Raw genomic sequence first — 144179 nt, forward strand, 5'->3', positions numbered from 1 at the left:
TCACAACACTGTGGAAACTCAAAACGCATGGGGGTAAATATCCCTAGACTTCTGGAACGCTCGTTGTTTCAGGACAATGAGGAAACACATGCCCCAAAATGAGTGTGGCCACAGAATTTTACAACTCACACCAAAAGTCACTCCAAGTTCTCCACAGGCAAATTTAATATATAAAATATTATAAAACCACTTAAACTATAAGAATTATTAAAACCACTTACATTGATATTGAGAGGTAATACACACACTTTTTAATTTTTTGGTCTATGTTTTAGACAGATGTAGAAAACAAAATAATAATTTTTTAAAAGCTGGGAAACGAGATGGATTTTTTTCCTTGGGTAGATGATTATGTAACTGGAAAATTTAGGCAATTTGTTTAAAACTAGATTTGGTACATTGCATTGATAAATCTACAATGAGTTTCTGGGGGGGAAATTATTCACAGTAATGATCAAGACCTAGAAAATACTTAGTTGTAACATTAACAAGAAAAGTATATGATCTTAATGAGAAAACTGCACAGTTTCACTGATGGGTATAGAATAAGACCTGCAGGAATAGAAAATATAGATAATCATGTTTTCTAGGTGAGAAGGCATAATAACGTAAAGAGAAAATCATTTCTCTCCTAATATATAATTCAATTTTATATCATATCTCTTATGCTGTTTTACATTTAAAAGCTGAAAGCTTATATAAAAGGAAAAATGCACGAGAAGCTAGAAAAAGAGGTGTCACAGTGTATGACAAAGGCACTATTAAAAAATTAATATGGGGGCTTCCCTGGTGGCGCAGTGGTTAAGAATCCGCCTGCCAATGCAGGGGACCGGATTCGAGCCCTGGTCCGGGAAGATCCCACATGCCGCGGAGCAACAAAGCCCGTGTGCCACAACTACTGAGCCTGCACTCTAGAGCCCGCAAGCCACAACTACTGAGCCCACGTGCCACAACTACAGAAGCCTGAACGCCTAGAACCTGTGCATCGCAACGAAGAGTAGCGGCTGCTCGCTGCAACTAGAGAAAGCCTGCACGCAGCAATGAAGACCCCACGCAACCAAAAATTAAAAAATCATACGTTCCTCTATTGAAAAAAAATATGGAATCTGGGGAAGAAGATTGTTTAAAATGAGGCGTTTTCAAAGAAACAGACTGATGCAGGGGGAGAAAGAGACCACATGTAAAAGAGACACCGACAACACCCAAAGGATGAAAAGAACATAGCAAATGCTGAAGTGAGCCAGTCATCATTGTTGTCACCACTGTACCTGCTGTTCATTCAGGCTCTGGGCTTGAGAGTAAATGCTGCTGTCGTTGGTGTGTTTGAAGTACTAATTGACATAACAACAGTCCTTCAGCTGTTTCTTAAATCATTAGAGACTTGGCTATAAATAGCACAGTCACAGGACTCCTAGGGAGAAATTATTCTCTAAACACAGCGTGAGCCATGATTTCCTCAAGTTGCCGAGTTACCCACAAAGCCCAGGGCAAGACTCGGTTCATGGACTGGAGACTGTCCTTTCTGAGACAGGCAATGCCTGTCAGCCAATGCAGGGGATATGGGTTCAAGCCCTGGTCCGGGAAGATCCCACATGCCATGGAGCAACTAAGCCTGTGCACCACAACTACTGAGCCTGTGCTCTAGATCCCATGAGCCACAACTACTGAGCCCATGTGCTTCAACTACTGAAACCCACACACCTAGGTCCCATGCTTCGCAACAAGGGAAACCACCTTAATGAGAGGCCTGCGCACCACCATGAAGAGGAACCCCCCACTCGCCACAACTAAGAAGAAAGCCCACGTGCAGCAACGAAGGCCCAACACAGCCAAAAATAAATAAATAAATTTATTTTTAAAAATGGTAAAATAAAAATGCTCCTTAAAAGCCACTACAGGGCTTCCCTGGTGGCGCAGTGGTTGAGAGTCTGCCTGCCGATGCAGGGGATATGGGTTCGTGCCCTGGTTCGGGAAGATCCCACATGCCGCGGAGTGGCTGGGCCCGTGGGCCAAGGCCGCTGAGCCTGCATGTCCGGAGTCTGTGCTCCACAACGTGAGAGGCCACAACAGTGAGAGGCCCGCGTACCTCAAAAAAAAAAAAAAAAAAAAAGCCACTACATACATATTATCATCCAGAGTTTGAATAACACCAAGGTTTTAACCTTATGTGCTTCATGAGATTTAAATACACAAGAGTAAACTTTTATCTAGTGACAACTGGGATATATTTATATACACTGCTGCATAAATTATGAAAGCTTTTTTAAATTCTCAAATTTTGGTTTAAAAATATCACTTATTTGAAAATGATATTGAACTTTGGAATTTTGGGGGTATATATTGAGGCAGACTGTTTTCTAATTCTTTTTATTATCATTGTTATTGGCACGATCATATTGGCATGGCCAATACACTTCTCTACAGACATTTATTTTTATCTCTTAAAAGAACAAAATATACAAGGAATTTGATAAATATATACAAATGACAAATATGTGAAAAGATTTTCAACCTTACTAGTAATCAGAGAATACAAATTTAAACCACAATGACAACCAGCAGATCAGTCTGATGTATTCCTGGTAGTAATACGGACAAAAATAATTATGTTTTTCTTTTAGGGATATATATTCAAACAAGCACTGGGTAAACATTTTGGCATTTTCTAGGAAACCTGAATGTTTATATAATCTAGTAAGCAGCAATTCTCCCAGATTTATACTGTAGAAAAAAATTGTATATAAAAATAGACTTGGAAACATGTAAATAATACTTATGACAGCAACATTCATAATAGCACAGACAGGGGAAAGCCCAAATGTTCACTGACAGTAGAATGGATAAATAAACTATGGTTCATTTATACAAAGTTATTTTACACAATGGTGAAAAAGAATGAATTCCATCCACATGTAACAACGTGGACGAATCCTGAAAACAGTATTGTGAGCTGAAAACAAGCAACAGAAGAATTTATAGTGTAAGATACTATTGGGGACTTCCCTGGTGGTGCAGTGGTTAAGAATCCACCTGCCAATACAGGGGACACGGGTTCGAGCCCTCACCCGGGAAGATCCCACATCCTGTGGGGCAACTAAGACCGTGAGCCACAACTACTAAGCCCGTGCCCTACAGCCTGTGAGCCAAAACTACTGAAGCCTGCGCACCTAGAAGCCCGTGCTACACAAGAAGCCACAGCAATGAAAAGCCCATGCACCGCAGCGAAGAGTAGCCCCCGTTCGCCGCAACTAAAGAAAGCTTGCACACAGCAACAAAGACCCAACGCAGCCAAAAATAAATAAATATACTATTGATTTCATGTTCAAAAATATTCAAGCTAGAAATTATATTAGGTAGGGATTCATACATATGAAAACATAGAAAAGTCAGAAAAGACTAAACTAGAAACTCATGTTAGTACATACCTCTTGGGGGGAAAGTGGAAGTAGTGTTTGCAGTGGGATACACAAGGTACAGACATTTCTTTCATTTTTATTATTTTTTTATTTTTTGCATTTTCCATTCAATTAGGACCTTTAGTAATATCAAAAAGATGAAGCCTGATATGAAAAAAATTTTAACATCTTTATTGGAGTATAATTGCTTTACAATGGTGTGTTAGTTTCTGCTGTATCACAAAGTGAATCAGCTCTATGGATACGTATATCCCCACCGTCTGGTGTCCCCCTTCCACCCTCCCTATCCCACCCCTCTAGGTGGTCAGAAAGCACCGAGCTGATCTCCCTGTGTGATGCAGCTCCTTTCCACTAGCTATCTGTTTTACATTTGGTAGTGTATATATGTCAGTGCTACTCTCTTCGTCCTAGCTTACCCTTCCCCCTCCCCGTGTCCTCAAGTCCATTCTCTACATCTGCGTCTTTATTCCTGTCCTGCCCCTAGGTTCATCAAAAACATTTGGGTTTTTTTTAGTGGTAAGAGTGGGCATCCTTGCCTTGTTCCTGATTTTAAAGGAAATGGTTTCAGTTTTTCACCTTTGAGAATGATGTTGGCTGTGGGTTTGTCACAGACATTTGTTTTAAAATGTCCAAAAGCAAAATTGAAAATTTGAATTGTACCCAGAAATGACCCCTGTGGTGGAAGCATGGCCTCCTAACCACTGGGCCTCCAGGAAATTACCAGACATTTTTATAAATTTGCTTGAGTTAATTAACTTAGCCTGGTGATCTTCAGTTATTAATAAATATGCAAATATATTTATTTCATCTCAGGAATACATACTACATTTTTAGAAAGACTTAAGTGTTCTCACAGCAATTAAGAAAACAAAGACTCTTACTCATGAATCATGCCTTTCATTTCAATCTGACTCTTCTAGCTAAAAATTTAGAAAACTAATACTGAAAATGTCTCAATTAGAGTATTTTTTCTTTTTTCTTTTCTTTTTCTTTGATTTATTTTATGTTTTGGCCATGAGGCATGGGGGATCTTACTTCCCTGACCAAGGATGGAAACCATTCCCCTGCATTGGAAGTTTGGAGTCTTAAACACTGGACCACCAGAGAGGTCCCTTGTTATGTTTGTTTTTTAAAAAAATATAAGCTTCTATTTTAAGTATTACATACTTATAGAAAAAGTACACAGATCTTGAATGAATGAATGTATAGCTCAAAGAATTATCACCAAGGGAATTATCACCAAGTGAACCTGTGTGTTAGTGAGAAGTAAAGATCAAACTATCCCACTAAATAAATTTGAAGTAGGTCATAATCAAAATCATAGAAGCAAAAACAATCGAACACATCCAAGAAAACAGGATAAAATATGCCCAACGTGTGTCCATCTATGTGTGGGGGAGAGATACGTATCTGACAAAGGACTTATATCCAGAATATAAGAGCTCTTATATTCAGAGCTGCGATCACAATAAGACAAATAAGCCCCCAACATGAGCAAAAAACTTGAAGACACTTCACAAAAAATAGTTGACCAATGAGCACAGGAAAAATGTTCAACATTATTAGTCATCAGGGAAATTCAAATTAAAGTCATCATGAGATACCACTGAAGACACACATAAATAAAATTAGAAAGATGGACATAGCAAATGTTGGTGAGGCCTTGGAGCAACTGGAAATCTCATCTACTGCTGGTGGGAATGTTATCAACGCTTTGGAAACCAGTTGGGCAGTTTCTTAACAAAGCTAATACAATATGACCTAGTAATTCTACTTTTAGGATTTTTTGCCAAAGGGAATGAAAAATACGTGCACAAAGACTTGCACGTGAATGTTTTTGTCAAAATAGCCCAACCTTGGAAAACATCCAAGTATCCAACAGCTGAACAACACATGTGTATACAATGTAATCCTAGCTCTATAAAGAAATGAACTGCTGCTACAATACCCAAGAATATCCAGAACCTTATGCTGAACAAAAGAAGCCAGACACGAAGGAATATACATGGTTCGGTATGTATGAAATTCTAGAAAAGTAGGTCTAACCTCTGAAGACCAGTAGGTCATTGGTTGCCTCGTGCTGATGGAAATGGTTGGGAAGGGGACAAGGGAATAGTTTGGGGTGATGGAAATATTCTGTATCTCGATTGTGGCGGTTGTTACATGGGTGTATATATTTGTCAGAAGTCATGACGCTCTACCCTTAAGTTTTATTGCATGTAGATTATATTAAGCTCATGAAAAGGTACTTTACACCAGTAGTCATTAGAGAAAAGCACATCAAACCCACAATGAGAAACCATCTCACATCTAAGATAGCTACAATTTAAAAAGCAACAACAGAAGATAACAAGAGAGAATTAACAAGAGTTGGGAGGAGAGAGTGGAGATATTGGAACCCTGTACTTGGCTGGCGAGAATGTAAAATGATGCAGCCACTGTGGAAAACAATTTTGTCGTTCCTCTAAGTGTTTTTTGTATGTATGTATGTATGTATTTATGGCTGCGTTTGGTCTTCGTTGCTATGGGCAGGGTTTCTTTAGTTGCAGCCAGCAGAGGCTGCTCTTTGTTGTGGTGTACGGGCTTGTCATTGCAGTGGCTTCTCTTGTTGCAGAGCATGGGCTCTAGGCACACAGGCTTCAGTTGTGACACGGGGGCTCACTAGTTGTGGCATGCAGGCTCAGTAGTTGTGGCTCGTGGGCTCTAGAACGCAGGCTCAGTAGTTGTGGCACACGGGCTTAGTTGCACCGTAGCATGTGGGATCTTCCCGGACCAGGGCTTGAACCCGTGTCCCCTGCATTGGCAGGTGGATTCTTAACCACTGGGCCACCAGGGAAGTCCCTCCTCTAAGAGTTTAGATTACCATATGAGGGCTTCCCTGGTGGCGCAGTGCTTAAGAATCCACCTGCCAATGCAGGGGACACGGGTTCGAGCCCTGGTCCGGGAAGATCCCACATGCTGGTGCAACTAAGCCCGTGTGCCACAATTACTGAGCCTGCGTTGTAGAGCCCATGATCCACAACTACTGAAGCCTGCGTGCCTAGAGCCCCTGCCCCACAAGAGAAGCCACTGCAATGAGAAGCCTGCACACTGCAATGAAGAGCAGCCCCCGCTCGCTGCAACTAGAGAAAGCCCACGTGCAGCAACAAAGACCCAACACAGCCAAAAATAAATGTTTTTAAAAAAATTACCATATGACCTGACAAATCTACTCCTAGGTCTATACCCAAAAGAACTGCAAACAGGAATTCCAACAGATACTTGTAAATGAATGTTCATAGCAGCGTTATTCACAACAGCCAAAAGGTAGAAACAGCCCAACTGTTCATCGGCAGATGAATGGATACAAAATCGTGTTAGACAGTTGACCCTCAAACATCACGGGTTTGAACAGCAGGGGTCCACTTATACTCGGATTTTTTTCCAATAAATATGTACTACTACACTATCCATAGTTGTTGCATCCACGGATGTGAAACTGAGGATACAGAGAGCTGACTGTCAAGTGTACACAGATTTCTGACTGCATGGAGGGTCAGCGCTTCTCACCCCTGTATTGTTCAAAGGTCAACTGTACATACAGTGGAACGTCTTTCAACCATAAAATGTAATGAAGCTATGATACATGCTACAACATGCATAAACCTTAGAAACATTATGCTCATGGAAAGAAGTTGGATGCAAAAGGACAAATATCTAGAAAAGACTAATTCTGAGAGACAGAAAGATTTGTGGTTACAAGGAACTAGGAGGAGGGAAGAAATGGAATGATTGGGTACAGTTTTGGGGTGATGAAAACAATTTGGAAATGGGGTGATGGTTGCAAACATTCTGAATGTAATTAATGCCACAGAATTATACACTTAAAAATTATACACTTACAAAAGTGTAAAATTATACACTTAAAATTACCAATTCTCAAAGAAATAAAAAGAAGCAGTAATGGCAGTTTTTTTTTTGTTTTTTTTTTTTTTTTTGCTGTACGCAGGCCTCTCACTGCTGTGGCCTCTCCCGTTGCGGAGCACAGGCTCCGGTCGCGCAGGCTCAGCGGCCACGGCTCACGGGCCCAGCCGCTCCGCGGCATATGGGATCCTCCCAGACCGGGGCACGAACCCGTATCCCCTGCATCGGCAGGCGGACTCTCAACCACTGCGCCACCAGGGAGGCCCCAGTTTTTAATTTCAGCAAAAGAATTGAAAGCAAAAAAGCATAAAGACTGGGACTTCCTTCGCAGTCCAATGGTTAAGACTTCGCCTTCCAATGCAGGGAGTGCGGGTTCGATCCCCGGTCAGGGAGCTAAGAACCCACATGCCTCACGGCCAAAAATATATATATAAAGCAGAAGCAATACTGTAACAAATTTAATAAAAACTTTAAAAATGGTCCACATCAAAAAAATCTTTTTTTTTTTTTTGCTGTACGCGGGCCTCTCACTGTTGTGGCCTCTCCCGTTGCGGAGCACAGGCTCCGGACGCACAGGCTCAGCGGCCATGGCTCACGGGCCCAGCCGCTCCGCGGCATATGGGATCCTCCCAGACCGGGGCACGAACCCGTATCCCCTGCATCGGCAGGCGGACTCTCAACCACTGCGCCACCAGGGAGGCCCAAAAAAAATCTTTTTAAAAAAAGTATTAAGATTTAAATTTTATAAAGTTAATGGTTCTCAGAGATGTAATTTGATACTTTCATCTCCACCTGCCTCTCCTACATCTTCACTTTGATGTCTAAGAACTGCCTCAACCTCACCCACGTCCAAAGCTATGACTTTCCACCCCCACTCTGTTCCTCCAGGTGCCTCCCCCATATCTGACACCTCTTCTTGTTTCTCAGGCCAAACCAACCGGGTCATTCTTGGCTCCTTCCTCTTCCACAAACTCCAGATCTGAATTGAAAAATAAAGCTGATTCTGATTTTGAAATACATCTATACCTACCCATATATGAGCACTTGCTTTATTATGATATGAGTACTGGTGAGCAGTGAAGCAGATTCTCAGTAAATGGTGCTTCATCAACTGACCATCTAGATAGAATAAAATTCATCAAGAGTCAATTCCAAGTGAATAGTGGATCTAAATGGGAAAGGTAAGAAAAACCAGAAGATGACGTAGGAGAATGTCTTCATGGTCTCATGTAGGCAAAAATCTGAGGGCAGGAATTTGTGTCTGCGATGTCTAATGCTGCATCTCCAATGTAGACGCCCAGTATTTACAGAATGAACGTAAAGGAAACTTCCACACTCTCTGGAGGGATATACACACATACAAGTATTTGGGTCATTGTGAAGACACATAATGTTCTTAGTGGTCAGACTGAATGTCATATAAATGTCACTTATTAGTCTATCATCTAATGCAATCCTAATTAAAAACCATTCAGATTTATTTTCAGAATAATCTGATTCTAAATTTCATACAGAAAAATGAGCAAGAATACCTAGGAAAACCCTGAGGGGGAAAAAAGTGGCTCCAAGTAATGAGGTGTGATAAGGCTTACCAGGAGGTAAAACATATTTTACAGCCACAATTATTACTGTCTTGTTGAATCTAGGACACTGTATTATAAGGTGCATCACTGGTTCGTGTGCCACTAAGAAAAACACTGGCTATTAGGCTATGACTTGCTAGATGCCTCCTGATTCAAAGATCTTACAAGTGTGAAAAGATATCTGCCTTGGGATGGCATTGATGCATGGATTCTCAGATGAACAAAACAATAAAAATGCCAGACATAGACCCAAAATCATATGTGACTTTAGTAGAAGATAAATATTGCAGATAGTTGGGAAAAGAGGGGTCTTTCATTGAGTGGTATTGACAAAATTAGGTAGTCATTTAGGAAAAAAGCCTCCTATTTCACACCTGATAGACACACACATACACATACACTCCAGCTGGATCAAAGATGTGAAACCAGAAACCAAAAAAACAGAAGAACAGTAGTAGAAGAGCTCGAGGGATAATAATTTTTATATTATCAGAATAGGGAAGGTCTTTCCAAATATGTCATAAGTGGAGACGCCACGTAGAAAAGTCTGATTATCTGACTGCTTAAAAACAAACAAAACCCAGTGGTGAGGCCAACGCTGCCCCAACATCGAAGTGAAACACCGAAAGACAAGCTGGGAGGTAGCCTGGCCACTCACCCTACCCCATCCAGGGTGTTTCCAGGGTCCTCATTCTCCTCAGACCCCCACCCACATGGCTGCTGCCAGTGCCAGTCTATATGGGACCTCAGTCACCTCTAAAACAAGAGTTATTTTACACAAGGATAGTGGGTTGAATGGTGGCCCCAAAAGATGTGTCCCTCAGAACGTGTGAAGGGATCCTGTCTGGGAAAAAGATCTTTGCAGGATTAGTGAAGGATCTGAGGTGAGGACATCCTGGATTAGGGCGGCTCTAAATCCAATAACAGTGTCTTTATATGAGATGGAAGAGGAAAGTCACAGGGAAGCCACGTGAAGACAGAGGCAGAGATGGGAGACAGGCGGCCACAAACCCAGGGACGCCTGGAGCCCCCAGAATCCAGTAGAGGCAGGAAGAACAGTCCCCTGGAGCCTCCAGAAGGAGCAAGGCCTGGCCCACACCTGGATTCACACATCTGGTCTCCAGGACTGGGGGAGGATGAATTCCTGTTGTTTTAAACCACCCAGCTTGTGGTCATTTGTTACAGAAGCCACAGAACAGTCACACAGACCCTGCTCTGTAGGATCCTGGAAGTGCGGGTCTCACTAAAGACCGATAGAGGCTGGATTTCAGAACCCTTAGAGTCAGCATTGGGCCCCAGAAATCCTAAAGCAGTGGCTGGACACCGGAACGTTGAGGGGTCAACTCGGAAGCTCATCCCTAAGGGTGCCGGCTGCACACGGCCTCCCCAGGTTTTTACGCCTGTACATGCTGGGGATAAGTATTTCCATCCTGATTCAGGACCTCTGATGTCACCGTTCACGTTGCTAATTAAACCACCAGTTGGGGCTTCCCTGGTGGCGCAGTGGTTGAGAGTCCGCCTGCCGATGCAGGGGACACGGGTTCGTGCCCCGGTCCGGGAAGATCCCACATGCCGCGGAGCGGCTGGGCCCATGAGCCGTGGCCGCTGAGCCTGCGCGTCCGGAGCCTGTGCTCCGCGACGGGAGAGGCCACAGCAGTGAGAGGCCCGCGTACCGCAAAAAAAAAAAAAAGAGAGAACCCACCAGTTATACAGATGAAAACCCTATCAGAACACTTGCTCCAGTGGTAAACAATTCTGAAGTTGGTCAGAGGTGGGGAATAGTCTCCCATGCAGCCAGCAGGCCCCTCACAAGGAGCATCCTCATTGCAAAGCTGGGGGACCGTGCGGAGGCGTCTCTGAGTAAACGTGAGCTGAGCCGCAGGCCAGCTGCTGCTGAACTGTTCCCACCCTTCCCAGGTAAAACACCTGAATGTGTGCAAGGACTTGAAAGCCTAGAGGGAGGGCCGTGGAGCCACACCAGCGACAGCACGCAGGCCGACTTGGTGCCTGCAGGCCAGCCAGGACGGTCCTGGCCCCGGGGGCTCTTCTGGAAGCTTTCCATTTCCCTGCCTGAGATACCCCTTCTGTCCCGGCCCCCACTGCTTTTTTCCTTACTTACCTCTGCCCGAGGAGAAATTCCAGCGGCAGGTATGGGTGACACATCCTCTTCTTTAGCAGGTGGCAGCCCAGCAACTCCTGCAGGAAGTCCAGCAGAGCCCCACTCATACCGGGCCACCCACAAAGCCGTGGCCCCTCAATCCCTCTCACCGGCACAGCCCCGAGACTGCTGACGGGGCAGAGAATATGGCGTCAGGCACAGCTGCAGGTACTCTTGCCTGAAGGGGTGTTTATATTGACCTCAACCCAGGCACACCTGGGGAGGGCTGGCCGCCCGAGTCAGGCTGCCCACATCAGCCATTCCTCGCCCATCAGGGGCTCAGAGTTGCACAAAATGGGCCTTGCTGCACCGGCCAGGTCCAAGGAACAGGTGTGGGGTCCTGAGGGTCAGGATAGACACGGGGCTGCAGCTCTGCTTGTTTTCTAATCATTTTATCTGGCCCATGAGTGGGAGACAACTTCAAGAAGACCCTCTCCTAATGAGAGGAACCCAGGAGCCAGGAAGAGGAGGGGTGGTAGGTGGGCACAGAGGCCTGGTGCCCCGGCTGCAGTGGAAGTCTCTGGAAGACCCGGTGGAGGGAGACGAGATAAGCCCCATGGGCTGCCCAGGTGAGTCCCATGTTCTGGAAGGTGCCTGCCCACCTTAGCCCCGTGGGCTGCTGGGTGCCTGCTCAGGTGAGCTCCATATCCTGGGAGGGGCCTGTGTAGAATAGCCCTTGCAGTGGGAGGGGCTGTGGAACGAGCATCCTCTTTGCCACCAGCACACAGTTGCTTCCTCACCCTTGGGCAGCGCTGGGGTGAGATGAAACCCAGGAGACGCCGTGGGCTCCTGAAACCCGCGTGGGCTCGCGTAGAGCAAGGAGGTCAGCAGGTGGGCGCTGGCTGCTGTGCTGCAGACCCGCTGTGAATGTAGCTATTTGCTTTACAGCACTTCATATTATGTGAGTATAAATTATTTATCACATATGTAGCGTGCAAATATTTTTCTCCCAGTTTCTGGCTTGTCTCTTGGCTTTCAGAATAAGGTATTTCACCAAGTACAATTTTCAGTTTTATAAAGTACGTTATTAATTTTTTCCCTTTTGTGTGAGGGCTTTTCACGTGGTGTTAGAAATCAAAGCTCGTGATCTATGTGAGCAAAACCATGGCCATGTCCATTTTCTTCTATATGATCTTCCATAATTTTTAAAGTTTTATATTTTAAATTTGCCTGTGGACAATCTGGAGTGACTTTTGGTGCGAGTTGTAAAGTCTGTGCCTACATTCGTTTCGTGGCACGCGGTTCCTAATTCTCCTGTAATTAGGCTCCGGAAGTCCTGGGATGTTGGCCTCTGTCCCTTGGAATCTGCAGAGTGTAGTGCATTGAGCGGGGCTGCCCACAGGGAACTCAGCCTCCCCTGAAGTGGGAGTGGGTGCTGCTTGTATTTTCCCAGGTGGCCAGTGGAGGGCGACAAGCCGGCCTCTCTCACCAGGGCGGGACCTTGCCTCTTCTGCCCACAGGCTTGGCCCTGTGCACAGCTGACAGGGGTTAGGTCTCCGCAGGACCGGCCAGGGCTTTGGCTTCGGAAAATGCAGACCTGCATCCACATGAAGGGTAGCTTGGTTTCCCCAAGAACTGCCGGGAGGCTCCACCCTGGGAGGGAAAGGTGAGGAAAATGTGGGGGGATGCTTCCTGCTGGGGGTGGGTGGGGCACCCGGAGATGCAGAGCTGCCTGCAGACGCTGCTACAGAAACCCCTGATTCTTTCCTGAGAATATTGGTGGAGGGGGGGCATTCAGGCAACAGGGCAAACAGCTTGCTCTGGAAGCTCTTGTGGGGAAGTGGGGGCATAGCAACAGGGCTCAGCCCGCAAAACCCCAGAACTCCCAGATCAGCTCTAGAACTGCTCCCAGAATGGCAAGCAGTGGGTCTTCCACCTACTAGACGTGGAGGAAAGGGGTGGGGTCTGCAGGGCCTCCCTCACCTTCGGGGACTTGCTGGGAGGTCACGGGGCTCAGCACATGCCGTGTGCTCAAGGCTAAGATGGGTCGGGACGCGCGGTAGAGATGCAAAGGCGGATCCCTGCGCCGGCATCTTCGTGACCCCCCCTTTCCTCAAGGGTCTCGAGAACGTCTTACCCCAGTGACGAAGGATAAAACCATGACATTTCTCCCAGGGAAGCTCCTTAGACTTGGCACTCGGCTGGGGGCTGGTCGCGTGATTTCCACCCTCACCCTCCCAAGTGCCAGGGCCCGGAAGGGGAGCCTTGTTCAGCACGAACCACATGGTTTGTGCAAAGTGTAGGTGCAGGGGGCTGCCCCTAATGGGAGGGAGGGTTAGATAAGGGCGGGGTGATTTTCCAACTCTCCCCCACCTCCTCGACCCCCAGGGCATTTTACAAAAGCCAGAGACTCAGCCGAGGAGGAGGGGGGCGGGCCCCCTCCTGATCCACGGGCCTAGGATGCCCCATATGCCAAGGGCACTAGACTCAGGGGTCTCCCACACCGTGCCTGGTAGAGGGGCCCTGCAGGTTCTAGGGCTCTGAGACCACCCCACTTCTGACCCCAACTGCAAGACTGGGAGCCCCTAGACCACCCCAGGTTTTTTTCTTAGAGGCTCCCAGGACTCACTGAAGCTTATACTCAGGCTCAGGATTTGTTATGGTGAAAGAAATCAGATAACATCAGCTGAGAGCAGAGGTCAGGAGGAGAGTTGGGGTCCATCAGGTGTGGCCACCTAGGGAAGCGACTCACCCTGGGGTGCAGGGTGTCACTGAGGTCCACCACGTTGACGTGGGGAACCCCGTGTGGCTGGAGTTTCACGCCAGCGCCTGTGAGGGGCTCAGGAAGCCCCACCATGCGTCACGCCGTCAGCACAGACCAGCCCAGTGTGAAGACCACGGAGCACGGACACACCCGCCTGATGCAAGGTGACCACCCGGAGCCAGGAGCAGATGCCTGGCCTCTCTGTGGGCAGGTTTGCGGGTCTTTCACTTCTTGGGTTACATTTATTCCTAGGGGTTATGTCCTTCTGATGCTATTGTAAATGGGATGGTTTTCTTCATTTCTCTCTCTCATGTTTCATTATTAGTGTACAGGAACACAACTGACTTTTGTGTATTTGTGATTTTGTATCATGCAACTTTCCTGAATTCATGCACTACTGCTAACCGTGTTTTGGTGTTTGGATGTGGAAAACTGCAATTAGAAATACCACTGTTTCTAAAACATCCAGGTCATCCAGAACACCAAGACATGGTGGCTACTGACATAATCTTCCCGCCGGGCCCCTAAAACCTCTGCCATCCTACCGCGGTGAACTGAATCATCACTTTGGGGAGCAGGATCCGGGCAGGGCTTGGCCTCCAGAACGAACCATGACGTCTTCTCTACTTCTCTGTCCCGTCATGGACATGGTTGTTCTGAAAAGTAATTGACTCTGCAGTCATTTCCAAAGTCTAGAAAATTGTCCCTAGCAGTAGAAAAGACTCACATTTGCCATTTCACACAGAATTCTATATTGCTTTATGCAAAGCAGAAATCCTCTTCCAGGGAAGCAGCACGTGACCTCCAAGTGAGGACATTTTTATGGTTTCCACATTATAATCCAATCCACAGGCCCACGTCCACTTTCACCAGGTGGCCCAACGCTAGGGAAATGTCTTTTTCCATTCTGATCCAGGTTTCTTTTTCTGAAACACTAACAGATCCTTTCCCTCCTTTTCACAACCTTGATGGATTGAGAGCACACAACATGAGCATGATCTCGGTGGCCTTTTCTGTGTGGTAACACAGATCAGTACTTCATTGTTTGTTGTGACTAAATGGGCATCACATTTAGCATCTGAACCATGTTCAGTACACAGTCCTATGGCATTAACCAAGGCACGCCGTTGTACAAATATCCTCACCATCCACGTCCAGATCTTTTCCACTTTCAACAGTGAAACGCTGTACTTTGACTGAACACCATTCCCCTCAGTCCCTGGCACCCACACGCTACTTCCTGCCTTTGAATTGCACTTCTCTGGATACCTCCTGTATGTAGTGACTCATCATGTGTGTCCTCTTGAAGTGACAGGGCTGTTTCACTGATCATAATGCCTTTGAGGTTCGTACATGCTGTAGTTGCCAGCATTTCCTTTGTTGTTAAGGCTGGATGACATTCCTTTGTGTGGATATCGCATGTAGTTTATCCATTCATCCATCGATGGACACTTGGGTGGCATCTGCCTCTTGGTATTGTGATTCACGCTGCTTGGAACGTGGGTGTACCCATTTCTGTCCCAGGCCCTGCTTTTAATCTTTTGGGTATGATCCCCTCTGACGAGGTGTTTTAAAACTTTGAACAGACTTTCCAAATATCACATTCTTTGAACTCTAGCTAACTTTGGGGTGCTTCAAAGGGCCCCTGGAGCATCCCAAAGAGAGATCCTAAACTAGTTGGGTTCACTTGGTGTGTTAAATTACATGGGAAACATTGTCCAAGCTCGCTGTTGCCTGTGGCAGATGGAATCATCAGGCTCTCCCCAGTTTTTTCATAGCCACAAAACAGACAGGGGAAAGGATTTCGGCTTCTACTGCTCTCTAGTCTCTCACCTCACCCAACTTGCAAAAATCTAAAGAACTTCTCTGTTTCGCGGCCTCGGGTCTTGAACCCCTTGCCCAGCTCCAGTTTCTCCAAGGATTCCGCTTTGAATCTATCGGAGCCCCTTCACTCCGGGCCTTGGCAGCCCACACACTGCTACGGACAGCCTATCGGGCTGGCCGCTGCCCAGAAGCCCACATTATAAACTCTGTAGATGCTCAAGCATGAGGAATACACCCCAGTGTAGGGAAACTTGTTATAGGACACAGGCTTCATACACAACAGATCCCCCTCAGGGAGAGTCCTGGCAATGCACTGGCACTGGTTCAAATGTCCCCACCCCCAACCCCTGGGGACCCTCGTGAAAGGGACTGGGTTGACTACAGACATCTGGTTGGGCGATGGGAGAGCAGAAGACACTGAAAACCCCATTAGGTTCGAAAGGAATTCGGAGGATGCTCTGACCCCTTCAAGTTAAAGCCTCCTGGTAAATGTTTCCGGGACGCCGGATTCCATTTCTAGGAATGCTCGGTTGTAGGTTGCTCAACATGGGAGGATCCCCTTCTAAGCCAGAAGAAACAACTCTGGAGTGTATCCTTAAGAACTGGAAATTTTTAGGGACTTCCCTGGTGGCACAGTGGTAAAGAATCCACCTGCCAATGCATGGGACACGGGTTTGAGCCCTGGTCTGGGAAGATCCCACATGTCACAGATCAACTAAGCCCGTGCACCACAACTACTGAGCCTGCGCTCTAGACCCCGCAGGCCACAACTCCTGAAGCCCGCGAGCAACAACTACTGAAGCCCGCACGCCTAGAGCCCGTGCTCCGCAACAAGAGAAGCAACCGCAATGAGAAGCCCGCACACTGCAACGAAGAGTAGCCCCCACTCGCCACAACTAGAGGAGGCCTGCGCACAGCAACGAAGACCCAACGCAGCCAAATAAATAAATAAATAAAATAAAATAAAATAAGAGAATTTCAGAGGCGGGTCTTCAAGAACAGACCACAGTCCACATGAGTCCTGACCATGTCAGCGATGACAATTCCTGGCACAGGCAGGCATGAGGAAACGTCAGCTAGAGGAAAATACTAGAACCTGGTGCACACAGGTGCCTTGGATCTGGACAGTTACCTGGCCAAGGCAAGGCCAAACCAGGGGGGGTCCATTAAGGTGACTGTAAAGCCTCTGCCTCTGACACCTTCCATGTGATACCACAGGAAGCAGGTGTTGGGCTGCTCAAGGAGAGCAGAAGGCAGTGCTCACACATCACCCCAAGCAACCACAGCACCAACCCAGGGAAATGGAAAAGGAAGCAGTATCCGTGGTCCTGATGAGAGGACAGAGCTGCCACTGGGGAAAGGGGAAGGACACAGGGGTGGATCTGAGGTTCTTACCCAGGGAGGCTGTAAGTGCCAAGTTCTCCAGCTTCACATCACGATACAGGCGTCTCCAAGACTCGCCAAGGAGACCCCATTCCTCCCCGGAAAAGGTCACAGCCACATCTTCAAAGGTCACGCCATCCTGCTATGATGGGGACAGATGAAACCACAAACGGCTCCACTCTCAAGGAGCCACGATCCATTCTCCACCAACCCACCCACCCCCACATCTATCATAGGCCCACCCTCCTCCAACCTCCCCAACGCAGAGAAGAAACCAGGCCCTGGTACTATTGGTGCCCCTGTCTCCTCAGGGGCCCACTGATCACTGGGCAAAGCCATCAGCAGCAGGAGGCACATAGGCAATCAGCAGCTAAGCTCTGGGACAAGCACAGAAGGATGTACCACCTCCACAGGCTATTGCCTGGGTGTGGCCACAGTCATGTGGTTTCCAGTGCAGTGCCCTAGACCATCAGACGTGCTCCCTGTCTGAATGCACATCCCTCACAGCCCCACGCCCATGGCCACCAGCATCAGTGCCCCTTACTGTAGGCGTCTTGTTACTCGTATTTCAGTCACCTCCTCATAACCCCACTGGTGAGGGTATAATTCCCACCCTAAGGGTGTGGCCAAACACATGACCCCTGACACTGGCCAGATGCAATCAACAGCCATTTATTAACCACATATTAACATGTGGGAGACAACACACAAGGCCATGGGAAGGCCACACGCCGGCGGAGTGACCAACCAAGGGCTGTGGGATGCAGTCTCTGTGGGATCGAGAGGGTACGGTGCCCTGCTTCCTGCAAGAGGACATGACTGGCTTGTTTAAATGACTCTGCAGGCTGGTAGGGAACTGAAACTCACTACAAAGGGATACGCAGGAACTGTGCCTGCTCCCTTTGATAAAAAGGGTTGTAAGGTTAGGAGACATTACCTGTGAGAAGCATGTGGAGGGAAACCTGCACCATGGCCATTTGAGGGCATCCTTGTTTCACCAGATGTCAAGGCAGCATACCTATTGGCCTTAATTTTAGAACTTACAACACAACTTGGCAGACAGCATCCAGAATATCCTTGACAAATTCAGAGAGGATCCAGTACAACTACAGACTTCCCATGGTTCTTGTTAGCAACCACAGCCCCAAATCACTCCATGCAGGTCTCATTCAACTCCTTGGCTCAGACACAGCCACAGAGAACCATGTGTGGATCACAGCTACCCATGGTCCTATCTGCTTTTTCTGCACTTGCTGGGCCCTCAGAAATCACACCCTTCCTCTGTCCATCCAACCATCATTCAAAGCCCAGCCCCACTGATAACCCACCCCAGATCTGGTGACTCACAAATGACTGAATTTGCCCCTGATCATATGCACCTGGCTGAATGAAACATCCTAGACTCCACCAAAGCCCTCACAAAATCTTGGTGAGTCCATAAAATGGTAAAAAAGCACAAGTTTCAGCCTGAGTATATCTTTAAGTATGAACAATTTATGGGAAGACAGTCAATCCTCATTTTTCATGGACTCTGTATTTGTAAATTTGCCTACCTGCCAAAACTGGAAACCCCCCAAATCAATACTTACATTTTTACACTTATTCAGACATACGGAGACACAAAAAATCCGAGTCACCCAGTGTATGTGAGATACACAAGATGATGCTCTGTCTTCTCTTTGCGGCTCTCATACTGTAAACAAGCATTCTTCCCATGATGTATTTAGTGCCCCATTTATGCTTCTTCTTGGTGGTTTTGTGGTCCAAAATGGCCTCCAAAACTGGCGCTTATGGGCGGCCTAGAGTTCCTAAGCCCAAACAATGTGGCTTAAAGAAAATACATGTTAGGTAAGCATTGTTCAAGCATGAATCATCGTGCTGTTGGCCGTGACTTCAGTGTTAACGAATCAACAGTATACAGTAAATGAGTTGTTTTTAAACAGAAACACATGAAAACCATGTTATGTACTGACCAGTTGACAAAAACGTTGTGACCAAAGGCTCTCAGGAACCTAATTACAGATTTCCCCTAGGAACAACGGCTCTATATTCACTGATTCAGAGAATTAGAGAACATGACTAGCGTGAATGACAACTGATTGTACTTCAGTAAAGCTGTTTAAAAAGCAAAGGTAACTCTTAAAATTTGTAACTTCCTAATTATTTCACTATGCTTTACTATTCTATACATTCTCAAGGTTATTTGCGTCTACTATTATCAGTACGGCAAAAACAGAATACAACGTGGTACCTTCTTTGCATCTTTGTCTCTTTTCAGGCTGCCACAACAAAATACCACAGACTGGGTGGCTTATAGAAATCTATATTCTCCTATTTCTAGAGGCTGGGAGTCTAAGACCAAGGTGCCATCAGGAATGGTTTCTGGTGAGGCCTCTCTTTCTGACTCCTAATCAACCACCTTCTTGGTGTGTCATTAAATGGCCTTTCCTCTGTTTGTGAATACAGCGAGAAAGTGAGCACCTTCTGGTGCCTTGTCTTCTTCCACAGATACAAGTCACACCGGATTAGGACCCCGTTCTTATGACCTCATTTGTCCTTAGTTATCTCCTTATAGGACATAACTAAAAACATAGTTACATTGGCTGTTAGGGCTTGAACATATGAATCTTGAGGGACACAATTCAGTCCGTAACAGACTTAGCTATATTATGCAAAGGCCTTTATTCCTTGTGAACATTCTGGTATTTAGGAGACTGGGGTTGAAGGTAAAGGACTTTCCATTCACTGCACTCATAACGCCTTTCTCCAGCGTGAATTCTCTGGTGTCTAATGAGGTGAGAGCTCTGGCTAAAAGATTCCCCTCATTCACTGAACTCACATGGCTTTTCAGCAGGGTGAACTTTTCGATGCATGATAAGGTTGTACTTCTTGCTAAATAATTTTCCACCTTCTCCACACTCATAAGGCTTTTCACTAGTGTGAACTCTCAAATGCTCCGAGGCTACAGTTTTTTCTAAAGGATTTCCCACACGCACACACCTGTAAGATCTTGCCCTCTTGAGGACTCTGGTGCGGAACAAGGGTGTGTTTGGGGCTGCGAGCTTTCATGCGCTCTCGCTGGTTGTAATGGTTGTTTACACTGTGGAAGGCAACCGCACACTCCAGTCCGCTGTTTTGACTTCTCCCTGGTGTGAGTGGCCTGTTGCTGAAGATGTCCCGAGCTGGCCAGAAAGTCCTTCCCAACCTCCTTACAGGTAAAGGACTTCCCTGACACATGGAATTAGCAGCTCTTCAAGAACAAGGCTCTGCTCATGCTGCTTTTGAAGCATTTCTCTCCAACACACTGCTTGTGCAGCTGATAAAGGTCTGCAGTGAGAGGAAATTGTTTTCCACATGCCCCACACATGTGCAGTTTCTGCCTGTGATGTGTTTCCTGGTGTTCAACCAAGCGCAAACTGTCTCTCAACATGGGGCCACACATCTCACAGAGGTGGGCCTTCTGGAGAGACAGACCTGCTTTGAGAGTCCTATCCTGTGGCATTACTTTGGCAGAAATGCTGGGCTCAGAAGATGTCTCCTTATCCTCCACTCCACACCAACAACCTGAAAGAAAGAAATGCTGGTGAAGTGCATGTTGTTTCCGGTGAGAAGGGTAACCTGTAGAAAAGTGTGTGGGGGACAAACCCAGGAACAATCAGTGGGATTGTTCTGGGAACCAAAGAGTTGGGTACAGGTTGAGAATGGGTTGCTTAGCAGAACTGGGCCTCTAAAGATCACAGAACAGGGGAGGACTCACAAGGTTAAATACACCACCACTGGGTGCAGCACAGGGAGGAAAGGGTCTCCAACTCCTTCCTTTGGAAACAACTCTCTCCGGAGATCTGGTCTTCTGCTGACATGGGTGTGTTATGTAGAAGAGTGTGTTCAGGCCCAAGAAAATGCAACTGCAACAGAGTAGCTGGTGTTCAATGACTGTTTAAGAATATGTGTGTGGGACTTCCCTGGCAGTCCAGTGGCTGGGACTCTGCATTCCAATGCGGGGGATATGGGTTCGATCCCTGGTCGGGGAGCTGGGATCCCACATGCCTTGGGGCCAAAGGGCCAGAACATAAAACAGAAGCAATATTGTAGCAAATTCAATAAAGACTCTGAAAATGGTCCACATCCAAAAAACCTTTAAAACAATAAAGAAAGAATATGTATGCATGTTATGATGCACATGCAGAGGCCAACATCAGGGAGTACTACAGATGGAGCAATGAGAACGGCAAGTGATACGTGTAGCCCACAGATGTGGTGGACAGCCCTGAGCTGGAAGAGCAGAAGTGGCAAATAGCAGAGCTGACAAGTTGGCAGTGTCAAGAATGGGAAAGGAAAGGCGTTAGGCTGCCTTTGTCAACAGCACCAAAATAATACGCAAACAGAATAGGTTTCTGTATGATCTGAGCACAGCTCAGACATCGTGCCTCCCCCAGGGCTAGGCTCCCATGGAATCCATACTGCTGTAGCTGGATTTATGCTACAAACTCAAATGTTTATGTCCCTGCAAACACCATATGTTGAAATCCTAACCCTCAATGTGATGGTAGTAAGAGGTGGGGGACTCTGGCAGGTGATTAGGTCATGAGGGTGAAGCCCTCACCAATGGGATTAGTGCCCTTGTACAAGTGACCCCAGAAAGCCTTCTCATTCTCCTTCTGCCACGTGAGGACACGGCAACAAGGAGACCATTTATGAACAAGGAAGTGGGCCTCACCAGACACTGAAACTGCCAGTGCCTTGATTGAGGACTGCCCAGCCTCCAGACCTGTGACATAAATGTTTGTTGTGTAAGTACCAGCCTATGGTAGTTTGTTATAGAAACCTGACTGGACTAAAACAGAAATTGGTTTGAGAAGTGGGATGCTGCTTGCAAGAAAAACCTGAAAAATTAGAAGTGGCTTTGGATCTGGGTAATGGTCAGAGGCTACCAAGAGTTTTGAGGTGCATATTTGCAAAAGCCAATATTGTCAATTCTGGTAGGAGCTTAGGAAGAAAAGAGGGGAGTTATAGACAAAGCTTCCATCTTCTTAGATGATAATGAATCATGAACAAAATGTGCATAGAAATATGGATGGTAAATGCTATTCTATTCTGATGTAGTCTCAGAAAGAAATGAGGAACATGTTATTAGACAAGGAACACTGAAGATCCTTTTTATAAAGTGGAAAAGAACTTGGCTGAATTTTGTTCATGTTCTAGTGTTTTATAGAAGGTAAAATGTGTGAGCAATGACATTTGATATTTAGCTGAGAAAATTTCTAAACAGTGCTGCAGAGCGGCTTGGTTCCTCCTGACTGCTTAGAGTAAGATACAATTAGAGAGATGACTTGAGGACGGGATTGTTAAGCAAAAAGGAACCAGAACTTAAAGATCTGAAAAATTCTCAGCCTATCCATTTTGAAAAGAATGAGGTGTTTTCAGAAAAGAACACTAAGACTTTGATAAGATTAGCATGCATATGACCCAGGAACCTCATCTGCCATCTCAAAAGTGATTCCCCTTGGGCTTCACTGGTGGCGCAGTGGTTGGGAGTCCGCCTGCCGATGCAGGGGACGCGGGTTCGTGCCCCCGGTCCAGGAAGATCCCATGTGCTGCGGAGCGGCTGGGCCAGTGAGCCATGGCCGCTGAGCCTGCACATCCGGAGCCTGTGCTCCACAACGGGAGAGGCCACAACGGTGAGAGGCCCACGTACCGCAAAAAAAAAAAAAAAAAAATGATGCCCCTTAGGGTGATCAGGGACCCTCATGGCTGCCACCTCCACCACAGGCCCAGAGAGCAAGGGCCAAGGGAGAGCAACATGACTCCAATAAGTGGGGCCACCTATCTGGGTCAGGCACACCACGATGTTCCTGCTCCGTGCCTCATGGTGGGGCCCCGGCAGAGAGCTGTGGTGTGCTCGGCGGACACATGGGGCCAGGGATTCCCAGAGCCGTAGCACCTGGACCCAACACCAACAGAGCCACCAGCTAACAGTGCCAGTCTGAGAGCCACCGTCATGAGATCCCAATCCAGGAGAGCAGCAGAGGCAGGACTGCTCCCCAGTGGGCCTGGAGGACAGAGCAGTGAACCACAGAGGATTACTCTTGAGGCTTAAGGTCCAAAGACATTTGCCCCAGTAAGCTTTGGACTTACTCGGTACCTATCACTCCTTTCTCCCTTCCCTTTAGAATGGGAATTGCTTCATTCTGGGATGGGAATGTCTACCTCATGCCTGTCCCACCACTATATTTTGGAAGCACATAACTTGTTTGGTTATATAGGTTCTCAGCTGGAGAGAGATCTGTTGCAGGGTAAACTGTATTTCAAGTCTCACCAATATCTGATATAAATGATACTTAGATGAGACTTTGGAATTTAGAGTTGATGCTAGAACTAGTTAAGATTTTGGGGGCATGTTTGCTGGCCCTGCAAGGTGGAAATGGTGGCGTAGTAGGTGTTTGGGGTTTTTTTTTGTTTTTTCCTTTCTGCCCACAGGGTTTGGGTTTCTGGCTGGGAGTCAGGTTTCTGGAAATCTTTGTGGAAAATTAACGGTATATGCGGTATCTGTCTTCAATAGGGCTAAAAGGAGCCCAAGCCCGTTAACCAGCTGAACAAAGACTATGATGGAATAGACCCTTGCTGAGATTTAGACTGGAGAGGTTGTGGAAGTGGGGCTGGGCCAGGATACAAAGAGAAACATGGGGGAAGAGAGAAGTTACTGAGAAGAATCAAGAGATCCTAGCATTCTTATTTGCTGTGTGATCCTAGTCAAGCAACTTATTCTCTTTAGGAATTCTTTTATAAAATTTGACCAACAGGACCCACCTCACAGAATTACTGAGAAGAAAAAAATGAGAATTCTATAAACCTGAAGGTAAGCTTTTAGAAAAATCATCAGAAGGAAGGAATTGGAGAAATAAAACTGGAAACATTCAGAATCTTGATGGTGTGCCAAACCAAATGTCAACTGGAGCTCGACCAAAAACTAAAATGAGCAAACCAAGGCCCAGGAAAGCCATGTGGCTGACAGGGTCTTGGTGCTCCGGCTTGGTGTCAGGCCTGAGCCTCTGAGGTGGGAGAGCCGAGTTCAGGACATTGGACCACCAGAGATCACCTGGCCCCACATAATATCAAATGGCGAAAGCTCTCCCGAGATCTCCATCTCAATGCTAAGACCCATCTGCACCCAACGGCCAGCAAGCTCCAGTGCTGGACGCCCCATGCCAAACAACTAGCAAGACAGGAACACAACCCCACCCATTAGCAGAGAGGCTGCCTAAAATCATACTAAGTTCACAGACACCCCAAAAAACAACACCAGACGAGGTCCTGCCCATCAGAAAGACAAGATCCAGCCTCACTCACCAGATCACAGGCACCAGTCTCCTCCACCAGGAAGCCTACACAAACCACTGAACCAACCACACCCACTGGGGGCAGACACCAAAAACAACAGGAACTACAAACCTGCAGCCTGCAAAAAGGAGACCCCAAACATAGTAAGTTAAAAAAAATGAGAAATCAGAGAAACATGCAGCAGATGAAGGAGCAAGGTAAAAACCCACCAGACCAAACAAATGAAGAGGAAATAAGCAGTCTACCTGAAAAAGAATTCAGAGTAATGATAGTAAAGATGATCCAAAATCTTGGAAATAGAATGGAGAAAATACAAGAAACGTTTAATAAGGACCTAGAAGAACTAAAGAGTAAGCAAACAATGATGAACAACACGATAACTGAAATTAAAAATTCTCTAGAAGGAATCCATAGCAGAATAACTGAGGCAGAAGAACGGATAAGTGACCTGGAAGATAAAATAGTGGAAATAACTACTTCAGAGCAGAATAAAGAAAAAAAGAATGAAAAGATTGAGAACAGTCTCAGAGACCTCTGGGACAACATTAAATGCACCAACATTCGAATTATAGGGGTCTCAGAAGAAGAGAAAAAGAAAGGGTCTGGGGCTTCCCTGGTGGCACAGTGGTTGAGAGTCCTCCTGCCGATGCAGCAGACACGGGTTCGTGGCCCGGTCCGGGAAGATCCCACATGCCACGGAGCAGCTAGGCCCGTGAGCCATGGCCGCTGAGCCTGTGCGTCCGGAGCCTGTGCTCTGCAACAGGAGAGACCACAACAATGAGAGACCCGCATACCGCAAAAAAAAAAAAAGAAAGAAAGAAAGGGTCTGAGAAAATATTTGAGGAGATTATAGTTGAAAACTTCCCTAACATGGGAAAGGAAATAGTCAATCAAGTCTAGGAAGCACAGAGAGTCCCATACAGGAGAAACACTCCGAGACACATATTAATCAAACTATCAAAAATTAAATACAAAGAAAAAACATTAAAAGCATAAAGGGAAAAGCAACAAATAACTTACAAGGGAATCCCCATAAGGTTAACAGCTGATCTTTCAGCTGAAACTCTGCAAGCCAGAAGGGAGTGGCAGGACATATTTAAAGTGATGAAAGGGAAAAACCTACAACTAAGACCACTCTACCCAGCAAGGATCTCATTCAGATTTGATGGAGAAATTAAAACCTTTACAGACAAGCAAAAGTTAAGAGAATTCAGCATCACCAATCCAGCTTTACCAAATGCTAAAGGAACTTCTCTAGGCAGGAAACACAAGAGAAGGAAAAGACCTACAAAAACAAACCAAAAACAATTAAGAAAATGGTAATAGGAACATACATATTGCTAATTACGTTAAATGTAAATGGATTAAATGCTCCAACCAAAAGACATAGACTGGCTGAATGGATACAAAAACAAGACCTGTATATATGCTGTCTACAAGAGACCCACTTCAGACCTAGGGAAAAATACAGACTGAAAGTGAGGGGATGGAAAAAGATATTCCATGCAAATGGAAATCAAAAGAAAGCTGGAGTAGCAGTTCTCATATCAGACAAAATAGACTTTAAAATAAAGACTATTAGGGCTTCCCTGGTGGCGCAGTGGTTGAGAGTCCGCCTGCCGATGCAGGGGACACGGGTTCGTGCCCCGATCCCGGAAGATCCCACATGCCGCGGAGCGGCTGGGCCCGCGAGCCATGGCCGCGGAGCCTGTGTGTCCGGAGCCTGTGCTCCGCAACGGGAGAGGCCACAGCAGTGAGAGGCCCGCGTACAGCAAAAAAAAAAAAAAAAAAAAAAAAAAAATAAAGACTATTACAAGAGACAAAAGAAGGACACTACATAATGATCAAGGGATCAATCCAAGAAGAAGATATAACAATTGTAAATATTTATGCACCCAACACAGGAGCACCTCAATACATAAGGCAACTGCTAGCAGCCATAAAAGGGGAAATCGAAAGTTGACACAATAATAGTAGGGGACTTTAACACCCCACTTTCACCAATGGACAGATCATCCAAAATGAAAATAAATAAGGAAACACAAGCTTTAAATGACACATTAAACAAGATGGATTTAATTGATATTTGTAGCACATTCCATCCAAAACCAACAGAATACACTTTCTTCTCAAGTGGCCATGGAACATTCTCCAGGAGAGACCATATCTTCAGTCACAAATCAAGCCTTGGTAAATTTAAGAAAATTGAAATCTTATCAAGTATTTTTTCCGACCACAATGCTATGAGACAAGATATCAATTACAGGAAGAGCTGTAAAAAACACAAATACATGGAGGCTAAACAATACGCTACTAAATGACCAAGAGATCACTGAAGATATCAAATAGGAAATCAAAAAATACTTAGAAACAAATGACAATTAAAACACGATGACCCAGGGGCTTCCCTGGTGGCGCAGTGGTTGGGAGTCCGCCTGTCGGTGCGGGGGACGCGGGTTCGTGCCCCGGTCTGGGGAGAATCCCACATGCCGCGGAGCGCCTGGGCCCGTGAGCCATGGCCACCGAGCCTGCGCGTCCGGAGCCTGTGCTCCACAACAGGAGAGGCCACAGCAGTGAGAAGCCAGCGTACCGCAAAAAAAAAGGATCATACACCATGATCAAGTGGGGTTTATCCCAGGAATGCAAGGATTCTTCAATATACGCAAGTCAATCGATGTGATACACCATATTAACAAATTGAAAAATAAAAACCATATGATTATCTCAATGGATAAAGAAAAAGCTTTCGACAACATTCAACACCCATTTAAGATAAAAACTCTCCAGAAAGTAGGCATAGAGGGAAACTTCCTCAACATAATAAAGGCCATATATGACAAAACCACAGCCAATATCGTTCTCAATGGTGAAAAACTGAAACCATTTCCTCTAAGATCAGGAAGAAGACAAGGTTGCCCACTCTCACTACTATTCAAGATAGTTTTGGAAGTTTTAGCCACAGCAATCAGAGAAGAAAAAGAAATAAAAGGAATCCAAATCGGAAATGAAGAAGTAAAGCTGTCACTGTTTGCAGATGACATGATACTATACATAGAGAATCCTAAAGATGCTACCAGAAAACTACTAGAGCTAATCAATGAAATTGGTAGAGTAGCAGGATACAAAATTAATGCATAGAAATCTCTTGCATTCCTATACACTAATGATGAAAAATCTGAAAGAGAAATTAAAGAAACACTCCCATTTACCACTGCAACAAAAAGAATAAAATACCAAGGAATATACCTACCTAAGGAGACAAAAGACCTGTATGCAGAAAACTATTATGACACTGATGAAAGAAATTAAAGATGATACAAACAGATGGAGAGATACACCATGTTCTTGGATTAGAAGAATCAACATTGTGAAAATGACTATACTACCCAAAGCAATATACAGATTCAGTGCAATTCCTATGAAACTATCAATGGCATTTTTCACAGAACTAGAACAAAAAATTTCACAATTTGTATGGAAACACAAAAGACCCTGAATAGCCAAAGCAATCTTGAGAAAGAAAAATGGAGCTGGAGGCATCAGGTTCCCTGACTTTAGACAATACTACAAAGCTACAGTAATCAAGACTGTATGGTACTGACACAAAAACAGAAATATAGAACAATGGAACAGGATAGAAAGCCCAGAGATAAACCCACACACATATGGTCACCTTATCTTTGACAAAGGAGGCAAGAATGTACAACAGAGAAAAGACAACCTCTTCAATAAGTGGTGCTGGGAAAACTGGACAGCTACATGTAAAAGAATAAAATCAGAACACTTCCTAACATCATACACAAAAATAAACTCAAAATGCATTAAAGACCTAAATGTAAGGCCAGAAACTATCAAACTCTTAGAGGAAAACATAGGCAGAACACTCTATGACATAAATCACATCAAGATCCTTTCTGACCCACCTCCTAGAGAAATGGAAATAAAAACAAAAATAAACAAATGGGACCTAATGAAACTTAAAAGGTTTTGCACAGCAAAGGAAACCATATACAAGATGAAAAGACAACCCTCAGGAGAAAATATTTGCAAATGAAGCAACTGACAAAGGATTAATCTCCAAAATATACAAGCAGCTCATGCAGCTCAATAACAAAAAAAGGAACAACCCAATCCAAAAATGGGCAGAAGAGCTAAATAGACATTTCTCCACAGAACATATACAGACGGCCAACAAACACATGAAAGGATGCTCAACATCACTAATCATTAGAGAAATGCAAATCAAAACTACAATGAGGTATCACCTCACACTGGTCAGAATGGCCATCATCAAAAAATCTATAAACAATAAATGCTGGAGAGGGTGTGGAGAAAAGGGAACCCTCCCACACTGTTGGTGGGAATGTAAACTGATACAGCCACTATGGGGGATAGTATGGAGGTTCCTTAAAAAAGTAAAAATAGAACTACCATATGACCCAGCAATCCCACTACTGGGCATATACCCTGAGAAAACCATAAATCAAAAAGAGACATGTACCACAATGTTCACTGCAGCTCTATTTACAATAGCCAGGACATGGAAGCAACCTAAGTGTCCATCAGCAGATGAATGGACAAAGAAGATGTGGCACATATATACAATGGAATATTACTCAGCCATAAAGAGAAATGAAATTGTTATTTGTAGTGAGGTGGATAGACCTAGAGTCTCTCATACAGAGGGAAGTAAGTCAGAAATAGAGAAACAGGGCTTCCCTGGTGGCGCAGTGGTTGAGAGTCCGCCTGCCGATGCAGGGGACGCGGGTTCGTGCCCCGGTCCGGGAAGATCCCATATGCCACGGAGCGGCTGGGCCCGTGAGCCACGGCTGCTGAGCCTGCACTTCCGGAGCCTGTGCTCCGCAACGGGAGAGGCCACAACAGTGAGAGGTCCGTGTAATGCAAAAAAAAAAAAAGAAATAGAGAAACAAATACCATATGCTAACACATATGTATGGAAACTAAAAAAAAAAAAAAAGTTTCTGAAGAACCTAGGGGCAGGACAGGAATAAAGATGCAAACATAGAGAATGGACTTGAGGACACAGGGAGGGGGTAGGGTAAGCTGGGACAATGTGAGAGAGTGGTTTTGACATATATACACTACCAAATGTAAAACAGATAGCTAGTGGGATGCAGCCGCATAGCACAGGGAGATCAACTCGGTGCTTTGTGACCACCTAGAGGGGTGGGATAGGGAGGGTGGGATGGAGATGCAAGAGGGAGGGGATATGGGCATTTATGCATACATATAGCCGATTCACTTTCTTGTACAGTAGAAACTAACAGAACATTGTAAAGCAATTATACTTCAATAAAGATGTTAAAAAAAAAAAAGAAAAAAGATTTTGGGGGCTGTTGGAATGGATAAATTTATTTTGTATGTGAGAGGACATGAATTTTGGGAGCCAGGGGTAGAATGCTATAGATTGAATGCTTGTGTCCCCCCAAAATTCATATGTTGAAATCCTAATCCTCAATGTGATGGTATTAGGAAGTGGGGGTCTTTGGTAGGTTATTAGGTTCATGAAGGTGGGGCCATCATAAATGGGATTAGTGCCCTTATAAATGAGACCCCAGAATGCTCTCTAGCCCCTTCCAACATATAAGGACATAAAGAGAAGGTGGCAGCTATGAACAAGTAACAGGGCTCTCACCAGAACCTCATGCTGGTGCCTTGATCTTGGACTTTCCAGCCCACAGAACTGTGAGAAATCAATTTCTGTTGTTTATAAGCTACCCAGTCTGTGGTATTTTTTTACAGCAGCCTGAATGTACTAAGACAGACAGGGATAAACATGTGGGTAAAAGGGTTAGGTAAGCTACTAAGCAACACACTAATGTATTATGTAATCATAATTTCTGCCCTTTAGCTCCCTTTCTACCTTTTAAACTGTCTCCTAAACTGCAGGTTTAAAAATGTACAGTGTCAGGATATAGTTCCTAGAATGTGAAAATCACTGTGCTCTACAGATCTAAAGGAGAATGAGGTTTGTTACTCATTTAAGCACTCCAGGTTGCAAGTGATAAGGCAGGATTTGGAACCCTGAAGTCTCTAATGGGATTTGTGGGTGTTGAGGCCATAGTTCCTTGGACAAGCTGCTTCTCCTCTGTGAGACCCAGTTTCCTGGTTATTAACCATTTTTCCCATAATCTATGCTTGGCTTCTTTGCTGAGAGAGGCCATGTTTAGAAGTAGGATTGGGTGGAGGATGGAGGCTGTGAATGGAACCACACTGTAAAGCAAGACCCAACTGTTCACCAGAGGCTCCAGGAGAGGACTTTTTTGTTTTATGTCCTCATGGAATGTTGTCCAAATCCTGAGAAGTTGTCAAAAAGAGGCAAACCATCCTAGGGCAGTAGACAGTACATACTTATTCTTTTCGTAGAAAAAGAGGAGGCTCTTTCCACAAGGCCAGTGCCTTGATCTTCAACTTCCCAGACTCCAGAAGAGTGAGAAATAAATGTTTGTTTAACCATCCAGCCATGTTAGTTTGTTATAGCAGCACGAACTGACTACGACAATTTATTTCCATTCTGTGAACCACCAAGGGCTCTCCACCCCACCCCCAAGATAAGCAACTACATGGGACCTGGGTGATGAAGTGTTAAGGGCAAGACAGCACAGACGGCATTCAGGATTGGCCCGGAATACTGATAGCCGACAGGAAAGAAAACTATTACAAAGGGAACTTTGGGGGAGGCTCTTACAAGAACAGAACATGATGCACATAAGTAGTGACTATGTCAGTGATGGTAACTGCTGGCACAGGCAGGCATGAGGAAATGTCAGCTAGAGAAAGTAAGTTAGACCTGGGTCACACACGTGCCTTGGATGTGGACAAAGTCACCTGGCCAGGGAGAAGGCAAGTAAGGTAGGACTCAGGATGAGTACAAGACTCCAGACCCTGCATTCTTCCCTGGGAGTCTTCAGGAAAGCAGGTGTTGGACCTGCTCTAAGAGAGGAGAGGGCAGTCCTACCAACCACAGCACCTACTCAGGAAGATGAGGAAGCAGTGCCCACAGTCCTCATTTGAGAAGGACAGAGCTGGTCCTGGGCAGAGACTATCTCTGGGCACAGGGGTAGGTTTGAGGGTCTTACCCAGGGAGGTTACAAGTGCCAAATTCTCCAGTATCACATCTTGGTACAGACATCTGTGAGGCTCGTCAAGGAGATTCCATTCCTCCAAAGAGAATTACATGGCCACATCCTCAAAGGTCACATTGCCCTGCTAAGATGACGACAGAAGAACCAAAAGCAATCCACTTCTGAGTCACAGTCCCTTCCCCCACACATCTATTCCATGCCCACCCTCCTCCCAAGCTCCTTAACTCAGCGTTTTGAGAAACTAGGCCTTGGCACCACTGATGCCATTGTGTCTTCATGTGCCCATTAATCACTGGGTCAAGGAGGCAGGTGGACAAACATACAGTTGACCCTTGAACAACACAGGTTTGAACCGCAAGAGTCCACTCATACTTGGATTTTTTTCAATAAATAAATATTACAGTACTCATGATCTGTGTATAGGCAGGATGAATCAGCAGTTGTGGAACTACAGATACAGAGGGCCTAACTGTACACCTTTATGCAGATTGTCGAGTGTGCAGAGCGTTGGCGCTCCTAACCCCTTGTTGTTGAAGGTCAACAATACCTAAGCCATGGGCCTGGCATAGAGGATCTAGCAGCTCATATTACCCTGGTATTACCGAAGTCTCAATACCAGATCCTGGAACCATCAGGTACACTCCCTAAGTTCACACCACTCTTTAGAATGCACATCCCTCACATCCCTAGATTCCACAGCCACATGCCCATGGCCACCACCACCTTAGGGCCCACACCACAGGCATGTCCTTGGTCTCCCCACATTACTCGTGTCTTAATCAACACCTCTTCACCCCACTGTTGAGGGTGGAATTCCCAGTGTATAGTTATGGAGACAGCCAAACATGTGACATTTGACACTGAACATATGAGATAGACAGCAGTTTATAAATCACATATACTCATAGCCTGAGAGAGGAGGACACACCACACTACACAGGGCCATATGGAAGTTGTACTCCAGAAGAGAGGCTGTACACCGGGGGCTGTGGGACATAAGCTTTGTAGTATCAAGAGGGAGAAGTGTTCCTTGGTTCCCATGGGAGGATGTGATTGGCTTTGTGCAAAATTCCATGGATTGGTAGGAAGTGAAACCTGCTACAAAGGGATGAACAGGAACTGTTCTGGTCTCCTTGCTAAAAAGGGGGTATCTGGTAGGAGCGGAGTGGGGAGGGCAACTTGCACTGAGGACATTTGAGCCATCCCAGTTTCTACCACCCATGCTAAGGCTACCCATAATGGGCCTAGGCTGCAATTTGGCAGATGACATACAGATTATGCTTGACATAGTTAAACACAATCCAGTATGATGCCAGACATCCCATGGCTTCCACTATCAGTCACAGCCCCAAAACTTTCTATGAAGATCTCCCTGCCTGGCTCAGTTCCTTGCCTCTGACTTAGTCACACAGAACCACACGTGTATTTCAGACACACATGGCTCTCCTCCACTTGTGTGCTTCACTTGCTGCCCCCTACCACTCACAACCTTCCTCTGTCCACCTACCCCTCGTTCAAAGAACAGCCCACAGGTGGCCTACGCCAGGCCTAGTGACTCTCACAGATGACTACATTTGCTCTTGACCTTATCCTCCAGGCTGAATGAAAAACAAGCTCCATGGGCTTCCCTGGTGGCACAGTGGTTAAGAATCCGCCTGCCAAAGCAGGGGACACGGGTTCGATCCTTGGTCCAGGAAGATCCCACATGCCGCGGAGCAACTAAGCCCGTGTGCCATAACTACTGAGCCTGTGCTCTAGAGCCCGTGAGCCACAACTACTGAGCCCGCATGCTGCAACTACTGAAACCCGCACACCTAGAGCCCGTGGTCCGCAACAAGAGAAGCCACCGCAATGAGAAGCCCGCGCACTGCAACGAACAGTAGCCCCCGCTCAGTCCCTGCTCGCCACAACTAGAGAAAGCCTGCGTGCAGCAACAAAGACCCTACTCAGCCAATAAATAAATAAATAAATGAATGAATGAATGAATGAATGAATGAATGTTTTTTTTAAAGAGAGGAACAAGCTCCACCAAAGTCCTCACAAAATCCTGGTGTGTATAGAGAGTGGCAAATAAGCACCAGTTCTGGCTTGAGTATCATCTCACTTCAATTGCTACTATGACTCTGCAGCCATCTCATGTCCAGTCTTTTCTTGGGAGCCTTGGCCACCTGCCAGACAATACTGTCTCTGAGAGCCTCCCCAATTCCTTTTCCACCACCCCAGGTGGGACTCAAGGACTGGGGAAATAGCACTTAAGAGTCTCAAGACACCACAATCCAGAGAACATGTGATACAGTGTCAGGCCCAGCGAGGGAACGGGACACCTTCCACTTGACTGTGTTGGTTCCATAAGCAGCCATGGAAATGTGGAACAAGTGATGAGTCTATGGAGGGGTCTGATGGGCTCAGGCTTCCATGTACCCTTGCCTGGCCCTGAAGTCTGGGATAGCTACTTAATCTCTGAGCCTCAGTGATCAGTTCGCCTTTTACAAGGTGTCCCTGTGCCTGTCACCCTCCCCCACTTGCCACCACACTGTCAGAAACAGGGCCCCACCAGAAACCTAGCAGGACCCTGAGGGGCTCCTGGGTACGGAAGCCTTTCTGTGTCTTGCATTTCTTGTTTGTAGGTCAATGGATACGCATAACAATATCCTTGAGCTCTACTGCAGAACTAAAACCCCCAACAAATAGAGATGCTAACTACTTGATGAAGCATTCTTCAGAGAAGATCAGGAGACCACCTGAGGCCAGATTAAAGGAATGCAAGCCCTGCTCACACCCTGATCCTTATCAACAACCGCGTTCTTCAACTGTTGCTATAAAACTCCTCACCAAATTCCCCCGGGGTTGGGACAACAGGTTTTCGGGGCACGAGCCCACTGTGTCCCCCGTTGCCTGGCAAAGCAATAAAACTATTATTTTCTGCTTCACCGAAAACTGTCTCCGAGATTCGATTCGGCACCTGTGCACAGAGGCCAAGCTTTTGGCATCACACCCACGGCCGCCTCACCATCCTGGACACCGGGTCCTGGGCTGGGAGCACGAGAGCAGGCGCCCCACACTGGGGGCTTTAGTGTCTGCTGGGGTGAGGGCGGTGAGGGCCCGGAGGACAGGCATCTACCTGAGGCGGGTCCGTTCCGCACCACCGCTGCCACTGGGGTCTGTGGGCAGAGCGGGACCCGGATCGGCAGTCCCTCTCCCAGGCCTGGCGCGGGGCATCGGGGCGGCGTCGCCGAGCCTCAGACCTGCTTTTGTCCTGGGGGAACAAAGCCTCTTCTCGGATCTTGTTGGCCGTCACGTCGGTCCAGACCCAGCAGTCTGGAACCAGAACTGACTCAGAGCAGTTAGAATGGCCGCCACGGGAAGGAAAGCGGAAGTCCCCCCTTATGAATTGCACCTGATACGGAAACGCACCTTTTATGAGACTTTGATTGGCTGAGTGGCGCTGCCGCCCGTCGTGGAGCGTTCTGGGTAATGTAGTTCCCTCAGAGCCACAGGCCACGTGTGAGGATTCTCCCTGCAGACCTCTAGTAAAGAAGGCAGAAAAAAAAAAAGGCAGAGCTCCGCTGCCGGGGGCGAGGGGGAAATGGTGCGTCTGGGTTCCCGGGCATTGGAGGGACTTCGCTCCTTCTTGAAAAGGCCATACTCAGATTTCTGGGGAGCCCTTTCTGCAACTGATCGCGCAGGTGTTTGGAAACGTATTAGTTTGGACTCCCGGGAAGCTCAAGCGTGCTCTCAGAGGCTAAACAAATTCTTTCAGACGCCCCTAAAGGCTACACCTGTCATTCCATAGAGTCACAAAAGTTGTGTCCCCGGGTATAGGAAGCTCATAAAAATTATCGTATGCAATTCAAGCGTCAAAATTACAAAAATTCAACCATGTTTAGGAATTCAAGAAATTATCTTTAACAATCATACGGCAATGATCATAGATAGACAAAAATAAATTAACTATGTACGTTTGAAGTAATTGCTTGAAACAAATTGAGATATAAATCTACAGTAAAAAACAAACACAAGGGGGCTTCCCTGGTGGCGCTGTGGTTGAGAGTCCGCCTGCCGATGCAGGAGACACGGGTTCGTGCCCCGGTCCGGGAAGATCCCACATGCCGCGGAGCGGCTGGGCCCGAGAGCCATGGCCGCTGAGCCTGCGCGTCTGGAGCCTGTGCTCTGCAACGGGAGAGGCCACAGCAGTGAGAGGCCGGCGTACCGCGTTAAAAAAACAAAACAAAACAAAACAAAAACACACACACAGGGACTTCCCCGGTGCCGCAGCGGTTAAGAATCCACCTGCCAATGCAGGGGAGATGGGTTCGAGCCCTGGTCCGCGAATGCCACGGAGCAACTAAGCCCGTGCGCCACAACTACTGAGCCGGTGCTCTAGAGCCTGCGAGCCACAACTACTGAAGCCCGCACACCTAGAGCCCATGCTCCGCAACAAGAGAAGCCACCTCAATGAGAAGCCTGCACACCGCAACCAGGAGTAGCCCCCGCCCCCCACCGGGCTTCCCTGGTGGCGCAGTGGTTGAGAGTCCGCTTGCCGATGCTGGAGACACGGGTTCGTGCCCCGGTCCGGGAAGATCCCACATGCCGCGGAGCGGCTGGGCCCGTGAGCCATGGCCGTTGGGCCTGTGCATCCGGAGCCTGTGCATCCGGAGCCTGTGCTCCGCGGCGGGAGAGGCCACGGCAGTGAGAGGCCCACATACTGCAAAAAAAAAAAAAAAAAAAAAAAAAAAAAAAAGAGTAGCCCCCGCTCGCCACAACTAGAGAAAGCTTGTGCAGCAACGAAGACCCAATGCAGCCAAAAATAAATAAATTAATTAAAATAAATAAATAAATATGGTCTGGGGACTTCCCTGGCAGTCCAGTGGTTAAGACTCCACGCTTCCAATGCAGGGAGTGCGGGTTCGATCCCTGGTTAGGGAACTAAGATTCCACATGCCGAGTGGCGTGGCCAAATAAATAAATAAGGTCTGCAGCACTGAAGTACACAAATGGTAAAATATGAATTTAGACCTCCTCTTCAAACTATACACAAATATTAGTTGCCGGTAAGGGCACTGGTAGATTCCAAACCTTGGGGCAGCTGCAGGGAGATTGCAGTCCTGCAGTGCCGGGCAACAAAAAGACTAAGGCAGAGGAATCCAATACAATGTTTAATGCCCTGAGAAAAATCAGAGCAAGGGTGGGGAGTGAGACTATTAGGGAAATTAAGACATTTAAATGCAGCATAGGGACTTCCCTGGTGGCGCAGGGGTTGGGAGTCCACCTGCCAATGCAGGGGACACGGGTCCGGGAGGATCCCACATGCCTCAGAGCAGCTGAGCCCAAGCACCACAGCTACTCAGCCTGTGCTCTGGAGCCCGTGCTCCGCAGCAGGGAGAGGCCACCGCAGTGAAAGGCTAGCCTCAACTGGAGAGAGCCCGCATGCAGCAGCAAAGACCCAATGCAGCAAAAAATTAATTAATTAATTAAAAAAAAGACTAAAAGGCTTTCAATCCTACTTTTAAAAAATAAAAATAAATGCAGCATACTGTATATGGTAGAACTGGTGAAACACACACACACACACACACACACACACACACACCAGGGAAGATGCATGTCTGGTAAAAAACTGAGAAAGCCTGAAGCCTTCACACTGGGTTGATTAGTAAAGGTCTTTCCCTGCACGGAACCAGTCCCTAAAGACTTGGACAGGTGGCTTACTGTAACAATTAAGAGAGCGACAATCCCATCACTTTTGCGTAATCACAAGAGTGACATCCCTCATATTCAAAGACCCACACTCAAGAGAAGGGAACTACACAGCTGTGTACACCAGAGGGCAGGCGTCTTGGGGCCATCTTAGAATTCTGCCTGCCTCAGTGATTCTTGCTAAGACACATCTGCCTGAGAAGATTCATGTTCTTCTCATGTACTTGATACTTGATAAAAAGCAGTCCAGGGATTTCCCTGCCGGTCCAGTGGTTAGGATTGAGCACTTTTGCTGCGGTAGCCCAGGTTCAATCCCTGGTCGGCAAACTAAGGTCCTGCAAGGTGTGGCCAAAAAAGAAAAGAAAGAAAGAAAAAGAGTGTATATATATATATATATGTATAACTGAGTCACTTTGCTGTACAGCAGGAATTAAAACAATGTTGTAAATCAAATATAACGCCTGTCTCTTGAGTACTGGTCTTTTGAGTGGTGAGCAGCTGAACTTGGGTTCGGTACCAGCCTCCTCAAGTTACACTAATCTTCTTTTCAACATTTTCATTGCCCCCAAGAGAATCCTCCTACCCACCAGCCATTTTTCCCTTTTCTCCCCTCCTCCGGCACCTAGAACCACTTATCTACTTTGACCCTCTATGGATTTGCCTATTCTAGATTTTTTTTTTTTTTTCCAGTACACGGGCCTCTCACTGTTGCGGCCTCTCCCATTGCAGAGCAGAGGCTCCGGACGCGCAGGCCCAGTGGCCATGGCTCACGGGCCTAGCTGCTCCGCGGCATGTGGGATCTTCCCGGACCGGGGCACGAACCTGCATCCCCTGCATCGGCAGGCGGACTCTCAACCACTGTGCTACCAGGGAAGCCCTATTCTAGATATTTTGTATAAATGGAATCATACGAGTTGTGGACCTTTTGTGTCTAACCGCTTTTACTTAGCATAATGTTTTCAAGGATCATCTATGTTGTACCATGTGTCAGTACTTCTTTTTTCTCCCACTCTATGGAGAGACCACATCTTGTTAATTTGTTTATCGGTTGATGGACATATGCAGTGTTTCCACCTTTTTGCTCTTATGAATAATGCTGCTATGAAGGTCTGTGTGAGGGTTTCTCTTGTGTGCAGGTACATATATTTTCAGTTCTTTTGGATATATACCCAGGAGTGGAATTGCTGGGTCAGGCAGTGACTCTATGCTTACCTTTTCGAGGAACCATCAGACTGTTTTCCACAGCAACAGCACCACTCAGGTTAAATCCTGCCCCTTTTGTGTTCCCACAGCTCTCGGTGACTCCCAGTTTACAGCACTCAGTACATCTGGCAATGCGTTATAGCTCTTTGCCTGCAGACCTATTTCCTGCACCAGATCCCAGATCCCTAAAAACAAAGGTTACTGTCTGCTGTCATATTCATTTTGACATTCTCAGTCTTGTTATACATAAAATGGAAGCGAGCTACTGGAATTAACAGATAATGTCACTGGGGAAGCTTTGTTTCATGAAAGTGGTTTCCTCACATGGTCTGAGAGACTTACCCGAAGAAACTGCTGGTTAGGAGAAAAGAAAATCCTGACAATTTCTCTTTCACACTTACGAAGTTGGATTTTTTTCTTTTCCAATTAAGTTGTATTTATTCATAAACTCTAAGAACTAGGAAGCAAGATTGCTAGATCATATGAATTTATTTCCTGTTTTTACGTCTGGTGTTCTTCCTTTAGAGTGCTCTTGCACAAGGTTCTCCAGGAGCAAGTCATGCTCACATTCTGTCATCTGTCACTGTTTCCTCCACACTGGCTGGCATGTCCTGCCTCTCTTTCATTTCTTTTCACAGAAGCCCCGGATTTGCGGTACGTATAGCATCCTTTATTTCCACTTCCTTTACCAACTTTTGCTGTGTGTTCAATCTCTTCTTTTCCATATGTTTTCTTCTTTTTGATCTAATGACTAAAATGTAGACATAACATTATTTAGCTACTAATAAATCAGGAAGTAGAGACAAAAGAAGGGAGGAAATATATGGAAAAATAAAGGAACAAACAATGGAATTTTCAGGCTTTCATGAATGTTATTTGTCTGATAAGGATGGTGAAAATTGCATTTCGAAATGATTTCCCACTTTCTGTATTCAAGCTTTATAAATATCCAGTTTTAAAAATTTATAATATTGTAAATCAACTATACTTCAATTTTTAAACATTTAGAAAAGTTATAATTCAATGCAATGAAAAGACATTAAAAATATTTTCTAAGAGTACAAGAGCGGTCTGCCTCAGTAAGCATCAATTATCTCTTCTACTCTTGGCCTCTCAGCCTCTCTCTGACTGTCTCTGGGGTGCTTAGAGAGCAGATCCATGCAGCGGATGCTTAATAGTATTGAATCAGACACTGCAATCTACATCGTTTTGCTCTAGAATTTTTTTAAGCAAGTACTGAAGAATCTTAGAACTTCTACAAAATCAGGTTTCTTTGAGCATATATGTTATTCTCTCCTCACAAGGATTTGCAGGGGTAGTGGGCAATTCTCACTGGGGCGTCTCTGACCTGGGGGTAGTAACCTCTGTTTCGTGGGCCTGCATCCCATTTCCACATCAGACTGAGGCAGACAGCGCAGGAGGGCATCTGCCTGTCTGTGGTCAAAACTCGGCAACAACACGACATTGATAAGTATGTTTAAGGGAAATGTTGAGTCCAGGAAAAGTCTTGTTTCCTTAACTCTCTTTTCAGTCCCTGGAATTGCCTTGCAAAAGGAATCAAACAACCACACAGCTGTTTGCCCCTCTGTGTAATTTGATGCGAATGGCTCATTCCTGCATGTGTGGCTGTAAATATTCATTAGCTTTGCCTTTGAAAACCCAACCACCATTGTCAGCTCAGCTTCCCTTGAATTTTTTTTTGCGGTACGCGGGAGCACAGGCTCCGGACGTGCAGGCTCAGCGGCTATGGCTCACGGACCCAGCCGCTCCGCGGCATATGGGATCTTCCCGGACCGGGGCACGAACCCATGTCTCCTGCATCGGCAGGCGGACTCTCAAACACTGCGCCACCAGGGAAGCCGTCCCTTGGATTTTGGATCTGACAGGATAAGCTGGTTGACTCTCTACCTGAATGAATGAACTTCTCCAGCTCCTTCTCCCTCTCTGGAAGGAGGCGCATGGACTCGTCCTCAGAGCCCTCCTCTTCCTCTCCTAATAATGGTATCTTGACATTTTCATAGAGTGACGCAAGTTGTTGTTTTTCCTCAGCCTGTACCAGTCGACTGGAGGACAAAATAGATAAATTTAAAAGCACAATTTTCCCACTAAATCATCCTGTCTTAATCTTGTGACTTTCTGACTGAAAAGGGATCACTAGTACATGGGGGAGGAGGCAGAAATAGACTTAAACCCAAATAATTATAGAACTATAATTAATTATAGAAATATAATTAGAATTATAGAATTCTATAGTTCTATAGAATTATAGAACTCAGATTGGGGCTGACACGCAGAAAAGGGGTGAGTGATTTGGAGCCAGGTGACGGGAATGGGGCACTCGGGCTGGGCACAAACCTCCATGATCAAGTTCAATAACATCTTAATGCAACATTTTACAAAAGAAAAATTAATGCCAACAAATCCATGAGGAACACAATGTCAACATTTTAAATAAAGGTAGCATAGGTACCGCTGATTTTTCCTTTCGCTTAGTCTCCAATATGCTTTGGCCTGACACCATCACTGATCGTTTATTTAAAATGTTGATATTTTGTTCATCATGGATTTTTGAGGGCATTTAGACTTAAAAATATTGCAATAAATTATTATTTTTCTTGACTACTGAGTTTCTTGACTACTGCACCCCCTTAAATTTTGCACCTGAGGTGAGTGCCACGCTCGCCCCACCCTAGGCCCAAGCTTGGAAGTGGATCGTTGAACAGACATTTCTGTGTGACGTGAAGGGTAACAGAGTTCTACTTGTTCCTGACATACTTACCTTCTTACTTGTGTTGGACTCATGTAATAACAAATCAGTTTAGGGTTAGCTTATTTGTGTTCTAAGGGGCTGTGATGGAGGAAGGGATGTAGGGGGAACATTCCAGAATCATGCTCTGTAGCAGGAAGAAATGGCCTGATTGTAAACACTGTTACAGATAATCAGGAAGCTGGAACAGGACCAGATTTTGGGTGAGGAGAGTGAGGTGCTCGCTTTAGGTGAACACTTTAAGGGGGTGCCAAAAAACTCAGTAATGGGGATAAATATTTTGACTTAATATTGTAAAAAATAGAAATGAGGGGATTCCCTGGCGGTCCAGTGGTTAGAACTCGGTGCTTCCACTGCCTAGGGCCCAGGTTCAATCCCTGGTCGGGGAACTAAGATCCTGCAAACCTCATGGTATGGCCAAAAAAATAAAAGAAATGAATGGGAAAAATCCATGATAAACAAAATATCAAAATTTTAAAGACAGGATCCATCAGAGCTGTGATGAACCATATGGGAGACTGAGTCAAATGGGAAAATGGGAGTCCCTATGTACATGTTTTTATGTATTATTTTACGATTCTTCTTTTCCAAAACATTAAAGTAGTTGAAATATATTTTAAAAATTGAAAAATGCTGTATCAAAACTCACAGCATTATTTTAAGTTTAAATACTTTATCTTTACCAGAAACAAAATTTATTATAACTTTACTTTCCTGGTTTAAGTGAAATCAAACTCACCAATATATTTTCAAAAATCTACTTCTGGGGCCTCCCTGGTGGCGCAGTGGTTGAGAGTCCGCCTGCCGATGCAGGGGATACGGGTTCGTGCCCCGGTCTGGGAGGATCCCATATGCCGCGGAGCGGCTGGGCCCGTGAGCCATGGCCGCTGGGCCTGCGCATCCGGAGCCTGTGCTCCGCAACGGGAGAGGCCACAACAGTGAGAGGCCCGCATACCGCAAAAAGAAAAAAAAAAAAAAAAAAAAAAAAAAAAAAATCTACTTCTGGAAAAAATTAACCACTAAAAATTATGTAAAAACATGTACTTTGGGGCACATATTTTTCCTTTTGCCTCAGGTTCTAAAATGTCACTAGGGGGTAACACAAATGTAAAAGCTGTAAATGTTGACATTAGCTCAGTAATTTAATTGGGCACTGAAATTCCAGGAGGATACGTTGTAGTGAGTTACTTTAGCAATCTTCATATGTTAACATCTTTGTCTAGACTAATGAAATAAACTGAAATTCCAGTTACATAAATTGAGTCATAGATAACCCAGAACCAAACATACTGGGGACACTCTCTCCTTAGCAAATTTTCTTCAATTTTACCTTTAATTTTGCCTTCATTTGACATACTCCAAGTGGTCCTAAAATGGCTACCTTAAAAAATATCCCATACATGGCAATACATTTCCCATGTACACACTTAATTCTGATAGAGTAAATAATTTAGTACTTCCTCAAGCTATTTCTGATGGGATATAATGGAGTCCTGGAACTAAATCCTAGAATAGAAATCAATGTGTTGGTCCTGATCAGAGTAGCATGATGTCACAGTGTGGCTCGCTTTCGTCTGACACTAATTTCAAAATGATCACATAACCTGAGCTTGACCACAACCTTTATTTGTGTGAACAAGATGAAGTGTCTTCCCTAAACGCTACTCTTACCCCTACTATTATTGCATTGATAATAAGTTTCTAGTGAAAGAGAGAGTGGTCACTCTTTTCTGCTTTGCACTATTAAGATTCCCTCCAAAGTATCAAGTTCACTCTAGAAAGCCACATTTTGGGAGGATGGCAGCATCTCTGACTGTGGCTTTCAAACATTTTTGATCATGATCCACAGTAAGAGATAAGATTTACCTCACAATCTTCAGTCTGAAAAGGTTGAAAATCAGCATTTACTTTTTGTTGTTGTTGTCGTTGACTGCATTGGTTCTTCGTTGCTGTGTGGGTTTTCTCTAGTTGGGGTGAGCGGGGGCTACTCTTCGTTGCGGTGTGTGGGCTTCTCATTGTGGTGGCTTCTCTTGTTGCAGAGCACGGGCTCTAGTGCACAGGCTTCAGTAGTTGTGGTGCGTGGGCTCAGTAGTTGTGGCTCGTTGGCTCTAGAGCGCAGGCTCAGCAGTTGTGGTGCACGGGTTTAGTTGCTCTGTGGCATGTAGGATCTTCCCAGATCAGGGCTCGAACCCGTGTTCCCTGCATTGGCAGGCGAATTCTTAACTAGTGAGCCACCAGGGAAGCCCAACATTTACTTTAATACTTTCTATTCTACTAAATTGTATTCTGTCCTGTTTCTTCTTTGCTTGTTTTTTTAAAAAATTAATTTCTATTTTTACTTTAAAAATTCTTTTTATCCAGTTTCTTTTAAATTTTTTCATTTATATCATGACCCAACATGAATATAGCCCATATTCTAAAAAACACTGTCTGAAAATGTATAATGACCATAATAATTTAAGGATTATAAGAATTATCACCATCATCATCATTACTATCACAAAATAATAAACTAGTTAACTTGTTATGTCTTACTTAAGGATGGTAAAAGTTATTTAGCATAGACTTACTATATCATGTAGGAAATAGTGATCCCACATATCAGGGCAATACTGAAGGCTATACACGCAATTGTAATTACTTGAACAAGAGCAGGTCTATGAGGAATCAGTGCTAAAAATGGAAAAAAAAAAGTTCTCATAAAATCTCATTTTAGGTGTGACTATCAGTTAATATATTTGTTAATCATATTGTTTTGGCAGAATGGGAGAGAAAATCAGAAATAACCTTAAAAATAGTATTCTTAACTAAAAAAAAAAAAAAAACACAGAGGCTAGATTGTACAGCCTGTGTGAACAAATATCATTTGAATTCCCACCCAATCTCTGATTCCTTTTTCCATCTGCCTCCTGTCTTTGGTCAAAGCCCTCTCTTATGAGACTGGATCCCTGACTCAGTACAGCAGAACCGGCCATCAATGTAGCTGAAAGGAGAGTGGCCTTAGTTTTACAGCTCAAGTGCTGCCCGGATGGTCTTAGGTTGTGTAGTGCTGTTACAAAAGGAATATTGTAGGGCAATTCAGAATCTAATTCCGCAAACCTGTATTGGGGTTGGTATTTAGGCCCACTGAATGTGCTACAAAACCTTGGATGCTTTTTGTAGGCTCAGGTGTACCACTTCTCCCATTATCTGAAATAAAAATAAATAAGCAGAGCTATTGTTGGTACAAACTGAACAAAAGAGCAATTGACTAAGTACATTACTCAACCACTTGTAGGGACTTCCCTGGTGGTCCAGTAGGTAAGACTCCATGCCCCCAATGCAGGGGGCCCAGGTTCAATCCCTAGTCAGGGAACTAGATCCCGAATGCTGCAGCTAAAGAGTTTGCAAGACACAGCACAGACAAAATAAATAAGTATTTTAAAAAAACAACAACAACAAAACTACCCACTTGTAAAAATCTGACAGATTGAAGTGCCTACTCCTTGTCGCAAACGTGGCCCTCCCTCACTTTGTGTCCCTTCACTGGTTCAACGACTGAGCTGAGAAATACTTTGAGATTCATACCTCCATGTGAAGTCAGCCTGACATGACAAAAAGAACCTGGACTGTAAAAATGCTTGCAGATTCAACGCTTAATTGTAGACTTCAGGTGTGGCGTACATAGATGTTCATTCTATGATTCTCTCAACTTTTCTGTGTTTTCACATTTTCTTAATGAAATATTAGGTGGGGGGGTATGGGTTACAGTCGGTTTCAATACAATGACTCCTGAAAATTGGTTGCTGGACTTGGCAATGGGAAGGTCGTTGGAGACCTAGTCAAAGGAGATGTTATCGATGTGCGTGAGTGAAACAGGTTTGAGAGAGAACAGGGGGAAAGGCATTGGAGAGAGCAAGTTTTGGAAACTTCCTGAAGAGTTTTGCTGTCATGGAGGGAGGAGAAATGGGGGCAGCTCCCAGCGGGGGCTGAGGGATCAAGAGACGAGGTTTGTTTTTTAATATGGGAAAACCGACAGCATGTTCATAGAAGAACGGTGATGATACTTTTAAATGCTGTGATGTTCCTGGAAAGGGAGAGAGAATTGCCTGGGGTGTCCCCAGTTGGCCTGAGGGGATGTTAGCTGGTGCACAGGCGAGGAGTCAGCCTTGGCCTAGACGGGAGGAAAAATGAGAAGGTACAACTGCGCTGGATCAGGGGAAGCAGACACTCTGTCAAGTGCTTGTATTTTGTCAGTGATGGAGGAAACAAGGTCATCCCCTAAGAGTGAGCCTGGGTTAGATATGTTGGGAGTATTTGTGGGATGAGAAAAATAGATGAGAAAGTCACCAAGCAAAAGGGGAGGGTAAATGAAGTAAGAAAATGGAGTAGCTTTCTTTCTTTCTTTTTTTTTTTTTTTTTTTTTTGCCACGCCATGTGGCTTGTGGGATCTTAATTCCCTGACCAGAGATTGAACCCGGGCCCTGGCAGTGAAAGTGCTAAGTCCTAACCACTGGACTGCCAGGAAATTCCCTGGAGTAGCATATTTTAAATAAAATTCCCAGAAATGGAATTGCAGGGTATATTGACTCTATTTTCTTATTTTCTATATCCTTGATGGTCTACCATTTGGGGCCTTCATCCTGGGAAGGCTCCACCTCTCAGGGCTGGCTACTTCCCAGAGCGACTCCCCTGTGGTGTCTTTGATATTCAAACCAACCATCAAACCCTCACACACCAGGCCAATACTCCCTCTGCCCTGAATCACCCCACGGCCAGGTACTGGACACCTGAGAACCACTCCTATAGCCCAGAGCCCAGCAAAATTATTCCAACTATGCAACACTAAGCTTACTCCATGTACCTACCCCACCTCACCCATTCCTTCCCTCAAAACCCCCAACAGAAGCTCTGGGTCATTCTCTCCCCTCTCCTCCTCCTGCCTCCTAACCCACTCTGGTCCTTCCCCACATGGCCCGGCATGCTGTGCCATGCCTTCTGTTTCTAGGATTCCGTGTGTATAAACGTCTTCCTTCATGACAATCATTTCTGTGTCTGCGTGTCTTACCATACCTGATTAAAACAAATCCCAGGGATATTTCAACACTCTGGGTCAAAAAGTGAATGCATTCTTTTTATAAGAATTGCCAATTGCGCTCTGTAGAAGTTGTACTCATTCCTAGCCTACAAACAAGATATGAGATTATCTTTCCCTACTCCTTTGCCAGGAGAGTTTGTTGTAAAATTTTTTGCCTATTTTCAACATGATAGCTGAAAACTGGAATTCTAGTGTATTTTCAATGTGTATTTTTCCTATTATGAAGTAGGCATCTTTCCATATAACCAAGAGCTGAAGGTTACAGGAGAAAATGGGAGTCTTCCAGTGATCTGACTAGACAAACAATTCTGTCTCTGTCTCTGTATCAGAAGCTACACTTGGGACCCAAAGCTCAGGCGTGGCAGAGGTTTCAGCGAACCTCTATTGCCATCTCACAAGACAAGTTAGTGTCAAAGTAAGGACTATAATGTGGGCCTTCTGACACCTTGGCCCGAACTCCTTTTCTGGGCTTTGGTGCTGGGGTGGGGGGTGAACTGGGAAGTGAAATATTATAGCTGAGCTTTAGGAAGGGTAATAACGTCTTTGGGATGGATGGAGGGATGGATTAATTGTGGGTTTGGTTGGTTTTTTTTCTGTATTTCCTGATGCTTTGACCTCTGTGCTATTTTCTAATCTGCCCCAAGCAACATCATTACTAATCCAACCATGGGGCGGGGGGCCCCTTTTTCTAATTTGCACAAAGGGGCTGTACAGGTTAGTGACAAGCAGCACGGGGTGCCCTCTGGAGCCATACAGCTCAGCAGCTTTGTGAACGTCCATGGATCCCACCCACCGTCCCAGATGCCTTGACTTACCAGTACGCCCCGGGAATGGCGTGGGTGTAGTACGTGCTGGAGCTAGACGGCCGTTGAAGGGGATCAGAAAGAAGAGCCAGGTTTAAGATGCACTTAGGAAAGTCAGGATGTAACTTGGTATTAGATGAGGGGGCCTAAAACGTAGTTTCCAAATAGCTAAGATGGTAAATGTCCTCAGTAAGTTTATTCCGATGCCTAGTATTGACAGAAATGCGTGGCTTAATTTGCAGAAGCATGGTGCTCTGCTTGCATCCAGTGTTTCCTTTGATGAATCTGGACCATTAAGAACACAATGCGTTTGGGTCCTGGTCTGCTTTTGCAGTCACGCAAGCTGGGAAACCTCCTCCCAAGCTGAGGACCTGGAGAAACTTAGCACAGAGCTGAAGAGGTCTGTGCTCTCATCAGGTCGGAGAGCCAGGGCCAGGGAGGGCCCAACAGTCACAGCCCTTCTGTCACCCAGCTTACAGAGAGTGAAGAGTGTAGGATATAATTTCCAAGCAATGCTTATCTAATTTTATTATTTTATGGACCACGCTACTAACAAATATACAAGAAGAGACACATTGGGCTTCCCTGGTGGCGCAGTGGTTAAGAATCAGCCTGCCAATGAAGGGGACACAGGTTCAAGTCCTGGTCCGGGAAGATCCAATATACCGTGGAGCAACTAAGCCCATGTGCTACAGCTACTGAGCCCGCACCTCTAGAGCCCACAAACCACAACTACTGAGCCCGCACTCTAGAGCCCCCGCACCACAACTACTGAGCCCATGTGCTGCAACTACGGAAGCCCGCGTGCCTAGAGCCCGTGCTCTGCAGCAAGAGAAGCCACTGCAATGAGAAGCCCACGCACTGCAATGAAGACCCACACAGCCAAAAATAAATAAATGTTTTTAAATCTTAAAAAAAGAGACACATTGATATAGCACATAAGAGGACCCCAGGATACAGTTCTCATTTCACTGAACGAGTACTAACAATGACTCACCTCTGTGTTTTGAGAAAGCTCCTTGAACATGAGATAATTGAAATTCCTTAGCGTACAGTGTGGGCTTTTCGGTGACATTTGTGGGTCTTTGTGACTGTATATAACCTGGAAAAGAAAACTTGTGGCAGTGAAATATAATTACTCCTTTTTTTTTTTTTTTTTTTTTTTTTTCTTTTTGCGGTATGCGGGCCTCTCACTGTTGTGGCCTCTCCCGTTGCGGAGCACAGGCTCCGGACGCGCAGGCCCAGCGGCCATGGCTCACGGGCCCAGCCGCTCCGCGGCATATGGGATCCTCCCAGACCGGGGCACGAACCCGCATCCCCTGCATCGGCAGGCAGACTCTCAACCACTGCGCCACCAGGGAGGCCCCTAATTACTCCTTTTTACTTCCCCTAAAACAAGTGAAAACATGCTTGAAGCGACCCATTACGTGTGTTGTTTGTCCAGCTGGTTTGAACTCACCTGCATAAGGCAAGCACAAATGAAGTGGGAATTCCATTAAAAACAAAAATAAAATGGCAAAAGAACTTTGAACCTTGTCCATCATTCCAAAACTGCTAGTTTGTTATCATATGGGTGAAAGGAAGTATTTAGTTGTAGGCTAGCATCTGTCCTATATTTCTCTGAGGAACTAAGGAGCTCTTCTCGCTACAGAATGTTTGGGTTCTGACTGGGAAACACCAGTGTGACATCAGCTCACGTTGCCACATGGAATTCTTTCATGGAACCAAGTCAGCCAGTGGGGAGCCTAACAGAATGAGTGAGTGCACTGGGAGGGATGCTCACCTCTTGGGTACAGATGTGAATAAGAACAGGTCCCTGTCCTCAGAGAGCATCCAGATTAGTGCGGAGGCAGAAAGAAATCAATTATAATCCCATGTGAGGCCTTCCCTGGCAGTCCAGTGGCTAAGACTCTGTGCTTCCAGTGCAGGGGGCCCGGGTTCAATCCCTGGTGGGGGAGCTAGATCCCACATGCACGCCACAACTAAGACCCGTCACAGCTAAATAAAAAAATAAATATTTAAAAAATAGTAATAATTCAATGTGACACATCATAAGAAGCCAACAGAGAAAAAAGCAGGGCTCTGTGTTCAAATGCCTGAATTCTAACCCTCATCTCTGGCTTCCTAGATGTTTGAGCTTGATCAAGTTACTTACCCCTCTGAGCTTCAGTTTCCTCATCAGAAGAATAGGACAGGAACTAATACCTACTTCACAGGGTTACAGCGATGGCTCAATAAGGGAGTCCATGCAAAGCTCAAAAAGAGTGTGAGCACTGAACGTTAGTTCTGGTTGTAAAATGGGAGAGTATAATATTTGCAATAAAGCAATTCAGTACTCCTCCAGCCTCTGGGGGTGCTGTTCAGAAACCTAGACCCAAGTGGCCATCTCCAGAAGTTTCTTTAAAGGAGATTAAATGAATCATCTGAAAATGTGGAAATGGGTTAGAAAATTAGACGGCATGGAAGAAGGTTGTCCCCGGACGTACCCTTTGCCCATTTGGTAGTTCCCACAATACAGAAAACAGGTTTTCATTCCTCCTACCAATTAGAATAAGTGAACAGACCAGAGACCTTCTGAGGCTTGTAAAGTCCTCTGGGGTTAGGAGCTGGTTCCTCATGTGCTGTGCCCCAAAGGGCAGCTGTCCTTCCTGAATGTCAGGAGATGAGAAGGCAGGCCTCCAGATATACGCCCACTGTGGGCCATGAAGTTTCTTGCTCTGCTCTTACAACAGCCCAATCTGCCTTCCTCCCATCCTGCCATGCCCAGGGATGAGCCAGGTAAGAACAGTGCCCCACACTCTCTCTCTAAATCCTGCAGTCTCAGAGTCACCCCCAATCAAGCCCATCTGGATGAGTTCATCTGCTGTGTCTCTTTGAACTTAGGTTGGGGCTCCCTATTGGTACTGTGACCTTTAGACTGGATTTAGGTCTCTCAAGCTCCCGATGGACACCTCTGTCTTTGGGACTGGTCTGGGATATCAACTTCCCAATGGTCACTACTGCCTTGCCCAATCCTTTCCGATAGGTCTGTGAACACCTGGCTCTTCCTAGACTTGGTTCTTACAGTCTGTGCACCCAGCCCAGCTGGATGAATCCTACAAGCATCAGAATACCACTGTGAGTTAATAATGCTGACAGATGTGTAGAGAATACAAGGTCAAGCTATGAGGATTAGGCCAAGAGATAAGATCTTTCATAATGTCACCAAAACCTTTCAACAGATTCCCTTAAATCCAGAGGTGCCTGACCTGTTCTCTTGGCTTTCCTCCAAAGTAGGGTGTCCGGTTTCAAAACTGTGTTCCCAACCTTCGTCATATGCCTTATAGGACTATTCCTCATTGTCACCTTTACTAAAATTTGCCATCAGTGGCCATGTCCAGCCGTCCCAGTCAGTTTAGCATCTCGACAACCCAGGTGGCAAGTGTTATTCATCCCAAATAATATTGTTAATGATGTTGGAGCACTACAGTGTGGATTGTATTGTAGTTTTTTTTTTTATTGAAATGTAACTGACATTAACATTATATTAGTTTCAGGTGTGCAACATAATGATTCGATATTTGTATGTATTGTGAAATGATCATGTCTAGTTAACATCTGTCACATATATATATTACAACATATATAATTACAAACTTTTTTCTTGTGATTAGGACTCTTAAGATCTACTCTCTTGGGACTTCCCTGGTGGTCCAGTGGTTAAGAATGTCTTATAATGCATGGGACGCCGGTTCGATCCCTGGTTGGGGAACTAAATCCCACATGCCGAGAGGCAACTAAACCCTTGCACCACAACTAGAGAGCCCGCACTTCACAATGAAGAGCCCACGCACTGCAACTAAGACCCGACACAGCCAAAAATAAATAAATAGATAAATATTAAAAAAAAAAAGATCTACTCTTAACAGACTGGTGGTTGCCAAGGGCGAGGGGGTTGGGGGAGGGATGGAATGGGAGGTTGGGGTTAGCAGATGTAAGCTTTTATACAGAGACTGGATAAACAACAAGGTCCTACTGTATAGCACAGGGAACTCTATTCAATATCCTGTGATAAATCATAATGGGAAAGAATATATAAAAAAAGAATGTATATATATGTATAACTGAGTCACCTTGCTGTACAGCAGTAGTTAATGCAACATTGTAAATTATCTATATTTCAATAAAAAATAAAAATAAAAATAAAAACATTTACTCTCTTAGTAACTTTCAGATATGCAATACAGCATTATTAACTACAGTTGTGACGCTGTACATTACGTCCCCATGACTTATTTTATGAATGGATGTTTGTACCTTTTTACCCCTTTCACCTCTTTCCTTGTAAAAGTTTAAAGTTTGTATTTTCCTCCTGCCTCAACATACCCGCAAACAGGCTGTGAGCACCCCTCCCAGGTGACCAGGCTTTCAAGTGATAAGGCTGGCCCTGCTACAAGGGGCTTCCTCTTTGCTCTCCCCTGAACATGCCCTAGTAACATTCAAAAGCACCAATGACATGCCTCATGCCTCTTCCTGTGTATTCTACCCCCACCCCTAAGAAAAGCACTTGCCTGTGGGCTAGTCTTCACTCTCTGCTCCCCACCTGCTTGGTTGAGCCCGCTCCCTGGCTTGCAGCATGTGTGGACCTTCGTGGCATGCCGTAACTCCGTCTTTCTAGGACCTGTGAGTATAATAAACTTTGTTTCTTCCTGCTACTCTCCTGTGTCTCCTCTTATGGCTGCACCTGACTGACCATCACCTAAAAGAACATAAAACAGTGTTCATAACATTATTTATAATAACCAAAAAGTTATTATAAACCCAAATGTCCATCAACTGATGAATGGATAAACAAAAAGGGTATATCCACATGATGGAATATTATTCATCCAAGAAAAGGGGCAAAGTACTGATTTATGCTACAACACGGATGAACTATGAAAACATTATGCTAAGTGAAAGGATCCAGAAACAAAAGGCCACGTTATATCATTCCATCTATATGAAAGGTCCAAAACAGGAAAATCCAACAGACAGAATGTAGATTACTGGTTGCCAAGGGCTGGGGGGAGGAACGAATAGGGAGAAGAGTCATTGCTATTGGGGTTTCCTTTTGGAGTGATGAAATGTTCTGGACTTAGATGATCGGGATGAACGAACAGTACTGTGAATATACTAAACACCACCTGAAAAAGGTTAATGTTATGGTATGTGACTACCTCAAGACAGTGATGAAATGTTCCGGACTTAGATGATTGTGATGAGTGAACAGTATTGTGAATATACTAAAAACCACCTGAAAAAGGTTAATGTTATGGTATGTGACTACCTCAAGAAAGCTATTGTTGTTTCAAAAGACTTTCTTGTTTAGAGTAGCTTTATGTTCACAACAGAGTTCCCACGTACCCCTTGCCCCCTCACACACTCACACACACACACACAGCCTTCTCCATGATTGACATCCCACACCAGAGAGGTACATTTGTTACAGCTGAGGAACCTACATTGACACATCATAATCAAAGTCCCTAGTTTATGTTGAGGTTGACTCCCGGGATTACACATTCTATGGGTTCTGACAAAGGTATCATGACAGGTATCCAGTCTTATAAAATGTCATACGGCACATGTGCCCTGCTGTAAAAATCCACTATGCTCCACCTATTCATCCCTCTCTCCTCCCCCAACCCTCTGGCAACCACTGATATTTTTTCTATCCCCATAGTTTTTCCCTTTTCCAGAATGTCATAAGTTGGACTCATACAGTATGTAGCCTTTTCAAATTGGCTCTTTTCACTTATTAATACTTATTTAATATATTCTTTAGTAGTATGTTTCTTCATGTCTTTTCATGGCTTGGCAACTCATTTCTTGTCAAAGCTTCAAAGCTCTTTTTAAAATAAGGTGTAGTTGATTCACAATATTAGTTTCAGGTGTACAACACAGTGATTCAAAATTTTTATAGACTATACTCCATTTAAAGTTACTATAAAATATTGGCATATCCCTTGTGATGTACAACATATCCTTGTAACTCATTTATTTTACACATGGTAGTTTGTACCTCTTAATCACCTACCCCTGTCTTGTCCCTCCCTGTCAAAGCTATTATTTTTTAAAAATGAGAAAAGCCTTTGAGTTTGGGTGATCTTAAGTGCAGCCCATGGACTACAACTCCCAGAAGGCCGCACAGGCCGCTGTCTCCCAGCGGTCTGAGTGCTCCCATTGGTCGGAGGCACACCACGGTACCTTCTGGGAGTTGTAGTCTTCGCCTCACAGATGCTTCCCTGTCCGAGGAGGCCGGGGCCCGGCCTATGGACCACAACTCCCAGAAGGCAGTGCAGCCCAGCCGCGTCTCCTAGGTAACTGAGGATGGGCTCCACCGTAGTCTCTTCCTGCTACGGTTGTTCTCCAGTTGCCTTAAGCTTTTTGCTTAAGGTTAGGAGTTTTTAATTATTACCGGAAAGAAGGTAAATCCGATCCAAGCCTCTCCACCATGACCATGACCTTTTCTCTTGGGCTTCAGTACTTTTTAATAATGTGGTTTCTTTGTGTTTATCTTGCTCTGAGGTTCACTGAGCGGTTTGAATCTGTACGGTGAAGCGTTTCATCACTACTCTGCGCACTGCTGCACCACGTTGGTCCAAGTTTTCATGTCTTGCCGAACGACCACAGTAGCTTCCGCGCTTCCCTTCTTTGGTAAAGGTTGCCTCCATCAGGTCATTATACACACAGCAGCCACTAGGACCTCTTTAAAAACAAAAGCATTTTCTGTCCTTCCTGGTTGAAGTTGCTCAGTGGTTCCCATACAGAAACCCAGCCTTCGTGCGTGTCTGGGCAGCTCACCAAGGCCTTGTGGGAGGTCATCCTTCCTGCTGTGGGTTCTGACCAGACCCAGAAGCAGGGCCTGGAGCCAACTTCTGCCAAACAGAAAACAAAATCAAGCTTAGGTAAGGAGAGACTACATTCAGAAAGACGATTCCAGTAAGGAGAGGGGGACTGTTGCAGTAGGGAGAACACTCTTGACAGTAGGATCTGCAAGCCTCTCCAAGGTTGCGCAGAAAGGAACTTTCTTTCACAGGGAGGAGTGAACAAGTCTAGAAAGAACCGGGTGTGGGGAGTGGAAGATAGGACTGCAGCAGCAGATGTCTTGCTGTCAGCTGATTCTAGAGAGGGGCCACTTTCCTGCATTCGAATACTTATTTAACCTTAGGAGTAAGTCAGAGTTCAAGGGTCTTTGGGGAGGGAAGAAGCCGAACTAAAGTTTGGTGAAGTCAACTCAAGAGACTTTTGTTCTGATTGATCAGCACGGACAGTCTAGCTAATCACTTATGAGAGTGAATGGAAATTCGGAGAGTCTGGCTCTGGCCTTGTCCTATGTGACAGAGGGGTCAAGAGTCCTGTCTGTCCTTCGCAGTAAGCCGCTTCCTGGAACACAAAAGGTTGGAGGGATTCAACTGTCTCTGTTTTCCAGGAGCCTGGAGGTAAGGTTCAACACTGTCACCCCTCACCTCCAGGTTTCACCCCTCCTTTATCCCAGGACCCTTTGAAGCGGATCTTGGGGTTGCCTCTCTAGGCCACATGAAGCCTGGGCTACCACCTTTTCCTATGGTGTCATCATTGCATGGGGCCGGGTTAGAGTCCCTCACACCTTGCTTGGGTCCTGCCCAAAGTGGACCCATAATGACCCAATCCAAGCTGGCATCCTTCCACGTCAGGTCCCACTGGATGTCTGCTCCCAGCATGACAACAATCTCCAGAGCACTGGGTCTAGCGGATCGGGGTTGAGGCCAGGAGGTCTATATTTTTAATAAGCCCCCAAGTGACTTTTAGGATCAGGAGTTTGGGGAGCAAGGCCAAACTTAGTGACTTCCTGCTGGAAAATCTGATCGGGTTCCCTGTGGTTTGGGCCCCCAGTTCTCCACCTGGGGACCCTCCATCCTGAGGGCATACATACTTGTCTAGACTCTTCAGCACTTCCTCCCACCACGAGGACCCACCTTGAGCCCAGTGCTGCCCGTAAGTGCTGCTCACTCCATCTGCAGAGGGATTTTGTCTCTGTGACGACACAAGGGCGGGTGTTGCCTGTGCAGACAGAACAGTACCTGCAGGGAAGGCTGGGATGAGCCCTGACCCTCGTGACTCGAAGACTCTGTGTTGCTGGGGAGCTCCCAGCACCCCCCACATTCCTGGCCACTTCTCTCCTCTGCCCGCAAGGTGAGTCTGATTTGTGGCGTCTCTGATATCCACCCCCACCCCCCATTTTATGGTCAAGCCTTCTGACTAGTCCTCCCACATACAGGGGTTCTTGACCATCTGTCTATGATTGCAAAGCCCTTCTCCCTGTGGGCACCACCCCACAGTCACCCCCAGTCTCTTCTCCATGGTCAGGAGACCCAGGATGATGAGAACTCATGGCCACCCCATCTGATGAGGTCTGGCTGCTGGGAAGCACAAGCAACAACCTGCTGGTGTGTTCCAAGCACTCACAGAACCACCGGTGCTGTGCTGGACACTAGGGACACAGCACGACCAGGACCAACGAGGTGCCCTCCCCCATGGAGATCACAGCCTAGTTTGTGGTTTCGGGAGATGGTGTGGACAATAAGGAAGGAAAAAAATAGACCAGGTGATGTTCCGTAGTGACGTGTTCGATGAAGCAAGTAAAGACAGGGCAGTGAGGTGGAAAGTGAGAATTCGTTGACTGGACGGTCCGGCATCACCCACAGCTGCAGTGACACAGCCTCTGGTTCAGGCTTCCTGAGGAGTGGAATCAAGGCAGGGCTTCGGAGTAGCTGAGAGACAGGCAGAGACTACATCACATCAGGCACATGTTTCTCCATCCTGCCTCCACAGAGCCCTGGGCTGGTGAATCACATTTCAGTTACCTTGTGAGGTAAGAAGGCAGTGATTGGCTTTCTGATGCCTTCACCTCTCCATCCTAGCATCCATCCTCCCCCCCCTGAATTCAGTGGGGCTTACAGTGACCAGGATCTGATCCTGTCTCATGTATGCATAAAAATTGATGGAGTAGCTGCTCCCCTAAGAGAAATAAATGTGCTCACTGGCCAGGAAGTAAGCAATTTTCTGAGCATAACTATTTCAAAAAGAAAAACACCACACTGGATTACAGATTCCACCAGAAGCACGTATATTAGAACAGATGGACCAAAATTTTAACTTAGTCAGTTAAGTACATTTAAAGAGATACGGCATAATACTAACAATAGGAAATGAGAATAAGAACACATAAAAGAGAACCAAGTAGAAATATTAGAAATGTAAAACAGTGGTTGAAATGAACACACAATAGAGGAAATGAGCAGCAAAATGGACAGCTGAGAAACAAACTAGCAAGCTGAGGAAATGTCCAGACAAAAGGAAGACAGGAGAAGGAACTAGAGAACATAAAAGAGCAGGTAACAGATATGAACAACAGACACAGACACGCTGACATCTAAATAATGAGTCCTAAAAAGAGAAACTTTTTAAATGGCAAAAATGAAATATTAAAAAACGAGATAAATTTCCCAGAATGTAAAACAGAATAAAGACATCAGATTAAAAGGCCCATAGAAGTGTCTTATGAAGTTAAACGTTTACTTACCATACAACTCAGCTATTCCACTCCTAGGTTTTTACCCAAGATAAATGAAAACCTGCATACAGAAAAAAGCCCTGAAGAAGAATGTCCATAGCAGCTATATTTACACTAGCCCAGAACTGGAAACAAGTCAATGTCCATCTACAGGTGAACAGGATGACTACTACCTGTGGCACATCCGCATAATGGAAAGCTACTCAGCAAAGAAAGTAGACTGCTGATAAATGCTACAACGTGGATGAGCCTCCAAAACATGCTGAGCAAAAGAATCTAGATACAAACGTAGCATATGAATACAATACTGTATGAATTCTATCTTTATAAAACTCTAAAAGACAATTCTAATATGTACTGTCAAAGCAGACATGTGGTTGCCCAGGTCTTGGGGTAGGGTGGAGATTAACTGTGAAAAGACATGAGGGAACTTTTTGGAGAAGGGCAAATATTCTCTATTTTTATTGTAGTGGTGGTTGCAAGGGTGTTGACATTTTTCAAAATTCATCGAACTGTGGCCTTAAAGGGAGAGTCATCAGCATACCAGTGGTGTTTACAGGGCTTCAAGAATGGATGAGATCAAGGCACTGTGAGCAGATGGGAAGTGGGCAGTCTGACAGTAAGAGGTAAAGGAGGTGGGGAAGGAACAGCAAAGGGGGCCTGAAATGAAGGCCAGAGAGGCAGGAGGCAAGTCCCAAAAGCCAAGTGAACGAGTTTCAAGGAGGAAATGATCTATTATCTAAGAATCTAAGATGCTGCTGATAACGTCAAGGAAGAAAACAGAACTGACCACTGGATTTAGCAGTGTGGAGGTCATCTGGCAGCAAGGTAGGTTTTGGAGTGGGTCCAAGAAAGAATGGAAAGGGGTCTTCCCTGGTGGTCCAGTGGTTAAGAATCCGCCTTCCAATGCAGGGGACGCAGGTTCAATCTCTGGTCGGGGAACTAAGATTCCACATGTTGCCAGGCAACTAAGCCTGCGTGCCACAACTAGAGAGAAGCCCATGCACCGCAACGAAAGATCCCGTGTGCCCCAACTAAGACCCGACGCAACCAAAAATAATATTTTTTTTTAAAAAAGAAAGAATGGAAGGGAAGTGAAGACAGCAAGAAGAGACAACTTTTGAGATATTTTGCTTTCTGAAACAAAGCAGAGAATGATTCAGGAGCCAGAGGGTTTTTTGTTTTGTTTTTTTTTAAGTATGTTTACATGTCCATGGGGATAATCCAGTATATATAGAAAACCTGAGGATACAAGAGATAAGGGAAACTTGCTGGAGCGATGTCTTGGAGTAGTGGACATGGGACAGGCTCTGGTGCCAACCCAGTCAGTTCATATACAGGCACCAGTGGGAAGGCACGGAAATTACGGAAAGTGGGTAGGGAAGGTGGACAGATGTCATGTAAGGCCTCTGCTGGCTTCTGTCACTCAGGGAAACAGGAAGCAAAGTCGTCTGCTGGGAGCAAGCGTAAGGGAAGATTCAGTGAAGGGATTGTTGGAATCTTGGTACTAAACAGCCAACTAGCTTAGGAAAAGACACTTGAAACCGATGGTGGAGAGGTTCCAGTCACTGGTAATGGAATGGTCCTAGGGATGACAATGGGAGTGACTGTCTGTTGCAGGGTGGGTGACAAAACCGTGAGCAGACAGGTCAAAGAACTGTGAGGTCAGGACACAGGAAGATCATCTACCTGGACAATAAAATCAGGAAGTATTATGATGGGGGTGGTTTTAGATGCAATACAGCAAGAGCTGAAATCTTTACGGATGGGAAGGGTGAACCATTCATAAGGTGATTGCAACAGAGGGAAGCAAGAGTGATATGACAGTTTGGTGTCCCAAGAGTCAGAACTCAGTTTTAGAGAGAAGGGAGGGAAAACAAACTAGAAGCAACAAATGAAGAGTGGGAGAGAAAGCAGCCACTCCCTGCAAGGATCATAAGAAAAGGTACTGTGCAGAGGGGAGACCCAAGTTTCAGTCACAGCAGAAGGTGGCTGAATGAAGAGTTCCACCTGGGCCCAGCAGGTTTCAGAGTTGGGGAAGAGTGGAGCGTGGGGATCAAAAGGGCAATGAACTGAGCTAGATGTGGGTTAGAATAAGGGAGGTAAGAGGGGACCTGAGAGCCCTTGGCATACACAAGGTTGTGTAATAGGTGGTAGGGAGGTAGGGAATCCTTCTAGGAGGAAGCAGAAGTCTGGGACCCTTTTAGAAGGACACTTTAGAAGTCCAGGAGGCCCTTTTAGAAATATTTTTTAAAAGATACTAAGCTTGGTGGTACAGTTACAGAACTTGCCAGGATGCTTGTGGAGTATTTGTGTATGACTTACAAAATCCTTTGTAGTCCCTAACTCAGAAAATCTGGGTTCAAAGTGTATTACTTTGGGTATTAGGATACAATACCCATATATTGGCAGTACACCTCTTGATGCATTAGGCTGCTGTGTCATACAGAGGTTAATAGTGCTGCCTCTGTTCTCTCCAAGGATCTCTGCACAAATCACACAAGAAATCCAATTAATTTACCCCGGCAACCTTTACTGTGTAACCCCTATACATTAAGGTAGGGTCAGTGTTACATACCTATGGAAGCGCCAGCTACGGGAGTCTGACAGTGAGCACAGAGTCCCACCATACCAGCAGGCCACTTTTTCTCAACCACTGGAGAGTCATGGACCCCTCGAGAACTAGATGAACCTTCTGTACCCTGGATTGCTAACCAATGCCCTTGAAACCCATCCAGGAAGGACTGCTGGCCCCTAATTATAGCCGTACCTTAGGGAAATACAGGAAATATTTGTGAACCGAAGAAACGCCACCCAAGTCCTCCTATTCATCTTGCCCCCTTTCCACTCTGAGCACTCAGAGAAACTTCCTCATTTTATGACTGATTAGCTCCTTTCCCTTCTGAATCTTCCCTACTATCAAGTAATCTCTTCATCTGGAGAAGATAAAGAAAATATAAACATTGAATTCTAGGGAGACCTTGAGAAATGGTGCTCTCATGTGCAGATGTGTCTCTTGCCCTCTGCCTCATGAAGGGCATTCTAAACCCATCAAGGGGCATTTCCTCTGACTTGCCCAAACCTCCAGTGAGTCCTCCAGCCCCTGCTCTGCTGTAATCTTCAGAGTCATAGGTGGTGAAATTCTAGGGAACCCAGGGCCCAGAAAATGCACTGATTCTGAATGTCCAATCCAGACTTCATATTCCAAAGGGAGCTTTGCTCTCATGGTACCCGAAATCCCACAGGGCAGAAAGCCAGGTAACTTTATTTCTCATTGTTTAGGAATTTGATTTTTATTATCAAATATCTACTATAAGAACACTGGACAAAATTTAAAAAAAAACATTAGGGGAAAAAAATCACTGCAGGGGCAGTGCAACACAGTGGTTAAAACAATCTCTGGAGCCAAACAATCTTTCTATTACTAACTAGCTGTGTGTCCTTAGGTAGGTTTCTCATGATTTCTGCCTCAGTTTCTCCCTTTGTAAAACTGGGCTAATAATAGTACCTATCTCATAGAGTTAACGGGACTGAACAAGTTAATATTTGAAGAGTATTTAAAACAAAGTCTAGCACATGATAAGTGCTGTATGTGTTTGTAAAACTTTAAAAAAAACCTTAACTGGGTTAATTTATCCATGAGTCTTTCCAGTCGTTATGCATATACACTTTTTAGATGTTATAGTAGATATGTATATACAATTTTGTGTCCTTTTTATTCCTTTTTTGTTATGTATATTGACTCAGTATCCATAATTTATAACTTACAGTGACTGCCTAAAACACATTACAAACTAATTGTCCAACAATGCAGTAATGAGTAAACCATGGTCACTGACACACTGGGTTATTAAGTATCACCTTTTGTTCCAACATCAGTCTCATACTTATGGGCAATACCATTCCATCATTAGTAATCTCATTCACTAACCTTTTCTAAGGTTAATCTCGATCAACAGTAAATATCCCATTCAACACTTTTTTTTCCCTTAAATTCAGGTTTAGTATTCCATATTCTATTCCTTAAAGGGCACCCAGACCCTCCCCTTATAATAGCACAATCTGTGTTTCCGTAATGACGCACAAAATGTTACTGTAAAGCTTCCATCCAATATTCCAGCTTGATGCGAAACAGCGTATTTCTAGTTGAAACACTTTTCCTAGGATAAAGATTTTCCCTTAACAATGCACTCTGATCCACAAATAGTTGAGATCTCTTACGAAAAGATGTCTCATTCCCTACGTTCATGTTGCTCAAGTAGGATTCCTGGTGTCCTCTTCACTGTAATTATTTGATGTTAAATAAAGGCTACACAACTGTGGAAGGCTTTTGCCTATTCTTTTCATTCACAGGTTTCTTCTACGAAGATAATTTCTACTGATTAGTAAGGGGAGAAGTCTTACTGAACTCGTATTAAAAATTTCCCCTCTTGATTATACTTATAGGGTTTTTTGCAACGTGTTATCAAATGTACAATAAAAGAAAAATCTCTCATCAATTCAATTCACAGAGTTTCTCTTCACTATGATTTCTCTGGTGTTGAAGTAGGGCTGAGTGACCACTAAAGGCTTTTCCACAGTCAGTGCATATAAAGCGTTTCTCTCCACTATGCATTCTCTGATGAATAATAAGAGAAGAATTCTTACAGAAAGCTTTCTCACAATGATTACATTTGTAGGGTTTTTCTCCAGTATGGTTTCTCAGATGTACAATAAGGGAAGAACTCTCATTAAATGCTTTCCCACATTCATTACATCTATATGGTTTCTCTCCAGTATGAGTTCTCCTGTGTGCAATAAGATGAGAGCTACAGTTAAAGGATCTTTCACATTGATTACATTTGTAGGGTTTCTCACCAGTGTGGATTCTCCGATGGGCAACAAGGTGGCAACTCTGGCTGAAGGATTTTCCACATTTATTGCACTCGTAGGGCTTCTCTCCAGTATGAGTCCTTTGATGTCTAACAAGGTGAGCCATCTGGCTGCATGACTTTCCACATTTATTACATTCATAGGGCTTAATTCCAGAGTGAATTATTTCATGTTTAGTGAGGGCTGAACGTTCTCTGAATGCTTTGCCACATTCCTGACAGTTATAGGGTTTCTCTCCTGTGTGGGTTCTCTGATGGGCAATAAGGTGGGAGCTCCAGCTGAAGGATTTTCCACATTCAGTACATTTATATGGTTTTGCTCCAGAGTGAGTTCTTTCATGTTTACTAAGGGCTGAGTAATCCCTAAAAGCTTTTTCACATTCATCACATTTAAAGGGCTTCTCTCCAGTATGCATTCTCATGTGGGCAATAAGATGGGAGCTCCAGCTGAAAGATTTCCCACATTCAGTACATTCAAAAGGTTTCTCTCCAGTATGAGTTCTCTGATGTCCAATAAGATGGGAGTTCCAGTTGAAAGACTTCCCACATTCATTACATACATAAGGTTTCTCTCCCGTATGAATTCTCTTGTGTACAATAAGATGAGAATTCCAGCTGAAGGCTTTTCCACATTTATTACATTCATAGGGTTTGATTCCAGTGTGAGTCCGTTCATGTTTAGTAAGGGCTGAACGATTCCTAAAAACTTTTCCACATTTATCACATTCATAGGGTTTCTCTCCAGTATGAGTTTTCTTATGTTGGATAAGGTAAGAGCTCCAGATGAAAGACGTCCCACATTCATTATATTCGTAGGGCTTCTCTGCAGTGTAAGTGCTTGTATGCTGTGTAAGGAATGAGTCATACCCAAAGACTTTCTCCCATTCATTGTATTTGTATGCTTTCTCTACAGGACCAATTTTTTGATGTTCCATAAAGGATGAAAAGTAAAAGATATTCTCATATTCTTTGTAATCATACTGGTTTCCTCCAATATGAAGTCCTGGATGTTCACTAAATGATGGGCTCTGGTTAAAGATTTGATGGCATTCCTTATATTCATATAGTTTTTCTCCTGTATGCATTCCCATATGATCACCAAAATGTAGTATATGATTGAAAGATTTAACAGCATCAGTACATTTGAAAAGATTATCTCCAGTCTGCACCCTTGCAGGGTGAACAGGTTGCATGGAGTGGTAGAAGGCTTTGTCATACTCATTATTTTCACAGGTAATCTTATCTGCATACACTATGGCTGAGTTACATCTCCAACTTTCAGCATTTGTATGAGGCTTATAGAAATGTTCTATTTGAGAAACTTTCTGAGATGGAACAATGCTTAGGCTCTGGCTACACCCTGCCCCAAGTTCACAGAACTCAGAGCCTCTTTGAGACAGTACTTGCTTTTGCATGAAGACCATTTGCCTCATAGCTGTACTCTGGTTCATGTGATACATTTCTAATTGGTCTTTACATCCCAAAACTTCTAACCTGGAGAACCAAGGATCATCCCATATGTATCTCTCCAACTTCATGCTATGGGACTGTTCCTCCTCAAGAATGCTCTGTGTTGGGATCAACGCTTTGCTTTCAAGATTTCTCATCCATTCTGAAATAAACAGAAAATATCCATGAGAGCATAGGGAAAGAACTTCTAAGAGTAGAGTGGAAAAGGTAAGATTTACTGTCCATATTATTGAAAAGGTAAGCATGAACTTGTTTCCAAATAGACTTGTAACCCAGAAGAAGATCGTAATAGGAAAGAGAAGAATAGTAAAAAGTGAACAAAAGTAGTTAACCAGAATGCAAAGTGTGCACTGAATATGAATAAAACCCATTTAGGAGTATCTTCCCATGAAAAGGAGGACCAGTTATTACGTGTGTGCAGGAAAGAGTTAACTCTACACACTTGAGTTGGTCACACTTTGCACATTCCCAAGAAGGCCTGTTTCATGACTGGCCCTCAGCCAACTCCTAAGGACTGAGATCCTGGAATGTTCTAACTCATAGGAGTGTTCTGCAATGCTTGAACCCTTGAAGTATACTGCACCAACTTCTCTAGATAGTTTGTACAAACAATGTCATTTATGGTGAACACTTGCTTTCCTTCTGGGGTTCTGGAGCTTCCATGATTACTCAGTCAGTCATGTGTGTCTAAATGACCAACCCCCAATAAACACCCTGGACTCGCAGGCTTGGGCAAGCTTCCCTAGTAGATGACACTTCACACAACTCATTGCTGAAGGAATTAAGTGAGTTCTTTGCAACTCCACTGGGAAAGAACTACTGAAAGCTTGCATTTGGTTTCCTCCAGACCTAGCTCCATGCACCTTTACCCTCTGCTGATGTTGCTTTGTGTCCTTGCACTGTAATAAACCATTACCCTGAATATAATGCCTTTTGAGTCCAGGGGGTCCTTCTAGTGAATCACTGAACCTGGGGGTTGTCTGGAGGATCCAGATGCATTTAATACTATTAAGGTGAAAAAATAATAACAGGTTTAACAAAAGACAGATGAACAACCAGCCCCTCAGCAACTAATGTTTCAATTATTAAAGTGTGCTAATTCATTTCTATGTTATAATGTCCTTACTGTTCCCCTACTTTGACACCTGCCAAAAAAAGAAGGGGATGGGGTTAAGAGAAAGTATCACCAACAAAGGTTTCAAGCTATCACATTATTTTCTATCTCACAGAGTTCAGTCAATAACACAAAATCATCCGCCCGAATGGCAAAAATCACATGGTTTCAGGATACTCCTAAAGTTCTTCTAACATGTGTAGAATAATGACAGAAGAGATAGACTGGAAAGACAGCACACTGCAATGAAGCAAATACAGGAGTTATAGTCTAATAATCTGTATTTTAGTACTGGCTCTGCCACTATCCTTACGTGACTTTTCTGAAGATTAAATGAGATTGTGAATCCAGCAAAATGTCTGGCAAATTCAATATGTGGAAGCTACCTATCATCACTGCTGAGGTATCAGTCCTCCAACAACAGGGGTCTGTATTAGTTTCCTATTGCTGCTGTAACAAATTACCACACGTGTAGTGGCTTAAAATAACAAACTCACTGTCTCACAGTCCGAAAGTCAGAAGTTCTAAATGGCTTTCACTGGGCTAAAATCAAGACAGCTTTCCTTCAGAAGCTCTAGGGGAAAATCCACATCCTTGCCTTTTCCAGCTTTAAAAGCTGCCTGCATTCTTTGGCTCGTAGCTCCCCCCTCCGTCTTCAAAGTGTATCATTCCAACCTTTGCTTCTGTCAGTCACATTTCTGTGTCTCTGACACTCCTGCCTCACTCTTAGAACGACCTCATGATAACAAGGGCCCATCCAGACAATCCAAGATAATCTATCTCAAGATCCCTAGTTTAATTCACATCTGAAAAAGTCTCTTTTGCCATATAAGGCACCATATTCACAAGTTTCAGATGTGGACATTTTGCGGGGGCAGGTATCATTATTCAGCATACCACAGGGTCTAATGCTGCAGGTACCCAACAGGGCCTAGACCCTTGTCCTCTTTCTCCAGGTTCTTCTTCTTTCTTCACTATATACCATTTCCCCCCTTTTACTACCCAAGTCCATTACAACAGAGAGAGATCCTACTCTGCTCAAGTAATGGCACTTACTATCAATTTTAAGCTTAGCTCCTAGTAGTTAGGGAATGATCTTCAAACAACTTTTGAATTTTTCCAGTAGAAACTTTTAAAAATGATAGCTGACCAAGTCACTGATTAGATAAGCAATGTCCGTCCAGCTTCATACTCAGTACTTATGGCCTGAGTGTCTCTTCCACCTGTAAATTATAATCTATGTGATGAGGTGACAATCTAAACAGTTATGAATACACACATTACATCACTGAGAGTTTGTGGGGTTGTAGATGCTAAGTGGATGGCAGGTCAGAAAAGGAGACCACAACAGAAGCAATCAAGGAAGGTTTCACACAAGAGAAATAACATGAGCTCAGTCTTTGGGCATGGCTCAAATACAGACAGACTGCTGGTATGGCATGAGCAAAGGCATGTGTGATGTGACTGAAATATAAGGAGGGCCTTAAGGATGCCAGCTGAGTAAACTGCAGGAACTAGTCAGGAAATGAGCAAAATAATAGAAAAAATTGGAAGGTCTTGAAATCTGGTCAGAGTTATTTAAAAGGCAACTCAAGTCACTGTAGGTTTACTGGCAGAGACCTCATAATGGAAGATTTCAGGGATATAAATCTAGAAACAACATCTGAGGGGGCTAATAACAAATAATAATTCACTCACCAACTTGAGCTGGAATTTTATGAGGGTGCCTACCTGAGGGTGATGTTGGTGGAAGCTGAATGACACAGCTGACATTTCAGAGGAAGAAAATCTCAGAAGTCAGACAAGAGATTACTTCTTAGAGAGGAAAGAGCAGGCAGTCAGAATGACTTCCCCATTTCCAGCTTAGCGGACTCACAGAAGGTTGGCATCAGGGATATAGATCAGGAAGACGGGGAAACAATCTAGAAGGGAGAGCCGAGATTCCTGGTTCTATCAAGATCAAGGAGACAGTTGAGATGACTTCCAAGAAGGCAGAAGTGTAAGGATGGAGGTGGTGGAACCACAGGGCTCAGGACAGTTACTTAGAATGGTCAGCACTGACCATTAAAGCTACTGGAATTCATGACTCCTTGGTGGAAGGTTTCAGATCCAGATAGGGGGCAACTGGTAAGACTCCACAAAAGTTCACTTTGTTAGATAGGAAGATGTCCAACCTCAGGACTCAAGAGGGGGCCATGGTACATCGTTAAATTAAAAACAACAAGATACAGAACGATGTGTATTGTATTCTACTTTTGGAAAGGTGAAAAGTAACTACATATGCCTATATGCTTATAGTTGCATAAAGAAACTCAGGAAACAAACAATCGAAATTATTGCAAGTAATTAACCTCGGTAAGATGTCAGTGAAATTTCACCACTCCATAAAAGCAACCATAAAACTGGCAAAACCTGACAGAATAAGTTTCTTCAGAATTATCTAAATTAACCAAAGCCTTGCAGCAACCCAGGGAGAGTTTATTCAAGGAAAACTGAGTTTCAATAATAACGGTGAGTTTTGTGGCATTTTAACTTACCCTAATCCCATCTGACTCCTCAACTCAGCAGTAGCCTTGGAAAATAACAGCTCACAGTTCTGGTGATAGAAGGAACAGAACAAAGCTAGAGCTTTTTCAAAGCCTCATTCCCAAAGAACAGTCATTATCTGACCTGTTTGGTGGTTCCCAGGAAGACCCCCACTTGAAAGGCTTGTGGGAACTTGCATAGCGCTAAAAACTTCTAGGAAGTAGGTATGTGTCAAACATTTAATGGCAATGTTTTAAAGCGTTACTGTCTGAGGTGATGGAAAGCAGATGGGGTACACAATACACAAACCAGAAAATGAAAGTAAAACCCGAGGAGTGAGATGTCCATAGATTTGAAAAGTCCTAACATATTCCTGGGAATCTAGAAGGCCCATGCATACACACTGTAATTAAACTTTCAAAAGCCAAAGCCAAAGAGAGAATCCTGAAAGCAACAAGAGAGAAGCAAGTCATCACATACATGGGATCCTCAACAAGACAAACAGCTTATTTCTCATCAGAAACCACGGAGGCCAGAGAGAAAAAGAAATATGTCAACCATGAATTCTATACCTGGCAAAACTATCATTCAAAAATGGAGAAATCAAGACATTCTCCGATAAACAAAAGCTAAGAGTTTGCTGCTAGTAAACCTGCCCTACAAGAAATGCTAAAAGGAGTTCTTTAGGTTGAAATGAAAAGACACTAACTCGAAATACTGACCACCAGTAAAGGTAACTACATAGGTAAATACAAGAAGAGCATACAAATGCATTTTTTGTTTGTTTCCTATCTGATTTAAAAGACAACTACATAAAGCAATAATTATAAATAAATTATAAATCTGTTATGAATCTATGTTGAGACACAATGTACAGATGTAATTTGTGACAATAACAGCACAAAAGAGGGAGGACAGAGCTATACAGAAGCGAAGTTTTTATATACAATCAAAATTAAGCTGATAGTAACCCAAACTAAATTGTTATAAATTAAGATGTTAATTGTAATTCCCAGGGCAACCATTAATAAAATAACCCCAAAATTTATAGTAAAAGGAAAGTGGTTACCTGTGTGTGCATCTGTGTGTCTGTGTGTCTGTCTGTGTGTCTCTCTGGAGAATAATAATAATGTGGATAAGAGGAGAGAGTATAAATGAGATTTTTTTCAGCTTATATTTTATATAGCTTTGAGTTTTTTGAATCATGTAAATACATTATCTATATTAAAAAAACATTTTTTGTTGTTTTTTCGAAAGAAGAGTTAGTGACTACAGGCCACAAGTTTAGCAATAAAAAATTAAAAAGCAGGGGTTTCCCTGGTGGCGCAGTGGTTGAGTCCGCCTGCCAATGCAGGGGACACGGGTTCGTGCCCCGGTCCAGGAAGATCCCACATGCCACGGAGCGGCTGGGCCCGTGAGCCGTGGCCGCTGAACCTGTGCGTCGGGAGCCCGTGCTCCGCAGCGGGAGGGGCCACAGCGGTGAGAGTCCCGCGTACCGCAAAAAAAAAAAAAAAAAAAAAAAAATTAAAAAGCAGGTAAATGAATGAGAAGTCTTCTTAGACAAAGGGACAAAGCAGAGAACATGAGAGGTGGGGAGGGAAACTGTAGCATACAAAAACTGTTACCGTGTTAAAAAGGTGGGCATCTTTGCTCTGAATCAACAGCAGAAAAAAGTCAATATAAGGGGTAAAGCTCCTTGGAAGGAACTGTGACTGTCTCTGAGGAAGTGAACTCCTCACGGCCTCAGCCCACTTCTCAAACAAGGAGGGCTTGGAGGAAGGTTCCTCGCTCCCACCTGGGGTCTGCTCTCACCTGGACAAGTGCCTTCAGGAGGATATGCCTGCTCCACTGACCACGGCTCTTCTCCTTGCTCCAACAGGGAGATGACCTCGGGCTTGGCGATCTGATTCCCTACATGTGGAGGAAAAACACAGACTTGTAGAGCCATGTAACCCTCCCTTGCCTATTTCTCATGAATGACTTCACTTCATGCTTTATGAGCAATATCGTCCTTGAACCTCAGGGCTCAAGATCATCTCAGCCCTTCTGAAGCCTCGTAAGCTTGTAAACAGAGAGTAGCACAGGGGGATCGCAAGGGGGACAGCATCGTTTACTTGGGCAGTCCCCGCCTTACCCACAGAGAGCAGATGCCCATAGGTCTCCAGCATCACATCACGGTACAGGGTCCTCTGAATAGGGTCCAGCTGCCCCCATTCCTCTTGAGTGAAGTCCACAGCCACATCCTTGAAGGTCACTGGTTCCTAAAAGAGCACACATGTTCCTCCTCAGCCCGGAGCTACCCCCGCTCCAGTGTTTTCTGGGGCTGGAGTGAGGCTGACAGCCCTGGGGTGGAGAGAGTACATAGAGGAATTGTCCTGGATGCGTTCAGTATTCTCAATGACATGGGTCAGGTCTCACTGGGAGCCACCCAGGGCCCTGCATTTGGGATGTACTCTTAGGGAGTTAGATATCTGGGCCCACAATAACCACAATAAAGATGAACAGGTCTCTCCTAAGATCTTGCCCAATTCTAGTTAACACTGGCTAGTATGGACAGGACTCCCATCTGGGCAATTCCTCCTGCTTCTCTGGAACTGCAGACACTTAATAAGACCGAGACCAGGACCAGGGTGGATGCAGACTCTGAGCCCTGGTCACAGACCAGAGAACCTGGGGCTCAAGTCTGCTCCACGTGTGGATCTAGGATCTGGAAGGGTGACCGCCTTCCTGGCCACAGGAGAGACACTTCCACTCCCAGATTGTCTCTGACCCAAGGACTGGAGGTAGGGGTGAGACAGGATTGAGCAGAGCAGCCCAAGCCAAAGAGAATCACTTACAGTTGCTGTCAAAGCACTTTGAGTTTGAAAAAGTTCAAACTGATGTTTTTAGGAAAAAGAGAACCAGGAATACCCACTAGAAAGCTAAAGGGAAGTCTGATTTTTGCAATGAATGCATCCCTTACAGTCCTTTGAAGCCATCAACGTGAGACTCAGGTATCTGGGCACTTCCAGGGTGGGGCAGGGGGACTGGGGAGCGAGCTGTGCTTCATGGGAGGTGAGTGGGCGACAAACCCCGCAGCCCCTGCTCCTTCCTAGGGCCCCCTCTTGGCCTGTCTGTGCACTACGGTCCTCCCCTCCATGTCAGTGCAGAATCATCCCCAGGACAAACACCCACTGAATGGATACACGTGCAGTGCGCTTCCGCTCCAAGCATCCTTCCACTTCCTCACAGCCTGCTAATCACTTCTCTTCCACCCGCATGCGGCCTTCCTTTCTGTCCTGTGAGTCATCCCTGATCAGGGTCAGCCCTCATGCTGGTTCAGTGTAGACTTTACTCTGCTAGTCTGAACTGCTCCTCCTCCACCTTCACATGACTGGCTTGAAACACAGAACTGCTTCTGCTCCAGTGATTCTCTAACTCCAAAAAGCATTTACAACGGCTATTCACAACCTCCTTTAGTGAAACCCTCCCTAACCTTGGACTTCTCAATTCCAATTTTTTGATTTTCCTCTTACAGTCATGCCCAGGCCTCAGTTTCCTTACTGGCTGCTGCTTCTACATTTTTTGGGTAAACTTTTTTTACTTAAATGTAACATTCGGGTAGAGAAGTGCACAAAACCGAAGTGTGCACCATACCTAAACTCAATGCACTTTCAGAGTGGTCACACTTGGGAGACCAGCTGGGAGGCCAGGCTTCCTACCCAGGGTGCTCCTGGTGTGCCCGTCTCACGCTCCCTAATCTCCCTGAAGGGTGCACCTACTTAGATGGCTTCAAAGTTCAATAGTTAACAAGGTCCAAACCCACATCGTGGCAGCTGTCAAGCTGGTGGACTGAGCCACAAGTTCACCTCCCACCCTTCCCAAGACCCCAACAGATCCCCATACACATACTTAAGAAGGAACAAAACCACCACATCTAATTGACACAGAAGGAATGAAATCACTAGAGAGATTCTGCAACCCCTACTAAAATAGTGGACATTGGCAATGATCATCGATGACTGCTAAACCACGGGTGAAAGGCAGAAAGGGAAATGTCCGATGGAGGGGTCAGGCTGACAATACCTGCACCCACTAATCCATCACATCATCTGGAAGTGGGCCAACCAGACAACCTGTGCCCACTGATGCAGGACAGTAGGAAGGACCCAGCACCACCTATCAAGTACTCTTGCCCAAAATACAAAGCCTGAATCTGCCCTATTCCCTAGCTCACCTACCAGTCTATGGGAAACAGCAGTATAGAGGAGCTCATCCAAGGTCATCCCAAGGGCAAAATCAGGCAACCCAACAAGACAGGTGACCTGGTTTCTTCAGTATATGAAGCACATGCAACATGCGGTCCTGGCTTGGATCTTGATCTGAATAAACAACTGCAAAAGACATTTTGGGGACAAGTGGGGAAAAGCGAATACGGGCTTGGTATTAGGTAATAGTAAGGAATTACTGGTGTTAATTTTGTTGGGTGTGTAAAGGTATTGTGTTTATCTTCTAAAAGGTATGTATGTCTCAGATACATACACAGAAGTGTGAAATGATACAGTATCTGTGCTTCACTATAAAATACTCGTTTTTTTTTTAAAGGTTGTCCAAATAAATGAAAAGGCAGAAAGCTGGAAGGTGACATTTGCTAAGGCTGGTGAATGTGGGTGTCTGTCGTCAGCTGAATAATGGCACTGCCAAAGACCTCCACGTCCTAATGACTGTTACCTTAATATGACAAAAGATGTCATAGTTACAGAGATGTGATTACGTTAAGGATGTTGAGAGGGGAAGACTATCTTGGATTATCCAGTGGGCCCAATGAAATCACAAGGGTCCTTACAAGTGAAAGAGGTAGGAGGGTCTGCGTCAGAGAAAAGGAGACAATGCAAGCGGAGGTCGGAGTGATGCACACTGAAGATGGAGGAAGGGGCCATGAGCCAAGAAATGGCAGGTAGCTGAAAGCGAGTGAAAGCCAAGGAAGCAGCCTCTCCCCTGAGCCTCCAGAAGGAACACAACCCTTTGGACCCATTCTAGACTTCAGACTCCAGAGCATGAGAATAAATTCATGTTGTTCTAAGCCATTAAGTTTGTGGTAATCTGTTACAGCGGCAACAGGAAACTCGTAGGGTTTTAAAATCTCCTAAAGTTTTTTTTAAGAAAGTAAACGACGTAACGGGCCAGCGAAGAGCCTGTCGGCATGTGGCGTTCTACACATTCCCGGAGGATGGGGAGATGAGTGTGGCTGACCAAGGAAACAGAGCAAAGGAGACCCCAGGCCTGCACGTTAGAAGGGGCTGCAGGGGAAGCAGGACCCCAGGAGAGGCTCTGGGCTCTGAGCTTAAATGCCACTGAAGTCAGGAGAATCAGGCTGCAAGGTCTATACTCAGGACCTCTATATTCAGGACAACTTTGCCAGTTGCCCCATATTCCTGCCAGCCACTTTGCCTTATGGGCAAAACTCCCTGGACCCTCCTCATACTCAAGAGTGCGGGAGGTTCTCAGGATGAGTGACTACCGTGGAGTTCAGACCGCTTCAGCCCAACACAGGGAGAGGGGAGGGGTCTGTGGCCTAACAGCCAGCTGTGCACCCAGGAAACCGGAAGCAGAACCGACCTGGTGATCCTGGCCCACCGAGGCACATGGAGATTAGAGTGAGACTTGTCAGGGGAGGGAGGGAGAGAGAGGGAGAGAGACAGGTAGAGACAGAGACCTAGAGGCAGGTCAATCAGGAACCAGACCTGCTCAGGTGTACAAAGCAGATCTGTCAGACACAGCCTCGCAGCTCTTCTCTGGTAAACAAAGACAGACCAGAGGGCCCCTGCACACATGAGCAACATCTGCACAGGTGGAAAGACCGAATTTAGCAGCTAAGAGGACAGAGAATCCAGGCAGCAGTCACATCCAACTTCCAATGACCTATACTTTAAATTCCCAGATTGGAAAGATTCAGTGTAAAATGCGACAGGATAATACAAGAGGCTCAGAGAATATGAAGAGATAAAAAACACAGCAGTCAGGGGGCCATCTAATAGACAACCTCAGAAAAATAATATAAAGGAAAACAGGAGGGAATTTTTAAAAAACACAGGACTTCTTTAAAAAAGACACAAAACACTAGCCATAAACAAAGACAGATATATTTGACAAAAATATACCAAAAAACATTTCACTGATAAAAGACACCATAGAGACAAGCTACAGATTTGGAGAAAATAATCCATATGCGGCAAAGACTCAGGATCCAGAAAGCATGAAATGCCTATATATTGTGAGAATCTACAGAAATCTAGGGATGGGAGACACACACAGAAAGAAGGAAATACAGATGGCCAATAACTCATTTAAAGATATTCAACCTCACTAGCAATCAAGGACATGCAAATGAAAATAATGCAATAAACTTTTGTGGTCTTGGAGGTAAACAAAAATTAAAAGACCCGATATTAATATTGTCAAGTGGCAGCAAAGATGCAGGGAAATAGGCACCTTCTCCGAGTGGGGAGACCGAGAAGGGGCTTTGCCCTTTCAGAGCCACATGGCAGCACTGGTCACACTGAAAACACAAACACCCTAAAACTCAGCAAGGCGCTGCCTCCAGGCTATGCCTAGATAAACTCACACGTGCGCACAGAGTAAACCACAAGAACTCCCACAGGGCTTCGTTTGGAATAGGAAAAATGGTGTAAGGAGGAAGGACTTGTAAGCCTATTCTCAGAAGAGATGAATAGAGGTGGCGAAAGAAATGTACTTGACCTTCATCTACCACATGGATGGACCTCAAAATTGACCTTGAAAGGTGTAGAAAAGCTACATGTAGAAAAAGCATTGTTAAAAGAACCAGATTATTACCTATTATATAATGTCTACAGAGTTTATTACCTACAGTTGAGTATGAAAATGGATTAACTGTGTACATATCTTAAGTGGTTGTTGTCAGGAAGGGTGTGAAAACAATGTGATTGGGGACTAAAAGGAACGAAAAGCAAATATGGCAAAACATCAACGATGATTAATTTGGAGTGGGACCCTGTCTGTTTAATCACTTTTTACACTTTTCTGCAGTTATGGAACTTGTCAAAATAAAAATTTAAATAAAAAGTATTTTCAGAGTTGAGAGATGTCATCAAAACTGCAAGGGCCCATGGACTGCCAATCAGGAAGGAAAAAGACCCCCAGTGGAATATGCCCCAATGTCAGGGCTCACAACTCGAGGAGGCCTTAGGGATGCAAAGAAAATGCAAAACTGAGGCTGGTGATGAAACAGAAGAGACAGCAGAAGATAGGCACCTAGTCTCACCAACTGTAGAGACAAGGGGTGGGGCTGGGAGATGAAAGTCTCACTGTTACCTAATGCTTAGGAGCAAGGACGCAGGACAGAGAAGGGCCCCACCCCCTGGGTAGGAGTGAGCCCTTCCATTTCACAGGTAACCCTTACCTGAACTCCTACTTTCCAAATATCATCTGCCAGGATGACTTGCAAAGATGTTTCACCCAAATTCTCATAAACATTTTTGGACATGTTGCTTTGTACACAAGTATAATCATTTATCTAGACATTCTACGGCACTTTATGAAATCTGACACACCAGCCTCACGTTTAAACTACAGGAGGGTTTAAGGGAGGATGAGGGGGTGCTGAGCTGGGTCTTAGCTGTTTGCCTGACAGCTAAGGATCTCATCTGATTGCTCCTGCATTATCTGAATTCTCTGACAACTGGCCCCTTCATGGAACCTGGGGAAGTTCAGATATACTCTCTGGCATCTTCAGAATTGCATTATTTATTAATATTTTAGGGCAAGCTCTTTGCAGAGAAGGAAAATATAACTAAACTGTGCTCAACCTTGAGACAACCAAAGATGGAGGCAGAGTATTCCATTAATTGGTGTTTTATGTGAATGTTTACTGTGCAGAAGTCTTTGGTGGATTGTTATAGTGGGGGTTTGAGAGTTTCCGTATTTGGGGGGGCTGGCTGGGGTTTTTATATGGGCTGGGATATTATTATTATTTTCCCTATTCATCAAAATAATGGGCTCCCACTAGCTGAAACTTCACTAACCAACATGTTTGTAAGATCGGACTATTCAGATAACAAGGGATGACAGCATTTGGTATTTTCACCAGGTGAATGCTTTATTTCAATAAATATTTAGTTTGGAGGGAACAACAGAGGGATAAGGGGCTCTTGTTTGTGTTCCCAAGACCTCACTTAATACAAAACTCACACACTCAAGTCTTGAGTTTCCCACAGGGAAACATCCAAAGTGGGTGTGGGAAGGGGCCAGGAGTACATGCTCACAAATCACAACTCTTCAGACATTAGGGGGTGGTGTTATTTTAATTCTCCATTTTATTTTCTCGGCATTAACTCTAATAACTCTCAGAAACCCTCACATAAATTGACAGCAGAGTGCAGCACAGTGGTTATTAGAACTTCTTCACAGCACTTCACTACAGCTAACTTCTGTTCCCAAGCAACTGATCAGGGCCCATCTTTCAGCCTAGTCTAGCTTCGCTATCGATTGTCTGCAAATGACCGCACGTTGTAAGAGCAGCAAACACCAGTCACCCAAGCTGTGATGCCCTCATTACGTGGCTCAGACCTGAGACGGCAGTGCTGTGACGTGGGGACAGCATACTCACGACGTGCTTCACCAGTCAGCCTTGAAACTGTGGGAGGTTTTGTTAATTTTTTTTTAACTTGGCGGGAGGGGTAAAGCTAAGCAGAGATGTTATTAACATTTTTATATCACAGTATCTCACATTTGCTCGATTCATTATTTTAACTTAGAAATGAAAAATCTAAATATAGTAATGAAACTATTTTTGTCTTTCACAGCAGAGAATCATTAGAGTACATGTAAATCTGAAGAACTAGGATAAAAATTTCTCATTTAGAAAAAACCCTAAGAAACTGAAACAGTAAGTTAAAAATGGCTACTTCCAAGTCATGAAAAGAAATAAAATACTGATAAACGATACGACATACAGGACGCTTGAAAATATGGTTAAGTGACAGAAGCCAGACACAAAAGGCCATATATTATATGATTCCCTTTATATGAAATGCCCACAATGCGCAAATACAGAGAAAGTAGATTAGTGGTTGCCAGGAGCTGAGAGTTGGGGAACCAGGGAGTAACTACTAATGGGTATAGGGTTTCTTTTTGGAATGATGAAAACGTTCTAGAATTAGAACTTTATGGTACATGGATATTTTAATAAAGCTTTTATTAAAAAAATTGTTTTAAGTGGCTGCCTCCAGTAAGGGGGCTGAGCAAGAGGGGAGGAGGGAGATGACATAACCTGTGCTGCCCTGTCTCTCGCGGGAGCCACCCTGTGCCCGTACAGTCCCGACGTCCTCCTGCCTCACCTCCCCTGTGCCTCTCAGATCTGGCTCCCGGCGCTGGTCGGGCTGAAGCCTGCGTCCCACGGCCCCCCTTCTTTCCACTCCCCCACCAGGGGCCACTTTCCAGCCACATTCTCGACCCTGGTTCCTGCTGCTCCCAACACTTAGGAGGCTTCTCATTACCACCAGGATGGAGACCCAGTCCGGTGGCGGGCATTCAGGATGTGGCTGGGTTTGTCCTGGCCTCTTTGGCCTAAAATCTAATTATGGTCAGCCTTCACCCAGATGCTGGTCATGCAGTGTGTCCCCATGCTGCTACAGGAGGCCAGATTCCTGCTCACCAGGCTATGCCCACCCGGCTGACGTGTCCCCTTTGCCCCTTGGCTCAGGGGTGTCCTATCTCCCAGGCAGCCTCCTCTCCACAGCAAAAGGACCCCAGGTGCTCTGGGCCCCAGGGCCTCTATGCAGACTCTCCCAAGGCATCAGGTGTGCTCAGCTCCTCCAGGGCTCAGGGCCTCCCTAAGCATCTCTGGCTTGTGTCCTGAACCACTTGTGCAGCACTAGGCAGATGGTGAGGTCTCAGCAGTCGACTGAACCACCCTGGAAAGTGGCATGGGAGCCCCTCAGGATGGGGGCTAACACGTCACCTTGTTCTCTTCCCAGTAAGCACAGAGCTCAGCAGACATCATCAATCTGAGTCAGGCACTGAATATATGAGGGAAGGTGGGAGGGAAAAAGAGGAGGGGGCTGCTAGCCAAAAGGGAGCTGCCCCTTATCCACCAAACAGCCCATAGCACAGCTGAGGCTCGGGACTCTGAACAGGCTGGTTGACAGTGAGGCTGCAAGTCATGGAAAACAGAATTCTCCCGACCTGTGCTCAGGAATCAATAAACTTCTAGCTGATTCCTTCTCTACCCAAACCCTAGCTGTGGTAAACTGAGGAAGTACATCGACTGGGATGGCCGGGAACACCCTGAACACCTTAGGGAACAGGGCAACCGTTGAGGAAAAAGCAGAAGCCCCATCTCACCTGGGCCTGGGCTGTCGGAAGCCTGGGGGCCCTCCTCCTCTCTTCAGGGGTCTTCTCCACGCACCAGGTAGAGTCCTGAGGACACAGAGCTGGGGGAGGAAAGTGAAGTCACAGAGGCGGTTCTCCCTGCCAGAAGTGTGCCCACGTGAGTCCCACCTCCTGACGCTGTCCTTCCCCTCTGGGCAAGGGGAAAACCCTACCTCCTCATGGTATAGATGAAAGCAGTGAGGCTGAGGAGTTAAAGAATGTGCCTAAACACATGAACCATCCCGCCTTGCTGAGGCACTGTCTTAGGCAAAATGCCTCTTCACAGACTTTCTAGGCCTGAGCCCTAAGTGGCCACACATTCATTCTCATGCATCCTGTCCTGGAGATACCATCACACTGTATCCCCCAGTGGAGTGTTCTGGTCCCTCCCTGTTCCAGCTCTGCCCAGAGACAGAGCTGGACCAGACCCCACGTCCCCGGCCCCCTCCTCCTCGGCTCTAATTCCCTGGCAATGGCAGGTTACTGCTGGGAGAGACCACAACATGTTAACCAATGTGGCTGATAGGGACACAAGTTGTTGTTTTTTGTTTTTTGGGGTTTTTTTGCCACACCATGAGGCATGTCGGATCATAGTTCCCCGACCAGGGATGGAACCCCCATCCCCAGCAATGGAAGTGTGGAGTCTTAACTGCTGGACCACCAGGGAAGTCCGGGGACAAAAGTTCTTGACTCACCCCAGGAGGCCCACGGGTCAACAGCCGCCATCCCCCAGGGCTGGTCCGTAAGGATACCTGCATCAGAGGATCCGGTTAGGACAAGGAAAGGAAAGAACTGTGACACCAATCCTAGTGACTAAAGGCTACAAATGGAAAAGGAGAACTGTCTCACTAATGCGCAAAACAAAATTCCGTAAGCAGAGACCAAGGACGTGTGAAACAAACCCAACATAAGCTAGATTTAGAGCAGAAATGCACAGGTGGGTCACTTTCAGGAATTTTATTGATATGATACAGCAACGGAATAATTAAGAACAGAACTCTTTAAATGGGCTGGAGAGGTATTTGATAAAATTTAACATTACTTAATTTAAAAAAAAAATTAGTAGAAAGATACTTCTTTGATGTCTTTAATGACAAATACATGAAAGGTCGTTTAAAGATAAAACACACCACTGACACTATTTTAACATTGTTCTTGTATTATAAACCAGTGCTATATACTAAGAAACAATAATAATAGTAAAAAATACGGGAGTAGTAGAGAAATTTTGCTTGTACGTACGACTGTCACACAAATCACTAGAAAATCTCTTAGAACTAATGAGACTTCTCAGGAGATGACTATGAAATACACAACAATTACATTGCCTTTAATACAAACTACCAATGTTTTAAAGAAATGTCACTCAGTTCTAATTATGTACCAAGACAGAGAGACCCCCCCGCTCCAATCCCAAAAGCCCTCAGCCCCTCTCCAGCAGATCACTGCTGGGGAGGCCCAGAAGAAACAAGATTTGTACTCACCCCAGGAAGCCCACGGGTTGATGGCTGCCATCCTGCAGCATTAACCCACCAGGAGCTGGGCCAGGAGCAGTGGATCTGGGTGATTACGGAAAGCAACTGCAATACCCACCTAGTGATAAAAGTGAAAAAAGACAAAAAATGGTCTTTCCTCACAGAAGATCCAGTGGGAATAAAGAGAACACATCCACAGAAACAACAGAAGACTCCTACAGAGCATTATAAGAGTACAATTTACATGTCAAAAACATGACAGAATTTCTTAAGAGAAATGAAGGGTGACAAGAATTAGCTGAAAAATGGGCACGTTCCAGAGTAAGAGAGCAGAAAGTTGTCAACGGTTCTCAAGAGACGGGTACTGACAACGACAAGGTAGCTTTTCTGTTGATTTAACGAAAATTACTGTAAAATCCACCTACAAGCTTCACACGTAAGTGGCTGTCTAGAGCAGAAAGGAAGGCGGGACGGGGGAATGACTGCTTAACGGGTTCAGGGGTTTTTTACTTGGGGGGGGGTTATGAAAATGTTCTGGAATTATATAGTGGTGATGACTCCACAACGTTCAGAAAGCACAACAAAATCACTGACTTGTACGATTAAATGGTTAATTCTATGTTACGTAAATTTTATCTTAAAAAAAAAAAATCCACCTGGAAGACCTACCAGGCCCAAGTCTGTCTCTGCTGGTACAGAGGCCAACAGAAAGCCGGGTTTGGAGCCCAGACCATCCCCAACTCCCTAAGTTCTAGGCTTATTTATGCAAGTCCCGCACCTCTCTGAGGGCCCGACGCCCACTGGCAGAGCTCCGCGGATTCCTGGGAGCGTGCATGAAGCACTGGGACGCCCACTGGGCACCAGGAGCACCGGGACCTGCGCCCGAACTCCAAGTCGGCACACTGAGTATGCTGCACTCTTGCCTGCAGCTTGACAAAGTCCTCGGTCACTGTACGTTTAAAGGAGCCCTGGGCTGTTCCCAACCCCTTTTTGACTTGCCTCCGCGTCAGATGAGAACGGACTCGCACGAGAAACGGCCGCCAGGGAAGGAAAGGTGGACTCCCCGGAACGGCCTCGGAGGCGTCCTCGCCTCCTGCTTCCTGGCCTCCCGCCCCGGATTTCCTCCGCAACCCTGCCGCGGGTGCGATGCTCACAGCCCGTCCCGGGAACGGCCGGACTCACCTGGTTCGCAGCCACCGGCCTCGCACCCCTGAGGGACAGTGCCCGCCGCTCTTCGCGGACGACTTAACAAGCTCGCGTTTGCTTCGCCGGGGACGTTGGGCCCGGCTCGCCCGTGCGTCTGGGGTTCCCGCCCGGAGGACAAAGGCCCGACGCGCAGGGCTCACCCGGGCCCGCCCAGCCGTTCCAGCGCGGCCGCGAGGCCGTAGGCGGGTCGAGGGACCCGCCCTGGCGTCGCGCCCGCCGCGAGTGTAGGCGTCGGCTCTCCCCACCCGTTCTCCCGACCCTCCCAGCCAGCGGCAGCGGCAGCGGCAGCAGTAGCAACCCCACGGACTGGGCGACCGCCTCACCTCAGCAGCGGACAATGGCGGCCGCTCCCCCCACCCACCTCGGCCCGGCGTCGACCGGGACGCGCCGCGCAGGCTGCTGGGAGTGGTAGTTCCAGGCGGAGCGCTTCCGGCTGGACCGGAAGCGCCTCCTTGGCAAGTTCCTGGAGGTGCTCGGCCTCCGAGTTCCGCCTTCTAGGGATTTACCCGGACCGCCGTGCCAGAGGCCTCGGCGAGGCGGGCGGTGCTTTCCCAGCCGCGGACCGCGCTCCCCAGCCACCGCTGCCTTACGTTAGGGGGCCTCGGTAAATCGCCGATCGGCGAGCCTCAGTTTGCCCGTCCGTAAAACGGCGGCTCGCGGTAGCCGCACTTAACAGTGGGAACTTGGTTGAAGTCTGAGACTTTCCTTTTCGTTCAGTAGTTACAAGATTGTAAAGAAGTGGTTGTTATGATACCTTTTTCGGACAAGGAACCTAATTTTGAGCTTCCCCTCACATATGAAGCCCTACTCCTTGTTACCGAGACGAATTTGAGTCCGCTGGACCGAGGCCTCCTTCCCAGCTGTGTTGGGTGGTGACCTTTGCCCAGAGCTCCCTAGCCCCTTCCTCCTTGCTCCTTATTCGCCATGCCTGTTCATTTCTCCACCCTAGTTTCGACTGTTTAGTTGGGGGAACAGCATGGTGGTCAGAGAGAGAGTGGCCAATTGCAGAGAGCCTTAGGGGCATCGGAATGGCTCTGGCTGTGAGCCAGGGCATGGTTCTGAGCAGAGCAGTCATGGGCTCTGGCCTCCTCAAAGGATCACTCACTCTGGCTTCTGTGAGGAGAGCTGAGTTAAAGAGGGTGAGGGAAGGACCAGAGTGACCTTTGTACCAATGCAGTAATCCTCGTGGGTGGTGATCCGTGGTCAGATTGTGGAAATGTTAGTGTTCTAAAGGTAGCGCCAACAGGCAGTAGGTTAAAGGTTGTGCATCATAGGCTGCAGTCCAGTCTGTAATACCCAGAACAAGGAAGGGCATGGAGGAGGCCTCAATGCAGAGCTGTTCACCAAGGCCCGGTGGGGAGTGGGTTACAGGTGTGTGATGATATTGCTTCCCTCATACCCAGGCCCTCTCCTACTTCAGGTACCCCAGCTTGTTGGATGGTACCTTGTTCTCTCTGTGTCATGAGGTGGCAAACGCTGGGGCGAACCGCCATCTTGGATGCCACATTATGGAAGTCTGGGCTACGTCTGAGCTGTTATTGAGGTTTCTGAGTGGGGAGAGACCAGAGCAGTAGGAGAATCTAGGTTGTCTGTGGACATGCCCTTCCTCTGAGAGGTGCCCAAAATGTGGTCACCCCATGCCACGTGAAGGGCTTCAGCTGGTTCCATTTCCTCATAACCAGATAAGAATGAAAGGTAAAGGGAGGGGCTTCCCTGGTGGCTCAGTGGTTAAGAATCCACCTGCCAATGCAGGGGACACAGGTTTGAGCCCTGGTCTGGGAAGATCCCACATGCTGCAGAGCAACTAAGCCCGTGTGCCACAACTACTGAGCCTGCGCTCTAGAGCCCGCCAGCCACAACTACTGAAGCCCGCGCACCTAGAGCCCATGCTCTGCAACAAGTGAAGCCACCTCAATGAGAAGTCTGCACGCCACAATGAAGAGTAGCCCTCACTGGCCACAACTAGAGAAAGCCCGCACGCAGCAAGGAAGACCCAATGCAGCCAAAAATAAATAAATAAAACTTACTTAATTAATTTTTTTTTTAAGGTAAAGGGAGGAGGAGTCCAGGATACATTACTTGGAACAAGTAGGGTATTTTATGAACTGGGTTGTAGGGTCACCAATAGTATAATAACTAGCACAAGTCAGCTAGACTTGAAGTTACCTTATGCTCTCAAATCCTAGGATTAACTCATCTTCTCCAGCTAAGAGTCCAAGAGTCACTAAGGTCAACACTATGGGAGATTCTGAGTCCCCCCAGAAGGACGTCAAGATGCTTCTCTAGTGCTGGTGACCACGCAGAAGCTCCCCCTTCCACAGCTTTTCTTTGCCACCAGTTCACCATTCAGCGTCCAAATTCTCACATCCCTGGAATTTAACGTTAGACGTCTGCTCGTTTTTCTTTTAAGAAAAATATGTAAAACACAGTAAACTCGTAAGAGATTCAATGAAACCCTGTGAACACACTCCTAAGCTGAAAAAAAAAAAAAAGAACATCAACCTACAGGCTGAAACACCTGTGTTTCCCTCGCCACTAGAAACCCCCGTTCCTCCAGAGGCAGCCACTATCCTGAATGAGATGTGGATCACTCCATACATTTCCTGAAACTTTACATGCCTGTATTCGAGAGCAATACAAAGCACGTTTTGCATTCATATAAACGCATAAGATTTCATCTGCAACTTGCATTTTTTGCTCCATATATTTATCATTGAAAGATTTATCCTTTCAGTGTTCTTTTTTTTTTTTTCCGTGTGGCATGTGGGATCTTAGTTCCCCAACTAGGGAATTGAACCCGGCCCCCTGCAGTGGAAGCATGGAGTCCTAATGCATTATTTAAAAATTGCATTATTATTATTTTTTGCATTATTTTTAAAGATTTTATTTTTGACGTGGACCATTTTTTAAAAGTCTTTATTGAATTTGTTACAATATTGCTTCTGTTTTATGTTTTGGTTTTTTGGCCATGAGGCATGTGGGATCTTACCTCCATAACCAGGGATCGAACCTGCACCCCCCTGCACTGCAATGCAAAGTCTTAACCACTTGACAGCCAGGGATTGCCTTTTTATATGCTTGTAATGAACAACTGGAAATTGAAAATAGTAAAAATACTATTTACCATAACATCAAAAAATATGAAATACTTAGGGATAAATGTGACAAAAGATGTGAAGAATTCATACATTGAAGACAAAATATTGCTGACAGAAATTAAAGAAGACCTAAACAAATAGAGAAATATACTTGTTTATATGTTAGAGAACTCAATATTGTTAGGATGTCAATTATCTTCAAATTGATATATAGATTCAATGCATTTCCAATCAAAATCCCAGCAGGAGTTTTTGTAGACATGGAATCATATGAAAATGCAAAGACCTAGAATAATAAAACAACTCAGAAATGAAGAAAAGTGGAGAGTTACCACTATCTGATCTCAAAAATTATTATAAAGTACATAATCGAAACAGCATGGTATTGGTATAAACAGATACATCAATGGAACAGAATACAGAGTTCAGAAATAAGCCCATACATCTATGGATAACTGATTTTTTACAATGGCACAGAAGACAACACAGGGGGAAAAGGATAGCCTTTGCAGCAAGTAGTACTGGAACAACAGGATATCTATCTTTATATTTTTTTTGAAAAAGAACTTTGATCCTTAACTCACACCGTGTACAAAAATTAAATAAAAGTGGATCAACAATAAGAACCCAATTTTTGAAAAAAGGGTAAAATATTTTCATGAAAGAAGATAGGAAAATGACAAACAAGCACTTGAAAAGATGTTCAACATCAATACTAATTAGAGAAATATAAATTAATACCACAATGAGTGGCTTCCCTGGTGGTGCAGTGGTTAAGAATGCAGGTGACACAGGTTCAATCCCTGGTCTGGGAAAATCCTACATGACACAGAGCAACTAAGCCCATGCACCACAGCTACTGAGCCTGCGCTCTAGAGCCCGTAAGCCACAACTACTGAGCCTGCATGCCACAACTACTGAAGCCCGCACACCTAGAGCCCATGGTCTGCAACAAGAGTAGCTACTGCAATGAGAAGCCCGTGTACCGCAATGAAGAGTAGCCCCCGCTCACCAAAACTAGAGAAAGCCCACGCGCAGCAACAAAGACCCAACACAGCCAAAAATAAATAAATAAAATAAAGTTATTTTTTAAAAAAACAGGACTTCCCTGGTGGCGCAGTGGTTGAGAGTCCGCCTGCCGATGCAGGGGACACGGATTCGTGCCCCGGTCTGGGAAGATCCCACATGCCGCGGAGCGGCTAGGTCCGTGAGCCGTGGCCGCTAAGCCTGCGCGTCCGGAGCCTGTGCTCCGTAACGGGAGAGGCCACAACAGTGAGAGGCCCGCGTACCGCAAAAAAAAAAAAAAAAACCAACCAAACAAACAAAAAACACACACAACAAGAATCCAATACACATCTACTGGAGTTGCAAAAATCAAAAAAACTGACCATACCAAATATTGATGGGGATGTGGAGGAACTGGAACTCTCATACTTTGCTGATGGGAATGTAAAATGGTATAACCACTTTGAAAAACAAAATGACAGTTTCTTAAAATGCTGAACTTACACCTACTGTATGATCCAGATATTTTAATCCTATTTATCCAAAAGGAAATATATGTCCATACAAAGACTTGTACACTATACTAGTGTTCATAGCAGCTTTATTTGTAATAGCCCCAAACTGGAAACAACCCAAATGTCCACCAACAAATGACTGGATAAACAAATTGTGGTAGATCCATAAAATGGAATACTAGTCAGCAGTAAAATGGAATGACCTATTGATACATGCAACAACATGGATGAATCTCAAAATAATTATGCTAAGTAAAAGAAGCCCGTTCCCCCTCCCCAAAAAAAGAGTATGTGACATATCATTCCATTTATATACAAGTCTAGAAAATTCAAGCTAATCTATAGTAACCGAAAGCAGACCTGTGGTCATTTGGGAACAGAGGAATGGGGAAGGGTGTGGAGAGGTAGGAGGAGGGACTTCAAGGGGCAAGAAGAAACGTGCGGGGGGGTGATGGTCATGTTCATTTTCTTGATTGTGGTGATGGTTTTACAGACTTAAACGTCAAAATTGTGACTTCCCTGGAGGTCCAGTGGTTAAGACTCAGCACTTCCATTGCAGGGGGCATGGGTTCAATCTCTAATAGGGGAACTAAGATCCCACAAGCCGCATGGCGTGGCCAAAAGAATAAAAAATAATTTTTAAAAAAAAGGTCAAGGGGGAAAAGAAAAGTCAAGTGGACTTCCCTGGTGGTCCAGTGGTAAAGAATCCGCCTTCCAATGCAGGGGACGCAGGTTCGACCCCTGGTCAGGGAACTAAGATCCCACGTGCTGCAGGGCAACTAAGCCTGCACACCTCAACTAGAGAAAGAAGTCCATGCACCCCAACGAAGGATCCTGCATGCCGCAGTGAAGATCCCGCGTGCTGCAACTAAGACATGATGCAGCCAAAAATAAATATTTTTAAAAAGGTCAAAATTTATGAAATTGTACACTTTAAATACATGCAGTTTATTTTTATTTATTTATTTTTTTGGCTGCGTTGCTGCGCTCGGGCTTTCTCTAGTTGTGGCGAGTGGGGGATAGTCTTCATTGCGGTGCGCGGGTTTCTCATTGTGGTGGCTTCTCTTGTCGTGGAGCACAGGCTCTAGGCACAAGGGCTTCAGTAGTTGTGGCACGCAGGCTCAGTATTTGTGGCACACACACCCTAGAGCGCATGAGCTCAGTAGTTGTGGCTCACAGGCTCTCGAGCACCAGCTCAGTAGTTGTGGCGCATGGGCTTAGTTGCTCCACAGCATGTGGAATCTTCCCGGACTGGGGCACGAACCCGTGTCCCCTGCATCGGCAGGTGGACTCTCAACCACTGAGCCACCAGGGAAGCCCGTTAGTTTGAATTTATAGTTTGTTTTTCTCAGAATCTTCTTTTACCAAAAGTATTTTCTCCTTTTATCACTATTACATCCTTGTTTCTGCCTTGATTAGAAATATTTTTTTTCTAATTTCTTGTGTTTAGCACTAAATTTATTTCCATTTCTTCTTGTTTTTGCTACTTTAGTGCACCCATTTCTAATGATTCAGACTGACATTTGAGCTTCTTTCTCCTCCTTGTATTTTTATTTGTTGTAAAACTGTACCAATATTTAGAGAAACATAAAAAGGCACAGTATTCCCAGACTCTTATTAAATTAGCTATGTTCATTTCTGTTTTCTTCTAAGCCCTTGTCCAGATGCACACATTGGATAACACAGCCACAACAATTCTGCACTTCTCAGTACACATTACAAGTGCTTTCCAAATTTCTACACAGTGTTCATAATAACAGTTTATGGTGACTTCCTGAAACAAATTATTAGTACCCTAACTTTCTAGCATTGGCGAACAAAGAAGTAAATCATAGCACTCTGGCTCTTTGAAATAGTACATTCAGTCTTTGAGTCAAATATCATCAACCTATTCTGACTTCTCAGCAACGGCCTTTCTCACACTGGTTGATTGTATTAACTAGTATTATTGAAGGGAGTTTTGATTTTACTAATTATTTTTCATTGGCAATTTACCCAGTATCAAATACCACCCAGTCTCAGTCCTTCTCTGGAAGTGGTTAAAAAAGACAAAATCTACATATACTTGTACAGCTTTTGTGAATTAAAATGAAATGTGTAATTTCCTCCCCCTGGTATGAGTTCCTTGGTGCCCAATAACGTTAGAACCTTGATTGAAAGCTTTCCCACACTGATGACATTCATACGGTTTCTCTCCAGTGTGTGTTCTCTTATGTTGAGTGAAGGATAAATGAAAACTGTAAGTTTTCCCACATTCATTATATTTGTAGGGTTTCTCTCCAGTATGTGTTCTCTTGTGCACATTAAGATTACACCGTCCACTGAAGGATTTTCTACATTCATCACATTTATAGGGATTCTCTCTAGTATGAGTTCTCCGATGTACATTAAGGTGATAATTTTGGCTAAAAGATTTTCCACATTTATTACATTTATAAGGTTTCTCAACAGTGTGAATTCTCTGGTGCAAAATGAGGTGAACACTCATAAGGTTTCTCAACAGTGTGAATTCTCTGGTGCAAAATGAGGTGAACACTGCCAGAAAGATTTCCCACATTCATTACATTCATAGGCTTTTTCTCCACTGAGATTTCTTAGATGGTGAGAAAGAGATGAAAGCTTCTTAAAGGCTTTCCCACATTCATTACATTCATAGGATTTCTCCCTACCATAAGTTCTCATGAACTGAGAGAGGTGTGACCTATGGGCAAAAAAATCCCCACTTTCCTTATATCCATAACACTTTTCTCCAGTACTAATTATCTCATGTGTAGAAATGTATATGCTCTGGTTGGTATATTTACCGTGCTCATTCAACTTACACAATTTTTCCAGGACTTTTCCACATGGACTGCCTTTACAAGATTTCTTTTACCAAGATTTCCTGATGATTCTGTAAAACAAAATTATGCTGTAAACTGTGAACTCCTGAGTCAGTTTGATGAAAATGTTCTTTGATAAGAAATCTCTGTGAAGAAACAAAGTCGGAATTGAAGCTGCATTTCCCCACAACTTCAGCATTTTCCCAATCCCTATCCAGGGTCACTAGTTGCCCTTGTTCATATTCCACTGGCCCCACACTAACACTGTACATCTTCTGCTTTTCTGATTCATCCTCAGATTTCCAGTCACCTGCTACGGTAGAACGCCAGGAATCACCCATTGTGTATCTTTCTAGGTTCATGCTGCTGGGTAATCCGTCACCAGAAATGGACTCTGTTGATGGTGACTCTTGGCTTTTAGGTCTGTTCTTCCATGCTGGAAGGAAATGAAAAACAGGTGCTTGGGAAAAAAACTCCTAGAGTGAGAATGATGAGATAAAAGCAACAAGATGTGCACAATACCAGTAGATGTTTTTAAATATCAACTAAGGGAACAGATGGAACGTTGAGAAGAGAAGCCACAAAATGTACACACAGAACAAGAGGAATCCACAGGAAGACTGATCAGCTAAAAAAGTCATCAGCAAAACAGGGGGAGAAGACATATTAGGGGAAACATCATGGAATAAGCAGACATCCCAAACAAAATATTCTCGACAGCCACCCCTCTTTAATGCTTAGATACCTCCAAATTCTGATCCATCTCCCTAGTTAGGTCCATTCCTCCCGTAACTGACATCATATTAACCTTCCTAACAAACAAGTTTCACAATGTCAAGAGGATACCTCTTTAGACCCAGTCCTCCCGAGCACTCAGAATCAGGGTCAAACCTCCACAGCTCTCCTTGTTCCTTTTTCTGCTGGGTTTCCTTCGTTCTCCCTGTAAGTGACCACTTCCCCCATGAACACACAGTTCCTGTCTGTTTGAGGACCTGCCTTTGATCCCCAAGGTCTCAGGTGAAGCAACCCTTCCCTTTCTTCTCATCATTCAGGTCACAACTCCCAGGTCACCTCCTCTAAGAGACCCTCTCCGACCTCCCCTCCTGTATGGGTTCCTCCTCATTGTCCAGCTCACTGCCCTGTTTTATCTGCTGCTCAGCACTGGTTAGCGCTATTGAACATCACCTTGTTCTTTTGGTCCTTTCTTGTCTGCTCATCCCCAGACACCAGCACAGCACGGGTGGCTCTGTGGGTGCCTGTGAGGTGGACAGAGGGTACACAGTTGTGCTCCTGCCAGGTGGGGAGGCCTTACATTCCTGTCCACAGGGAGGAGGCTATGGGATTGTCTGTGAGGAGGGCTTTGCAAAGTCAAGCAGAGCAAAGGAGGGGACCCAGAAACCTGCAGCAGGTTTCTCCATGAGTCCTTAGCTGGACCCTAACTGCAAATGTATCGGAAAAGGCTCTCAAAGACCTGGCAAAGAACAGCTGCTAGGGTTCTGAGAAGAGGTTTCAGGAGTTACACAGTGTTGGGAGGCATTAGAGTTCTGACCCAGCTTGGGCAAAAGAACTTCAGTAAGCACCCAAGGCATTCAGCTGAAACCCTAGAAAGCTACATCCCAGAAGGAAAGACCATGCCCAAGAATAAGGGCTACATCCAAGGATTAAGCAAAATCAAAGTAACTCTACCTTAATCAATCCTAAACCAAGCCTCATCAGGATTAGGGTGATTTGTAATTATTTAACCACCTACCAAAACAAAATTCACACTCTTTAGTAGAAGATAACAATCTATAGTCCCTACAGCGTATCATCCACAGTATCCAGTATACAAAAAGATGACTAGAATCAGGAAAATGTGACACATTATCAAGAAAAAGAAAGTCAACAAAAACAGATATCCCAAACATCAGAAGTAGCAGGAAAAGATTTTAAAATAACTATTATAAACATGATAAATAATTTCATGGAAAAAAAAGAAGAAAAGAACCAAAAAAAATTCTAGAACTAAATAAAAATATAATATCTGACGTAAACCATGAATGCACTTAACTGCAGTCTGGACACAGTAGAAGAAAGGATTGTGAACTAAGGCAGGTAAGTGGAAACTTTATGATGATACAAAGGAAGTGAAAAGAATGTAAAAACAGAGCATCTGACACAGGATTAACATGTAACGTGTAATGTTACAGCAGAGAGACAGAAAGCAGCAGAAGGCATATTTGAAGAGAAGTGGGAGAGAGTCTTCCTAGATTGACTAAAGGCACCATCCTATAGATCCAACAAGCTCAGCAAACTTCAAACAGAATCATTTCAAAGAAGACCTCACCTAAAACATCACAATTTGTTGAAAACCAAATAAAAAGTAAAAATCTTAAAAGTAATCAGAAGAAAACAACAGATTATATTCATGGAACAACAAGAAGGAAAACAGCTGACTTCCCACAAGAAACAACGGAAACAGGGCTTCCCTGGTGGCGCAGTGGTTGAGAGTCCGCCTGCCGATGCAGGGGACACGGGTTCGTGCCCCGATCCAGGAAGATCCCACATGCCGCGGAGCGGCTGGGTCCGTGAGCCATGGCCGCTGAGCCTGCGCGTCCGGAGCCTGTGTGTGCTCCGCAACAGGAGAGGCCACAACAGTGAGAGGCCCGCGTACCGCAAAAAAAAAAAAAAAAAAAAAAAAAAAAGAATAGAGCGCTTAATTGGATAAGGCCATGAAGCACGCACACACCGCCCGTCACCCTCCTCAAGTGCCATGACAAAGCCACAATTCATTAACACATGCCAAACAATTATATGAGAGGAGATAAGTTGTAACAAGGTAAGCATACTGGAAAGTATGCTTGGATAAAACAAGGCATAGCTTAAATAAAGCACCTAGTTTACACCTCGAAGATTTCATAAGCTATGTATGTCTTGAACTAAACCTAGCCCACACCTTTCCCACCATACTAACACAAGTTAGTCAAATAAAACATTCACCAGACATCTAAAGTATAGGAGATAGAAATTTAGACACTGATGGCGCTATAGAAAAAGTACTGTAAGGGAATGATGAAAGAAATATTAAAAGTAATAAAAGGCAAAGCTTACCCCTTGTACCTTTTGCTTAATGACTTAACTAGCAACAACTTAACACAGAGAACTTAAGCTAAACTACCTGAAACAAGACGAGCTACTTATGAACAGTTACTAGAACAAACTCATCTATGTGGCAAAATAGTGAGATTTATAAGTAGAGGTGACAAGCCTAACAAGCCTGGTGATAGCTGGTTGTCCAGGAAAAGAATTTCAGTTCAACGTTAAATAATACTAAAAACCATAATAAGCTACCACGTATATTTAAACGTTAGTCTAAAAAGGTACAGCTTTTTAGAAATGGATACAACCTTAACTAGAGAGTAGAAACAAACAATACCATAGTTGGCCTAGAAGCGGCCATCAGTTAAGAAAGCATTCAAGGGGCTTCCCTGGTGGCCCAGTGGTTGAGAGTCCGCCTGCCGATGCAGGGGACACGGGTTCGTGCCCCAGTCCGGGAAGATCCCACATGCTGTGGAGCGGCTGGGCCCGTGAGCCATGGCCGCTGAGCCTGCGCATCTGGAGCCTGTGCTCCGCAACAGGAGAGGCCACAACAGTGAGAGGCCCGCGTACCGCAAAAAAAAAAAAAAAAGAAAGCATTCAAGCTCAACAACAAAACACATCCCAATTCCAATATTAAGTAAATCAACTTCTAGTCTTATTACTGGACTAATCTATAAGATTATAGAAGCAATACTGTTAACATGAGTAACAAGAAATATTTCTCCTTGCACAAGCTTACATCAGCAACTAATAATATACTGATAATTAACAGTAAATAAGTACAATCCAACACTAATCTATTTATTAAATACACAGTTAACCCAACACAGGCGTGCACTCAAGGAAAGATTAAAAAAAGTAAAAGGAACTTGGCAAATGCAAACCCCGCCTGTTTACCAAAAACATCACTTCGAGCATCACCAGTATTAGAGGCACCGCCTGCCCAGTGACAACCATTAAACGGCCGCGGTATCCTGACCGTGCAAAGGTAGCATAATCATCTGTTCTCTAAATAAGAACTTGTGTGAATGGCCTCACGAGGGTTTTACTGTCTCTTACTTTCAGTCAGTGAAATTGACCTCCCGGTGAAGAGGTGGGGATAACAAAATAAGACAAGAAGACCCTATGGAGCTTCAATTAATCAACCCAAAAAACCATAATCTCAAACCGCCAAGGAATAACAAAATTTCACATGGGTTGACAATTTCAGTTGGGGTGACCTCAGAGCACAAAAAACCCTCCAAGTGATTAAAGCCTAGACCCACTAGCCAAAGCAAAATATCACTTATTGATCCAAAAAATTGATCAATGGAACAAGTTACCCTAGGGATAACAGCGCAATCCTATTCTAGAGTTCATATCGACAATCGATATTGGATCAGGACATCCCAATGGTGTAACCGCTATTAAGGGTTCGTTTGTTCAAGAACTAAAGTCCTACGTGATCTGAGTTCAGACCGGAATAATCCAGGTCGGTTTCTATCTATTACGCATTTCTCCCAGTATGAAAAGACAAGAGAAAAAAGGTTCACTTTAAAAAGCGCCTTCAGGGCTTCCCTGGTGGCGCAGTGGTTGAGAGTCCGCCTGCCGATGCAGGGGACGCGGGTTCGTGCCCCGATCCGGGAGAATCCCGCATGCCGCGGAGCAGCTGGGCCCGTGAGCCATGGCCGCTGAGCCTGCGTGTCCGGAGCCTGTGCTCCACAATGGGAGAGGCCACAACAGTGAGAGGCCCGCATAGCACAAAAAAATAAATAATAAAATAAAATAAAATAAAAAGCGCCTTCAAAACAATTAATGATCTAATCTCAACTTAATAACTAAGCACAAACTAACCGCCCAAGACCAGGGTTTTGTTAGGGTGGCAGAGCCCGGTAATTGCGTAAAACTTAAACCTTTATGCCCAGAGGTTCAAATCCTCTCTCTAACAAAATGTTTATAATTAACATTTTAATGCTCATCATTCTTATTCTCCTAGCCGTGGCATTCTTGACATTAGTAGAACGTAAAATCCTAGGCTATATACAACTCCAAAAAGGACGAAACATTGTAGGAACGCACGGCCTACTCCAACCCATTGCCAATGCAATCAAACTATTCACTAAGGAACCCCTACGACCAGCTACAACCTCCACCTCCATATTTATCATCGCACCCATCTTAGCCCTAACCCTAGTCCTCACAATATAAATCTCCCTACCCATGCCATACCCCCTCATCAACATAAAACTAGGAGTATTATTCATACTAGCAATATCAAGTCTAGCCGTATACTCTATTCTATGATCTGGCTGGGCCTCCAACTCAAAATACGCATTAATTGGAGCCCTACGAGCACAAACAATCTCATATGAAGTAACACTAGCAATCATCCTCTTATCAGTACTCTTAATAAATGGATCCTTCACCCTATCAACCCTAAACACAACACAAGAACAACTATGACTAATCTTCCCATCACGATCACTAGCCATAACATGATTTATTTCTACCCTAGCAGAAACCAACCGAGCCCCTTTTGGTTTAACAGAAGGAGAATCCGAACTCGTGCCTGGCTTCAATGTAGAGCACACAGCAGGCCCCTTCGCCGTGTTCTTCCTAGCAGAATACGCCAACATCATTACAATAAATATATTCACAACAATTCTATTTCTCGGAGCATTCCACAACCCCTACACCCCAGAACTATGTACACTTAACTTCATCCTTAAATCACTACTACTAACAATATCTTTCCTATGGCTTTGAGCATCCTACCTTCGATTTCGGTATGACCAAGTGATACACTTACTCTGAAAAAGCTTCCTACCTCTAACACTAGCCCCATGCACATGACATGTATCACTGTGTGTCATAACAGCAAGCATCCTTCCACAAACATAAGAAATATGTCTGACAAAAAAGTTACTTTGATAGAGTAAATAACAGACGTTCAAACCCTCTTATTTCTAGAATCATAGGAATTGAACCTACCCTTAAGAATTCAAAGTTCTCCGTGCTACCATATTACACTACATTCTACAGTAAGGTCAGCTAAACGAGCTATCGGGCCCATACCCCGAAAATGTGGGTTTATATCCTTCCCGTACTAACAAATCCCACTATCTTTACCATTATCCTGACAACTGTCATTTTAGGGCCTATAATAGTAATTACCAGCTCTCACTGGCTACTAGCCTGAATTGGATTCAAAACAAATATAACAGCCATCATCCCTATTACAATAAAACACTTTAATCCACGAGCCAGAGAAGCCTCCACTAAATATTTTCTAACACAGGCCACTGCATCCCTACTACTTATAATAGCAGCCATCATTAAGCTAGTACACTCGGGCCAATGAACCATCACAAAACTACTCAACCCAAGAGCATCAACAATGATAACACCGACAAGGTCAGTGCCCGGATACATGCCTCACCCGATGACCTCGCGGAAGTGAAACCCAAGATGGTTATGACAGTGTTTGCATGCTTAATGAGAAAGGGACTGAACAAAATAAAATAATGAAACATTTATTATGATTGTCTGCCACATTAAACACATTGAATGCCTCACAGTTTACAGAAGTCTTAACTGTAGTGGGTATAAAACCAGAGATTATTTGTATGCTCAAAACAGTTGTATGAATCATTCATGAATTTAATATCCTGTTCATACTAGCTAGGATTTGTTGGCCTTTTTGGATAACACAATTAATTTACCAGTCGATACTGATAAGAGTGTGTTCATTTTCGAGATGATATTTTATGATTAAATTATTGTTGCCTGAAAGTCTCATTAAAACAAGACTAATTCATTCTTTTTCATGGCTATGAAAAAGCTAATTCATTTTATTTCATAGCTATAAAACTAGGACTATCCCCTTTTTACTTTTGAGTGCCCAAAGTAACACAAGGCATCCCTTTTTTTTTTTAAATTAATTAATTTATTTTGCTGTGTTGGGTCTTCGTTTCTGTGCGAGGACTTTCTCTAGTTGGGGCAAGCGAGGGCCACTCTTCATCGCGGTGCGCAGGCCTCTCACTATCGCGGCCTCTCTTGTTGCAGAGCACAGGCTCCAGACGCGCAGGCTCAGTAGTTGTGGCTCACGGGCCTAGTTGCTCCACGGCATGTGAGATCTTCTCAGACCAGGGCTCGAACCCGTGTCCCCTGCATTAGCAGGCAGATTCTCAACCACTGCACCACCAGGGAAGCCCACAAGGCATACCTTTAACAGTAGGCCTAATCCTATTAACATGACAAAAACTTGCACTCCTATCAATCCTATATCAAATCTCACCATCAATCAATCTAAAGCTAATACTAGCTTTATCCATACTTTCCATTCTAATCGGAGGTTGAGGTGGTACATAAATAAAAAATAAAATAGATCTACTGAAACGTGGGTCAAAATATGAATATAAAAAAAGGACATATCATGTTGGCACACGGCGAGCAAAATAGATCAATGGAAGAGAAGAGAGCAACAAAATAGATCCACACATATACATTCAATAAATTTTCAACAATACTATGAAAGAAAATTTTTTCATTAAACGGTGCTGAAACAACTGGACAACCGTAAGAAAAATAAATGCCTTGTCTACTACCTCACACTTACATAAAAATTAATTCAAGGTGGATATTAAGTCTTGATATAAAAGCAAAAACTATAAAACTACCAGAAGAAAACAGGAGAATATGTTTGGAGTTTTGGCAAAGCTTCCTTAGGACATTAAACACACACACACACACACACACACACACACACACACACACACAAAAAAAAAACCTAACCATAAAAGAAAAAATTGATAAAATCTGACCTTGTTAATTCATGACCCAGCAATTCCACCCCTAGATGTTTTCCCAAGAGAAATAAAACCATGGTTCTACTAAAAGCACTGTAGAAAACTGTTCACAGCAGCTTTACTCATAAAAGTCCAAAATGAGAGACAACTCAAATGTCCAGCAACAAGATAGTGGATAAATAAATTGTGGTTCATTCAAAAACTGGAATAGTACTCAACAGTAAAAAGAAACAAGCTAACAATGCATACAATGTCATGGATGAATCTCAAAAATCTTAGGGTAAGCCTTACACAAAAGAAATAATGTATGATTCTCTTTATATGAAGTTCTAGAAGAGGCAAAAGTTCTATGGTGGAAAAAATCTGAACAGTGGTTGCCTTTGTTAAATGGAAAGAGGTGGGCTTCCCTTGTGCAGTGGTAAGAATCCTCCTGCCAATGCAGGGGACACAGGTTCGAGCCCTGGTCTGGGAAGATCCCACATGCTGTGGAGCAACTAAGCCCGTGCACCACAGCTACTGAGCCTGTGCTCTAGAGCCCGTGAGCCACAACTACTGAGCCCAAGTGCCACAACTACTGAAGCCTGCGTGCCTAGAGCCTGTGCTCCACAACGAGAAGCCACCACAGTGAGAAGCCTGCGCACCGCAACGAAGAGTAGCCCCCGCTCACTGCAACTACAGAAAGCCCACGCGCAGCAACCAAGACCCAACACAGCCAAAAATAAATAAGTAAATAAACAAATTTTTTTTTAAAAAATGGAAAGAGGTAACAAAAGGAATTTGTGAGGTAATGAAAATGTCCTCAAGCTCAATTTGAATGATTACATATAGGTATACATTTGTCAAAATTTTTCAGTTGTACACTTAAAATCTGTGTATTTAACAAAGCACTGTTAGCAAAAATACATACAAAAAGGCCCACTGTCTTCAAAGTACCAATAATAAGACGGAGAGTTGACTTCTCAACAGAAACCATGGAGTACAGAAAACAATACCATGGTGTCTTTAAAGGGCTGAAGAAAAAAAAAAAAAGAACTGCCAACTTAAAATTCTCTGCTTAAAGTATCTTTCCAAAATGAAGATGAAATAAAGACATTTTCAGGCAAACACAAAGTGGGGGAATTCTGTCACTCTAAAAGAAATGATAAAGGGAGCTCTTCAGACACAAGGAAAATGATCCTAGGAGGAATTAGGGAAATACCAAAGGGAGTGAAGAGTATATGAAAAGGTAGATATGAAGAAAAATATAAACATTGACTGTAAAGACCCTTTCTCACCTGGGCAGGAATCTTGGGAAAGTCCTGTCCACTATCCATGGCTCTACTACGAGTTCTGGCTGGGCCACGATAGCTGGTTTGGAGATCCAAGACACTGTCCAAGTGAGAGATCAGGCCTTGAGGGCTTGGAAGAAGAGAAACCCTTCTCGGGTTCACTGACGCCACACTCCCAGCCAGGTCACACCCACTCTGCCGAGACCCCAGGCAGATGCAAGTCAACACAAGGCACAGCCTCACCCACAGTGACCAAGTGCCTAAAGGTCTCCAGCATCACGTCGTGGTACAGGGTCTTCTGGCCAGGGCCCAGCAGCCCCTACTCCTCCTGGGTGAAGTGCACAGCCACATCATCGAAGGTTACCTGTCCCTGAAATGTCAGTGTCGTGTCTGCTTAGCTAAGACCCTGATCTCTGCAAAGCTCCCACAAGGGCTGGGAGCGGCACACATGAGAACGTGAGGATGGACTCAGGCGTACACAGAGGTGTCCTGAGAGGGTTCTGGCTTCTGAGGGTTAATCAGGGCTCCCCGGGGGATCTGGGGGCCTCCATCAGCCATTTCAGAGGAGAGCCCCCATAATACTGACATGTTTACCCCCTAAGAATCTCACGCATTTCTTGATAAACTAGGGATCCTCCACAAGATCAAAATGTACAGTCATCCCTCAGAATTCCTCTTCCTTTTTATATACCAGGCATAAAAAGATGATGTTATTAACTGCTGATAACAATGTTAACATTTGCCAAGAGTTCTCCAGGCTGAGCGCAGGGCTAAGGCAGCACTTTCTCTAACGGAAATTCACAGTCTGAGAAAGTAGTTGCCACTGTTTTTTTGTCCTTTCAGAGGAGGAGGCTGAGCTGAGAGAAGTGCACAGGTTTGGGAACACAGGTTATGCGGGCTTCATAAGAATGAACAGAGACACGCTCCCTCTTTTAGACAAATCATTCCAGATGATGGAAAGACCAGAATCGTTTGTTCCTTAAACGGGTGGTAGCTGAAGCCATCCGGGTCAGGAAGTTTCTTGCTGGGGGGGCTTTGTGACTAGGTCTTCACTGGCTCTAGGGCTTTATTGATACACTTAAGGACTGCAGGACCAGGCAGTTTTCTGCCTCTTCTGTTCATCCCTCCTCGGCCAGAACGACGGGCTGAGGGTCCCAAGTCGGGGGAGTTATGCCCCCCAGCCTGGGGTCCAGGCCCAGCCCATCAGGAGGGAGAGGAACGGCCACTCACCGGGAGGCAGGCAGCCAAGAGCCCCGTGGCCGTCATCTCTTCCGACTCCGAGCTCTCGACCGAGTCAGAGCTGGGAAAGGCGAGTAACAAACCTCGACGGCGGTCAGGTCCGACCCGCAGCGCCCACCCCGGCGTCTCTGCACACAGGGAAGGGCCAGGGCCACGGTTCTCGGGTCCCGTCAGCTCCCGACACCGTCCGCCCCAGGCCCCGGCCGGCCGGACCCCACAGCTCTCCCGACGGTTACTCCGTCCCCAGACCGCGGACTTCGGAGACCCCGGCCCAGAGCGCCCTCCGGGGAAACTACCAAGACCAGGAGACCAGCGGCGCGGCCTGCCGACCAACAGGTGTGCGCCGCTGCCGGAGCCCTGTTCCTGAGCGCACAGAGAGTCAGACTACATTTACCAGAAGGCCCTGTGGCGCGACCTACCGACCAACGCGAGAGCGCGACGGGGGAGCCCGGGACATTGAGACGCCGCTGCGCTGGATCTTCTGGGAGTTGTATTCCTGCAGCCGACTCTGGACCGCCAGGGCGTCCACGGAGCCAGACTACATTTCCCAGAACGCGTGGCGGCTCGGGGGACCGCCCAATGGTTTTGCGGGGCCGGGCCTAGGCTGGGAATAGGGCCTTCGGGAATCAAAGTCCTGGCTCCCGGGCCAGGTCTAGGACGCTCTGAGACCACTTTATCTCACTGTAACACACAGAAGCGACTGTTGGGCGGGCATCCAGAGGGTCCGGGGAGCCTGAGGATGAGGGTTCTGGGCGTTCAGGGCGTTCTAGGAACTCATAATCACACTAACCTTGTCCGCCAGGCGGCGCGCGTGGGCACCTAGAGCGTCGACTACATCTCCCAGGGGGCTTCGCGGTGCAGCGGGCGGTTCCAGTCTGCGACCTCTTGGAGCGAGGCGTTCTGGAAGTTGTAGTCCATTGTCTCCAGGCCTCGTGAGGCCTCTGAGGACAGCCTGCCCTTCACACCAGGTGTGGAAGATGCTACCTTCACAAATATACCTTCCTGGAGATGAAGTAAAAATAAATGTCACCTGACTTGTTTATTTGGTTTGTTGTTAGTGGTTCTTTATTTATTTTTATTTTTATTTTTATTTTTTGCTGTACGCGGGCTTCTCACTGTTGTGGCCTCTCCCGTTGCGGAGCACAGGCTCCGGACGCGCAGGCTCAGCGGCCATGGCTCACGGGCCCAGCCGCTCCGCAGCATGTGGGATCTTCCCGGATCGGGGCACGAACCCGTGTCCCCTGAATCGGCAGGCAGACTCTCAACCACTGCGCCACCAGGGAAGCCCTGTTAGTGGTTTTTTAAAATAAATTTATTTATTTATTTGGCTGCGTTGGGTCTTCGTTACTGTGTGTGGGCTTTCTCTAGTTGTGGAGAGCTGGAGCTACTCTTCGTTGCAGTGCGCAGGCTTCTCATTGCATTGGCTTCTCTTGTGGAGCACGGGCTCTAGGCACATGGGCTTTAGTAGCTGTGGCACGTGGGCTCAGTAGTTGTGGCTTGCGGGCTCTTGAGCTCAGGCTCAGGAGTTGTGGCTCAAGGGCTTAGTTGCTCCGCAGCATGTGGGATCTTCCCAGACCAGGGCTTGAACTCGTGTCCCCTGCATTGGCAGGCGGATTCTTAACCACTGTGCCACCAGGGAAGCCCTGTGTTTTTTAAATAAGAGACAAAGATGTATTTATTTATTTAGACATATTTAAATATTATATCCTGTGCCTGGGTGTTTTTGTTTATTAGGTGGGTAATGAAGGCAAGCATCCGTCATAGGTTGTTGGATAGTTCTTTCATAAAATGTCATTTTTCATCTTTTTTCAGCTACATCACTCCACGGCCACAGTGGACTTCCCATGTAAGAAGAGGAGATTGGGACACAGACATGCACAGAGGGATGACCATGTGAGAACACAGGGAGAGGGTGGTCATCTGCAAGCCAAAGGAGAAAGACCTCAGAAGGAATCAATGCTGTCGACATTCTGATCTTGAAAGTCTAGCCGCCAGAACTGCGAAAATTAACGTCTGTGCTTTACGCCCCATTGTCTGTGGTATTTTGTTGCGGCAGCCCCTTGCCGACTAGGACAGCAACTCTCACCCATTCCGCTACCCCTTCCTGTGGAGATTAAATTGCTGTTCTGACCACAGTGAGATGGCATCACACCCCACAAGTCAAAAGACCCAACAACCCAAAGGCTGTTGAGGACGGGTATGTTGGGAGGCGCGATGTTACCCCCTAAAGCCACACACATCCTTTACACACTGTAAAGTGTCAAAAATAAACACACTCATTAACACGACCCAAATCTATGCTACCCTACAATGTGTAGAAATATGAAGTCAAGGTAGAAATACAAAATCTAGGGAATTCCCTGGTGGTCCAGTGGTTAGGACTCCACGCTTTCACTGCAGGGGGCCCAGGTTTGATCCCTGTTCAGGGAACTAAGATCCTGCAAACAGCATGGTGTGGCAAAACAAAAACGAAAACAAAAACACCAAATCTATTCTTTGAGGCCAGACTTTCAGTATTCTGTCTTACTTAGAAATTGTTCCAGTATCCAAAGATCGTTAAATAATTAAGAAATTAGCATGAGTCCAATCTCTTAACGTTAAGTTAGGTTCTTGGAAATTATCCTTCAGTTGATACCCCATGTACCATAATTACTATTGATATAAAAATGTGTCAGAATGATAATTCAACTTAGTTGAACATGTTTTTTGTTTCTTTGTTTTGGCTGCACTGTGCTGCAGCATGTTGAACTTCCCTGACCAGGGATGGAACCCATGCCCCTGGCAGTGGAAGCTCAGAGCCTTAACCACTAGACTACCAGGGAAGTCTCAGGTTACATTTTTTAAAAATCTTAAACATTATGTGAAACTAATAGTCATATATCTGATTAGATTCTAAAAGAAACAACACAGTTAAAATTAGCTCTTTCAGGACAAATACCATATAATATCACTTATAGGTGGAATCTAAAATATGACACGAATGAACATATCTATGAAACAGAAACAGAGTCACAGACACAGAGAACAGACCTGGCGTTACCAAGGGGTAGGGGGTGTGGGGGAAGGACCTCAGAGAGGCAGCAGTGAGTGATGGTGTGAAGCAAGATCTTAATTCCCTGCCCAGGAATTGAACCTGGGGAGCCTGGATGAAAACCAGGAATCCTGGCCACTACACCCCAATCCTGACCACTACACCAGTTTTTTCTGCAATTTAGCAGCTTAAAAACTCACGGATTTTTTAGCTAACATCTTCTATGGGTCAGGAGTGAGAGCATGGCTTACTTAACTGGATCCTCTGCTCAGAGTCTCCCAAGGCGGCCAGCACGGAATCAGCCAGGGCTGGGCTCTCATCTGGGGTGTGGGCTCCACGTCCAGGATCATTGGTTGTTGGCAGAATTAAGTTGCTTGCAGTTGTAAGAGTGAGGTCCTGTTTTCTTGCTGGCTCTTGGTGGAGGGCCCCTCCCCGCTCCTGGAGGCCACCTCAGATTCTTGTCACATGGCCTCCTACTCTCACAATATGGCTGTTTCCAAGAAGGACCTACTGTACAGCACAGAAAACTATATTCAAATTTTTGTAATAACCTATAAGGGAAAAAAAATCTGAAAAAGAATATATATAAAAAAATATATATAACTGGATCACTTTGCTGTACACCTGAGACTAACACAACACTGTAAATCAACTCTAATTCAATAAAAATAAATAAGTTAAAATGGAAAAAAGTTTTTAATAAAAAGATAAATTATCTCAAAGGAAAAATATCAGTTTGGCCATTTAATTCTCCTTTATGTCAGAGGAGAAAAGCGTCTCTTCAGGCTACTCTGTCGAGTCTTGTATGATGTAACATAATCATGAAAGCGAGGGCCCCAGCATGCTCACAGGTTGCTCTGGCCGCTCAGGGTCGGGGACCATAGGGGGCGTGTGCACCCGCAGGCAAGGATCTCAGGGGCTACCTCAGCATCCTGCCCCCCATACAAGCATTATTCTTTAGATGGCATCTTGCATTCACAGCCCTGTCAGAATCCACAGGTACCTCCCCCAAGCTTCTTCCCCTGTAACAGTGGTGTGGTTACTTGCAGAGGTTCTCTAAGACTCCTTTCTATCAGGAGAGAACTGGACGAATCAGTCAGACAGGCGAGCCCGCACCTGGAGTGTCACACTTAAGAATAAACCCTGTCACATGACAAGCCCTCCGAGGAGGAACCAGGGTTGGACTTCCTCTGTGGCACCCCCACCCCCAAAGCCCCGCCCCCAGAAATGCCCTGGAACCTATTCTGTGACTTATAAGGCCCCAGCTTCACGGGTAGGATGGAAATCCTCTCCCGGAAGGCCTGGGAACCTAGCAGATTTAAGGCTTCAAGGAGAGAATTCACTCCAGTATATAGTTTCAAAGTCAAAATGAATAGATTTAAATTGGAATCCTCAGACATTGCTGGTGGGAATGTAAAACCGTGCAGCCACTTTGGAAAATGCTCTGCTAGTTCTTCAAATAGTTAAACATAGAATTACCAGGTGGCCCATCGATTCCACTCAAATACCCAAGAGAATTGAAAACACACATACACAAAACCTACCCTGTTCACAGCAGCATTATTCACAATAACCAAAGAGTGGAGGCAGCTCAGATGTCCCTCAGCTGATAAACAGATAAACACATCGTGGTCCATTCATACAATGGAATATCACTCAGCCATAAAATGGAATGATAGATGCTACAACACTGATGAACCTTGAAGACATTATGGCGGGTGAAAGAAGCCAGACACAAAAGGCCCCATGAGACATGATTCCGTTTATACGAAATGTCCAGAAAAGGCAAATCCATAGAGATGGAAAGCAGACTAGTGGTTGCCAGGGGCTGAGGATGACGGGAAGTGGTGGCTCATGGGTTTGATGTTTCTTTATTGGGTGATGACAATGTTCTCTGATTGTGGTGATGTCTGCATAACTCTGAGTGTAGACTAAAAGCACTGAATTGTCCACTTTAAGTGGGTGAATGGCGTAGTGTGTGAATTCTATCTCAACAAACCTGTGAACGTAGGAGCCAGATTTAAAGGAAGACAAGAAGAGGACCACCATCGTAGGGATGACGCCCAGGGCCTGAAATTTGGGGAACACCAGGTGGTGGCATTCCAAGCCTGCCTGGGTGAGCTTGGACCCATCATTGATTTGTTTCTAAACCTCAGTTTCCTCATTGATGTCACAGGGATTGAGGTTCCCTCACCACCAGGTTATGGCGTGGAGTAAAAATAGTGTCTGGCACATAAAGCATTAGCGGGACACCTGGCCGGTAGTAGCGAACGCACAGTTTGTGAAGGGACAGGCTTTGGGGTGACTCACCTTGGGAAGTTTATGGAGCCCTAGGGGCCAGGCCACGGGGATGTGCAGGGCTGACCGCAGGTCTCCCACTAGGTGGTCACGCGGAATCTTAGTTCCCCGACCAGGGATCAAACCCGTGCCCTCCGCAGGGAAAGCATGACGTCCTAACCACTGGAGCGCCAGGCAAGTCCCAGGCTTTTGTTTTCTTTTTTTTTTTTTTTTGGCTGTGTTGGGTCTTCGTCTCTGCGCGTGGGCTCTCTAGTTGGGTGCACGGGCTTCTCATTGTGGTGGCTTCTCTTGTTGCGGAGCACAGGCTCTAGATACGCGGACTTCAGTAGTTGTGGCTCGCAGGCTCTAGAGCTCAGGCTCAGTAGTTGTGGCACGTGGGCTTAGTTGCTCCACTGCATGTGGGATCTTCCCGGACCAGGGATCAAACCCGTGTCTCCTGCATTGGCAGGCGGATTCATAACCACTGTGCCACCAGTGAAGTCCCACAGGCATTTTTTAATCACTTTTTAAAATTGAAGTATAGAAACTAATATTATATTAGTTTCAGGTGTACAACATAGTGTCCAATATTTTTATAGAATATACTCCATTTAAATTTATTACAAAATAATGGCTATATTTCCCTGTGCTGTACAATAGATCCTTGCTCCTTATCTATTTGAAGTTCTTAAAATACACTCAATGTGAAACATGCTAATCCGTAAAAACACTCACGGTTATCTGCAATTCAATTCTTAACTGGGCCTCTCCTTTTTTTTTTTTTTTGCGGTACACGGGCCTCCCACTGTTGTGGCCTCTCCTGCTGCAGAGCACAGGCTCGAGACGCTCAGGCTCAGCGGCCATGGCTCACGGGCCCAGCCGCTCTGCAGTATGTGGGATCCTCCAGGACCGGGGCATGAACCCGTGTCCCCTGCATCAGCAGGCGGACTCTCAACCACTGGGCCACCAGGGAAGCCCCTCTCCTATTTTTTAAGTTGCTAAATCTGGAAATCCTATACTGGGACATATTACACTAACCAAGACATATTTTTAAAAAAAAATTTTTTTTGGTACTTCCCTGGTGGCGCAGTGGTTAAGACTCTGAGCTCCCAATGCAGGGGGCCCGGGTTCCATCCCTGGTCAGAGAACTAGATTCCACATGCATGCCGCAACTAAGAGACCACATGCCACAACTAAGGAGCCCATGTGCGGGACCTAAGGAGCCCGCCTGCCTCAACTAATACCTGGCGCAACCAAATAAATAAATATTTTTAAAACAAAATTTTTAACATACTAAATATGAGACACACTCATAGTCAAAAAGAAAAACTTTCCTCATTTGCGTGGAATTTCGGCCTTGTCTGGCAGCTGAATTGCAAAGGGAGCACGTTTGCACAGCACCGCTCAGAGGCAGTGCAGACACTGCACCTTCTCCGCCCCCTCTCCGGACGGGGCACCCTGTTGCCATGGCGACCGAATCCGGGTCCCGGTAACACCCGGACTCCATCGGCTTCCGATTGGCCGCTAGCCTAGTAGAGGACCTCACCCAGATGCCGCGGCAGGAACGTGAGGGGGCGGCCGCACCGAGAGCCTGCGGGTGCCCAGTTTGGGCTCCAGCCCACGTCTCCACGGTCCGGTGCCCACGGATCGCTTCTTTTTCCTCTGGGACTTACAGTGTTGCATCCACCCAGCCCTGCTCTCACCCCAGCAGCCGCTCCAGTCCCAGCCCCCTCCCCGCCCGCAGCGCCTCAGGCCATCCCAGCAAACCGAGTCCCTGCACACGTCCTGCCCAACATGCATCGAGTTCCGTGCACCTGTGCTTTTAATTTTTGTTTTTTACACAAATGTCACTGTGCCGCACGCCTCTGCCTCACTTCTCTCGCTCCGTCGGTGACTGGAGAGCCTCCATTTACCACGTGTCCATCTGGCCTGCGGCTTGCGTCTGTCTGCTCTCCCTCAGAAGGACACCGGTTCCCCCCGGCGCTGCTGCAGACCAGGCTTGCCCCCGACCCGGACCCTGGGCCCTGTCGGAAACCCTACCCTGCGCTAGGTCGGTGGGGCGCAGACCCTGTCCCAGAGACTCGCGGGCTGGTTGTGCAGATGGACGCCCGGGTCTGTCCGGGAAAGCTCAGCAGAGGGGACTCGCCCTCGGGCGGCCCTGACCCCACGCCGCCCTGGGCTCCCCTTTCCCCTGAAGAGACTTCGTCCCTCTTCGTGCTGTCTTGCCCCTGTGACCCCATGCGAGCTTGCATCCTCCCAGGGCCGGCTGCATGGAACAGGGCTCGCGTTTTCCCAGGAATGTCAACACAAGTGCAGGAATTGGACTCTGAGGGCCGCCCCCCCAAAGCAGACGACGCAGGGTGGAATAGCCAAGGTTTGTGGGAGGAGTGTCAGTGAGCTCATGGTGAACAAGAGGGAAACACCAGGCGGAGGGCACAGCAGGAACAAGAGTCATTGGTGAGAAGGGCCATTCTGTGCGCGGGTGCGCCCTCCTGTCGCCAGCTCCAGGAGTCCATGGGGTCGTGGGCGGGATTTTTATCCATTGTGCACGTGGTCATTGGTGCCTGGCTGCCCACCATGTGGTCAGGCCCCATCACAACGTCTGGAGCAGGTCCATCACGCATGAGTGCTGAGATTAGGGCGTCTCCAGCCCCTCGGTTCAGAATGGACTTGCCGTTTACAGAAAACAGGGTTCCCGGTTCCGCACGCTGCCCCGGGAAGCCGGGTGACACGTGCGGCTTTGCAGAGGCACGAGCCTCGTCCGCATCCGCAGGCGCTGAGTGGTCCGGGTTCCTGTGGCATCGTGGCGACGTGGGGCGAGGCAGATAAAGCAGCCCTGGAACTCCTCCCCGTTCCCCAGGGAGAGGAGCCCAGAAGCATTTGCCACGGTGCTTGGGGGACCTGCGCAGCCTGCAGGGCCCGGGCTGGCTTTAAGGCTTCCCCGTTGCCATCCTGAAGTTCCAGCAAGGGACTTTCCTCTATGTTGTGCCTGGGTCTGTGGAGCGGTGAGGTTACGGGGGTGGCGGGTTGCTGGGCCTGATATGGCTTCTCCATCTCCCGCTCCAAGTCCTGGGAGCCAGGGACATGGCAGGTGTATCACACGCTGCTCCCTAGGAGGCTGGGTTTCATTCCTCAGATGGGAAGTTCCTGAAGGGTGTTAAGCGGGAAGGGGGCAGAGAAGGAGGACAGTGACGTGAGCACAGAGGTCGTGAAGACCGCAGAGAAGCGGGGGAGGAGGGGGCCACAAGGCATAAAAATGTGGGGACACCGAGAGCTGAGAAAAGGCCAGGAAATAGACTCTTCCCTGGAGCCTCCAGAAGGAACGAGCCCGGCAGACACCTGGGCATGAGCGCAGGGCAAGTGACTTTGGACTTGTGGCTTCTAAAAGCTGCGGGAGTTAATTGACCGTGTTTTCAGCCACTGAGTGCACCAAGCTTTGCCTAGGCCGGGCAGGAGCTCATACGCACCACACGAACCGAGGCAGAGAGGCCAGAGGAATGTAACCTGTTACAGCAGGCATGGGGCTCAGACACAGTGTATACACCTAAGCAGACCGAGTAAAGGCAGGGACCCAGGGCTGTATTAGGACTTTTGTGGGCCCTGTGTGGTTTTGCCCCATAAAAGTAATATCAAAACATAACATTTGCAGTACTTCCCTGGTGGCACAGTGGTTGAGAATCTGTCTGCCAATGCAGGGGACACGGGTTCGATCCCTGTCTGGAAATATCCCACACGCCGTGGAGCAACTGAGCCCTGTGCCACAACTACTGAGCCTACACTCTGGAGCCCACAAACTACAACTACTGAGCCTGCGCTCTAGAGCCCACAAGCTGCAACTACTGAGCCCACGTACCACAAATACTGAGCCTGTGCTCTAGAGCCCACGAGCCACAACTACTGAGCCCATGAGCCACAACTACTGAGCCCGCGAGCCACAACAACTGAAGCCCGTGTGCCTAGCGCCCATGCTCTGCAATAAGAGAAGCCACCGCAATGAGAAGCCTGCGCACGGCAACCAAGAGTAGCCCCCACTCACCACAACTAGAGAAAGCCTGCGGGCAGCAGCGAAGACCCGATGCAGCCATAAATAAATAAATAAATAAATTTTCGTTAAAAAAAGTTACATTCGTGAGCTTGAACAAAATAATATTAAAAGTTATATTTGACGGGAATTCCCTGGCTCTCCAGTGGTTAAGACTCTGTGCTTTCACTGCTGAGGGTGTGGGTTCAATCCCTGGCTGGGGAACTAAGGTTCCACAAGCCACACTGTGCGGACAAAAAACAAAAACAAACAAACAAAAAGTTATATTTGAAAAAAGATCTAATGAGCTAGAGATCAAGATGGTGAAACAGGACATGGAGCCCACGTCCTCCCACAAGTACATCAAAAATACATCTATATGTGGAACAGTTCTCACAGAATACCTACTGAAAGCTGGCAGAAGATCTCATACAACCAAAGCTGCAAGAAAGATCCCCAGATTGGGTAGGACCAAAGGGGAAAAAAAAAGGAATTGGACGGGACCTGTGCTCATGGGAGGGAGCTGTGAAGGAGGAAGGGTTCCTTTTCCCTGGTAATCCTCCCTGGCTGGGAGATCAGCCAGCACAGATAGGGAGCCTCAGAGGCTCAGGGGTGAGTGCAGCAACCTTGCATCAGGCAGGACCGAGAGAGAGCAGCACAGACTGTCCTGGCCACCTTGCTGCACTTCCCAGCCAGAGATGCTCACCAGCTGGAGTATGCAGTGCCTGGGGGCTGAAACTCAGGCTTCAACAGACAGATTCAGGGAGAGGATTGAGGTCAGCTGTGTGGGGACAGCCCAAAGGGCTTGGAGTGTGGTCCAGGCCACAACTGGGGAGGCCATTGTCAATGCACACATAAAGGGGAGGGCATGCCCCCCCCATAGCAGCCTCATTCTCAGCGTGCTCACAGTGGGCTCAGCTCAACCCCTACAAGGTCTGGGAGCGCACGAGTGCCTGCAGGTTACCCACATGCAGAGGCAGGGCTGAAATCTGAGCTGATTCCCTGCGGCTGTGTGACTTCCAAGGGTTTACCCGCTGGGGCATCTGGCGCTCCCGTGGCTGGGGCAGGTCTGGCATCAGCAGTCACGGGCTTTTTTTTTTTTTTTTTTTTTTTAGCTGTGTTGGGTCTTCGTTGCTGTGCATGGGCTTTCTCTAGTTGTGGCAAGCAGGGGCTACTCTTTGTTTCAGTGTGTGGGCTTCTCATTGCAATGGCTTCTTTTGTTGCAGAGCATGGGCTCTAGGCACGCGGGCTTCAGTAGTTGTGGCACGCAGGCTCAGTAGTTGTGGCTCGAGGGCTCTAGAGTACAGGCTCGGTAGTTGTGGTGCATGGGCTTAGTTGCTCTGCAGCATGTGGGATCTTCCCGGACCAGGGCTTGAACCCATGTCCCCTGCATTGGCAGGCAGATTCTTAACCATTGTGCCCACAGGGAAGTCCAGGATACAAGATTAACATGCAGAAATCTGTTGCATTTCTTTACAGTAAGAATGAAATATCAGAAAGAGAAAGTTACCAAAAAAACCCTTTTAAAATTGCATCAATAAAATAAAATAAAATAAAATAAAAAATAAAAAATAAAATAAAATAAAATACTTAGGAATAAACCTGACCAAGGAGGTGAAAGACTTATGTGCTGAGAACTATAAAACATTGATAAAGAAAATTATCATACACAATGTAAAGCAATTATAGTCCAATAAAGATGTAAAAAAAAAAGAAAGAACAAAAATTAAAGATGATTTAAAGAAATTGAAAGATACCCCATGCTCATGGATTGGAAGAATTATAGTTAAAATGGCCATACTACACAAAGCAGTCTATAGATTTAATGCAATCCCTATCAAATTTCCCATTACATTTTTCACAGAACTACAACAAATAATCCTAAAATTTATATGGAACCACAAAAGATCCAGAATTGCAAAAGCGATCCTGAGGAAAAAGAACAAAGCTAGAGGCATAACCCTCCCAGAATCAGACAATATGACAAAGCCACAGTAATCAAAACAGTGTGGTATTGGCACAAAAGTGGACATATGGATCAATGGAACAGAATAGACAGCCCAGAAATAAACCCACACACTTATGGTCAATTAATCTTTGATAGAGGAAGCAAGAATATAAAATGGGAAAAAGATAGTTTCTTAAGCAAGTGGTGTTGGGAAAGCTGGACAGCCACATGTAAATCAATGAAGTTAGAACACTCCCTCACACCAACACACAAATAAACGCAAAATGGCTTGAAGACTTAAATATAAGAAATCACACCATAAAACTACTAGAAGAGAACATAGGCAAAACATTTTCTGACATAAATTGTAGCAATGTTTTTTAGGTCAGTCTCCTAAGGCAAAAGAAATAAAAGCAAAAGTAAACAAGTGGGGCCTAATCAAACTTATAAGCTTTTGCACAGCAAAGGAAACCATAAACAAAAGGAAAACAAAATCTACAGGATGGGAGAAAATATTTGCAAATGATATGACTGACAAGGGATTAATTTCCAAAACATACAAATAGCTCAGACAGCTCAATATCAAATAAAAAAATGGGCAGAAGACCTAAATAGACATTTCTCCAAAGAAGACATACAGGGCTTCCCTGGTGGCGCAGTGGTTGAGAATCTGCCTGCTAATGCAGGGGACACGGGTTCGAGCCCTGGTCTGGGAAGATCCCACATGCCACAGAGCAACTAGGCCCGTGAGCCACAACTACTGAGCCTGCGCGTCTGGAGCCTGTGCTCCGCAACAAGAGAGGCCGCGATAGTGAAAGGCCCGTGCACCGCGATGAAGAGTGGCCCCCACTTGCCACAACTAGAGAAAGCCCTCGCACAGAAATGAAGACCCAACACAGGGAAAAATAAATAAATAAATAAATAAATAAGACATACAGATGGCTAAAAGGCACATAAAAATATACTCCACATCATTAATTATTAGAGAAATGCAAATCAAAATGACAATGAGGTATCACCTCACACCAGTCAGAATGACCATCATCAAAAAGTCTACAAATAATAAGTGCTGGAGAGGGTGTGGAGTAAAGAGAACACTCCTACACGGTTGGTGGGAAGGTAAATTGGTGCAGCCACTATGGAAAACAGTATGGAGGTTCCTTAAAAAACTAAAAATAGACTTACCATATGATCCAGCAATCCCACTCCTGGGCATACATCCAGAGAAAACCCTAATTCAAAAAGACACATGCACCCCAATGTTCATAGCAGTACTACTCACAATAGCCAAGACGTGGACGCCACCTAAATGTCCATCGACAGATGAATGGACACAGAATATGTGAGACAGATACATGTATATCTATACCGAAATATATAGAGATATATAACAGAATATTACTGTCATAAAAAAAGAATGAAATAATGCCATTTGCAGCAATACGGATGGACATGGAGATTATCATACTAAGTGAAGTAAGTCAGACGGAAAAGGACAAATACCTATAACTTATATGTGGAATCGAAAAAATGATACAAATGAAAACAGAAATAGACTCAGACACAGAAAACAAAATTATGATTACCAAAGTGGAAGGGGGGGAATAAATTAGGAGTTTGGGATGAACATGTACACACTACTATATATAAATAGATAAACAACAAGTTCCTACTGTATAGCACAGGGACCTATATTCAAAATCTTGTAATAACCTATAATGGAAAAGAATCTGAAAAAGTATATCTATATCTATATGTATATACAGATCTGAGTCACTTTAATGTACACCAGAGACTAACACAACATTGTAAGCCAACTTTACTTCAATTTTTTAAAAGTTATATTTTATGACCATGCTGGTATAAAGATGAATATATTCCAGGCTGTAGTAGTCATTATGTTCATTTTTTCCCCGTCTGATCTTAAAAGAAATTAAAACATTATCACAGACTTCCCTGGTGGCACAGTGGTTAAGAATTCGCCTGCCAATGCAGGGGATACAGATTTGAGCCCTGGTCCGGGAAGATCCCACATGCCACGGAGCAACCAAGGCCGTGAGCCACAACTACTGAAGCTTGCATGCCACAACTACTGAAGCCCACGTGCCTAGAGCCAGTGCTCCGCAACAAGAGAAGCCACCACAATGAGAAGCCCGCGCACAGCAACGAAGACCCAATGTAGCCATAAATAAATAAATAAAATTTAAAACTTATCATAAGAAATCTCCTCCTCTAAGAAAAGTTTTATGGGTCCTGGGCACTAGGTTTCCAGTGCCTGATGGAGAAGTCAGCCCCAGGTGGAACACAAGTGCCTGACAGACAGCCAGATGTGTAGATGGAACTCCTTTTCCATCCTGGATTCTCCCTATAGACGTGCTCACACGCCATCTCCACGCACAGCAAGGAAGACCTGGGCTTGACGAATTCCTTCTTTCTTTCCTTTCTTTCTTTCTTTCTTTCTTTCTTTCTTTCTTTCTACATTAGTTTCAGGTGTACAACATAGTGATCCAATATTTATATATACAGTGGTCCCCCCTTACTCAGGTACATACGTTTCAAGACCCCCAGTGGACGCCTGAAATCACGGACAGTACCGAACCCCATATATACTATGTTCTGTCCCTATACATACATACCTTTGAGAAAATTTACTTTATAAACTAGGCACAGTAAGAGGTTAAAACAGTAACTAATAATGAAATCGAACAACTATAACAATATCCTGTAATAAAAGTTAGATGAATGTCATCTCCTGCAATTTAAAACTTACGAATTGTTTCATATTTCTGGAATTTTCCATTTAATGTCTTCAGACTGCCACTGATCCAGGGTCACTGAAACCACGGAAAGTGAAACCTCAAATAAGAGGGACTACTGTACTATGAAATGATCACCACAATATATCTAGCTAACATTCATCACCATACATGCACAGGCATATTTTGCTTTATTGCCATTTGCAGATATTGCATTTGTTACATATTGAAAGTTTGTGGCAACCTTGCGTTGGAGCAAGTCTATTGACACCATTTTTCCAATAGCATTTGCTCACTTCATGTCTCTAAGTCACATTTTGGTAATTGTCGAAATATTTTAAACTTTTTAATTATTATTATATTTGTTATGGTATCTGTGATCAGTGATCTTTCAGGTTACTACTACAACTCACTGAAATCTCAGATGATGTTTAGCATTTTTTAGCAATAAAGTATTTTTAATTAAGGTATGTATATTGTGCTTTTAGACATAATGCAATTGCACACTTAATAGACTACAGTATAGTGTAAACATAACTTTTATATACACTGGAAAACCAAAAAATTTGTGTGACTTGCTTTATGCGACATTCACTTTATTTCCATGGTCTGGAACCAAACCCGAAATATCTCCGAGGTCTGCCTGTACTTACAAAATTTTTTTCTTGTGATGAGAACTTTTAAGATCTAAACCTTAGGATATTTCAAATATACAATACAGTGGTCCCTCTTTATCCAAGCTTCTACTCTCCATGGTTTCAGTTGCCCGAGGTCAACTGTGGTCCAAAAATCTTACAAGGAAATTTCTAGAAATAAACAATTCGTAAGTTTTAAGTTGCACATCTTTCTGAGTAGCGTGATGAAATCTCAGCAGTCCTGCTCCGTCTTGCCTCGGATACCCAACCATCTACATCATCACGTGATGCTCCTGGATCACCCGAAGCAAATGATCCTCCTCCTGAAGTATCACCAGAAGGTCAATAGCAGTATCCTAACGCTAGGTTACGATACCTATGTCTTTCACTTCACTTTAATCTCACCCTGTAGGCATTGTATCGTCTCTTATCACAAGAAAAAAGTGAGTGCACTACAACATTTTGAGAGAGACAGACCATATTCACCTAACTTTTTTTTTTTTGGCCGCGCCTCGCAGTTTGCGGGATTGAACCCCCAGCCTCCGCAGTGAGGGTGTGGAGTCCTAACCACTGGACTGCCAGGGAATTCCCCTCACATAACGTTGATTACAGTCTATGGTTATAATTGTTCTATTTAATTATTAGTTATTGTTGTTAATCTCTTAATTTATAAATTAAACTTTATCATAGGTATGTATGTATAGGAAAAAACATAGTATGTATAGGGTTTGGTAGTCTCTGTGGCTTCAGGCCTCCATTGGGGGGGTCTTAGAATGCATCCCCTCTCACCCCCATAAGGGGTGATGCCTGTATAGTAGTATTAACTAGAGTCATCATGCTGTACATTACATCCCCAGGACTTATTTTATAACTGGAAGTTTGTACATTTTGACCACGTTTACCCATTTCCTGACTGTCCCCCCCATTGCTGTCCCTGAAAGCAATAAATAACCAGTTGGCAGTCACATTTCCCCATTACTCTTCTTTGCTTTTCTTTCGTTGGTTAGACGACAGATCTGGGTCCCCAGGTCCCACTCACCACCCTTCGCGGTCTCTGTAATGATCAAAGGCCAGGTCCACGGGACTTTCGGGATGTTTCCTATATTTGGAGGTACAGACAGAGCCTGGGAATGTCCTGGTGTTGGTGCCCAGCCGAAGCATGTGTATCTAGACACCTCTGGATGGCAGCCCACACCTCCAAGTGGGGAGGGGGTACTAAACATGCCCTAACGTACCCCCCAGCACACACATGTCCTGGTCTTCTCACTCACGCAGTCCCTCTGCATCCTTGGTCACGGCCACAGCCACTGAGGAGGATGCTGCTGAGGGTCTCAGGGTGTCACATATGAGACAGAAGAGCGAAGGGAGCCCTGCCTTCCCCCTTGTGGACGGCGGGTCCTCTGGTGACTATTACAGAATTCAATGGTGTATGTTTTACAATCAAACCTAGTGTTTAGCAAGAAACAAAAAATCCAGAATCCAGCCAAACACACCATTCCACGTATCCCTAACCTGAAAGTGGAATAATCTTGCACCACCCCATCCCAGCTCCCTCCCGCCATCCGTCCTTCCTCACACAGCCCCCCAGAGCCCGGCTTCCCTTAGAGGCTTCAGACTCCGCACCCCCGGGGTCTGAGCTCAGCAGCTGCTGAGCCTGGTTCTGGGTGCTGCAATGCACTGCTGGCCCTCATCATCTCATGCACCGGAGGACTCTTCCCCACCCCAGCCAGGGCCTCTGGGGTCAGAGGACGGCTGGGCACTGCTAGATTTTGAGGCTCCCGAAATGATATTTTTTTAAAGGAAAAAATGTATCCAGGGCCTCCCTGGTGGCGCAGTGGTTGAGAGTCCGCCTGCCGATGCAGGGGATACGGGTTCGTGCCCCGGTCTGGGAGGATCCCATATGCCGCGGAGCGGCTGGGCCCGTGAGCCATGGCCGCTGGGCCTGCGCATCCGGAGCCTGTGCTCCGCAACGGGGGAGGCCACAACAGTGAGAGGCCCGCATACCGCAAAAAAAAAAAAAAAAAAAAAAAAAAAAAAAAAAAAAATGTATCCACAGGGCTATGTAAACATTGTAGTATATTTAGATGTACATATCAAACAAATTTAAAAAAATGCAGCCTAATGCAGTTGTGCTTTCCAGGATATGATTATAGAATTCCTTGAAAGTTACACTGATTTGTAATGCAGCTGCTCATGGTGGGTCCTGTCACAGATAAATGGAGGCGCCTCCCTGTGGTTGGAGAAAGACTGGGCTCAAAAAGACCCAGCCAGTGGTGACATCGTGGTCTGGAGGGTGAGGTCAGCTCAGAGGTAGCCTTCAGTATATGTTATTTGACTGGCAGAGTGTTTTTAAAAACTTTGAATCCCTGCCAGCTTTTAAAGATCAAGAGATTTCACACACAAATGCAGACCTTTGGCTTCTTTTGAGAAATCCAGACACTGGGCTTACCTGTCCCCATGACACCACTTGGCTGGAGCCATTAGTATCAGCGCCTTTAGAAAAAACCCAGCCCCTGCAGGCGTTTAAACTTGTGAAAGCTGGTTGGGAAAAAACAAGAATTAGATGGTCAGAGGCAGGGGACAGAGGGGCAAGTCCAAGGGGAGCTGAGCAGGGCGACCTGGACCAACGCCAGGGCTGGGTTGTGTCCTCATGGGCAGGCAAACCTGGCATGGCTCCACCAACAGCTCCTCACCAGGACTCTGCCCAGACCTCTGGGGAAAAGATTTCGTCATGACAAGTGTGCTCATGCTTCATGATCTGGTAAAAGGAAATTGGGGAGAAAAGGGTACACATTTTGTGGAAGAAAAAGTTAACAGAAAAAAAAAATTGAGTCTTTTTTTGCATTTGGATTTGTGGGTGAGGGAAGTGATAACTGATGTTTTATGTACATTTTAAAGCTTATAGTCTCTGAATGTACAGGACACCTTTAAAGGAAAGCTGCTAAGCTTGGCTTTGCTTTGCTTACATCAGTGCATTCCAATTTTGAGCCATCTGTCATGTCTCCTCATAACAACCACTGTTATAGAGCTTACAAGATTTAAAGTCTTTCAGTCACATGTGAACCAGCCAAATCTTTTCACGTCTCTGTACGTGTAAAGAAGATGTAACCAGCTAGGTTTTTTCCTAACATGAGAATTCTTATTGTCTTCTCTCCTGTTTCCAGAGTCAGAGTTTTTCCAAAGAAATAGTTGTTTCAGTCAAAGAAAGAAATGCCCTTGTCTTGAAACTTTTTCTCAGCTTCAGATCCATCATGCAAGCCCCAACTGATTGGAATCAATCAGCCCCTTCTTAAAAGGGCAAAGGCACATGGCTCAGCCATGGTTAGATTCTTTCCATTCACTACTCCACGGATGTTCCACCTGCATTAGTGAAAATAAGTCCAGCTCAAGTGGGGGAATGGTGAATGTTCTCACCTCGTACACTTGGCCGCTGTACCCTGGGCCTGCCACCTGGTAGGCCTTGGTCAGTGTTCACCAAATGGCGAATGCAATCGTGTGAGGGCACATCAGCTTTGAATATTATGCTGCTGTTGAAATGCACCATTTTGACAATTACATAGCAATGTGTAAAGTAGTTTTAAAATGTTCAAGTGTCTAGCCTGTGATGTTTCTTATAACCATGTACTAAATACTGGCAACTGTTCAAGCCTGGGTTAGTGTGGCAAAATGTAAACTGCTCTTGGGTTTGAAGTTTTTGTGAATTTTTTATTTTTATTCTTTTTTTACTTTTTGGCCGTGCCCCACAGCATGTGGGATCCTAGTTCCCCAACCAGGGATCCAATCCACGCTCCCTGCAATGCAAGTGTGGATTCTTAACCACTGGACCACCAGGGAAGTCTCTCATTTCAAGTTTTAATGTATTTTTAAACACTGGTTTGTTTTACAACAATAAAGTTTACAGTATAGTTTCCAATATTGTTACCAAACTGAACTCATGTCTACTTGCCCTACGTGCCAATCTAATGACACCAGGTGTGGTGAAGAAAAGTGTAGTGTTTATTGCACGGCGCCAAGCAAGGAGAACAGGCAGCTCGTGCTCAAAAGACCTGAACTCCCCCTTGGCTTTCAGGGAAGGGTTTTTAAAGGCAACATTGGGGTAAGGGTTGCAGCTCACGGACTTTCTTCTGATTGGTTGGTGGCGAGGTAACAGGAGGATGTTTTCAGAGTCAACATCATCAACCTTCTGGTTCCAACTGGCCTGGAGTCTATGTGCTTATGGTCAGCAGTTTCCATCTGATGGGAGTCTGGTTTCTGTAAAAACCACTTAGGAATGCAAGTCTGACATTGTTATCTATGTCCTTCAGGGAGGAACTAAAGGTCCTATGACTCTGCTATATGACTGATCCATTATTTAAATTGTTACAAGTTCTCCAGCTGGACTTCTGTTCTTTGTCTCTGCTTGCTTTCACTCCTCTGATCATTAACCTTCAAGCCAGACTTTCTGAAACTCCGGGAAGGTTCAGTGGACAAAAGTTTTTCTTTAAGCAAGAAATAGAGAACACAAAGGAGTCTGTTACCAAGAGAGCCCATCCAGGGATTGCTCCTTTTCACTCCTGAACCCTCTGCCAAAATTAGTCCCCCCGGCCAATCACCCGCTGAGCGCCGGCGCCACGGTCATAAGGCTCCTCACACATCAGCGGGTAGGGAATATTTTTGACGGTGACACAGGTACAGGCGTCAGGACTCGAACTCCTGTAATTGATGAATCCAACGGGAGGGGACAGATGGGCAGGGAGGCCGCGCGTGGCCCTCTGGGAGATGTAGTTCAGCGCGCTCCGCGCAGGCGCGGTCCCGGCCCTTGGTGGTACAGCCTTCCTCCTCCATTCCATGGAACGCAGCAAAAGGAGGGCTCTGAGCCGCTCAGTCTCGCCCCGGGCGGGAGCGGGGCGACCAGGGAGATGAACGGAAGTGCACGCGCCGCCCTCTGGGAGATGTAGTTCGGCGCCGCCCATCCCGGCGCAGTAGTGGCCCGTGGCGGGCGTGGTCTTCGTCCTCCATTCCCAGAAGGAGCTCGGCGTGGGAGGGTCCCAGGGTAGGAGAAAAGGCAGAGCTCAGTATTCGAACTCCTCAGCCTAGGCCCTGGTCGGGGGCGGAGCGCGCCGGAAGACGACCGGAAGCGCACGTGCTGCCTTCTGGGAGATGTAGTTAGACGTCCCTGCGCAGGCGCAGGTTGGTTGGTGGCTGCCGTGGCCTTTGTCCTACAGTCCGGCGGGTAAGTGAGATTGGGGGTGGCTGGGGCGGCGGAGGCCGAGCCGGGAGCGGGTCCAAGGTCTTCTATGGGGCCCCGGCCCGGGTGTGTACCTAACGGCGCGCGTCTGTGTCTCGTCTCTTCTGCTGCTTTGGGCCCAGGGTGGGTCGCTGGGGGTAGTATGGGCGGGGCTGAGTGGGCGGGGCCCGGTTTGGGTAGGGGGTTGGTTGGTGGTCTCAGGGTCCGAGAGGAGGGCTTGGGGCAGGGGTTGGGTACTGGCTTTGGTGGAAGGCATTGGGGCCTCTGGCTTCGCGAGCATAGTAAGAGATTGGCTGGCCGGACCCTTCAGAGCCTGGAGCCAGCCTGACCTGCATCCCTTCCCTGTTTTGGCGGGACGTCCAGGGTTTGGAGAGTGGGTAAGGCCGAGGCCCCACCACAATGTCATCTCTGGAGCTTCACCTTCCTGAGGGACTTGTGTCTAAAGAATGAAGGTGAGGGAGAGCCAAAGCACCAGATTTTGATCCTAGCCACCTGGGACCCAGGAAACAGACTCATTGTATTAAAATCTTATTGAGCACCGACTGCATGCCAGGCACCATCCAGGCTCCTTCATTAATTCAACAAGCAGGTATTTATATGTCCTGGGTGCCAGGCCCATCTTATATCCTAGAGCCCCCCAACATTGTCTCCACACTGGATGCCACAGGAGAGTCAGGGAGATGATGATAAGCCCATAAAACATCACTAAACAAGATAACTCCCATCCAGGAAACTGCAACGAAGACAACGGAGCACAAGCTGAATGGGGCATAGGCAGGGGTGCATAGGCAGGGTCGTCAAGGGACAGTACAGAGAGAAGAGAAACACGTCCTACCTTTGGCCTGACTCATTTTAGGCAATCAGCCAGGGAACGGCTTGTAAATCACTGGGAATTGGGCCGTGCAGGTAGTAGATGCTAAACAGATGCTGACTGAAGCAAGAGACTTCACTCCCAGCAACAATCGCCTTCCTGTGTATTCTGCTGCCTGCTGGGCTCCATTTCCAGCCGTTTTCACATTTCAGTTCCCATAAGCTCTGTGCTGGGTCACCACCCTCATTTTATGAGGGAAGCTGACGCATACCATACAGTGCCCAAGACCCCCGTACTGTCTGGCCTTCTGTCACAGTAAGTCATCACCCTGGAAATCATCTGTGCAACCCAGACTGTGCTCCTTGCCCACCTGGCGGTCAGTTTTCCTGTCTGGAATGGGTAAGGAAGATTTGAGCTCATACTTCAACAGTGCCTGGAATAGCATCTGGGTGCACAGCAGGAGCTCGGGAAATGCCAAGCTGAGGATGCTCTGCTGTTGGGTTTGGCCTGGGTGCTGAGCTCCTTCCACCTGCACACAGGGCTTCCAGGGCCTGGGGTTACTGGTCACCTGTCACTTGTCCAGTCTCTCACATCCCGTTTCCCCCTAGAACTGCCTGCCGAGGAGCTGGCTGTTCCTGCAAGAGGCCCGAGGAGGAGGGAATGACCGCCGGGCTCCTCACTGCCAGGGACCCAGTGAGTACACCACCACCTCACTTTCAGGCCTCCCAGGCTCTGCCTGTGGTCCCCACTAGGCTCATTGTGCCCTCAGGGCCTCTGCCCTCACCAGGATGTGCTTTAATCAGCTCCATGTCCTCCTCCACTTCTCACCTCACCACCTCAGAGAAGACCTCCTGGATTCCCCCCTGCCCCGTGCCACCCTGGCAGATATGGTTCATCCATCCCACTGATGTGTCTGGCACTTTCTCAACACAGGGCTCTAGGTCTGTTCTCCCAGCTCACTCTCTTCCTCCAGTCACTTGGCCAACCTGTACTGAGCACTGCCAATGAGCAGGCACCGTTCCAGGCACCGTTCCAGGTACTCCAGGTAGAGGAACAGAGAGGATGAGCAGAAATCTCCGTCCCTGGGGGCTCACAGACCGTACGAGGAATGTAAACGTGCCAAGTGTTGGGCAGGGAAGTGAGGCCCAGAAGAGGGTGGACTGGGGGACCAGGCATTAACCAGTACAGCCCAGGAGGCCTCTCTGAGGAAGCGGCCCCCAAACAGACCTACGGGAAAGGAGAGGGTGAGGCCAGGGCCCACAGGGAGAATGTTCCAGGTGGAGGGAACAGCATGAGTAAAGGCCTGGAGGTGGGGCCACGCCAGGCACCTGACGTGAAGACCAGGCACACGCGTGGCAGGAAGACCGAGAACCAGGTCTCCTAGGCCGGCTGCAGGGGCCTGGGGCCTTGGGAAGCAGTTCTGGCCATTCTGGCCACGTGCAAAGGCCCGGCACACAGTAGGTGCACAGTGAATGGGTGAACAATGAATGTTTGGAACTCTGGTCAGTGCTGGACACATGTCACTCTGTTCAGCCCCCACATCAGTCCCACGTGGTGGGATGAGGAGGAGATCAAGGCACAGGCGCAAGTCATGTAACTGGGAGTGGCTGAGGCAGGCGTGAGCTCAGGACCCCTGGCCTGGCTCAGACCACCTGCCCCCTGAGGTCCCCAGTGCCCAGCACACATCCTGCTGCCTTCATGGCTCCTCCAGATCCCTGTGTGGCTGCTCAGCAGCATCCCCCCATTTTCTCCAGAGCACTGGCCTCTCCTGGGGTTTTCATTTTTGCCAGCTTCCCGACCCTACAACTAGCATACAAGCACCAGGAGGCGGGCTGTGTTTGTCCTGTTTCCACGGCCTCTGCGGTGCCCAGAACGGTGACCTGCACTCAGTAGGACTCCGCAGATAACCACTGAGCGAGACCTAATGAGTCTGGAAGGTGTGGAGCAAGCAAGGAGGGTTGATGACAGAAAATAAAACCTCCCCGGGCCCCCCAGCACAGCTGTTTGAATAGTGGGTCCTCAGGTAAACCACCCACTATGCACCGGGCCAAGGGTACACACTTCCTGTGAATTCCCTCGCTCCTCCCAACAGCCCTCAGGGAGCTCCCAGTAACTTGCACATGAGGGCAGGGAGGCGCAGTGCAGTTAAAAGACAGCTAGTGCTGGAGTTTCAATCTCCATCATGTGGATCCAGGGCCGGGTCTTCACAGCGTCACCTCCCAGATGCCCAGTTCTGGTGGGAGGAATTCTAGCAGAGGCAGATTCTGCCTGGTAGACTAGGGTCCAGGATGTGGGCCACCTTGTGTCCCTGACTCCCGCCCACATGGCCAAAGTCTATAGACCTTGCATCTCCCCCACTAGCCATCCATAGCACTTGCTTCTGTGAGATGAAAATCCCTTTGTGGAGGCTATCTGTGCCCAAACCTCACAGGCCTTAAGGAAAATCCTAAATTCCCCACTTGATCACGGAAGAAACTGGCCTTGTTCTCTATATCTAGGAGTCTGTTTTTGTTTTATTATCTTCATTCATTCATTTTTTTAGATTCCACATATAAGAGATAAGACTCAGTATTTGTCTTTCTCTGTCTCACTTATTTCACTAAACATAGTATCCTGCAGGGCCATCCATGCCATTGCAAATGGCAAAATTTCATTTTTTATGGCTGAATAGTATTCCATTATATGTGTGTGTGTGTGTATACATATATATATATATATATATATATATATATATATATATATGGCACATCTTCTTTATCCATTCATCTGTTGATGGACACTTAGCTGCTATGAACACTGGGGTGCATGTGTCTTTTGCAATTACTGTTTTTGTTTTCTTCACATATATACCCAGGCCTGAGATTGCTGGATCATATGGTAGTTCTATTAACCCATTATCTAAATGTCCAAAGTTGAAGACTAGGAAACAGTCCTCAGGGGTCCTGCCACTGGAGACCCCCACCCATTTCATTTTCCTGGCCACTCTCCATTGGCTCTTTGTCTCCCCAGCCCCTCTTCTGTGTATTCAGGTGTCATTTATGCACAGCGTGGATTTATCTGAGTGTGCAGCCTGGCACAGGCTGGACACTCAGATATGGACACCAGTGGATGGTGCAGCTGAGGCACAGGAAGTTCCCAGCCTCCCTGGGGCTCCCTCGTGCCCCTCCCTCAGTCGCTGCTGCTGTGACATCTCAGGGGTCCTTGTTTGTCTCAGGAGGAACGGATGGGAGGATGCAAGTTCCTTGCCGGCCCAGAACCTCCATTCTGACCCCCGGGGTGTGTTTTCGTCTCACTTGTCTTTCAAGGAGGTGGTTCAGCCACATGGCCAGTAGGCGGACGCGCTGGACCCAGACTACCCAAGTTCAAATCCTGGCTCAGCCCTTTCTCCCTGGCTGATTTTGGGTGACTTCGTTGGCGTCCTTCCTGGGTGAACAGTGGTTGGATGTGATCACCCGTGGCCTGGGGTTATTAAGTGAGCGATCCACGTGCATCCTTCAGCACAATCTATGTGTTTGCTCTGAATTTTGTTTTTAAGGTTCACAAGTTTAAAGTTCTTAATGTATCAAAACCCTGATATCTTTCATAGTGATTTCTAGGTTGATGAATTGTCTTATTTATTTTTTTAAGGCCACACAATCCCATAACGATATTCTCATTATAAACATGTCAAGCAGCACTTATAAAGCCCCCCTTGCCCCTCAGCCCCGTCTCCCAGGCTTCCATCTAAAGCTGCCGCTGCTGTCAATTCCACGCACCTCATTTTCCTGTGTTTATGTACACACTTTCAGACAAATATTAGAATTAGAGCTTTGTTTCCTTTTACATACATAGCACTGGGCTGGCAACGTCCCACCATCCAGGATTTTTCCATCTGGAAGGTTGTTCCCCAGCTGTGCATATCAGTCACCCCCGTCTTGTGCTTGGCTGCAGAGTTTCCAGAACCTGACCTTGGCTGCTCTGCCACGATGGGCATCGAGGCCATTACCAGGTGCCTGTTAGGACGCTGCAGCAGGGGAGAAAGGCTCTTGGGGGAAGGGGGAGACGGAGGGGAAGTGGAATTGCTGGCGTGACAAGTGTCCGTATTTTTAAAAACCTGCCAATTGTGAAAGTAATCCATGCCTGGGTACTAAGCCATCCTCTTCTCAGAAGGACCAGACTCTCTGTCCTCTTGTCTGCCTTTTACTTAACTGATTTGTCAGCTCTTTGCATGTGCTGGCCACTAATCCTTTTCCTTCCATTTATGTTGCAAATATTCATTCTGCTGTCATGGGTCCTTGAAGTGGCTTGTGAAGACTCGGTCATCTAGAAATCATGAATTTTGATTGCTGAATGTGTTATTTTCCTGTCGATTCTGTAACAAATTGTAACAAATTTAGTGGCTTAAAACCACACAATTTATTATTTTATGGTTCTGGAGGTCAGAAGTCTGTAGTACATCTCATTGGGCTAAAATCAAGGTGTCAGCAGGGCTGTGTTCTTTCTGGCAGCTCTAAGAGAGAATCCACTTCCTTGCCTTTTCCAGCTTCTAGAGGCCTCCCACATTCTTGGCTCCTGACCCGCTTCTGTCTTCAAAGCCAGCTTTGGCCATTTGAGTCTTCCTCACACACTGTTACTGTGAGGCTGACTTTTCTGCCTCTTCCCCATTGAAAGACCCTTGTGATTATATTGGGCTCACCAGGATATTCCAGGATAATCTCCTTATTTTAAGAGCAGCGGACTAGCAACCTTAATGCCGTCTACCATCTTTTTTTTTGTTTGTTTTGGGCCGCACCATGGCATGTGGGATCTTAGTTCCCTGACCAAGGATCGAACCCATACCCCCTGCAGTGGAAGCACAGAGTCTTAACCACTGGACCGCCAGGGAAGTCCCATCCATCTGCCATCTTAATTCCTCCTTGCCATGTAATCCAGGGATGGTAGTGACACAATTCTGCCTACCACACTCATTTTTCTTCTTTCTGACTTTTAGTGTTTTATATTTTATTTGTGAAGACTTTCTCTACCACCCATTTATTAAATTCATGGCCTATACTTTTCCAGCTTTTTCCTTTTTTATATTCATCTCTTTAAGATTTCTGGAATTTATTTTTATTTATGGTGAGGTAGGGATCTACTGATTTTTCCCTCTAACAGAGGGCCAGTTGCCCTGGTGTGTCCATTGCTTTGAAATGCTCCCACCACCACGCTGATTTTCTACATATACATGGATCTTCATGTACTTGAATTTAATTTACACGTGAACAGATTCTTAATAAAGTCACCCAGATTCAATCCTTGGATTTGCTGCTTACTAGCTTTATAACTTTGGGCAAGACACTTAAGCTTTCCCAGTCTCTGTAAAATGTGCTCGTGGCAGCATGGACCCTCTCATCTCTTAAAGAGGGCTCTGTTTCATTCATTATATATACATCTTGGACCCATCAGGATGTTATTTTGGCCAAAGGGTGAGGCAGAGAGCCAACCTGACAGTTTCCAGATGCTCCTTCCCCGCTGCCCAGACCCAGCTGCTTCTCGGAGGGGCCACCGCGCAAGCACACTTCCTGTGAACCCAACACGCCAGGACTGTCCTCCCCTTCATTGATGACACATCAGCAGCATTTCTCATTTCAAGAGACTCTTCTCCAGCAGGGTCCCAGGCCCCACAGTAAAAACCCGATCCAAATCCCCAGACCCCCCCACCCACTTGGCCAAGGCCCCCGTTCACCAGATGCTGCCACTGGCAGCCACGCCGGGGACACTGAGGACGTTCATGTGTGACGTTTCAGGAGCAAGTGACTTTTGAGGACGTGGTCGTGGAGTTCACCTGGGAGGAGTGGGGGCAGCTGGAGCCAGCCCAGAGGACCCTGTACCGAGATGTGATGCTGGAGACCTTTGGGCTCCTTGCCTCTGTGGGTGAGGCCACCCCCGTGCCCCTGATGGTCTGCCTACAGTACAGATTCTCATTTTCCTGGGATAAAAGTGGGAGTAAATCTAGGCCATAAAAGCAAATACCTTAAAAGCAAATACTTGGCCTTCAGGGACCTGTTTCAGTGCAGGGAATGTCAGTTAGGATGTTTTGGTTGCAAATGACAGACCCTAGCTAACAATGCCAGAAGCAGAAAGTCATGGGGTAAGAGGGACATACCGGGTCCCGTGACCACAGAACCCCGGGTAGACCTGGATCTTCCTATGGTGCTGTCGGGACCCCTGTGCTGCCCGCCCCCATACCCCTTTCTGCCTCCATTCGCAGACGGGCCCCTCTGAAGGTGACAAGACAGCTGAGAGGGTGCCTCTCCCAGGTTTGAGACCAGCAGAAGAGGCAGGCTCTGTGTCCCGGGCACCCACAGAAGGCCCCTGGCTTGTCTTGCTTTGGCAGCCAGGTCCCCTCCAGGCTGGTCGTTGTTGCCAGCAGGCACGGGACGAAGCAGAGCTCTGATTGGCCACAGCAGGGCCGGGGATGGGGTCAGGGACTGAGTGAGGGGAGGAGGTCGCTAAGGAATGTCAGAGGCTGTTACCACACCAGGGCCTCCTCGAGCCCCAGCCACTTGGGTCCTGCAAGACTGAGGGTGCAGCGGGCAGAGGGCTGGGGAGGGTCCTGGGACACACATGCTCACTCCATGGGTTTCTCCCTGAGCAGGACACTGGCTCCCAAAGCCGGACGTCATCTCCCTGCTGGAGCACGAGGCGGAGCTGTGGGTGGTAGACAAGGGAGCCCCCCGAGGTGTGTGCACAGGTGAGATGAAAGCCCTGTAGGTCTGGGAGGAACCCATTCACCCCCCAGTTCTCTCTCCACTTCTGCCCTCAGATTCTTCAGAGCAAATTAACTACTCAGTCTTTCAGGGAACATTCACCAAACATCCATTTTGCTGTGAGTGAGAGCAAGTTCCCATCTTCACTGAAATTACATTTTTGGTGAGGGACAGGAGCACACAATAAATAGCTAAAATAATAATAATAACAGTGAACAAGATGATTACAGATTATGATGAATGCTGAGAAATGGAAGCAGGGGATGAGGCAGAGACTAGGATTGGGGCGAGGACTGAGCAGAGAGATGAGGGCTAGCCTCTCCAAGGAGGTGGTGTGTGAGCTGAAGCCTAAACCATGAGAACAATGGGACCATGAAACAATCTGGGAGAACAGAACTCCAGGCAGAGGAAACAGCAAGCACAAAGCCCCCAAGGCAGTGCAACAGCCGGCCCTTGCCATGTAACAAACACTCCAGCCTCAGTGGTTTAAACCAAAGAATCACTTATGACTCATGCATCTGTGGGCTCGTGGAGCCAGGCTGGGCTCTTCCATATGCCTGTAGGTTGGCTGGGTAGTTCTGCTCTTCATACCTCTTGTCCAGCTCCTGAGACCAGCAGGCAAGTCTGTTGGGAGTGGGAGTGTCCCGGCCCTCTGGCAACAGTCCCTGACCCTATGTAAGCAGTGGCCCATCACCAGGGCCTAAGACAGGATGGGCCAGTGTGTAGCGGGGGTTATAACAGGGTCTCCCTAGCCTCGAATAATAACCAGTCCTCACTTAGTATATCAGCTTTGGATTGGTGCTGTGACAAATTACCACAAACTTAGTGGCTTAAAGCAACACAAATTACCTTACAGTTCTAGAGGTCAGAAGTCCAAAATGGGTCTCCCTGGGCTACAGTAAAGTGTCAGCAGGGCAGTGTTTCTTCTGGAGGGTTTGGGGAAAATCCGTTTCCTTTCATTGTCCAGCTTCTAGAGACTGCCCACATTCCTTGACACAAGGCCTTATCCATCTTTAAAGTCAGCAGTGGCTGGTCAAGCCTTCTCACATCATGTCCCTCCTGCCTCTCTCTTTCACACTGAAGAACTCTTCTGATTACATTGGGCTCACCCCGATAAGCCAATGAGGGTAATCACAGATGATTGCTAATGTCAAATGATGAGCGGCCTAATTCCTCCTTGACGTGTAAGGTAAGCACAGATTCAAAGGTTCCAGAAATGAGGATGTGTATATATTTGGGAGCCACTGTTTTGCCAGCCACATCTGGCTTGACCTTTTTTATCTTTAGCTTTTCACTAGAGTGTAACATAAATGGGAATGGTGCCCATGTCACACCTTTAGGCCAATTCGGTGTCAGGGTGGGGACACCGAAGCCATGGCTGTGCAGAGAGGGCCAAAATGAAGGAGGAGGAGGAGCGAATGTATCCATTTGTCCGTTCAGCGTGCCCACTGAGCTCTGCTCTGGGCTGGCAGTTCTCCAGGCCCAGGGCATCTGTCAGCAGTCTCCCTGGATGCGAGCTCTCTCCTCAGCACCGTCTCCCACCCTCATTCTCTGTGCTCCCCCTGAAAACCCCATCCACACCCCTACACCAAGTCCCCCACCCCTGGTTATTCTCTGTGCTTCTCCTCCCTCTCCCGTTCCTTCTCTGATTTGCAAAACTCAATTTCTTTTAATGGACAAAGCCACCTGTGCCTTGGACCTTTCAAAACCATCAGTTTCGTTCTTCCATCCACCCACCCAGCCACCACAAACTCTTCCTCCAGAACTGGGATTAAGGGACATTTCCATTTTTCTGTTTCTTTCAGACTTTGAAACTAGACAAACCAAACTATCAACTGTGAAGCAAGACATAACTGAAGAAATACCCAATAATGCCCTGGTAGAAAGGTTCCTGTGGGAAAGTCTGTGGAACTCCAAGGGTGAAAATGCTGAGGGCCACTGGGAACAGGGTCGCAAGAGGCCCGATAGCCATGTGGTGCAGGCTGCCTTCATGCCTGTGAAGACACCCACTCAGGAGCAGCAGCAGGGGAATGGGTTTGGGGAAAACTTGAGTCTGAGGCCTGATCTCCCAACTCAACCAATGACTCCTAAAAGGCAAGGCCCCCCCATGTGGGGAACACATGGAAAGAGGGAGAATCCGGACTCAGATACTCAACAGAAAACCTGTGCAAAAGAAAAGCCCTACAGATGTCAGGAATGTGGAAAGGCCTTTAGTCACAGCTCAGCACTCATCGAACACCACCGAACACACACGGGAGAGAGACCTTATGAATGTCACGAATGTGGAAAAGGCTTCCGAAACAGCTCAGCGCTTACCAAACACCAGAGAATCCACACTGGTGAGAAGCCTTATAAGTGCACTCAGTGCGGGAGGACCTTCAACCAAATTGCCCCACTGATCCAGCACCAGAGAACCCATACAGGTGAGAAGCCCTACGCGTGCAGTGAATGTGGGAAATCCTTCAGTTTTAGGTCCTCCTTCAGCCAGCACGAGCGGACGCACACGGGTGAGAAGCCCTATGCGTGCAGTCGGTGCGGGAAGGCCTTCCGGCAGAGCACCCACCTCACCCAGCACCTGCGAATCCACACTGGGGAGAAGCCCTATGAGTGTAGCGAGTGCGGGAAGGCCTTCAGCCACAGCTCGTCCCTCACCAAACACCAGCGGATCCATACCGGGGAGAAGCCCTACGAGTGCCAGGCATGTGGAAAAGCCTTCACCCAGATCACACCACTGATTCAGCATCAGAGGACACACACAGGCGAGCGGCCCTACGAGTGCGGCGAGTGCGGGAAGGCCTTCAGCCAGAGCGCGCTCCGGACCGAGCATCGGAGGGTCCACACCGGCGAGAAGCCCTACGGGTGCAACGAGTGTGGGAAAACCTTCAGCCACAGCTCATCGCTCAGCCAGCACGAGCGGACGCACACGGGTGAGAAGCCCTACGCGTGCAGTCGGTGCGGGAAGGCCTTCCGGCAGAGCACCCACCTCACCCAGCACCTGCGAATCCACACCGGGGAGAAGCCCTATGAGTGTAGCGAGTGCGGGAAGGCCTTCAGCCACAGCTCGTCCCTGACCAAACACCAGCGGATCCACACGGGGGAGAAGCCCTACGAGTGCCAGGCATGTGGAAAAGCCTTCACCCAGATCACACCACTGATTCAGCATCAGAGGACACACACAGGCGAGCGGCCCTACGAGTGCGGCGAGTGCGGGAAGGCCTTCAGCCAGAGCGCGCTCCGGACCGAGCATCGGAGGGTCCACACCGGAGAGAAGCCCTACGGGTGCAACGAGTGTGGGAAAACCTTCAGCCACAGCTCATCGCTCAGCCAGCACGAGCGGACGCACACGGGTGAGAAGCTCTACTCGTGCAGTCGGTGCGGGAAGGCCTTCCGGCAGAGCACCCACCTCACCCAGCACCTGCGAATCCACACCGGGGAGAAGCCCTATGAGTGTAGCGAGTGCGGGAAGGCCTTCAGCCACAGCTCGTCCCTCACCAAACACCAGCGGATCCACACGGGGGAGAAGCCCTACGAGTGCCAGGCATGTGGAAAAGCCTTCACCCAGATCACACCACTGAGTCAGCATCAGAGGACACACACAGGCGAGCGGCCCTACGAGTGCGGCGAGTGCGGGAAGGCCTTCAGCCAGAGCGCGCTCCGGACCGAGCATCGGAGGGTCCACACCGGCGAGAAGCCCTACGGGTGCAACGAGTGTGGGAAAACCTTCAGCCACAGCTCATCGCTCAGCCAGCACGAGCGGACGCACACGGGTGAGAAGCCCTACGCGTGCAGTCGGTGCGGGAAGGCCTTCCGGCAGAGCACCCACCTCACCCAGCACCTGCGAATCCACACCGGGGAGAAGCCCTACCAGTGTGGAGAATGTGGCAAGGCCTTCAGCCACAGCTCGTCCCTCACCAAACACCAGCGGATCCATACCGGGGAGAAGCCCTACGAGTGTAACGAGTGTGGCAGAGCCTTCAGCCAGCTTGCTCCACTCATTCAACACCAGAGGATCCACACGGGAGAGAAGCCCTATGAGTGTAACGAGTGTGGCAGGGCCTTCAGCCAGAGCTCCCTCCTCATAGAACACCAGAGGATTCACACCAAGGAGAAACCCTATGGGTGCAACGAATGTGGAAAATCCTTCAGCCACAGCTCATCGCTCAGCCAGCACGAGAGGACACACACTGGGGAAAAGCCCTACGAGTGCCAGGATTGTGGAAAATCCTTCAGGCAGAGCACCCACCTCACTCAGCACCGGAGAATCCACACAGGAGAGAAGCCATACGAGTGCAGGGACTGTGGGAAAGCCTTCACACACAGCTCCTCCCTTACCAAGCACCAGAGAACTCATGCTGGGTAGACCCACTCCACGTGTTCTGGGACCCAGCAAAGCCTTAAGCCATAGCGCATCGCTTACTAGATTTGACCCAGTCATACTCCTGAGAAACAACACAAACTTTATACACAAACCTTCATGCTCAGCAAACTCCTCACACCCCCACAGAGAGTTCACATTTATGGAAATGATTGTGGGAATACCGAGCTCTGGGTCATCCATCCCGGGATATCAGATCATCCAGACAGTAGGGAAGTGTGGAGTTAATCACTGTTGAGGACCTTCAGCCATGAGTGGCCACTAATGCTTCATTATAGAACCTACAAAAGAGAAATGGGAAAAAAATGTAGTGGATCTGGGGTGGCTTCTAAGGATTCACCATATTCCAAACCAGAGATTTTCAAAGTGGTGACAAAGTCAGCAAATGCCTTTCATATAAAAGAACCAAACGCAGTCAGAATTTATCATTATTGTACATTACATTCTTGGCAGGGGTTGCTTATGAATGGTGCAACTTGACTCTGATATTCCCTAAAAACAATATGGCAGAGTGTTCCAGACATGAGAGTGGCCCTTTATGGAATCACCATGAATATTCAGCTGTCTCAGTACAAAATTTTCTGATTTGTGTGTAAATTCTTTGGTCAAGGTACATGGCCACCAGCCTCACAGATGTGAATGCCATATGACAAAGTATCCATGTACTATAAACAGATTTTAAAGTAGTTATATGCATTATATTGCAATAAGTTAATCTTTATATGCAATGGAATTGAAAAGATTTGTATAGGAAGACTTGAAAGGTAAAGCCACTTCCATGGAGTCTTGCAGATTCTGAGATGGCTTTTGCTGCTCTGTTCTTGCTATAAATTTTTCTACAGGACTCACAGGCATTAGAAATGCAGATGTTGCTGTTTCACAAAAAGAGGAAGATTTTTTCTTTGTTAAGCCACCATCTTATGAGCAAGAGCACACCCACATTGGAACCTTATGTTTTGCTAGATTTATCTCTTGAGAAATGTACAAGTTCATCTTTTGAACTGTTTTTTTCATTGATTCTTTATCCTGGTGTTTAATAAGCTTTTGTTTTTATAAAATTTAACTTGAAGGCAGTCTATAGTATTTCACTGAACCCTGAATCCACTAACAGCAGTCACCCTGACAACCGTGATCCTTAAACAGTGACTTGTCACCCTCACTAGAACCCATAGGTAAATTGCATTGGCTGGTTTTGGTCACTAACCATCAGTTAGGGTTATAACAATCAGTTTGACTTTTCTAATCACAATGCTAGGATATAAGCTTCCAGTTAACTTGAAATTTCTCCCTTGGGGAAACCATGTTGCAGTCTTCCAATACTGTTCCTCAGTATGCTTGTGGAATGCCCCCTCTTTTTTGGACTTAATTTCAGTCATTTAAAAACCACGTGAGAACATCATGGCTTGCCGCGCCGCTCCCCACTCTCAGCCCCGTGCCTCGCTCCTCTCCGAACATGGCAAAAATATCCAGCCCTACAGAGACTGAACGGTGCATTGAGCTTCTGATTGCTGTTTTCCAAAAGCACGCCGGAAGGGACGGTAACAAGAGCAAACTCTCCAAGGCCGAGTTCCTTATCTTCATGAATACAGAGCTGGGTGCCTTCACAAAGAACCAGAAGGACCCTAGTGTCCTTGACCGCATGATGAAGAAACTGGACCTCGACTCTGATGGGCAGCTAGATTTCCGAGAATTTCTTAATCGTATTGGTGGCCTGGCCGTAGCTTGCCATGACTCCTTTGTTAAGTCTACCTCCTCCCAGAGGTAAATCAGAGGAGCCTTTGGGCCTGGCCTGCGGCCCCACCCCCTTTCCTTCAGCCTCCCACATATCATCTACCCCTCACAGCCCACACATACCCTGAGCCAGGCACACCCACCACCCCATGCAGGCCCCTCCTGCTGGTAGTAATCAAACAATATTGCTTTTTAAAGCACACACTGGAGAGTCAGTAAATTCCTGCAAGGGAGGGAGATGACAGGGAGGAATATAAATTGGATGGATGGAAACAGTAACCAGAAGTTGCAAAGCAAAGAGTAAAAATGCATCTTGGGTGTATACATAATCATGACTAATGATACCAACATAATCACCTCTAAATTACTCAAACTGATGAAGAGACGTCACTTACTGTTCACTCATTAAATGTCTATACACCCCTACTACGGGCACTGTCATACACTCTGAGGATACAGCAATACAGACAAGGTCCTGCCTTCACTGAGGTTACCTTCTAGTGTGTGTGTGTGTGGGGGGGGGGAACAATAAGTGAATAAAGAACTATGAGAGTGAAAAAAAAAACTTAAGAAAATCAGTAAATAGTGCACAGCAGCACTCTCCAATAGACACAACGTAAGCCCCATCAGTACATTTTAAATATATTGTAATAGTCCCATTTAAAAAGAAGAAACAGGTGAAATTAAGTTACTATTTGTCCCTATATATCCCAAATGTTAGCACTTTGACATGTTGTTTATATAAAAAAATCACAATTGAGATATTTTGCTTTCTTTTTATACTATGTCTTTGAAATCCAGTGTGTGTTTTACATTCACAGTACATTTTAACTTGCTGTAGCCACATTTCAAGTGCTTACTTGCCACATGTAGCCAGCGAGTGGCTGTACAGGACAGGGCAGCTCAATAGCCTTGGTCCTGTGGTCAGGTGTTCTGTCCTCCCTCCCTTTATTACATGTATCCTCTTCCCTTTCCCTGTGCTTCTATCCTTGTGTAGCTTCTTGTCCTCAAGGAAATTAGACGTGCTGGGAAGAGCAGCATCAAAGTCAGAATAGAGAGGAGACAAGGTGAAGATTGGCCAGAGATAATAACACCTGCATTACTATGTGGTGGATTGGGAGGTGGGAGGGGTCTCACATTAGGAGCGTCTGCACTTGTGGTTTGTTGGCTTTTTCAGAGAGGCTTGCCCTGATGCCTTGGTGAACACCTGTTTTATGACTTACTGCTGTCCTAAGGTTTTTTGGTGCTCATGTTGTCCCAGATGTGGCCAATAATAGTCCCTTCAGGAAAGTTCCTGCCATCCCTGTGACATGCCTTCATCATTTTCAGTATAAGATGTTAAAAACTCATCTTGTTTCTACCCTGAAATCAGCCCCGAAATCAGCCATATTTCTGCAGGTCCAAAGAACTGGTTCATTTTAGTAGGGGATGCTATTCAGGACCAACTCTGAGTGCCAGGTGTGCTCATTGCTACTAGGTTGTCTACTGCTGAGCTAGGAAATAAAGGCGCATGTATAAACACACAGATACACACAAAAAGATATATGGGTGCATATACATACACAGAAATACCTCCCATTCCAATCTGTGACTCCCCGTATTTTTGTCTCTCTTCAATAGCGAGAATGCTGAGACCCCTAAAATAAACATACTAATTTGCTGAATTCTAAAATACTTGTAAAATAGTTTCAGAGTTGCTTTTCTCAAACCACTACAAAAACAAACCTACTAAAAGAAATTTAGAATTTGTTTGCTGTTCTTCTTCCATCACCACCCTGCCCAACACATGGTAAAGCACACAAATGGATGATTTATGCTACAGAGAGACAAAAATATCACCAGATGCCCCCACTTGTTAACCTCAGGGGAAGCTGGGTTGGGTCAGGCATTAGGGAAAATGGGTCTGTGCTGAGGGTCTTAACTCCCATCCAAAGGTGCAGGGACATGAACCATTGAGAAGAAACTTGGTAAGAACCTGGGGAGGATTAGATTTATCTGTCCCAGAGTCTCCCTCTCAGAGCAGTCTCCACTACAGGAAACCAGAACCTCCTACTGCAGAAGCCACGCTCCTTTCCCCACACTTCTGGGAAGCCTGGGAGGGTTTCCTTAAGGGCTGCCTCAGTTTGTGTGTGGCCTCTCAGGAGCCCAACTTTCAAGAGACAGCTTTTGTCGGCCAGAGGCTGGAGCTGGAGAGCAGTTGTTTCACTGAGACTTCTGGAAACTGTCTTTCTATAAACTCAGGTGCTCACTGGTTGAGAGAGGCCTGAGTTACATTATGTTTTGAGGATCGGGTTTCATGGATTGGCCATGAAGTAAATGAAGATGAAACTCCAAGGTCCTTCACTCTATTGCACCCCTTCCAAAGCCTACCTCATTTTATCTTAGTAATTTTTTTTTTTTTTTTTTTTTTTTTTTGCGGTATGCGGGCCTCTCACTGTTGTGGCCTCTCCCGTTGCGGAGCACAGGCTCCGGATGCGCAGGCCCAGCGGCCGTGGCTCACGGGCCCAGCCGCTCCGCGGCACATGGGATCCTCCCAGACCGGGGCACGAACCCGTATCCCCTGCATCGGCAGGCGGACTCTCAACCACTGCGCCACCAGGGAGGCCCTATCTTAGTAATTTTTAATTCTTCCTCCCAAAGAGGGACTTCTCAGTCGTGTGAGCGACAGGCCCAATGAATCTGGATTGATCCGTCACTCAGGATACTCAAGAAACACACACACATTTATAATGAAGATGCTCACAAATTTTATATATACACTGAACACATACATACCAAATCTTGTACACAGAAAAATGACTGGAAGGATACTGAGATGTCAAAAGTTCCTATGAGCTGCGAACATGAGAAAAAATTTTTTCTCCTTCATTTTTTTTTAAGTTTCCCATGATTGGGAGAATTTTTTTCAAAATGGTGAAAAATGAATTTTATTATAGAAGTGCTGTAAATAAAGAATTTTCAAGGGAATTCAAAAAGCAAAAACAAATGCAGCCAAAATTCCACCATGTTTTATAGTTATAATGTAACAAATATTTGTATTCTACTTCTTGAGCTACACTTAGAAATTTTTCTTCCATGTTGCTATAGTCTTCTTAATTATCATTATGCTTCATTATTCCTTTGAATGGCTCTACCAAAATTTAAGTCATCATTCCTCTGTAATTGGGTATTTAACTCCATGTAAATAGGCATCCTAGTCACTCGTATGTATTTCACTTTTAGTATTGCACCTAGATCCAGAAAGGATTTCAGCCTCTCAATGTATGTAGCTTTCTCCTTTTTTCCCCCACTAATTCTCTAGGAAAAATCACATCTGAAATTGAAAGTTCAAGGAACACAAATGTCAAAGTAGTTCTTAAGCAACTGGGCTGTTTGTGTTCCAGATAGTTGCACTGGTTGACACTGATTTACAAAACTCATCAACCTAAATAATAATGGGGGTCATGTATTAGTCTGCTCGGGCTGCCATGAGAAACAAAAAACAAAACACACAGGCTAGCTGGCTTAAAACAGCACAAATTTATTTTCTCACAGTTATGGAGGCTGGAAGTCCAAGATCAAGGTGCTGTCAGGGTTGGTTTCTGGTGAGACCTTTTTTCCTAGCTTTCTCTGTGCACACTTGGCAAGAGAGAGCAATCTCTCCTCTTTCTTTTTATAAGGACACCAGTCCCATGGGATTAGGGCCCCACCCATATGACATCATTTAACCTTAATTATCTCCCTAAGGCCCTATCTCTAAATTAGGGGTTAGGGCTTCCACATGTGAGCTGGGGGCAGGAGGAAGGAGGGAAGGTGGGCACGGTGGCACACAACTCAGTCCATTACATAAGGTATCTAAGCATCTCCTTCCCATTGGAACTCATTCCCATCTTGCCAGGTTTCCATTTATGTGGTTTACCTTCCCCCTATCCCTATGAACACAGCTTCCCTCTGACACTGTGTGTGAACCCAGTAACACTCAAGCAGCAGCAACCACCCCAAGACTGTGATGTGAGTGAGGAAATGAATCCTTTAGTATGTTGAGCCCCAGACTGTGATGTGAGTGAGGAAATGAATCCTTTAGTATGTTGAGCCCCAGACTGTGATGTGAGTGAGGAAATGAATCCTTTAGTATGTTGAGCCCAAGACTGTGATGTGAGTGAGGAAATGAATCCTTTATTATGTTGAGCCCAAGACTGTGATGTGAGTGAGGAAATGAATCCTTTATTATGTTGAGCCCAAGACTGTGATGTGAGTGAGGAAATGAATCCTTTATTATGTTGAGCCCAAGACTGTGATGTGAGTGAGGAAATGAATCCTTTATTATGTTGAGCCCAAGACTGTGATGTGAGTGAGGAAATGAATCCTTTATTATGTTGAGCCCCAGACTGTGATGTGAGTGAGGAAATGAATCCTTTATTATGTTGAGCCCCAGACTGTGATGTGAGTGAGGAAATGAATCCTTTATTATGTTGAGCCCCAGACTGTGATGTGAGGAAATGAATCCTTTATTATGTTAAGCCCCCGTGATTCAGGCACCATTACAACAGACTGCCTGCCCAAACACAGTGACAGAAAGAGGCACCAGTGTCTCTAACCACAGAAAGCAGTTAAATTTATGCTCAGGCAACGAAAACAATGCTGCAGCCTAAGATTAAATGCAAAACTCAAAAGATCGCCTTACATAGCCCAAGGAGTTAAGTTCCCCTTGCCCACGCAGGCAGATCTCATCAACCTTTATTGGTGTTTTCAACTGGTTTTGATCACAGTCCCCCCCACTCCCTGCCTAGTAAGATATACATTTTACATTGCAACCAGTTCTCATATTTAGATGTATGGCTGAAAAGTTTCACAAAACAATATCTGCCTTTACTACATTATGAATTTTGACCTATTTTATTCTATTTCATTGCTCTGTAATGCCGGTGGCCACCCACTAATTTGATTTTGCAACTCACTAATGGGCTGAGACATAGTTTGAAAACACTGCATTACTAGGCTCCGAGTGTTTTTGTGATCTTTGTAAGCCACTCCATACCCATGTGAGTTAAACTGGAGAACGGTATGCTACTGAGGACTCAGAAGTAAACCTGCCATCACATATTTATGAAAAAAACAAAACAGCGGGCAAGATTTCTGCTTGAACAGCAGCCCTGGGAAGTTCTAACAAGAGGAACAGACAAGGCTGACTCCAAGAAAGAGCTGGCAAATCACACACTTTAAGGCAACTCTACACTTTGCACAAAGACCAATGTTCCAATGTGTGGGTGGTGCTGAAATGGTCAGAGAAGAAAGCAGAGTCTTCTTTCACTCCTGGCAGCTTGTGCTCACAGGTAAGCATCTTTACAGCTGTGTTTGCAAGGTGAGGGCTTCATGTGGGCCCTTCCTGGGTTCTAAGTGCTTCAGCCACCTTAGCTCGTTTAGAAAACAAGCAGACTTACATCCACACAGACACCGCAGGAAGCCACGCAAGGGTTTCGAAGGAGCCCAGTGTGTTACTCTGAAATTTCAGGCAGGTAGTTGTCCTTCTCTGGGGGCACTTACAGCAAAGTGGCTCATCTCTGTGCCTCAGAGCGCACAGGGGAAACATCACCTTCCATGTTCTCCAGGAGCCTGCCAATCCTCCACTGGCATGGGCTCCACATGCAGCATGGGGGTGCCCAGGGCACTCTCCAATGCATTGACTTTCTCCTTCTCATGGGAATTCTGGTGCTCGGCCAGGGCCAGGCTGAAGTGGAAGTTTTCCAACAGCTCTGGCACGTGTAGAGCTTCCTGCCGTGGCTCTTGAGATCCATGAACCAGAGATCCACACAAAGGTCTCCCCGTAAGTGCTGCCCACCTAGGGCTTCCCTTGGGACAGCCCCCAGGCTCATGTACTGCAGGGCAGCACATGGCTAGAGGTGGCCCACGTGGCCAGGGACCCTGCACTCTGCCCAGCCCAGGAGGTCTGAGGGACCTGTGAGGCCCAAGGGCAACAAAACCTGAGACTCGATGCAGAAGAGCAAGGTGCACAAGGGTGGGGAGGTGGCTGCTGGGTGGGGGGCCAGGCGAGGCCAGGAGTCCTGGTTGGTGGGAGGTGGGACTTGGGGACAGCAGACGCAGCAGGAAGGGTAGGAGGGGAGCTGCCGCTGGCAGCCACAGTGCACCCTCGGGGGGACTAGGGGTGCACCAGACACAGCCAGAGGGACAGGGAAGAGGCCATGGAGTCACCACAAAGTGGGTTGCGGGGGAGCCTGCAGTCAGGGGCCACCTGGCCAGCACTCCCCAGGAGGCAGTGGGACGGCTCGAGTCAGAGCCCTCCCCCTGGTCTCAGAGAACTCCCCCACCCTCACCCACCGCTCAGGGCCAGGCTCGTCCCTTAGCTTCCTGGGGACGCAGCAGCCTGGGTGCCCAGCCCTGGAACCTCAGCCCACCCCCGCTCCTCGTCCTCTGGCCTCCCTGGGGCAGCTGGCAGCACACTGACGAGGGAGGGAGGGAGGCTGATGAGACAGGGTGGGACAGGCCCTGTGAGCTACTGGGCAAGTGGGCCCCCACCCACCCACCTTTGGCTCAGCCTTTGTGGGCCCGGCCTCTCTGGTCTTCTCCTCCCCGATGCTCTCCTGTCCCAGAAGCACGGGGTCTGGAGCAGGAGAGACTGGGGAGAAGGGAAGGCAAAGCTGAGGAGAGTAGATCTCACAGCTGGGCACCCCCAAGCCAGTCAGGGAGGCCCCAGCATGGTCACATCACAGCAGGTCCCCGGGTTCCACTGACCCTACGTGTCCTCAATTGACAGAGCAGAACAGCCAAGAAGAAAGCAAAAAGCAGCTCAAGCTCAGCGGTGGCCCTAGATATTCAAAGAAAAGCCAAAAAGAAGATAACGCATTTTTCTACCCATCAGGTTGGTAGAGATCTTAAAAAGCAACAATATGCAGTGCTGGCACAGATGTGGGAAAATAGGCACCCTTGTATGCTGGCACTGTACATATATGCTATAGAACTTTTGGAAAACCACATGGAAATGCCTTGTCCAATGGTCCTGAGGATCCCGCCCTACCCAAACAGAACTAACTTCCCACACCCAGGCACATGTCTGAGGACGTTTCACTGCAGATTTACAGGAAGAGGCAGAAACCTTAACGGCAGCAAAGTTCCCTCTAGGACAACGAACGGTGGGTCCTGTGAAACGCCATGGAGGTGAGGAGGAGACGGCATTGGATATTGAGCCACTGCCTGGAGGGGCCTGGGTGGGTGAGGGGTTGCTCCATGCAAACAGCCAGTGCTACAGGCATCATTTCCAGGGAAACGGGCTGCCAACCTCTGCACAGGCCCGTGGGTGAGATGTGTGCACACATGGGTGAGATGTGTGTGCACTCAGGTGAGATGTACAAAAGAACACGAAGGGGCAAACGCCAGGGTGCACACCTTGGTTTGACTTGCAGGGGGTACGAGGGAGTGGGAGATCGTTACTTTCTTCTTTATACCTTGATGCTTTTCACTGTTTCTGATAAGCACGTACAATTTGAATCATCGCTGAAGGGTAATTTAATTAAAAATAATACTCGTGGGCTTCCCTGGTGGCGCAGTGGTTGAGAGTCTGCCTGCCGATGCAGGGGACACGGGTTCGTGCCCCGGTCCGGGAAGATCCCACATTCTGCTCCGCGGCTAGGCCCGTGAACCAGGGCCACTGAGCCTGCGCGTCCGGAGCCTGTGCTCCGCAACGGGAGAGGCCACAACAGTGAGAGGCCCGCGTACCGCAGAAGAATAAAAATAAAAATAATACTCGTGACATTCACAGAGCCTGTGGGGAGAAGTCGGAATTACAGCACAGACTCCCAGGCCTCAGCTACCTGGCTTCTGTCGGGCTCCCTCAAGAACTAGCACGATGTCTCCCTCCTGGCCTTTCCCAACCACAGACCCTGGCCCACCACACGTACCCAAGAGCTGGCTGGTCACTCACAGGTCTCGGGGGTGCCTAGGTTGTACTGGATTCCAGGTCTTCGCTGGCTCTCACCGGCCCACCTGGTAATGGCAGACAGGAGAGACTCAGCTTGCCTCCCTGTGACACACCGCCTTGCTCAAAGCTGTGGGTGGACCCCAAGGGAGATCTCGATGGCATCCCCGTTTACACCCAAGGGGAGAGTAAGCCCAAGAGGTTCACAGCAAGCGCACAGGGCTGGGGGTGGGGGACAAACATGGACCCAGGCTTCTGACCCTGAGCCCAAGGCTGCAGAGCCCCATCACCACCAGCCCGGAGGCCTTGCCCTCAGGTGTGGTGGAGACTCTGCCCGCCCAGCCCCAGTGCTCCCCTTCTTCCCATGATAAGGAGACGGAAGCGTGCTGAGAACACTTACTTAGTTTTTAAGGGGCTGCTTCCTCCTGCTTCCTTACATCTGGAAGGCAGATGTGAGGGCAGGAACCCAAGCAGCCTTCCTGGCCCATGAGGCAACCACGAGGGTGATGCCCCTGGGCAGGGTGGTGTGGGCCAGATCCCTGCTGACTGAGGAGCTGCCCCACGAGCTCAGAGTGTTTAGCTTCTATGCCTCTTTTACATGAGGGAACTGAACTCTCTCAGGTAACCCGCTGGCTGGGGTCTGGGATCCATGCTGTCCATGTCACTGCTTCCAGGGCTGATCCCCTCCCATTCCTCAAAGGCACACTGTCCTCTGGGGAGGTGGCCTCACCTGGCTCCGCCAGGGCCTTGGTGAGGTCCTCCACCAGGGAGGCCGCCTTCTTGCAGCTCTTGGGCTGCTCTGCCACCACCCTGGGCTGGAGCTTGTCGAGCAGGACGCCCAAGAACTGCTCCATCACCAGCAGCTCCATCATGTGCTCCCTGGAGTGCACCTCAGGCTGCAGCCACTCTCAACACAGGTCCCGGAGCCAGGCCAGGGCCTGGTGGGACCGAGCCACCTCCTGGTAGACAAAGTTCTGGAAGTGCAGGCAGAACTCGTGGTCAGCAGGAGCCCTTCCAGGGTTGGTCTTGGGCCCCTCCTACTGGTCCCCAGCTGTTGACTCCAGTGTGGGCAATTCCAGGGGAGTTGGGGAGTTCCTGGGGGTGGCAAACGCTTTCTCCAAAGGCAGCATCTTTCCAAACATGCAAGGCGCCTGTTGTGGAGGGTGAGTTCACGGGATTGAGGCTCCGAGGGAGACAGACCAGGGATGACAATATGCTCTGGGATCTTAGCCAGAGCCCAGACCTGCAGAGGGACAGAGAGGTACCCACACAGTGAGAGGCACGGGCCTGTGAGTGGGAGTTCAGGTCCTGGCCAGCCCTCTCCCCATCCCCAGCTGATCCTGAAGGGTGGAGGCAAATCCCCTTCACACAGGGCTGTGCAGAGCTCAAGCTTCGCTCCCACCTCCAGGCCCAGCCCTGCACCCATGTCGCTTCTCCCCACATTTCCACATTAGATGACTCAGGGTATTCACAGCGGCTCCTGGCCTCACGCAGAGATTACTCACTCATTATAAAGGGGGAAAAAGTGCCTTTAGAATGAAAAGCACGTGGAGCAAGGAGCGTCCTGAGTATCTCAGCTGCCTTCCTCAGTCCCTGCCAAGAACGCGCACACTGGACCCGCTCACGAGGAGAGACAGAAAACCAAGAGACATCCTGCGAGACCGGCCTGGGCGCCCCAGAAGCCTCAAGACCAGGAATTTAAGGAGGTCACAGTCCCAAGGAGCAAGCAGAGGAAAAGCAACAATGTGTCACGCCGGGCCCTGAACTGGCTGGGGAGCAGGAGAAGACACGTCCACAAGAAGTTGTTGGGGTGACTGGGGGAACAGGGACCAGACGCTGGTATGGAGTCCAGGATGGTGGAACTGTCCAACTTGGCCTCCGCTGAGTCAGCCAAGAGACAGGTCTGTATATGATGGGATCGGGGGGCGGAGAAAATGGAGAGAGAGGGGTAAGGGAGAGACAGAGACAGAGGTGTGCAAAACATAAAATACCAACAGGTGAATCTGAACAAAGGGTATGCAGAAGTCCTATCTGACAGTATTTTATTTTATTTTTTTAAAATTTATTTATTTATTTTTGGCTGCGTTGGGTCTTTGGTGCGTGGGCTTTCTCTAGTTGTGGCGAGCAGGGGCCACCCTTCATTGCGGTGCGCGGGCCTCTCACTGCGACAGCTTCTCTTGTGGAGCACGGGCTCTAGGCACGCAGGCTTCAGCAGTTGTGGCACGCGGGCTCAGCAGTTGTGGCTCACGGGCTCTAGAGCGCAGGCTCAGTAGTTGGGGTGCACGGGCCCAGCCGCTCCGTGGCATGTGGGATCTTCCCAGACCAGGGCTTGAACCCGTATCCCCTGCATTGGCAGGCAAATTCTCAACCACTGCGCCACCAGGGAAGCCCTCTGACGCTATTTTAAAAAGGTCCAAAAAACAACCCTCTGTGGTCCTCAGTGCCCGATGCCGCCTGACCCATTCTTGCCCTTTCCCCAATAGGGTTTCCCTCGCCCACCTAAGAGGTCCCAGAGCAGAGGCAGGCACCTCACTCAAACCGAACCCACGCCCGGGTGACGGGGTAGAGACGCAGGGCGACCGGCCGGCAGAGACGACCCCGAGCTCCAGGCCGCAGCCCAGGGCGGCTTGGCACGGTCCCCTGCTCCCACCTGAGCGCCCCCCACAGACACCCTCAGCCGTCAAGCCCCCTCCGGTCACCTCGGAACGCAGCTGCGCGCGTACACTGGCCGGGCCGCTACAACTCGCCCGTCAGGAACGATACGTCGCGGCCGCCAGCCTACGTTCCTTCGACGCAGCGGCCCCGCGAGCCCGGCGCGACGGAGTCGGGCCCGACTGCGCGTGCGCGGAACCTGCGACGCCCAGAAGGCAGCAGGCCGTCGGCGCGGACGGGGGCAGAGCGAAGACGCGACGGCCGACCAGACAGCCAATCAGAGGTCGAGCTAGCCCAGCCTGGCGTCCGACCTCCCTTGCGCCTGCGCCGTCCTTAATGCCATGGCAACGGCATAAACAAGAGAAGACCAGAGAGACAGACGGAGAAAGGAACAGAAGAGACACATACGCAGAGACAGGGAGCGGGGCATAGAAGAGGAGACACGGACGCAGAGACGGGGAGGGAGAGAAAGGTGAGGACAAGAGGCGCGCACACCAGAAGGCCCAGAGTCCCCAAGATAGCGAGATACTAAGGAGGACAGACACAAGGAGACCAACAGATGGAGACACAGAGAATGAGAGGAAGAGAAGGGGAGATCCAGAGCTTGGGAGACTCTGATGTGGAGAAAGACCCAAGACAGGGACAGGTAGAAATGGGCAGGCCTCGAATGGAGAAAGCAGAGACCCTGAGATAAGAAGACCTAGACATGGAGACAGAGAAGGTGAGAAACAGAAACGGGGAGACAACAGAGACAGAGAGACCCACAGCCTTAGAAATAGAGGTGAGGGACTTCCCTGGTGGTGCAGTGATTAAGAATCCGCCTGCTAATGCAGGGGACACGGGTTCGAGCCCTAGTCCGGGAAGATCCCACATGCCACGGAGCAACTAAGCCCGTGCACCACAACTACTGAAGCCCGTGCGCCTAGAGCCTGTGCTCTGCCACAAGAGAAGCCACTGCAATGAGAAGCCCACGAGCCGCAACTAGAGAAAGCCCGCGCACAGCAACGTAGACACAATGCTGCCAAAAATAAATAAATAAAAATAAATAAATTTTAAAAAAAGAAAAAGAAATAGAGGTGGGGACACTGAGAGACAGGGATGTGGAGGCAAAAAAAAATCATTCTGCACATCCAGGGAATTGACAGAATTTGAAGACTAGCCATGCTGGGGGCTTCAGGAGCTGCTGAAATGGAGGAAAACGTAGGAGAAGCGACTGGGGTGAGTGATGTCCTCCAAAACCCCAAATAGGTGTCGCCACTCCGGTAGACAGGGCCAGGGTCAGGATGATGCTTCCCATTCCAGAATTTTCTAGAGGGCAGTTTATGAGGCTGTCATTTTGTGCAAGCTGATTTTTTTAAAAATGTTTCTCTGAACAGTTTATTTTACATATTTATTTACAACAATACTCCCATTTTCTGGTATTCGGTTCCATGAATTTTAACTTATATAACCGCCAACACAATCAGAACAAAGAATAGATCCGTTGCACCAAAAACTCCTTCCTGAAGACATACAGATAGCCAAAAAGCACGTGAAAAGAGGCTCAACATCACTAATTACTAGAGAAATGCAAATCAAAACTACAATGAGGTATCACCTCACACCAGTTAGAATGGCCATCATCAAAAAGTCTACAAACTATAAATGCTGGAGAGGGTGTGGAGAAAAGGGAACCCTCCTACACGGTTGGTGGGGATGTACATTGGTACAGCCACTATGGAGAACAGTATGGAGGTTGCTTAAAAAACTAAAAACAGCGCTACCATATGATCCAGCAATCCCACTCCTGGGCATATATCCGAAGAAAAATATGGTTCGAAAGGATACATGCACCACAATGTTCACTGAAGCGCTGTTTACAACAGCCAAGACATGGAAGCAACCTAAATGTACATAGACAGAGGAATGGATAAAGATGCGGTACATGTATACAATGGAATATTACTCAGCCATAAAAAAGAATGAAATAAGGCCATTGTAGCAACGTGGATGGACCTGGAGATTATCATACTAAGTGAAGTAAGTCAGAGAAAGACAAATATCATATGATACCACTTATATGTGGAATCTAAAAAAAATTATACAAGGACTTTCCTGGTGGCGCAGTGGTTAAGACTCCACGCTCCCAATGTAGGAGGCCCGGGTTTGATCCCTGACCAGGGAACTAGACCCCACATGTATGCCACAACTAAGAGTTTGCATGCCACAACTAAGGAGCCCACGTGTCACAACTAAGGAGCCCGCCTGCCACAACTAAGACCTGGCAAACCAAATAAGTAAATATTTTAAAATAAATAACTAAATAAAAGGATACAAATGAACTTATTTACAAAACAAACAGATTCACAGAGTTCGAAACAAACTTGTGGTTACCAAAGGGGAAACGTTGGGGGGAAGGGATAAATTAGGAGTTTGGGGATTAACATGTACACACTACTATATATAAAATAGATAAGCAACAAGGATCTACTGTATAGCACAGGGAACTATACTCAGTATTCTGTAATAACCTATATGGGAAAAGGATCTAAAAAAAGAATGGCTAGGACTTCCCTGGTGGCGCAGTGGTTAAGAATCCACCTGCCAATGCAGGGGACACGGGTTCGATCCCTGGTCTGGGAAGATCCCACATGCCGTGGAGCAACTAAGCCCATGAGCCACAACTACTGAGCCCAC

The 144179-nt window shown here is 46.4% G+C and overlaps 4 protein-coding genes and 2 long non-coding RNA genes across 18 annotated transcripts; 2 read left to right on the forward strand and 4 right to left on the reverse strand.

The window, feature by feature from the left end:
* Positions 1 to 17218: 17218 nt before the first annotated feature.
* On the reverse strand, positions 17219 to 34763 carry LOC309794706. The gene is made up of 3 exons (XR_014292179.1): positions 34537 to 34763; positions 31410 to 31539; positions 17219 to 20535 (listed from the first exon to the last, which is right to left on the reverse strand). It is a non-coding gene; the product is annotated as an uncharacterized lncRNA (long non-coding RNA).
* Positions 34764 to 38795: 4032 nt separating this feature from the next.
* LOC309794851 (uncharacterized protein C19orf18) lies at positions 38796 to 48733 on the reverse strand. Its single transcript, XM_082606721.1, has 7 exons — positions 48335 to 48733; positions 47960 to 48064; positions 46975 to 47016; positions 44182 to 44271; positions 43653 to 43755; positions 40224 to 40378; positions 38796 to 39066 (listed from the first exon to the last, which is right to left on the reverse strand). Exons 1-7 carry the CDS (start codon positions 48504 to 48506, stop codon positions 38948 to 38950), a joined length of 786 nt encoding a protein of 261 aa, XP_082462847.1. The 5' UTR covers positions 48507 to 48733; the 3' UTR covers positions 38796 to 38947.
* On the reverse strand, positions 47960 to 79943 carry LOC309795714 (zinc finger protein 606-like). Of its 12 annotated transcripts, none has more exons than XR_014292342.1 (9): positions 79567 to 79943; positions 78394 to 78502; positions 77605 to 77661; positions 76883 to 76971; positions 68655 to 68781; positions 68333 to 68431; positions 62905 to 63022; positions 51513 to 53861; positions 47960 to 48064 (listed from the first exon to the last, which is right to left on the reverse strand). XR_014292342.1 is itself a non-coding variant. In XM_082608345.1 (9 exons), the coding sequence occupies exons 2-9, from the start codon at positions 78422 to 78424 to the stop codon at positions 63004 to 63006; spliced, it is 525 nt and encodes a 174-aa protein (XP_082464471.1). In that variant the 5' UTR covers positions 78425 to 78502; positions 79567 to 79943; the 3' UTR covers positions 62915 to 63003. The 12 variants fall into 12 exon arrangements, 5 of the variants coding, with proteins under 5 accessions (XP_082464469.1, XP_082464470.1, XP_082464467.1 ...); XR_014292343.1 differs by lacking the exon at positions 47960 to 48064 and having other exon boundaries at positions 51626 to 51700; positions 53402 to 53861; XR_014292344.1 differs by lacking the exon at positions 47960 to 48064 and having other exon boundaries at positions 51668 to 51700; positions 53191 to 53861.
* A 1706-nt stretch (positions 79944 to 81649) lies between these two features.
* On the reverse strand, positions 81650 to 97757 carry LOC309794732. 2 transcript variants are annotated; one of them, XR_014292188.1, is made up of 3 exons: positions 96170 to 97757; positions 87031 to 87466; positions 81650 to 81959 (listed from the first exon to the last, which is right to left on the reverse strand). It is a non-coding gene; the product is annotated as an uncharacterized lncRNA (long non-coding RNA). The 2 variants fall into 2 exon arrangements; XR_014292189.1 differs by lacking the exon at positions 81650 to 81959 and having other exon boundaries at positions 86581 to 87466; positions 96170 to 96263; positions 97394 to 97757.
* Positions 97758 to 117112: 19355 nt separating this feature from the next.
* Positions 117113 to 129217, forward strand: ZNF135 (zinc finger protein 135). Its single transcript, XM_082606141.1, has 5 exons — positions 117113 to 117282; positions 118717 to 118801; positions 123874 to 124000; positions 124725 to 124820; positions 126642 to 129217. The coding sequence occupies exons 2-5, from the start codon at positions 118769 to 118771 to the stop codon at positions 129194 to 129196; spliced, it is 2811 nt and encodes a 936-aa protein (XP_082462267.1). The 5' UTR covers positions 117113 to 117282; positions 118717 to 118768; the 3' UTR covers positions 129197 to 129217.
* A 1434-nt stretch (positions 129218 to 130651) lies between these two features.
* Positions 130652 to 131660, forward strand: LOC309794519 (protein S100-A11-like). Its single transcript, XM_082606142.1, has one exon. The coding sequence runs from the start codon at positions 130665 to 130667 to the stop codon at positions 130974 to 130976; it is 312 nt and encodes a 103-aa protein (XP_082462268.1). The 5' UTR covers positions 130652 to 130664; the 3' UTR covers positions 130977 to 131660.
* Positions 131661 to 144179: the final 12519 nt, after the last annotated feature.

Source organism: Mesoplodon mirus (genome assembly GCF_964341445.2).
Source record: "Mesoplodon mirus genome assembly, chromosome: 19".
Classification (NCBI taxonomy): domain Eukaryota; kingdom Metazoa; phylum Chordata; class Mammalia; order Artiodactyla; family Ziphiidae; genus Mesoplodon; species Mesoplodon mirus.

Bases quoted from the DNA above. Each gene is read 5' to 3' on its own strand.
- LOC309794851 (XM_082606721.1), bottom strand. From the start codon at position 48,506: ATGATGGACAAGGTTCAAAGTTCTTTTGCCATTTTATTTTTGTTTTTA. The intron at 48,065-48,334 runs AATTAGGGGCCT...TTTCTTTTCCAG, and splicing joins TAGGGGAAGTAAAAAGGAGT to GTTATATACAGTCACAAAGA. The intron at 43,756-44,181 runs GTTTGCGGAATT...TTCCATTTTTAG, and splicing joins AAATACCAACCCCAATACAG to CACTGATTCCTCATAGACCT.
- LOC309794519 (XM_082606142.1), top strand. From the start codon at position 130,665: ATGGCAAAAATATCCAGCCCTACAGAGACTGAACGGTGCATTGAGCTT.
- LOC309795714 (XM_082608341.1), bottom strand. From the start codon at position 78,424: ATGGCAGCCATCAACCCGTGGGCTTCCTGGG. The intron at 76,972-77,604 runs GTGAGTCAAGAA...TTCCTCCCCCAG, and splicing joins TGACCCGTGGGCCTCCTGGG to CTCTGTGTCCTCAGGACTCT. The intron at 63,023-68,332 runs GTGAGAGCAGAC...TGTTTATTTCAG, and splicing joins TCCTGAAGGCACTTGTCCAG to AATGGATGAGAAATCTTGAA.
- ZNF135 (XM_082606141.1), top strand. From the start codon at position 118,769: ATGACCGCCGGGCTCCTCACTGCCAGGGACCCA. The intron at 118,802-123,873 runs GTGAGTACACCA...GTGACGTTTCAG, and splicing joins TCCTCACTGCCAGGGACCCA to GAGCAAGTGACTTTTGAGGA. The intron at 124,001-124,724 runs GTGAGGCCACCC...CTCCCTGAGCAG, and splicing joins TGGGCTCCTTGCCTCTGTGG to GACACTGGCTCCCAAAGCCG.